At 42.4% G+C, this 144,179-nt stretch overlaps 4 protein-coding genes across 5 annotated transcripts in view; 2 read left to right on the top strand and 2 right to left on the bottom strand.

Annotated features, from left to right (window-relative positions):
- The window catches only part of MAEL (maelstrom spermatogenic transposon silencer), a 23,817-nt gene extending 9,406 nt beyond the window's left edge, over positions 1-14,411 (bottom strand). Inside the window, 9 exon segments of the mRNA XM_063127605.1 lie at positions 2,059-2,121; positions 7,033-7,174; positions 7,269-7,323; positions 8,446-8,573; positions 9,195-9,236; positions 9,691-9,846; positions 12,144-12,237; positions 13,267-13,347; positions 14,266-14,411. Coding sequence (XP_062983675.1) covers positions 2,059-2,121; positions 7,033-7,174; positions 7,269-7,323; positions 8,446-8,573; positions 9,195-9,236; positions 9,691-9,846; positions 12,144-12,237; positions 13,267-13,347; positions 14,266-14,397 — 893 coding nt within the window. The 5' untranslated portion in view covers positions 14,398-14,411.
- Positions 14,412-26,236: 11,825 nt separating this feature from the next.
- ILDR2 (immunoglobulin like domain containing receptor 2) lies at positions 26,237-83,217 on the top strand. Of its 2 annotated transcripts, XM_063126792.1 has the most exons (10): positions 26,237-26,416; positions 40,098-40,430; positions 41,262-41,381; positions 62,135-62,191; positions 68,225-68,371; positions 70,587-70,763; positions 74,930-75,043; positions 78,565-78,775; positions 80,482-81,178; positions 82,979-83,217. In XM_063126792.1, the coding sequence occupies exons 1-10, from the start codon at positions 26,365-26,367 to the stop codon at positions 83,012-83,014; spliced, it is 1,944 nt and encodes a 647-aa protein (XP_062982862.1). In that variant the 5' UTR covers positions 26,237-26,364; the 3' UTR covers positions 83,015-83,217. The 2 variants fall into 2 exon arrangements, with proteins under 2 accessions (XP_062982862.1, XP_062982861.1); XM_063126791.1 differs by lacking the exon at positions 62,135-62,191 and having other exon boundaries at positions 26,288-26,416.
- Positions 83,218-87,500: 4,283 nt separating this feature from the next.
- On the bottom strand, positions 87,501-90,682 carry LOC134399621 (zinc finger protein 3-like). The gene is made up of 2 exons (XM_063127704.1): positions 90,019-90,682; positions 87,501-87,685 (listed from the first exon to the last, which is right to left on the bottom strand). The coding sequence occupies exons 1-2, from the start codon at positions 90,680-90,682 to the stop codon at positions 87,675-87,677; spliced, it is 675 nt and encodes a 224-aa protein (XP_062983774.1). The 3' UTR covers positions 87,501-87,674.
- Positions 90,683-117,570: 26,888 nt separating this feature from the next.
- Positions 117,571-129,740, top strand: LOC134399532 (uncharacterized). Its single transcript, XM_063127604.1, has 6 exons — positions 117,571-117,639; positions 119,142-119,417; positions 123,365-123,610; positions 125,991-126,128; positions 128,642-128,761; positions 129,269-129,740. The coding sequence occupies exons 1-6, from the start codon at positions 117,579-117,581 to the stop codon at positions 129,445-129,447; spliced, it is 1,020 nt and encodes a 339-aa protein (XP_062983674.1). The 5' UTR covers positions 117,571-117,578; the 3' UTR covers positions 129,448-129,740.
- The last annotated feature ends 14,439 nt before the right edge of the window (positions 129,741-144,179 follow it).

Raw genomic sequence — 144,179 nt, 5'->3', positions numbered from 1 at the left:
AATTAACAATATACATGTAGAGGCTAGGGCATCTCCAAACACACCAGATGTCTGTTATTTTCAAGCCAAAGGCCATTAATAAAGCCTATACAAAATGTGTGACAGGAATAAAACACTGGAGTAAATAAAAAAGAGCTCAATGATTCTGAACTAAAATACTTATGTGCCTTTACACCAAAGAATCATATTTACAATTAACTGGAATGGCAGTTAGGACTTCCGCACGAATCGTTGAAGCTGCTAAGGCAAAGAGCACAACTGCTGGGTCACTTGATTATCTTGATCAGACAGAAGATAAAATGGCCTCTGCAAATCCAATACATTTTGATCATAAATCTATTTCTGTAGCTCTTAGGAACTGAAACAAAGAGGTCCTCAGAAATAGAGTATGTCAGTAGAAGACATCAAATTGAAAGAATCATTGTATGAACGACTGAAGGCTGATAAAAACATAACTTTCAGATGTATCTGATTATTATTATCTTTTAGCTTTCTCGAGCAATTAAGGATAGTATAGTATCACACTTTTTGTATCACACTCAAGCTCTAATAGAGGAGAAACCTACTTCCACTTAGACCATGCCACTGGAGTATCAGAAAGAAACATTAATATTTTCTGAAGGAAAGAATTTTAAATTGTTTCCAATTTAGCAATTTGAAAATCATCCCAGCTGTAAGACCATGGGACACAGGAACATGATCTGCAGCAGGCCAGAAGGTAAAAGAGGAAGGAGACCACCTTGGGTGAACTACAGAAGCAGCAGCAGCCTTGCTGTGGATACCAACAGCTGTGTGTTTCTGGCATCTTCTTCCAGAAGAACAGCCGAAAGCTACAGGAAAGGGAACCTGAAGCACTCCCTCCATCAAGAGCACAGACTATAACCAGCTCAAAAACAGCCTATTAACAAGTCAAGTCCTACTCATGAGTCGGGAGTTGAAGTGCAATAGGAAGCAGGCATGACTTGAAAAGCTGCTTGTAAGAGGGAAGATGAACAAGAGATCTTCTGGAGTCAAAAAGGAATGCAGGTTGTTGCCAAACCCCTTCTCAGGCAGAGATGGGCAGCTTGTGGCCCACCCCAACTGCCCAGTGTCAAGCACCTGACTGGCAGGCTATCGGGAGCCCATTGGGAGTGGGGAACATTGGGAGTGGGGAACTCACCTCACGTCACCTCTTTCCAGGAACCACTGGGCTTCCAACAGCCCAAACTCACAATCAGACTCTCAACTCCAGCAATCTTGCTCAAGAATGGTGGGGTGAGGTTAATGCCTCCCCCACTCCCAGTGATGGGAAAGAAGACCCAGGAGAATGACTCTCCTTGCACATCCTGTTTCCGAGTGCAATTGGACTCTCAATTGCTGGAACGGAGGAGGCATTTATATAAATATTCTAAATAAATAAATAAATAAATTTACCAAGCCGCCCATAACAACAATGCTGGGAAGGGGTGGGGAGTGAGAAGGCCCCTCCCTCCTCCCAGTGATCTGGTGCAGGAAGTAGAAGTTGGCAGAGGGTAAGAGTATGTATATATGCAGTCCTTAACCTGCCATCTGGGATTTTAAGTGGCCCTCTCAGCTATAAAGTTTGCCCCCTTGTTTTAATGCCATGAGCAACCAGCTTGGAACAGCCAGCTGGGTGTGATCCTGGTGGTGTGTGTAAGTGTGTGACACATCACCCTCCAGAATACATTGAACAAACCAAAACAAACGTCAAAAGTTTTCCTCCTTGAATATAAACGTGAAAGAGGCCATACTAACAATACAAACACAAAGGTTTGTGAAGTGTGACACTTGAAAGGATTTATTTTTTTTCAGAACACCTTAAAATCCTATTCATCCTATAGTAACAGATGTGCCACAAAAGCACACAGCTGGCCTCTTATTCAACTGGACAAAATGCTCACTAGAGAAAATATAGAAATACCCACAGATTATGCTTTGAAAACAAGATAATACCACAGATATCGTGTATGACTAATGCTAATGTTTAAGCTAACAAAGTAATTTCTTTTCTAGGGTGCAAAGGCATTCTAAAATTGTCACTGTATTTTATATACTCACGCAATTTTCTTGCAAGTAGCAAGAGCACAGAACAGAACATCATTTTCTTCATGCCACTGGCACCTAAGTATAAACCATACTTTTGTTATGATTCCAGAATGTCAAAGGTATACTTCAACACTAAGGTAATATTTCGAGTTCTAGACAAGCTGGTGATTATTCATCTGCGTCACAATTAGGCATTAAAAATCTCCTCAGCACTAGAGGTTTAACACCTTTCTAATCTATTAACGTCTTTTAAGCAAGCAATCCATGGCCTTTAATGGAGAAAGTAGAAAAGGATTTTCAGTGCTTTTTATTTTTATGGTAGGTAGCCGATTTTACCTTCACACATTCAAATACAATGACCATGCAAAGGTGATGTGATAAGTCAAGGAAATGATAGAAATTAATGTAACATGACCTCCTCCTCCCAGTGTGTTCTACTATGCATATTACCACCCCAAAACAACACTTGCATCTTAGAAACTACAGCATTGCACTAGCACACGGTTTCTCAGTTTTTACACTTTTTCTGTGCAAGGGAGGCTGTGCAAACCCCTCTTTAAAGGACTGCTGGATAATGAATCTCTTTGAAAAGCAACTCAGGGGTGTTTCACATTTTACAGGCAACATGGATCATGTTACACCAATGCTTTCCACAGCAAAGCATGCAATGTGTTGACATCATGCATTTAAAAATGCTTTTAACATGTCTAAAGTCTCCATAAGGGGCCAAAATATTGTGACAGTGCTTTAAAGAGTAAGCAAAACAAACTTAATTATAATAGTGAGTTCACACCTAGGCTGTAATGCTGGGGGAGTGCTTTAACCTCAGTATTGAATTAGCAGTTTTCTGTGACTGAAGGGCTAAGTTTTAAAATCACTTGAAATAGAAAGATGAAGGCTGCTTATTTCATCAACTAGTATTTTATGTGTTAACATTTATATTCTGCCTTCTTGTCCCCAGAAGGGAACTTCAACATAGCCAGCCACCAGATTATAGACAGCAGCAAGACAGTTCAGCTGTACCATGAGTACAATGAAGTATACTTACCTTGGGACTATTTATTGCCTTTCCTTTAAGGAGTTCAAAGCAAATATATAGGGCTACCCCCTCCCCCTCAAATCTAGACACTGGCCATACCTAGCCCAGCTTTGTTCCAGCACTGTAATGAAACCCTGTGCAATACAGGGTTAATGTAATTAAGAAATCAGTGTGATATACTTTGGAAACAGCATTAAATTCCAAGCCTTAAGTCAGGTAAGTTTTCTTGTAGGATCATAGAATGGTAGAGTTGAAAGGGGCCTGTAAGGCCATCGAGTCCAACTCCCTGCTCAATGCAGGAATCCACCTTAAGGCATACCTGATAGATGGCTATCCAGCTGCCTCTTAAATGCATCTAGATGGTTCCGGCTAACTAACCTTTTCTAGATTTGGAAAACTATCATTCCAAAATATTTCTAATTCTCCAACTTTCCTTTCTTGAAAATGGGGCAGCAAGCCTTTGCTTAGAATCACCAACAATCTGTAAAATAGCACTTTTTATCAAGGCATTTAATATACTGCTGTTTCATAGCTGAGTCAGGCAGTATTGACGTGACTCAGCTCTGCTCACCTGGGTATTTGGTGCAGCACCAACTAAGGCAGGAACACACTGTGGAGGAGGGGGAGATTCTCTATGGTTCATAGAACCTCTCTGTCACCAGGAACCCATTCCACCTTGGAGCAAGCCTTGAGGGGCTGCACCTGGTGTTGGGCCATAAAGACTGATTGGGGGTGCTGCTAGTGTTCTGCCCATCTTCCCTGACCAAGCTAGCAAAGGTGGTATTGGAAGAACACAGGGCAGTGGTTCTGGGTGACTTTAACTTATATGCTGAGACTGTCTCTGGAGCTCCAGCTTGGGACTTCATGGACTCCATGACAACCATGAGGCTGCCTCAATTTGCCATTGGCCTGAAAAATGAAGCAAGGCATACCCTTGATTTGGTTTTTGCTCCCTGCTGTGAGAAGAGTTATCTGAAAATGGTGTGTGTGTCTAGGTAACCCCAGTGTCATGGTCAGATCACTTACTGGTGTGATTTGAACTTATAAGTGTTATTTCCATCCATCCTGGAGGAGTAGGGGAACCATTTGAATGGTCCACCCCAAGAGACTGATGGAATCTGATGGATTCCTGAATGCTCTTGGGGATTTTCCAGTGGAGAAAGCTGGTGATCCAGGCGAGGCCCTAGCCATCAACTTGATTGCACCTGAGTGCCCTCTCCAGTACTTTGGAGACTGTTCTGCTGGAGAGGCATGGTCAATGAAAGAGGCTGAACATTGGCTAGAGTGCGAATGGCGCAAGTCTCAAAGCAAAGATAACAGAGCACACTCTAGAGCACAGAATCATGCCTATAGTGAGGCAGTGCAAGCAGCAAAAGCTTCCTTTGCTGCCTCTACTATGTCGAGTAGCCATCCAGCAGAACTCTTTTGGGTAGTCTAGGGGTTAACACTCTCCCCAGTGAATAGGGCATGGGTCCCCTCAAGGACCTGCTGTAAACTTTTTGTATCCACTTTGACAAAATTGCTTGCCTCCGCAGCAAACTTGATGCTGTTAGTGCAGCTCCAGTTCAGGTATCTGATGCTACCATCTGCTTGATTTTATAGAATTAGTTTTCAGTTGCTGTGGCCTGATGACATGGACAAGGTACTTTCAGCAATGCGACTAACCCCATGCCCTCTCAATCTTTGTCCCTCCTGGCTAATAAAAACTAGCTGAGGGGATAGAACTGGGTGGGTGCAGCATGTGGTGAATACATCTCTACAGGAAGGTTCTTAGAGAAAGTACTGGAGAGAGTGATGGCGGAACAACTACGGCACTGTTGGAGGATACTGACCCATTCCAGTCTGGTTTTTGTCTTTGTTACAGGACTGAATCAACGTAGGTTGCCCTGATGGATGCTCTTTATTAAGAGTCAGGGGGAATGCAATCCTGTTAATTCTGCTCAATCTCTCATCAGCTTTTGACCATGTTATCCTCCTGGATAGATTCTGTGGGATAGGTATTGGTGGCATTGTGTTACAGTGGTTCCAGTCCTACTAGTGGGACTGATTTCCGAGAGTAACATTGGGTGATCATTCTTCATCTCCCTGGCAATTGAGCTGTGAGGTTCTGCAACATACCATCTTGTCTCCAATGTTGTTTAACATCTATATGAAGCCGCTGGGTACAGTCATTACGGGATTTAGAGCCAAGTGCTATCTGTATGCTGATGACACACAGTTATATCTCTCCATGACATCTGAATCAGGAGAGGCTGTGCAAGTCCTGGATCAGTGCCTAAACTCAGTAATGGACTGGAAAAGGAAAGGAACCTCTCGTGTAAGCACTTGAGTTATTACTGACTCCTAGAGGGACACCTGCTTTCGCTGACGTTTTCTTGACAGACTTTGTAGCGGGGTGGTTTGCCATTACCTTTCCCCCAGCTAGCTGGGTACTCATTTTACTGACCTCGGAAGGATGGAAGGCTGAGTCAACCTGAACCGGCTCCCTGAGAACCAGCTTCCGCTGGGATCGAACTCAGGCCGTGGGGAGAGTTTTGGCTGCAGTAACTGCCGCTTACCACTCTGCGCCACACAAGGCTCTTAATGGGCTGGATGAAGGCCAATAAACTGAACTGAATCCCAGCAAGATGGAAGCCTGTGGGTGAGTGGTTCCGGAGTCTGGAGACAGGCTCACTGCCTGTTCTGGATGGGGTTGGACTTCCTTGGAAAGATCATGGCGGTAGCTTGGAGGTACTCCTAGATCCATCACTGATGCTGGAAGCCCAAGTGCCTATGGTTGCTCAGAGTGTTTAACAATTTTGGCTGGTTTGCCAGCTACAGCTTCTCCTGGACAGGGATAGTCTGGCTGCAGTGGTACAAGAACCAGTAAACTCCAGAATGGATTGCTGCAATACACTCTATCCTGAAGGCTGCTCTGGAAGCTGAAGCTAGTGCAAAATCCAGCAGCTTGGCTGTTGTCAGGAGCTGCCTCTTTTCAACATGCAACTCCTTTGCTGAGAGAACTGCACTGGCTTCCTATTTGCTACCAGGCCAGGTTTAAGGTTTTGGTATTAGTGTACAAAGCCCTAAACAGCTTGGGACCAAGACACCTGAAAGAGCATCTTCTCCCTTTCCAACCTTCCCAGTCACTGAGGTCATCAGAGGGTATGCTCTTGGTGATTCCACATGGACCTATGACCTGATTGGAGTTCACCAGGAGAAGAGCCTTCAACATGATTTCCTTCGGAATTCCCTGCCCCTGGAGGTCAGGCAGGCATCAACACTGTGGTGCTTTTGGCATCTCCTGAAAAGCATTCAGGAAGCATTCCTTAAGTGAGAGCCATGGTTTTTATTGGTGTTCCGTTTCTGAAAAAGTCTAATTTTAATGGTGTTTTAATCTTTGTATCTTTTACTGCTTTACTTCTTATGCTCACCACTCTGGAATTGGTTTCAGATACAGAACAATATGATTCCACATAGACCCATCCTCCGATTAGAGTCCACCAGCGTGGTAGCCCCCCTCCTATGGAATTCCCTGCCTCTGGAGCTCAGGCAGGCACCAACTTTGTATTCCTTTCACAGTGCCTCCTGAAAACATCATTGTTCCAGGAAGACTTTCCTTAATGACCAGCCACGGTTCACTTTTCATTTTGCTTCATTTAAAAACCTATTTTAAGGTGTTTTAGTCTGTTTTTATTTTTTTTATCTTGTACACCGCTCTGAAATTTTGAATGAGTGGTATAGAAATATTGTAAATAAATAAAATAAATTTTGCAAAAAATAACTATCAAAGTGCTGTACTTCAGGTATGAGCAGTAGTTCTTTCATGGTGTGGTGGGTGGATGTCTTTTTTGCTAAGTGTAAGCCGCTCTGAGAGCCTTTCTTGGCTGAGGAGCGGGGTATAAATATGATAAATAAATAAATAAAATAAATAAGAAGAGAGAGAGAGACAGTACTATACATTATACCTAGTATTTCCTGAGTAATCCCACATGGAGGCATCCAGCGTGTTACACACCCAAGTCTTAGAAGGCTCCTTTTGAAGCTTCTGACAATACAGCTCTACAACAAGGTCTTCCACATTGAGAAGCTCCAGGTGATTTACTGTGCCTATTAGAGAAACAAAGTTTTAGGAGCAGCAGGAGGTATCTAAAAATCCACAGAGCAACATCCTTTCTGTTGTAAAGGAAAAGTAAATTCTCACCTGCTTCTCTAGCCATGTGCTTCAGGCACCAGTTGATCCTAAACTGATCGTCAGACTACAAAAAATAAGTCAGGATTAAAGCATCAATCTAATCAAAAAACAGAAGAACATGTCCTACGTAAAACACTTTAAACCCATTATGGTTGCAGTTTATTTATACCCCTTTCAAAAATAGCAGAGTTGGTCTCATACTTCACACCAAAACAGGCCATCTTCCTGTTCATCCCTATTGTTTGAGACATTCGCATTAATTGAAATGGCAACACAAGTATAACAAAAGTTTCCAGAAAAGTGAACTAGGGCATAACTTTTATTCTGGTCCTTTCAACTCTATTAAGGAGATTACTGAGATGAGGAGATCTTGCTGCTCACCTCTAAAACATTTATGAACAAGTTAAAACACAGTGGTCCACATCTAGTTCCTTGGAGACCCCATTGCCTACATTCCTCCATTTGGAGAAGTGTTCATTTCATGCCCTTTAACCAGTTACCTACCCACATCGCATGAACTGGCTCAAGAGAAGGAAGCACATGCGCACAATGATGGTTCTCAGTCTGGCATCCACGGTTTACTGGCCAAAGACAGGGAAGTCTGAAGCATGCCACCACATTCAGCTCCAACGCTGGGAGACCCACGTTCAGTCTTTGCAGCTTATGGAGTCAGAGGACCAAGGTTCTTCCAGCCTGAAGTCAAACTAGCTTAGACACCACTCACTCAATTAGCACGGCAGTCCTGATATGTGCACTGGAAGAAAAGCTCCCATTTGCACAATGCAAATAACTAGGCATAGAGGGCCTGATCTGGACTGAGACTGCAGTGAGGGACAAAAGTTTAAAGCCCACCTACCACCTGTGCCTATTATTTACTTTTAAACGTGCCATTCACACAATCATTAATTCTGAAGAGAAAACAGGTGAAACACCATTCTCACATTAGGCTCCACAGCTGGAAAGGAGTAAGCTTTGCATACAGCATTCATGTGTTATTGAGGCTAATTGGAAAGTGTTTGCTGCCTGTGAAAGTCAGAAAGCCGTATCCTACAAGCTTGTGGAGGTCACTTGTTGGGATTTTCCCTGTGATCAACACCTGCTGTTAAAAAATAAATATTTCGGTGGAGATTTGGTAACTTGTGAACCACACACAAAACAATTTAACTCTGAAAACTCTACACCATACCTTACAATACACAGGTGGCCAGGTGCCCCAGCGCGGCTGGATAAATGTGTATAGATCACATAATGTAACCGAATGATTTGCAGATGCAAGCTCAAAGCCAGATATGGGAATCCTGTGTGTAGCATCACCTAAGAGAAAGAACATTGAAATATCTTAAGTTAGTACCTTCCAGAAGAAAACTTTGCAACATACATTGTTATTGTAAGTAGAGTTATAGTTTGAGATTCATAAATTGGCGTTTTCCTATGAATGCTTAAATAAAAACTTCTCTATACTTTATTAATGTACTTAAACAGAGGAGCATTGAGTCAATTTGATCCCATATACAAGAAAAAATGGCCATCAACAATTTAAGAAAATGATTAGTAGTAGGGTACCCACTTGAATAAAGAGTGGGTCAACCAAGGCCTCTTAATGGTTGAACTTTACTGGTTAAAAACTGACAATGGCTTAATTTCAATTTACAATACCTTACCCTGAAGTATGCAAAGAAAAATACAGTTTTAGGTTCTGCTGAAGGTGGTTCCCAAAGAATCATATGCAAAGCCTCTACTAGGGAACACAAGTTCTGGACTGAAAACTAAAGAAAATTCATCTAGTAGTCTGGTTAAGACCATAATGGTAACAATATTACTCAGGACAATACAAGTTAAATGTTCCAGGAAATCTGGACTTGAACCAGTTTTTAAGCAAATGATTTTTTAAAAATGACATGGATGACAAAAAAAAGTTGACAGTGCAATACTTACCTGCAGCCTGGCAGTGAAAACGAAATCCCCGTGGCACCTCTCCTGTAGACAACCAGAGAGAAACTCACAATATGCCTTGTGATGACTAGCTGTTAAATTATTACAATATAATCTGTTCTGCTTTCATATACAGCACAGGATTCAAGTTCAAATACTCTTCTCCCAATATGATTTTTTTGTTTACAATAGTCACTAACTAGGTAAGGCAGGAACAAAAATTGCAAGACATACAAGTGCACAAGAACTTTGAATTGGCAATATCATGCTTTCTTCTGGCACAAAGAATGCTCTAAGTAACTTCTGATTCTCTACCAAGTTATGATGTCAAGTGGCATTTGCCAAGTATCAGAAGGCTTTCATTTCCCCCATAATGCAGGAATGCACCCAAATCAGGCAGCCTGACCCAACAGAATCCTGCTTCTGTTAGAACAGGGCTGACCATTCTTCCACCACCCCCAAAAGCAGCATTCATTATTCTCACTTTCCCAAAGCTCACCAGGATCTATAAAACGATGGAAGTTTGCAATGATCCCATCCTTAAGTGAGAATTTGACACAGCCAATTTCACAAGGGAGGAAACGCTGATTACAATGATGGGGCAGCACTCCATGACTGAAGATATTCAAGAAGTAGAATGAAGTTTCAAGCACAACTGGGAAAAGATTTTGAACAAAGAATATAACATCAAGTAGTACCACTAAGAATAAGCTTTATTCTGGCCACTAAGGCTGCAGCCAAATATTTAAATAAAGCTAAAAGATGCTTAACTAAAACAGGATTCTGTATCATAATTTTTCTCCTGGAAAGCTCAATAAAGCCAACATATTTCAAGGACTGGATCTTGCACTACTTGAGTGGCCACTCAACTTGCATCTCTGATGCACTTCTGTTGATTTAGCTAAAGTTACAACAAGTTAAACAAATGTAAATCCACAATATAATATAAAAAATTATAGAAGCTACTAAAAATATTATGAATGGATCTTATATATTAACAGCAAACACATTCACCATGAGAATCTTTATATGGTCAAAACTGCAGTCATGAACAAGAAGAAGGTATCAGCAGGCCCAGAGTAACCCCAAGATTTGCATAAATTTAAAAAAGCTTTTGAAAAAAAATTAAAGGGGGTGGGTGGGAAATGTCAACCGCCCATGGATGAGCTTTACGAGTGCCTCTTACATTAACGGAAATCAGGTTCTTTACCTAGGGCTGTTGTGCTTCCTTGATCTTTAGCGTGATTGGAGAGAGAGAGAAGAGGAGAGCTAACAAGGCAGAAGATACTGCTGTTTTCTGGGGCTCCTTTAAATGGCAGAAACGTTTGTATTGAAGGAATGCCTTCCTCCCTGACATGTGTGCAAAGGGTGGGGGGAGTCTTGTGTTCATCTGCTTCCTCACAGCCCCCAGGAAAGCCAGAACTTATTTCTGAGTAGATGTAAGATTGTTCAACTCTTGGCACTCTTACTTGGGAGTAAGCCCCAATGGGACTGATGTCTAATGAAGAGTCTTGTTCTTGTGGTTTTATAGATCCCTCTACATCCTCTGTGGTACACTTACTTGGGGATAAGCCCCACTGAACTTAAAGGAGTGCTCTTGGTGTGATGGGGGATCATATCTGTCTCCCTTTGTTGCAGGGAGGCATTTTACCCTCTTCTCCCTCCAAAGTCCTTTCTCAGCAAGTTCACAGCGCAATGCCAGCTTTACGCACTCCTATTTTGCACCACTAAGGGTATATTCCAGCTTATCTCTGTATATTTTTTAATAACTAGAATAAGGAGGGGAAATCTCAGGAGACACCCTGGCTGTTGCCGACATCATCAAAAGGACCTATGAACTTCCATGACTGGTCAATCATGAGCATGCCTTATTTTGCTCGTGTGTTGAAGCCCTAAATGATACTAAAGTATTTTATCCAAGTGCTCACTTATCACTGAGCTTCCTACATACAACCTAGCTTGAGTTCAGGTGATCCACAGCAACCTTTTTCTCTAAATGTTACATTTCCCTCACTGATTAGTTCAGAATCCACGCAATGCAGTTACAGACCCATTGCCCTCCTGTAGTTTCCGTTTATTTAATTTCTTTACTGACCCAATTTGTGGCCATATTTTGCCATCTATGGTGCATGTGTTGCACAACCTGTCCTGTGTGGACAAGAATAAGTTATTACCAAACCTCACTTGGGTTACAGATAGATACTCTGCGAAACCTGCAGAAGTTGTTTGGCAACCTTTTCACCATTTCCCCATATGGCCACATCAGGCCTTTTTGGAGTCCTTTCTTCCAATGCGCATGTATTCAACAGTACAACTGTGCAAAACTATGCAGAATTTATCCTTTTGTTGCGTGGACAAGACCACTACCACCACCATATTATTATTAAGAACTTCAAACCACAACTCAAAATACAGGAGCACCAGAATTACCTGCCTGCATTATGAACAGATCAACAGGATACTTCATGAGAACACAAGTATTAGACCAAAGAACATTACTATAAGATTAAAAAAATCATAAGGCCCTGAGCACTTAAGGCCCAGAATGCTCTGAGAAATGTTTAACCGAAGACTTAAGTATACACTGGGCCACAAGAAATTGTTTCAACACCAAATCCCACAGTAGCGTTAATTTACTTGACCCCACCCCCCCTCCCCCATGCTCCACCTCTGCCACTAATTCCACCAGCCCAATATCTCTGCTTTCTTATTTGGCCTCTACCCTACATCCAGGCCTTAATAATGCCCCACTCCACCCTGTTGGCCACCAATTACCCTCATATGCACTCCCAACTAGAAGCAGCCTGCTGATGTCTATGTTTTTCCTTCTGTCTCCATAATTCTCCTCCAGTCACAAAAGATAGAACTGTTTGCATCACCTCTCATCTTATTCAGAACATATACAAGGGATGAATTGCTCAAGACATCCAGGATGTTTTTACTATACTTTACCTTGATCACACTTCCTATGTAGACCTGTGAGGTTTGAAACAGGAACTCTATTCTGGGTTTGTGTGGGAAGAGGCGCTGCAAGTTGGCTGGGTGGCTGAGAAAAAAAGTTAAAATAATCCATATTAATCATGTACTGAATCAAGGACAAGCAACCACCTCTAGACACAGAAGACTAATCTTGTCTAGCCAAGCTCCTAAGCATGATATATGTATGACTAGACTATGACCAAGGTCCCCCATGTAATTATGGAATGTGCACCTCCACCCAATCCTAGCAGCAGCCCCATATACTCTTGAAGTGGATATGGGGCAGGCGGGCATTTCACCTATAGATCTTCCATAAAAGACTATTATTACTTTCAAAGATTGTTTACATAGATTTAAGCTACCCAGTAGCACTATGCAGGCATTCAAAATGGAAAGTGTGGTGGGGCTCTGTGCCAACAGCCTTACTACCTACCCTCCATCCCCAACCTATCCGCACCGAGCAGGAAAGTCTGAAGGGAGTTTGTAACAGTGGCTGAATGTGGTTACAGTTCTTCCTTCAATTAGGAACCCTACAACCCTCCAGGGGGCGGAGAAAGCAGGGCAAGCATATTTGGCCCCTTCAGACTTACAAGTTTGAATGGCATAGAGCCTGTGGTACAATTATCTCTTATTAGTAAAACTCTTCCAGGTATCACTAGAAACCTTACAATGATATCTTCCCTTCAATTTTAATAGTACAGCAAAGAAGAAAACGTAACTTACAATTATGACAAAATTACTAGTAAAACTCAGGCTTCTGAATAGTGAACTTTGACCCATCCCTGTAGATGTTGCCTTGCTTATTATTCAATAGACCAATCCCCTATTTTAGGAACAGCTATACTGCCCCTCCCCATTTCAGTAAACATAAGAACCCAAACAGGCTTGTGAGGAAGGTATCAAGGAGGAATGTCTAACACCTATCATTGGAATATCACCCAGTACTTTCTTCCAAATAAATAAATTTTCTTTTCTGCTCCCCAAGACAATGTATTTTAATTTTGAAATCCTGTTCCAATTATTATAACTTGCCCTCAAAAAAGGGAAGGATATAAATGCTAAAATGTTCCCATTCTTGGTTCATTCTTCCAGTTACCTTTTTTGCTAATTCCTGATTCTTAGCTTTCCAGCGACGAGCCTTTTCAACATACTTTTCTTTTTGTTCCTCACTCAGCATCTTGAAGAAAGTTAAGTATTATATAAGCTCTTCACCACTTTCTCCAAATAAAACAAAATGGCCTCCCTGATTCCCTACCAGTGAAAATATGAGCATCATCCAGTCAGTTAAACATTCAAAATCCCATTGATTCCTATGGGAAAGCTAAGCACAGATTAAACCCCCACTGAAGTCAATGCAACTTAAAAGTGCTTAATTTTGTTTGCTTTGTGCCTAACTTTCCGCTAGGTCAATTCTTTGCATACTTGTTGAAATGCAAGCCCTAGAGAAATTGATGGGGCTTAAACCCCAACAAGTGTGCACAAGATCATAGTGCAGCTCCAAGCAAACTTTCTGTATCATACGAGGGCAATTCCTTAATTTAAAGCCATATTAACAATTCAGTTACAAGTAGAAAAACCATAATGTACTGCTTCCCTTCACCCCACCCTTGGTAAATAAGAAGTGTGCTTTTATTAATATCAACAGCTTATTGGCAAGCAGAAGAAACATATTAACTCCATGAGGAGAAAAATTGGGAGGACTGGAACAGACTTCCCAAACTGATGCCCTCCAGATGTTTTTGCTTAGTAACCATCAGCATGGCAAATGGTCTCGGATGATGGGAGTTGTTGTATAAGACAGCTGGAGGGCACGAGAAGGAGCACCTCAAATTCTTCCGGCTTTTAAGAGCCAAACTGAGAGGAAAGAAACACAAGTTCCGTTCTGGACAATTCTATCTTGTATATTCAGAGCTGGAGGAGCGGGTTGAACGTAAAGGGCAAAGCAGGACATCCAACAAGTTATGTTGTTTGTTATCAGCCGCTTTGAATCTCTGGGAGAAAAGCGAAGCAAACATTCTTCCATCAACACCGTTCCTGTTCTCGCCCCCGTCCTCCTGCACCAAGCCAAAGGAAGAGCCCGGCCTTGCTCCCTCACCGCCCAGTCGTCGGAGCAGTGCGGGATGGCCTCGGTCACTCCGGCGACGTCCAGACCCCGCCGCTTCAGCTCGGGCAACTTCTCCAGCACGAAGAAATAATAGGCGTTGCGCGCGCCTTTGCGGTTCGGCATCTTGCTCCGACGCCTGTGAGGGACTCACACGAAACGCGCACGCGGGGTGAAACGGAGGGGGAGTGGAAGGGAGGAGAAGAGTGGCTTTTAAGGACGGTAAGGGCCAATCACACGACGCGTTTTGGCGAGGCAGCGCGGCACACGAGGCAAGCACGTGCGCGCGATTAACGGCGAAGGGGGCGAAGGCGGAGCTTAGTAATTAAAAGGGGGGAAAAAAAGAAAGAGAAAAGTTGCCTTCCCCAACCTGGCGCCCTCGAGGCGATTTGGATTTCAACTCCCATCAGCCCTAGCCAGAATTTCCAATAATCCGGAATGCTGGGAGTTGTAGTTCAAAATATCTGGAGGGCATCAGGATTCAGGAGTTTGACAAAGAGCCTCACTTGCTTTTCGTCGCGGGGTGGTTTGCGGCCTTCCCCAACCTGGTGCCGTCCAGAGGAGTTGGATTATAAATCCTACACTGGCTGCGGGATTATGGGAATTGTAATCCAACACACTCGGAGGGCACCAGGTTCGGGAAGGTTGTTGTAAGCGGGTGGGGATGGCTGGCCACGAAGTGGTTCTACGTGAGGTGGGTCTCATTGGGCCGCGCCTGGGAGCGTCTCTATCGCTCAGAAGACTGCAGCCTGTAGTACGCGTTAGTACATGGGTGAAGGTAAATTTATTTTAAATTATAAAAACGGAAAGATACAAATCTGACATGAAATAACAACATCCAGAAATCGGTGGGGCAGCATTTCAATCTCCCAGGATACTCTGCTGCTGACTTCAAACGGCCCGTGTGGGGAGGCCTACATTGGGAACTTCCCCAATGCATTTTTCTTTCTCATAGAGCAGCTGTGGATTTGAGCCAGGGCACAGAGGAAGGAGGATTCGGTTTTTTGTCCCCTAATTTCCCACCACATGTTATTAAACATAGAGAGGGAGCTTGGATGTGGGGCATGGTAAGGGGCACCATAGCCCGCATCCAAGCTGCAGCTCCCACGGCTGCTTTTTGATCAAGAAACAGATGCTGGGACCGCCAAATTATTATTATTATTATTATTATTATTATTATCATCATTATCATTATCATTTATTTATTTATATAGCACCATCAATGTACATGGTGCTGTACATCGCTCTCCTTTATTCCTCATATTGAGGCAGTAGCTAAATCTTGTCGATTTTTCCTGTATAATATTGCCAGGATTCGATCATTTTTGTCTGTCTCTTCTGCCAAGACGCTTGTTCATGCACTGGTTATTTCACGGTTGGACTACTGCAACCTTCTTCTCTCTGGCCTTCCTTCTTCTCACATCAGCCCGTTGGTTTCTGTTCACCACTCTGCCGCAAAGATCATCTTCTTAGCACGCCGCTCCGACCATGTTACTCCGCTTCTGAAATCTCTTCATTGGCTTCCAATTCACTTCAGAATCCAATATAAACTTCTCCTGTTAACCTTCAAAGCTTTTCACGGTCTAGCTCCTTCCTATCTCTCCTCTCTCATCTCACACTATTGCCCCGCTCGTGCTCTTCGCTCCTTTGATGCCATGTTTCTCGCCTGCCCAAGGGCCTCTACTTCCCTTGCTCGGCTTCGTCCATTTTCGTCTGCTGCCCCTTACGCCTGGAACGCTCTTCCAGAACATTTGAGAACTACAAGTTCAACCACAGCTTTTAAAGCTCAACTAAAAACTTTTCTTTTTCCTAAAGCTTTTAAAACTTGATGTTGTGCAGACTTCTACTGTTACTTTCTACTGTTAGTTTTTCCCTACCCTGTGCCTGCTTACCCTTCCCTGTACCTGTTGGCATTCTCTTCCCCTCCTTATTGTTTTACTATGATTTTATTAGATTGTAAGCCTATGCGGCAGGGTCTTGCTATTTACTGTTTTACTCTGTACAGCACCATGTACATTGATGGTGCTATATAAATAAATAAATAATAATAATAATAATAATAATAATAATGTACAGATTACACAGTAAATAGCAAGACCCTGCTGCATAGGCTTACAATCTAATAAAGTTGTAGTAAACAATAAGGAGGGAAAGAGAATGCAAACAGGCACAGGGAAATATGGAACTATAGTTTGAGCCATACTTGGAAACAAACCACCACCAACAAAAACTTTTAATGGGAGTTGCTGAATGTGCATCCTTTCAGACAGAGGGCTCCTTGTGCAGCTATTCTATCCTTTTCTCCATAAGTGCTTTTCCACAGTGAGAAAAAGTGATAAGAAAATTAGGAAACAAAGGAGGGTTACAAGTGGAAGAAGTCAGCTGTGCATGAGGCACAGTGATGGCGTCATACATTTATTTATTATATTTTTAATCCTCCCAATAACAACCATTCCCTGGGTAAATGATGAAAAGCTAAAAGAATAAAAATACAATGCAATACAAAACAACAAATCGTACTGGAATGAATATTAAAAACAGTCATAAAACGTCATTTCTAAAATGCCTGGGAGAAACTAAAGGTGCTAGGCCATAGGCGAACCTTCAGTTTTTCCTCCCAGCAGAAGAGGGAACTGGCATGCACTGGAATCATGGCTTGCACCAGTTGGGAGGTCCACAGGAGCAGAGACTGCCTTGAATTTCAGATCTGAGAGCCACTACAGTGGCTGCTACAGTGAGGAGGAGCTGGCGTTGGAGTTTCATGGATGGGTATGACGGGACCTCGGGTGACGGGTGTTGAAATACAGGCTGTGGAAGTCATTCTGAGATGAATTTGAGAGCCAGTTGTAAATTTGGTGTCCTAGTAACATCATTGGGTCTGTGTAGGAGAAACTGCTGCAGTCAACACAGGGAAGAGGCCTTGTCTTGGATTCAGACTTCAGGGGTAAAACATGGCCTCCAAGAGAAGGGAGACAGGAGTCATTGCAGGTGAAGTCAGCAGTGCAGAATGATTGGAAGGATGGGCTCAGGAAGTGCCCAAGAGAGCCGGTTCTCTAGGCTAGTTTCTGGTGCAGATGGCTTTTGGATCACACACCCAGGGAGAGGTGAATTCCAAGGTGGAGTCTCTCCCTCATGGACTGATTTCTGTTCCATTACAGCTGGTAGGTCCTGTGTAACTTTGATCCTGATAGTCATCCTGGAAGGTATACAGTGTGAAAATCTGCTGACAGCAGCACTGGTATTCCCATAGACGCCAAAGTAGTGGGAGGTAGAGGCCATATCCTGACAACATCTCTCATAGTCCTGGATTTCATCACCACCAGACTCCTCACCATCTGCGCAGGAGTCATTACCACCACCACCACCACCATCTTCATCTTCCTCCTCCTCTTCCCTGTCCCAAAGCTTATGCCATAGGTCTTCAAACATTTTTTAAAACCGTTATTTGTTGCTGAGTCAGTCCCAAACAGGTTTAAGGCAGCATTTGGGGCCTAGCAAATGCTCCTCTCCTTTGTTTTGCTAAAGGACTAAAAGCCTTGTCTGGAAGCATCTGTATTAGCAATTGGCATTGTAAGTTGCGGTAGCTCATTGTACAAGTGCAAAGAAGTCAGTGCTCCTAGTATGCCAGCTAATGCCATAACTGCTAAGTGAAATGTAATGACATCATAAAAAGCAGTTATGTAGAATATGAACATTCAGAGTACAACACAGATAGGGCTAGGTGGGAATGAGTCACCTACTAAGGCTATTTTGGTCATCAAGTGCAAATCTGATGTGATTGACTGGTGGTAAGCCTTTACAATGCGACTAAACTGAGAGGCCAGACCATGGCTGGGTTCGGACAACATGATAATCAACTGGGGGGGGGGGGGGGCAGGAAGGAGGCAACTGTCAGTTGACTTGATTATGCACATACTACCGAGAGTACGCTATTTCACCATTTTAAGCAACAGAGAAAAACAACGGGCTGCTCCATTGCTTATCAAATAATCAATTGATTAAAATGTTAGGTGGAGGGCTCTCCCCCTCCGTCGAGTGCACTATTCCATTGACCATAGAGCTCCATCAGGAGTGGCCAAAAACACCACAGCTGCTCCTGTACAGCTGGCAGAACTCACAAAGTCTGATGGGATGTGGCGGGGAGGGTGGAGTACCAGCAGTCCAGAAGGTCGCTGGGACTCTCAGCTGCGCAACGGGGGGGGGGGGGGGGGAGGAGCGACATGTCGTGTGAGGAGTACCGAAAATTAATGAACTGTGAGTGTTTTATTACCCACTCTGTTGCCTAATATGTTGTCTGAACTCAGCCCATGTCTGGCTAAGGATGGATAGCACGGCCCTCTAAAAGTAAGGAAATGTGCTTGTGAAGGATATCAAAGTGGGTTATTAATTATGTTTTAAAAAACAAACAAAAACATTTATTGTAAATCACCAAGCCAGATTATACTGTTATACTTTCATACTGCTACCTGAATAACATCTAAGTTTTGGTCTTTTAAAATATTGTCTTCTCCTTGGGTAATGACCCAAAGTTCTAGTTTACCTTGCCTCATAGAAAGTTGCCAGCTTGTTTTGTTTCTTGGTTTGGTCAGGATCCCTCTACTTATATAGCTGCACATTAGGCAACCTTTTAGCAGGAAAAGCTTTTTCCCAGCATGGAAAGAAAGCATTATTAGGACTGTTTCCGTTGCTAAATGTAGCATCATAAGAGTTGTTAAACGTACAGGAGCACTGCCAATAACAAGCTGGCAACTCATGCCTCTTATATCAGAGCTCCATGACTGAATGGTATAGACATCTGTTTTTTTAAATTAAGTTAACTGCCAATAATATTAAAAGTTTTGCACATTGCAGGATTCCTCGGTAACATGTAGCAATGCTATTACTGCATTGTGCATGTTGATTTCACTTCTGTTCCTATTTCATACCTTTAACATAACCCTGTTTGCTTGATCCTGGAAGAAGAGGAAACTCCTCTATTATAGGAGCACCACCTACCCACTGTCAAATTTTATTTTCAGGAAGAAGTCAAGGTTAGTGTGACTCAAATGTAAAAATGCAAAGAACCTAAAAAAGTATGGGGGTGGAGGTGTTGCTGGAAGATAACATTTTGCAAGCACCTTGGGGGTAAGGAGCAACAAATTCTTTATGGCATTTTAAGGTGAGGAAAAAGGTGCTCACTATTGAACAAAAAAATAATATCTGGTTTCATACCGTGCTAAACAATTCAACTCCATTTCCCCCCAATAACATTTGGGTAAAGGGGCTGAATAGGTTCCTCTCATGACAACTGACTTGGAGCTTCCTTGTACTTTCTTAAGTGCATATTTTATGGTGGTTAATTTGGAGAAATCAGCTGCTGAACTAACATTATTGGTGCATGCAGACAGTAAAGTTCTCCTCCCATTTTGCTCATATGTATGATTGCTCAGCTGTAAGACCCATGAGTTTAGCTGAACTTTCTCCCTTGTAAGTGTAAATAGATTTGTGGCCTTAAAAGACAGGATCTAAATTTGGACTTTGTAGTGGCTTCAGTTAAGATAGTGTTAACATTTCTCCTGGCAGAGATGTATAGCGCTATTGTTCAAATAGCCAGTGTTATGCCCTTGCTTGCACTAGTCCATGATAGTCAGTAAGCTCTCCCTACAGGAGCAACTTGAGAACATATTAACGGTACTGGAAGAAAAATATGTGCAAGCAAATGTAATGAACATGTACAAACAGATTGTACCCACTTTTCTGAGCTTTATCGAAATGAAAGATTGCAGAGTATAAATTGACTCGATTCAGCCAGGAACAAAAATGTATGTTGAGACATAGTAAATAAGTGCTTCAACAGCAATTTGTTGTGAAGGTGCTAGTAAGGAAAGAGACATTCCAAAATAGAGTGCTAGCTGAGGAAAGCTTTTATAGTATGCGACAGTCTTCTTAAAGAAACTGACTGAACAATATGAAGTCACTGCAGTATTAAATGGTACTTTTTCTGACATGCTGGCCTTTAGTGAATGTAATGAAGCAATTTAGCGATGTCTATTTGTTGAGTACTGCCTCACATCTCCAAAGGCTGTAGAAATCACTGTTTTCTATGGAAATTGCTGCAAGGTAAATCTGGAGTGTTGAACATATGAGCAGATGAACAAAAGGAAACAATGAATTTCCAAATAAAATCTTAGGGAAAGATTATTAAGTAAGAATGTGTATAGGGTGTCTATATACGAGCGATTTATTGCACACTCATGATTGGTCACTAACGGAAGTTTGCAGGTCCTTTACATGACAACGTCAACCTCCAAGATGTCTCCTGCATATTTCCTCCTTTATCCAGCTTTAAAAAAGATAAGAGATAAGCTAGTAATGAAAGTTAATGGCGCCATATCGGAAGTATGTAATGCCAGCGTTGTGCTATGAATTTGTCGAGGAAGGAATTTTCTCAATTCAGACCATGTTTCTGCTATGTAAACGCTTGAGCACATTTCTCTATCACAGGCTGATCGGAGGGAGGAGAGAGTAAAATGCCTCCTTGCAATGAAAGGAGACAGATCTGATTCCCCACCCCACCAAGCTCAGAATCAACATCTTCTGTTGATTCAGAGCACCTCATTAAGTACAATGGGGCTTACTCCCAAGTAAGTGTGCCATGGGTTGCAGACTTACTGCACCATCTTACATCTACTCAGAAGAGAAGAGGAGAAGAGAAGATTGAGGGGAGACATGATAGCACTCTTCAAATACTTAAAAGGTTGTCACACAGAGGAGGGCCAGGATCTCTTCTCGATCCTCCCAGAGTGCAGGACACGGAATAACGAGCTCAAGTTAAAGGAAGGCAGATTCCAGCTGGACATCAGGAAAAACTTCCTGACTGTTAGAGCAGTACGACAATGGAATCAGTTACCTAGGGAGGTTGTGGGCTCTCCCACACTAGAGGTGTTCAAGAGGCAGCTGGACAAGCATCTGTCAGGGATGCTTTAGGGTGGATTCCTGCATTGAGCAGGGGGTTGGACTCAATGGCCTTGTAGGCCCTTTCCAACTCTGCTATTCTATGATTCTAAGTCAGTTGTAGCTTTCTCAGGGGCTGTGAGGAAACAGTACAGCACAAGTTAAGCAACGAAAACAAGGCTCCCCTGCCCCACATGGCAAGAAGATTGGGAGGTGCACCCTCGATTCAAACCACGTGCCTGCTGTGTAAAGGAGACCCTCCTAATCCCTCAAAGAAACCGAAACCAGAAAGCCTAGTAAGGATGCAAGTTTTTTGTTTAATGTAGAGGCATCCATACTCTGCCAGAAGATACATTTTATAGCCTGGGACAATCATTTATGCCACCGTTTTCCTGACATTTGCATACATACTGGTGGTTGATCGACATTGGCCTGTGCCTTCATTTCTGCATGTTTTGAATATTTTATACCTTGAAATCTTTCTTTTTGCTTCAACGTCTATAATATACAAAATGTGGGAACCTTTAAGGAAGTATATCAAATTATCTTGTTGGAATGTGTTATTCTCTGGGACTAACATGCCTTTTTCAAAAAGTCTGTATCGGCCAAACCCTAAAGTCAGTTAACAACAGGAACTGGTGATTGGGATGGGACCAGAGTGATAGAAAATTAAACTCTATAGTTTATACAATGTAGGGGTGTGCTGAATAGTACAAACCTGCCTTTCTTGGTCCAGCTGTGGATTATATTTTCGTTACTAAATAATTGTCTAGTAACTGAGGTGTGTTATTATTAAAACAATAGGACATATATTAGTGTAAAGAGAAAAACAAAGCTCAAATGTTGAGCTAGTGATCCCTCCCAAAGTTAAGAAAATATTGTTTGAGCTTTCTTGAGAATGATTGAAACAGTACAAACATGGAGAGTTTGGCTGGTAGCCTTTACTCTTGTCTTGTCAGCGTAGCCCAATCAGTGGAAAAGTATCCCGGATCTGTGGTTTTGCAGTGTCATTGAAGATCCCTAAGGAGGGGGCACATGAAAGCAAAATATCAAAAAATAAACCTGTAATAAAGTGTTGCTCCATTGATATTTCTTTAATCAATTTAAATCATGGGGAGGCACATAACTGTTGATTGGGAAACAGGACTGAGAAAACAACTGGGCTGGGGAAATGGAGCGTCAGGAAAGCGTTTGCTGTTCTTGCCTCTAACTGCTGCTTATGCTTCCTTAGGGAAGCCGGTGGAACTTTGTTTTTCAAGTTAACTTTTAAGCTAATGTCAGAAAGCCCAAAATGTCAGAAAGGGCAAGGAGGCCAAAGTTCTGTTCTGATCTGTGGCCTGAGTTATAGGCAGGATTCTTTCAATTACTGTGCATAGCACATTGAGCCTATCCAATGTAAACTCGGAATATAGAGATATTTCAAAGTGAGATGAAATCAGAGTTGCACATGAAACAATACCACTTCCTTGAATTGAGGGTCTCTTCCTTAGCAATGACTCAAAGTTTATTTTCAACAAAGGTGATCTCTGCCAGGTTTGCTTGCCAGTGCTGGAGGAAAAAGAAGTTCAGAAAACATTAACCAAATACTCACGCTAGGGCCTTAGTTGAGAAGCATGTTTATAATTTGGGAAAGAGGCATATTCTAACAAGGGGCTGTGAGTTGGATTTTGCTGTTGGACAAATAATAGAAGAAAAAAGTAAAAATACAATTGATTTCCACATTCTTGTGCTGTGTAGACTGGACTATATTCTATACAAAACTTTTCTGAAGAACTGTTATGTATAAAATAGGGAACTAATCTTCTGCTGATATATATAACATAACATCTCTCATTTCAGGACTCCATTTGTGCCCTGAAATGAGAGATGTTATAGTGATACCATTATGTATGCCTCTTCTGAGAAAGTGGAGGGAGTGTGTGTATCGAATCCAAGATTGTGGCAGGGACATGTACATTAAATGCAAAATTATCAAAAAGCACCATCACATGAAATTGGAAACATAAATTGCAGCACTATTGGACTTTGCACTGTCATAAATATTCATAATTATATTAAGGGTGCAACACTTTAAGCACTATAGAAGTCCTATAAGAACGAAGGCTGCAAAGGAGCAGTGCCTGTTGGTTTGTGCCAAATGTTCACTTAATTTAGATATTTGCTGAGGAATATCAATGCCCTTGTTTCTCTCTTGTTTTGAAACAAATTGCTAAACTGCTTGACTGATTTCTGTTGCTTCTCTTCCCCTAATGTGACTGCGAATTCATTCCATTTCTTACAAACCCTATAACATTTTAAGGTTTTACACAATACCTCCATGTTGAACTTTTGTAGATATTAGGGCTATGCACGCCCCCCCCCCCCCGAATCATTTCGTGGCCCGATCTGGAACGTTCGGATCCGACCCGAACTGCTTCGGATCGAGATTTTGCCACCCTTCCCTACTTACTGCCTCCACAGCAGACAGCGGAGGCAGGTAAGTGGGAAAGGGGGGACAAAATGGGGGCTGAATAAGCCCCCTTCCCACTTGCCCCCTTCCCTGGCTCCACTGCCGTCACTGCACGGACTGCAGCGGCGGAGCCAGGTAAGCCCCTCCCCCCCACTTACCTGCCTCCGGTGCGGTCCGGCACAGGCTTCAACTGAGGCCTGGGGTTCAAAGCAGAAGCAGGCTGCGGCCTGCTTCTGCTTTGAGATCTGGGCCTCAGTTGAAGCCGGCGCCGGACCACGACAGACACAGGTAACCCCCCCTGCCCCCTTACCTGGCTCCGCTGCCATTGCTGCATGGACTGCGCTGCCACCACCAGGTAAGCCCCCTCCCCCCACTTACTTGCCTCCGGCGTGGTTTGGTGCAGGCTTCAACTGAGGCCCAGGCCTCAAAGTGGAAGCAGGCTGCGGCCTGCTTCCGCTTTGTTGCTTGGACCTCAGTTGAAGCTGACGCTGGACTGCGACGGACACTGGTAAGCCCCCCTCCCCTCTGCCCCTTACCTGGCTCTGTTGCTGTCGTTGCACGGACTGCGGCAGCAGAGCCAGGTTAGCCCCCCTCCCCCCACTTACCTGCGTTTGGCGCTCCGGATGGAGGTGAACCGCTTCGCCTCAATCTGCAGCTTTGGAGCCGCCTTTGGCGGAGGTGGATTGGGTTGCTCCGCTTCGGATTCGCGATCCGAATCGGAGTGGAGCACAGCCCTAGTAGATATTATGGTAAACTTGATTGCACTGTTTTATGAACTGCCCTGAGAACTTTTGTGAACTACCCAGCGAACTTTTGTGAACCGCCCAGAGAGCTTCGGATATTGTGCGGTATAAAAATGAAATAAATAAATAAATAAATAAATTTTACACCGCAGTCGTGTACATGTCTACTCAGATTTGTCCCATTGAATTCAGTGGGGTTTACTCCCAGGTAAATGATATAGGATTGTAGCCTTACTGTGGAAAATAGTTTCCAGTTTTTAGCTTGTGCATCCTCACAATGATATTGTAAGATAGATCAGAGTTGTGCACCTTTTACAGATGACAGGCTGAAGCTAAATGCAGCTAAGCTTCCCAGACTCCATAACTAAGATGAGATTTGAACCCAGAAGCTCAAAATCAGTTGAATCTGGACCATCCTTCACTATTGTGTCCAGGTAAATAAATATATTTCCTGTTTTACATAGAAATCTGTTTCAGTCACAAAATCTTTGTGAGTTAATCTCTATTTTGCCAGTAGAGGGGGAACGGAGATAGTAAAGGGCAGTTATTATGGGTCAGAGCAAAGAAGGCAAAATTCCATGGCAAAAGTCCCTTCGTAAAATATTTGGTAATGGCAGGTGTAAAAGTAACATATACTAGTTTGGAAATCCCACAATAAATAATAGTTATTTAGTGAGTCATAAGATTTTTGAGAACCTAATTATTAGTGGTAATACCTGTTTCTATTAGGGAAAAAAAATCCTCAGTTAACTTAGAGTTTTAGTTTAGGGTAACTTTTGTTATCCTCATTCTGGAATTTATAAGTACCATGTCAGTTACGATGGGATAAATGTTCTGTGTAAGTATTTTGTGCGGCTTGTTTATTGTTCAAAGAGTCCTGTTTTGATATTGCAAGAGTAACAACTAAAAGTGCAAACAATCATGTGTGCTATCATTTCTACACTTGTGTCAAGTGTAATAATAAAAGTAATATATGAATGTTTATTTTAACACATACTGACCAGCCTTGCTGAATTTTACAATAAGTGAATAGGATTTTGCTAATAGCTTCAGTGGGATAAAAGTATAACAAAAATAGGTACAGCAAAACAATGTATTTAAACATGAGGTTTAACAAACGGTGTTCGGCTGTTTTGTCACTGCACTTATCCATTACTGAGTCCATTTTTAAAAAATAGCCGCACCAAGGGACAATTGTGGGTAAACCTTTCTTTTTTATTTTTATGCAATTGCAATTTTTTGGCATTTGGCAATGTATGTGCTCTTTGTGTTCCACTCTTTTGATGTCTATATCTATATATCTGGAGTTCTTTCTACATACCTATGATGATCCCTTTAACTTTAAAAACTTTAGGATCACATGTCCTTTTCCCTTTTAGCTTCACTGTTCCTCGCTCCCTTTTTAAAAAACTTTTCACTGGGACACTTTTTTAGATCCAATGGTCCCTTTCAGTCGGGCTGCTTGCTCTTTAGTCTTTCAGTCAATCCATTTGATCCTTAATATTAAGAGTGTCTAGTGTTGAACTCTATACCGTTCCTGGATAGCTTCAATGGATAGCCATGTGACTTAGAAACTCTTGTAGCCTCAGAATTCTGGGGCTGGGGGGAAGAGAGAAGGTAAAACGTAAGAAACCTTTTCAATTTTCAATTTGGGGTTGGTCTGAGGAGTACTGTTGGTTAATTAGAAATTCCTCCCCCGTGCTTGAGCTACAGAAGTAAGTCAACAGGGAAGAGAATTGTAGGAGAAGAGCACTATTTTCTTTGTTTCCCCCTAACAGAGTGGTAGCTCCCATTCAGAACTCTCTGTCTATTCACACACTGAGTTGTGTGGTGGAAGACCCGCAGATAACGGGAAAGAACACTTTAAGTGCCGGTCGCTTCATAGCAGGGAGTCTTATTTACTGTCTCTATCCTACCCCACGGCCCTCCCCCCCTGCCTCTATCACTCCTCACCTGTCTAGCCTGATCATGAAGATGGACGGGGTGTTACTGGGCTACACTGCTTTCCTATGGGTAACAGGTAAGGGTTATGCCTTCTAGTTGCATGGTGAGCTAATAACTTTTTAGATCCCAAAGGGAGCTGCCTGTGTTTTATTGTGTTCTCTCTCTCTCTCTCTCTCTCTCTCTCTGTGTGTGTGTGTGTGTGTGTGTGTGTGTGTGTGTGTGTTTATCGTTGGTGTTGCAGAAAGGTTCAAGCTTGTTCTGTGAGTGGGAGACAAGGAGAGAAAATGCTGAATGCATGGTAAACAGCGTGTTTGATTGAGACTCAGGCTTCATTTATCAGTGTGATAGACATTTAACCAAGCCATTTCCCCACATCACATCTCTGTCTAAAGGGAAATTTGCCTTTATCTTCCCTTCTTGATTTGATTCAGAAGCAGACAGGCTCAGCCTGGGTATGAGTTGCCACAAATATTTAAGAGAATGATCGAGAGGAGCAGGAGCTCTGAGGACTATTGAGGTGATTGTATTTTCATCTCCGGAATTCTTTGGAGTTGGTTTCATGCCGAGAAAGATCTTTTGGAAATGTGCTGGGAGTTATGGGGGTGAATAAGCAAGGGAAGAGAAGGCTCAAGGTTTTTGTGGATTCCCAGGCAACTGATTGTGTGCATGCTCTACACAAATGTCTGGATAATTACATCGGAGTTGTTACTACCCCCATGTCTGTCCTTCTCAATCGCTAAGGTAGAATAATCTTCCCACTTCACCCACAAATGTGCAATAGAAGACTGTGTAGGTGTGTGTATGGGGGGGAGGAGGAGAGGGTATCGATGGGAAATCTGTATTTATTACAAGTATAACCAATCGGTTAAACGTGTAGCTTTTTCTCCAAGAGGAAGAGGTTTCTTCTACCTGTACCAAACGTGCCCCCCTCTCCAGCACTACTTCTGTAATTGAGTGTATTTGTAGCAGGGAGTTGGGAACGTCCAAACACCATGATCCAGTCGACCCTCAAATTCTTGCCCATCTCTGCATTTTTCTAGGCACAGAGAAACTGGAGGCTTCTGGGCCAGCCCTTCCCAGCAAAACTGCTTATAGAGAGATTATGTTGAACTGAGGTTTCTAGCCTTGGGAGCCCCTCGTCTAGGCGCTCCCAAGAGCCTTCCACCCATCCTAGTCCCAATCCCTAGCCGTGATTCAGTTTGCCCTGTGTAGGAGCTCTTGCTGTTTCTTCCTTTCCAGCATAGCTACCTGCTCTACTGGAGACACTGCAGTATTCCAAATACCCTCTCTGTATTTGGGCACCTGATTTATCCAGAGGCTTCTAGTTTTGCTGCTAAAAAGGTTGGCCACCAGTCTGAGCTGATTCCCTCACCTTGCCTGTCCAGAGCCACTGCAGCCCAGCTTCCCCATTTCCGGGTTATTGCAGCTACAGCATACCAACTGGGACCAGGCAATCCTGACTTGTCCCTCTTTTCTGCTTGTGTTTTCAGACCACAAGGGTGGCTTCCACTTGGGAAGGCTGAGGAGTGGTGTCTTAAAGCAGGCAGGGCATAGCTCACTTGAAGTGTCCTGGATGTTCTCAGTGACATTGCACAGCACAGTATTCCCATGAACTGGGCTGGCAGGATCAGAATGCCATCATTGCTTGTTGCAAAAAGCAGGCATGGTGTAGGGGTGAGCATGAGTCAGTCAACTGCTGTCACAGGCCATGGTGGTGTCACTCTCATGGGTCCTTCAGTGCCTCTTTGGCCTCAGGGGCGGGGCCAACTTTCCTGACAGCTAATGCCAGTGATTCCTAGTAATACCTTGGGAGAAAAAGCTAACCACAAAAGGATTGGGGTGGGGGGAGTAGGTTAACTGGAGGGTTAACCCTGAGTGAAAAGGCCAAGATATTTTTCTGTTACTGGAAAGTGCATATGTTATTGGTTGGATTAACAGTTCTGCCTGCTCAGGGAAGAGCATCCCTCTTCCTCTTTCTTTATGGACAACTAGTTGCTTTCCTTCTTGTTGGTCAGGGGGACTTCCTCTGGGAAAAGAATTAATGGCATTGTTATTTCCTGTAAGGCTATTTTGGCACCATCTAGCTTTGTTTTTACCAGACCTGTCTCCACTGTTTTGCTGTATTCACAGCACAGTACAGTAACTTCCAACTATGTGTAAAACAGACACTTGCTTAACTTACATGCACGGTGGTGTGCACAACTGCTTCCATCCAGCCAGATGAAGATGCCCTCAGATTGTTCTCTGCCAATGTATGAATGGGGAGGGAGAGGGAATCCCCTACACCAAGCAGAATATACACTCTGAAAACGGTTTGAAAGCTGTATATTCAATGTGTCCTGGGCCTGAACAGTTGTCAAAACTGTTATAAACCATTATAAAGCAGTAGTATAGATCCTGTTCCTGTCAGGTTAGCATTTCTATGAGCAGAATATCAGGGGCTCAGTCATTTTTACAAGGTATTGAAGAGGGTGTTGCCTTGGATGTAAGCAGAGCTAGAGAGGATCCTACAAATTGTCACTTGCAGTATTGAATGAAGTTGCATAAGGAGAACAGGCTAGGGATTTTTTAGGTGACAGTAACACCAGAAGGCCAGGCTGTAATAATTTTGAAAATACAAAAGGTGAAAGCAGCCGCTACCTGCTTGTACCCTATACAAAGGCCAGGAACCAACTTATTTTGCAGCACATCCCATTTTAAGGAGGATGGGGAAGTGATGGTTTATGGTTTTCCTCTGGATGAACAAAACCAGACATACCATATAATACTATCGAGCTTTCTCCTGCCTTCCTCTTCCTTACAGATGTGGATGGGGACAGCTATTCTTCCATTTCCTCTCTCAAGTCTTCTCTGATCTTTTAGTCTCAGAGCTAAATGAGATATGATATTATTCACAAAATTAATAATGGTGTGAATTTTTAAAATAGTAAATAAATCTGGACAATGTGAGAGAGGGACTTGAGATGGAAGCAGAGAAAGTAAAGCAAGTGGGAAGGGGATGGGAGAAAAAATGCAATGAGCTTTAGAGGAATTCAAAGAGTAATTTCTGAGATGTTGTGGTGCTACTTTGTGCTGTGTTCAGTTTCTTACATTTCCATAAAGTGGCTTGCTTGACCTTATGCAAGCAAGGTACATGGTTTAACTTACAGTAACCTCAAATGAGAAATCAAAATTTTAAAGGTAAAAATAACAGTCTCATGGTATAAGCATTTTCTCAGATGCATGAAGTGGTCACCCAGTGGGGTTCTTGTACTTGTGTACAAAGCCCTAAACAACTTGGGACCAAGATACCTGAGAGAGCGCCTTCTCCCCTAACAACCTGCCCGGTCACTGAGGTCATCTGAGGGCATGTTCCTAGTGGTTCCACATAGACCCATTCTCCAATTGGTGTCCACTAGGGGAAGAGCCTTCAGAATGGTAGCCCCCTTCCTGTGGAATTCCCCGCCTCTGGAGCTCAGGTAGGCGCCAACTATGTATTCCTTTCTGCGCCTCCTGAAAATGTCATTGTTCCAGGAAGCCTTTCCTTAATGACCAGCCACGGTTCACTTTTCATTTTGCTTCTTTTAAAAATCTATTTTAAGGTGTTTTATTATGTTTTTATTTTATTTTATCTTGTACACCGCTCTGAAATTTTGAATGGGGAGCAGTGTATAAATGTTGTAAATAAATAAGTAATAAATAATATATCCACTGAGCAGTGAAAGAAAGGGAAAACACTCTCAAAGTATCTGTAGAAGAATTTAATCAGTATCCTGTAACGCGAACCAGAGATAATTAACAATGAGTTCTGAACTCTTGCACAAAGAGCTAAGCTTGCTCTTGACAAGGCTTTAAAATAACAATGCAAGCCACCTACAGCATGCACATGCCTTTTTACAGAAAACAGATCCTGCTATATTCTCCAGCCTATATTCTCCAGCCTCTATTGCTCAGAGGAGGAGGAGACTTCATCCTGTAACCACTACTTCTGGTCCTTCAGGGCAGAGAGTGTGGCTTTACCAGACTTTTCTAACACAGAAGGAGCCCCTCTGATGCAGCCCTCACTGACTCCACATCATAGGGGCCAGTGGCTGCAGAACTGGGCAAGGGCCTCTAAGAATTAGACAGCTTCTCAGAAGAGGTGGAATAAACAGCAGGTCCAGACCTGTCAACCTTCATAAGGCTACAGAAGGCCTCTGCATGTTGCTGAGATGTGTACTGCAGAGTTTCAGCCAGTGATCTGTTGGCCTGGCCTTGTCCCTTGGGAATCTGCATTACCTAACCTGACTTTGGTTTACCGGACATGACCTTGCCTCATCGATCGTGACCTTGCTGTGCCAGATTTGATTCAGCCTTTTCAGGCAGTACCTCCACTGCAACCCAGTCTCTCCTGAGAGCTCTATGCCAAGCTGGGAGAAGACAGACACAAAGCAATCAAAGCTCCTGCGTGCTCCAAGTAGCCACAACAGTAGCATCTTTAATTCAGCCAGCAGTATTGTAAATCTGTCCAGTCACACACTGAGTTAAGTAGAAGTGTCTTGTCTCAGTGCCTCATTTTTCCTCACCATATCCAGACAAACTATAATATATAGTAGTAGTAGTAATAATAAATAAATAAATAAATTCATTTCTATACTGCCCCATAGCAGAAGCTCTCTGGGTGGTTTACAACTTTAATATAATTTTTTTAAAATTATGTACCGCTGTTCATTTAAAAATGTCAAAAGTGGTTGATACCATTCTGGAGTAACATGAAGGCTTATTTCCACTATCTGCAACCAAAGGAATATTTCTATCACACAAATGTACAGTGCACCAACACAGCAGCAATTATCCTCTCAGTGCTTCAGGAAGAAAACTCTGCACAGACCCCTCCTGACTATTGCTGATGGGATTTTTATATAGTGCTTCCATTATTGTGCTCTGGCAGAGATCTTTCACCTGTGGTTTAAGCTTACACCTGCAAAATATAATTACATCAACAACCCCAAAAACAATTCAGTCAAAAGAGACTGGCAAACATGGTGCTGTGGTCATCATGAACAAGTTGGATAACATACCTGCGAGTCAATTTTCCAGCACCACATTCTGCAGGCCACTATCTTTGAGCCACACTGAAGAATACCAAAAAGAGCTATGGGACATGCTGAAGAAAGTTCCTATAGAAATGCAGGTATGCAGACACACCCTAGGATCCTCAGCTAGGTATCTTCTATGATACTACCCCAAATCCACAAACAGGGTAATTCTGAGTGACTCATTACCTCATTACTTTCATAGCAGGAATATCTGGGTATGTGGACATCTTCAAATCATATGCCATCAGCTTTCCTCCTTATTTGTGGGGCACCATAGGCTTCCTGAGGGAATTACAATCCACTGATTTATTTATTACATTTTACATTTTTATGACTGATGATCTCCCAGGAAACTATGTATCTAGAAGCTTTATAAACCACCAACCACACAAAGATGGACTATACACCATTAGAAATGTTATCCCTCATGATGCCATAGCACACCTGGGACCTGAGCTTTCCTAATTTGTACTTACCCGTAGTTATTTCAGATTTGGGGACATTCAGATCAACAGTTCTGTGGCAGGTACCCACATGGCTCTGCAATATGCCAACAATGACTGATCTAGAACAAAGTTTTCCCAGAACCAAAAGATCTGGTGCCCTCTAGGTCTTTTGGATGCCTACTTCCATTGGCCCTCGGCAGTAGAGCCAATGGTCAGCGAGCTTGGTAATTGTAGTCAAATCATCTGGTTGGGGAAGTCTGTCCTAGTGCTTCTCTTCTGCTGAGTGACATCAGTGTCACCTTCAGAATCTGGACGGCAGGGAAGGAACATTTGGAAATTCCACAATTCCATTTCTTTTCCTCCCTACAATTATCCTAAGTCTGGAACACTCCATGCAGCAGGTTCATTGCCTGGATACCCTAGTACAACTCTGCAAGGGGGAGATAATATACCAGAAATGAACTGTGCTATGCATTCATACATAGTTCTTGTTATCATTTAGAGCATAACCCATGATCCATTGTCTAGAGCCAAGCCCTAAGATAGTTGCTTTAGTTAAAGAGACCAACACTTACAGGATTTACATCAGACATTTAAAAAACAATAATACTCAGCCAGGAAAGTGAAGAAACACATCAACAAGGCAAGAAAGATACCTAGGAGTCACCTACTACAGGACTAACCTAGCAAAAACAAACAAAAAAAACCCCCAAAACACCAGAATTTCATGTCACCAACAGCTCTTGGTTAAAATCTCTCCAGTACATCATGTCGGATCCACAGCCAAGATGAACCTTGAGTCAAATGGTAGGCTAAGTCGTTTACAGCTACCTCCCTACTCAGAAGCAGCTACTCACCAGTGACAATGGGGCAACTAAGAAAGATATGAACTCTGGTGCCAATTCTTCATGTCACCACTTTGTGGGATGCAGGACTTGGCTTTTCAATCTGATTTGGGAACCTTTAAGATTTGACGGTTTCCAGTATAATCCTGTACGGCATCTTTAATAACAAAACAACAGTTCTAAAGGCAAAACACATTTAAAAATAACATGCAATCTAGGTCTACTCTGACTCTGTTGTACAAACGGATTTTGATTATCTCCAGTGCGCTGAAACTGCTGTGGGCAAAACCAATATTTTATTCTAAATCTAATTAATGTAATCTTCATCTGTTCAGGGTGGATTCATGCAGTTTTGTTTCTCTTGTAATAATTGTAATGATCATGTTATAGTTTTGAAACTTCCATAATTGACCCTTGCCCCTCATGGCTCATTACATCAAATAAGGAGGGGGTCGCCGGCTGGGTCCAGGAGGTTGTAAATGCCTCCTTGAGAAAGGGAGTGGTGCCGGCATCTTTAAAAGAGGCGGTAATTAGACCACTCCTGAAGAAGCCTAATCTGGACCCGGAAGATGTTAACAACTACAGGCCGGTGGCTAATATCCCTTTCCTGGGCAAGGTGCTTGAGTGGGTGGTTGCAGGACAACTCCAGGCACTCTTGAATGAAACAGATTATCTAGATCCATTTCATTTGGGCTTCAGGCCTGGTTTTGGAACGGAAACTGCCTTGTTCGCCCTGTGGGATGACCGGGAGAGGGTCAGGGGGAGTGTGACCCTGTTGATTCTCTTGGACCTCTCAGTGGCTTTCAATACCATCAACCATGGTATCCTTCTGGATAGGTTGTCTGGGCTGGGAGTTGGAGGCACTGTGTTGCAGTGATTCCGCTCCTACTTGGATTCCAGAAGGTGGTGCTGGGGGATTATTGCTCTGTGCCATGGCATTTTATGAAACCGCTGGGAGAGGGCTCTATTTTATCCCCTATGCTGTTTAACATTTACATGAAACCGCTGGGAGAGGTTACCTGGAGATGTGGGTTGAGGTGCCATCAATATGCGGATGATACCCAGCTCTACCTCTCCTTTTCATCAAACCCAGGTGAGGCAGTGGCTGTTCTGAATCAGTGCCTGAGCACGGTAATGGACTGGATGAGGGCCAATAAACTGAGACTCAATCCAGACAAGACCGAGGTACTGTTAGCAGATGGTTCGCCTGTCCAGCTAGGTGATGTTCACCCTGTTCTAGATGGGGTTGCACGCCCCCTAAAGGATCGGGTTTGTAGTTTGGGGGCGCTCTTGGATCCAGAGCTGTCACTTGAGGCACAGGTGAACTCGGTGGCAAAGAGCACCTTTTATCAGCTTAGGCTGATATACCAACTGCGCCCTTATCTAGATGGAGATAGCCTAGCTACAGTTATCCATGCTCTGATAACCTCTTGTTTGGATTACTGCAATTCGTTATATGTGGGGCTGCCTTTGAAAACAGTCCGGAAACTTCAACTGTTACAAAATAGTGCAGCACGGTTACTAACAAGGACTGGCCGACGAGACCACATCATGCCAGTCCAGGTCTGGGCCCGATTCAAAGTGCTGGTATTAACATTTAAAGCCCTAAACGGCTTGGGGCCAGGCTATCTGAAGGAACGCCTCCTTCCCATATGTATCTGCCCGGACCCTAAGGTCATCCTCAGAGATACTTCTCCACGAGCCCCTGCCAAAGGAAGGGAGGCAAGTGGCTACCAGGAGGAGGGCCTTCTCTGCTGTGGCACCCTGGCTGTGGAATAAGCTCCCTAAGGAGGTTCACTTGGCACATACATTATATTCTTTTAGATGCCAGGTGAAGACCTATTTATTCTCCCAGTATTTTAACAGTCTATAAATTATTTTTAACTTTGCTGTTTTAAATTTGTATTTCAAATTTGTATTTTGCATTGCTGCTGTTTTTATCTTGGTTGTGCTTTTATATTGTATTTTATATTATGGTTTTATACTGTTGTTTTGTCTTAATTTTGTAAACTGCCCAGAGAGCTTCGGCTATTGGGCAGTATAGAAATGCAATCAATAAAAGTAAATAAATAATATTCATTCCAGAAATTAAGTAAGACAGATATTAGCCATTAGTGGGTAAAAGGTTAGCCTATAAAGAGTCTATCACTACATGAAAGAACTTCATAGGCTTGCTGAATCTTCACTTAGGTTTTCCATCTTCCGTGCTTGCACCATTCTTCAGTTCTTCCACTTTCTACATTGCCCCCTGTACATCCTCAATACCTGATACACTCTGTGAATACTAATCTTTTAATTAATTTTACTTTCTTTATTTCAACTCTATTCCTACAATCTCCTCGAGCAATTCCTCAACCCTTCTCACCATGAGGAATCTCACCTTCCTTCTTCTGAACTGTGAGCTTGTTCTTTGTGTTGCCTTATTTAGACTTGTAAATATTTCGGGAACAGAGGGCTCACTTATGAAAAGTCATGTATGCGTTAGTAGTGCTACAGATACTTTTAAAATCATAGCTCATATGATGCAGCTAACGTGGGGATTGTTGAAGAGATAATGCTTACACAGGCCACGTTGGCACATCATGGTAAGCCAGAATTGCTGGGGGCTGGAGGACTAAGAGGGAATCAACCCATGGAAAGCCACAATGTGCCAAATCATCTGTCAAAAGTTACAGTTGTTGAGCAAACAACCAACCCATGGTAGCTTATCTTTAGGGTAGCTTAGCATGACGTGCAAACTCACCCATTTTTAATATGTGTCCTATGATAAAGGGAGATAATGCTGATCAGCTAGCAAGAAAAAATATTGTTAAGATTATCAGAACTGATTATTTCCACTGATTGCTAATGAATGAACAGGTTGTTCTTCACCTTTCTCTCAACCTTTTTACCTGGAGAAAATGTTGCTAATTTGCAGCTTAAAGGCTAATGTTTCAGCTATTAGTTAGAAATATGCAGTTCAGATATTCAGCTTTTTTCTTCAGCTTTTAATAATGGCTTAACACCGCTGCTATTTTTTTTAATGGGGTTGGATCAGGAACTGCCTTCTATTTATGGAAGGGCTGGGCTCAGGGAAGGTGACTCTGCCCAATTTTCAGGGTAGCATACAATCAGGGTAAAAGGCTGAATAAACTCCATTCACTTGCAATCTGTACCCACCCACCCCTTTTTATTGAAGTCCTGGGACAACAGTATTTCAGTGAGAATAAAATGTCTTCAAGGGCGGATCTACACGGCGTACTGAAGGCGCTTGCGTGCGCCTGCAGTGCGCCCCGAAAACGATGGTGTAGATCCTGCCCAGAAGAGGCGGAGGAAGAGGCGGCTGGGGAATCCGGCTGCGTCCTTGCCGCCGCCGCCGCCCACCTCCCCGCCGGCCTCCTGCTGCCGGCGAAAGAGCCATCCTTGCCGGATTCCCCAGGCGCCTCCTCCTCCTTTTCCTCCGCCTCTTCTGGGCAGGATCTACACCATCGTTTTCAGGACGCACTGCAGGTGCACGCAAGTGCCTTCAGTACGCCGTGTAGATTCCCTCTAGGCTAACATTTTCCACTTAAATAGTTTATGCACCAGGCTCTTAGTTTCCTTGATACTTGTAGTATCCCCCCCCCCCCATAAGAGAACTCCAGGTTTTCCAGCACAGCCTCTTATCTCAAAAGCTTTGCAGAATCACATTGGAAGGGGATGGAAGCGGAAGATTCTTTCCATTGGCCTGTCTGTTGCACTGACTGTCACCTGGCCCCTCCCTTCCCAGTAGCCAACCAGTCTGCAGGCAGGACAGGGAAAGCCTCCCAGTGGCCTGCTTTGATCTGCTTGCATGTGATATTTCTTTTGTTAGCTGCCTTTTCTGTGTGGTATATAGGAATAAAATATTCATGGTTTTAAATTTTGTGAACTGCCCAGAGAGCTTTGGCTATTGGGCGGTATGGAAAATAAATAAATACTCTTCCATCACATCACAAAATAAACTCTTGTAATTTTGGTGTTTTCTTTGCAATGAATAACCCCATAAGAACATAAAACGAGCCCTGCTAAGTCACACCAAAGGCCTATCTAGTTCAGTGTTTTATTCACACAATGGTCAACCAGATGCCTGTGGGAAGCGCACAAGTAGAACACATGCAATAGCACCCTCCTGTTCATGTTCCCCAACAACTGGAATGCATCGGCATGCTGCCTCTTATACTGGAGGTAATCCAGTACACAGCCACTATGGCTAGTAGTAATTGATAGCCTTATATTCCATTAAGGATTTTAAATGGTGTGTGTTTTACCTGAAGCAAATAACCAGTAGCTATATCAGAGATGCGAAGGGTAGAGATGTAAAATTTCTGGAAATTTTGAAGCCATGGAAAAACCCCTTTTTTTCCAGGGGGGTTTGGGAAAAAACTGGAAATTTTCGGAAAAATTAAATCATGCAATATTAGCACTTTTTAAAGATTGAAAGTCTCTTTGTTACTTTAGGAACATAAAATGTAATTATGTCCAAGTTGGTTTGGCATAAAATTATTACATTTGGAATTTTAAAAGTAGTGTATTCAAACAATTATTACAAACCGAATTTACTTTAGTCTTTTTTTTTTTTTTTTGCCTTTTTGGTAACAAATGGAGCTACAAGCTCCTGAACTATTAGGGGCACCTGAACTGTAAGAAACCTCTTTGGTTTTGCCAGTTTCTGAGGAACAGGCAAAACATAATTTAAACAAACAACAGCAGAGGAAACCATCAATATTAGTAACGAAGAAAATTATGTCTCTGCTAGTCCACCACAGTGTCAAGCGGACATAAAGCAGCATTCCCATAAAAAGAACTGAGAAAAAGGGGAGACCAAGATTCAATGAATGTGCATGAAATTTAACCAGACTCATTTTCTGAGCTATAGCGATCACTATCAGTTTCAGTCTCTGCTACAGTGGCAGTGCCCCTAGAGGCAGAAATCTTGCATCTTGCTCTTGCATTTGAGAGTTGTAGTCTCAATTTGCAACCTAGGACTTGCTTGTCCTCGCTGCACAGAAATTGTATAGTAATACTGTACATAGTTTTTAGAAATAATTTGGAGAAATAAATATCTGAACACCTTGTCTTAAACATTTTATACATCATCCTAAAATAAAACATCCCATAATCCATTTTTCTTCAATTTTTCGGAAGAAAACCAAAAACGGCCGGGGGTGGGGGAATGGAAAAAACACATTTCCCCCCTGAATTTTTCTAGGTTTTTTTCAGGCCTTCACATCTCTAGTGAAGGGTGGTTTGGAGTTCTAGTTTTTAAATTTAAATGTATAGTTTATTCAGATAATAACAGCAGCCTTTACTCTCCCACAAATTATTTCTAAAATCTATGTAATAGGAAGACTTATAGAAAGGTTAGAGATGTACAGTTTCAGATAATATTGAAGCCATGGCGGGACGGGGGGAGATTTTTTTTAAAATCCTCTCTGTAAGATTCCCAGTGTACTTCTTCCTTCTGTTCCATAATAAAAAAATATTGATCCAGTGTATATTTTGCTGATAGACATTTAGGGATGCTCCAAGTGATGTTCAGTTTTCCAAGATGTAGAGTCACCATATCATAACATGTAAAGAAAATGTGCATTCTTGACAGTTTGGGTTTCGTTCTGTAAAGTCCTATTTTTCTGGGCTTGTTCTGTTTAGATGACATAGCAGTCAATGATTGTAGTTTTAATACCTACGTGTGAGAGTGGGTGAAGTTATCCTGCCAATGCCACCAGATGTGGCAGAATAATATGTGGGTTATCCCACCTATGATTCTTTAATATATATATATATATATATATATATATATATATATATATATATATATGTTTGAGGTTTGGGTCTATGGAACTCCCTACCATAGTTTATAATGAAGTTTCCAATTGCATCTCACTGCTAGGTAATGCTGCCTCATCTATAACACTTCTAACCACTGCCACTGGGATAAACCCTTTCTACCTAAAAGAATAAGTAGTCTGATTCAATAGGCATGAAATTGACATCACTAGTAGAGACAACCTTTCTAATAAACAAAAATATGTTTATTATAAAGTGTCATTTTCCAAGTAATAGGTTGAGATTGCTTACAGATCCTTAAATTAAATATGGTGGGTTACCTTTCCTAATAGTCAAGAGAATCTTTCCCAGCTAAATAAGAGCTCAATAGCTTTTCCTACAGACCAGATTTCCCTAATCTCCACATCACAAACAGGAGCAGATTTTAGGAGATTTAGGAAGTTTCCTAAACTCCTCTCAAATAGGAACAGATGCTGTACTCCAGATTTCCTCTGCCTCCAGCTCTTCTTGCTTCTAGGATGATTCAGATGTTTCAAGAACTACTTGCTGAAGTTCCTTCTGGTCAAACATAAAATAGGAGCGTAAAGTATATTATGCATAACTTGGTACGCTCATAAAATTATTTTTGGTATATTAAATGTAAAAGTACAATAACGGCAAATTTACTAACCAAATTTACTTTTGAATGTATTAACTAGGTTTAGTTTTAAATTTATTAAGGGAGTTTACTTTTAAATGCTTTTAATTTTAATGATATTTTTATGAGCATCAGATTGGGGAAGGCTTTCCCGAAGTATCAGATTGACTCTAGGTCTCTAAAGAGTGCCAAAAAAGTATTGCATATTTTTCAGATTTCCCCCCGGATTTCCATTTTCTCTCTCAAAAATATCTGGGGAACCCTCCCCCCCATCACCGTCTATGGTTTCAACATTTCTGGAAATTATATATTAAAGCTATAAAGCCTGCTTCTTGATTATTAACAGCCAGGACGAAGGTGGACTGGAGTTCAAGCAGTATTTAATGTGTCAATTTGGACGTTGTGATAAAACATGGTTTATCATGATGGGAATAAACCACAATTTAACATTCCATCTGACCCATAACATGTGGTTAATCTGCTGAAATAAACCAGCTTCATACCCCATAGATTGGAGGTGGCTTGTTTTAAATAAATCCAAGTAAAGATTAACTACCATTTGTTGGGTTCAGATGAAATGACAAGTTGTAGTTAATAAAAACTGGAAGCAAAAGCTTCCAATCTCATCCTCATAGCTGGAGGAGAGGAAGAAGAGAAGCCTCCAAGTCCTGGAGGAGGAGAGGACGAGGTAAACACACAACCCTGATGCTTGCTTGCAGTGGCTCATTTCCATCACAATAAACCATGGGTTTCTCATGATGTCCAAACCAGCTCAATAGGGTTTTGTTGCATTAAAAAGCATCATCTCCCTATTTCCTTGCTGCCAGTATTCTCTCAGCAAAAATTCTCCTTAACACCAAGATCAGATGATTATTCTAAAGTATAGGAGGCAGTCATCTCTCTTGTATCATTCTCTCTCGGTCATAACTACCAAACAGAAGGTGATACCTTGCAAGTAAGTAACATTCTTGCTTTTGTTTTGTAGCTGTGATTGAAGCACTGCACATGAGGGTGCCAAAGAAGAAACAAGTTGCCATGCTCTTTCAGCCTGTTGTGCTTCAGTGCCACTTTTCAACTTCTTCCACACAACCAGCAGTGGTGCAGTGGAAGTTCAAATCCTATTGCCAGGATCGCATGGGAGAAGCTCTGGGCGTGCTCTCTGCAGGGATGCAGGCAGTAAACAAGAGGAACCTGGAATGGGATCCGTATGTGGACTGCGTGGACAGCAGGAGAACAGTCCGCATTGTGGCCTCCAAGCAGGGCCCTACAGTGACAATTGGAGAATTCTACAAGGGAAGAGATGTCACCATTGTCCATGGTAACTCTACCTGCCTAGTAGTTTATTAATGGCTGGAACACTTCTTTGGCTGTTATGAAATATAAGGCTTAAAAATTAAAGGACAAAACCAGCATTTAAAAACTGATGGGTAGCCAGTGCAACACATATAGCACGGCCATAATATGATCATAACACCAAGTCCCAGATAGTTCTCTAGTAGCTACATTCCGTACTAATTGTAATGTTTGACTCTTCTTCAAAGGCAGCTCCTCATAAAGTAGTTTAACCTGGAGGTTACCAGGGAGTGGATACCTGATGCCAGATTATCTCTGTTCAGGTAGAGCCACAGCTGTGCGGCATGCGTGAAATGTCTTTGCACGGCTTTATTGACTAGTTCACTTGGTCCATCTTGATCCTAGAATCACAGACTTGGAAGACATCAGGGCCAGACAGTCTAATCCAACCTGTGAGACAAAACACGACCTCTTCCTCACTGTCCTCCGTAGTCTGGGTCCAACTTTGATCTGAAGCTTATATCCTTTGGAATTAAAGGTTACAATTTAGGTTTTTTTTTAATAGTGCCCCTGTGAAATAAGTTTACATATTTCCCGTTGTTCATTCTTGGAAAGGCAATTCAGTGAGTTCCTCACAAAATAAGAATTTGAACACTGTCTCCCAGATCTAACTCCAGAACAGTATCCAATAGAGAATACTGGCACTCTGGAGCATGTTGGGCCTTTACAATGAATTCAGCTGCTTTGGGAGAAAAAGCCACTCCTGCCAATGATAACTGGTGATGGAAGCCCAGTTTCTAGCCCTCTGCCTTCTCTCTGGGTGTCTGACTATTCTTTCTCATCTATTGTCCTTCAGATGCAGATCTCCACATTGGAAAACTGATGTGGGGAGACAGTGGCTTGTACTACTGCCTCATTATCACGCCTGATGATGTGGAGGGAAAGAATGAGGAGTCAATGGAGCTGCTTGTTCTGGGTAAGCTATCTTTTTAGTTTTATTTCCCTGAAAATGTAAACTACTTCTCTGTCATTTCAGTGTACCTTGCATTGCTGCTTATGCCTGAGTGAAGCTGATATAAGATGCTATCTTGTACTGTTTCACAATCGCTTTGTACTCCTTTAAGGCTACATTTAACAAAGGGTGTGGGAGTGCCAAGTTATTTCCTTCTAAAGTTAAATGAAAAAAATTCCACTGAAGCAGAATTCTGAGCTATGTTCTGTTTTACTGAAATTATTTTGTCCTATCTTATCTTCTGTGAAACTCCAGATGGCTCACTTTAAAGTAAAAATAAGGAATGCATAAAGCACTTGTACACTGAATCCAATATAGTTCAGTGTCAACATCCATGACAATGTCAGGTGGAGAGTTGTCTAAGAGCGTCATCATCACACTAGGGAAAATTCCATTTCCTTACCATCATTTCTCTGCCCCTGCTTTTGTCCCTGATTACTTCCTCTTGGACCACATGGCCCAATCAGGGGCCATTATCACACAGCTTTTCCTGCACATAGCAGGAGATTGTGGCATATTCCATTTTTTTTTAAAAAAAAGTCAGATTAAAAGGGGTCTATTTTGCAATGGAAAAACAAATGGGAGCAGACATTGTCATCTAAAGGACGCGTGCACATCCATAAATGGGCACTAGCGAGTGTGCAATAAAATGCTCATCTGATGAACCTCATTGATTCTTAGAGAAACTGGATAGGGAAATACACAATTGTGTATCACAATCTTAAAGTCAAGACAAACATTGAAACTAGGGTCAATGTAAATTGTTTTGCAAGTACCCTATTGCAATTTCCCCCCAGCTATCTGGAAAATTGCCGCACAGGAAACAGTAGAGGGGGACACAGGGACAACGTGAACTGTGCAGATCCAATTTCAGTGGGGCCTCATCAGTTCTCAAATGCTTTCAGTAGATATACTATAGGTGCCGGCAACTGGTTCTGTCTAGTTCAAATGGACACGCAAGTTGGAACCAACGATGCCCTTCCGCACATGGAAGGAGTCCTTTCGTTCCATGAACAAAAGAGCACCATTTGGATCCAACCCTCTTCTTTCAATCCAGTTTATAGCATTTATAAATCCACAGATAATTCAGACATTTTTGACAATCAAGAAAGTGGCATGTGAATGCACAAGGTTTTATTCTTAGTGTGTGCATTTTGCTTCAGTTTTCTATAACAATGAGAAATCATGTATCTTAATGTCTTACATTCTAGATATATGCTGTATTGAATTATATGCTGTATTAAATGCACCAAAAGGCTCAAATCAGTACCCAGAAAAAATTTAAAGAGGCAATATGTTAAGAAACATTCCCATAGTTTGTTTTCATGGAGCATTTTATGAATACTTTGTCAGCTTCTCCAAATGCAACTGGTAGTGTTTCCTCTTTTCCTGGGAGAGGCTAGGGCATATTGATGAAAGCAAAGGTGAGCATGGAGGCGTGCACAAGTACACTGTCCATACAGCTGCTCAAATCTAAATTAGGCTCTGTGTGTGTGTGTACGTGTGTGTGTATGTGTGTGACAGAGAGAGAGAGAGAGAGAGAGAGAGAGATCTCCCCTTATAACTTTGCCTTTCTTTGGAGGCCTGTCTTTATTACATGTAGCATAATGGTTACTAGGATCAGGGAGATCTGGATCTAAAGTTCTACCCAGCCTTGAAGCTCAATCAATCTATCAATGGATATTAGCCATAATATCTAAGGCTGCAATCCCATACACCTTTTGGGGGCACCTGTGGCCCTCAACTTAATTTCATATGGCAGAGAGAGGGAAAGCAGTGTCACAGGGAGAGGAAGAGCTGTACAGTGCTGCAAACCTGGTCTACTTTTGGTTCTGGTGCTGGTTATGGCTCCACCCATGGGTATGAATCCCACTGAATTCATACGTCTTGAGTAGACATGTATAAGATTGTGGTGTAAACAAAAAAATCAAGTTCAGAGACAGTAAGTATTCTTTGGATTATTATTATTTATTTTATAGCACCATCAATGTACATGGTGTTGTACATAGTAAAAGAATAAAACAGCAATACCAGTTACTACCGAGAGGGCAACATCAAGGGCCTTTATGTTCTGCTTTGGACTTTTAGAAGCATCTAACTGGCCACAGTTGGAAACAAGGTATTGGATTAAATGGAACTTTGGTCTGATCCACCAGGCACTACTTATATTCTCATGTGTACGTTTAATGTATCAGAAAACACAGTCTTTTTTTCTGCACATCCAGTAATGTTTTCTTGCCAGTTCTTATCATTTCTCCCTCTCAGGGCACAATATATCACTTGAAGCGGAAAATAGGCACAAAGAAATTATCATTTGTTATAAGTTTTGGATCTTCCGGGAGCATTAAGACCCCATCCCACTATTAATGAATTGTAGGGAAAGGCAGAATATAAATAGAATATATATGTCCCTGGAGAATCACAGTGTGAGGCTTTTGTTTTCTTTTTGCTGATGTTCAGATGGGAAGCTGATTCCCTTAGAAGAGGATGCAAAACTAGAACAGTAAAGGGATTAGGGGCTGCCTATACATTATGCAACACCTTGGGGGCTGTGTTACCACTTGGACTCGTATGATAAGTGTTGCCTTTTCTGCTTCAAGGGTAAAAAGCTCTTGGAAACCTCCAAATATGTGTTATTTTAATAACAAATAGATAGTTAAGGGTAATCAAACGTAGCTGAGAAAATTTAATTCCCTCCTATTCTACTAGCCTCTGTTGACAAATGCATTTAAAAACTGCTTATTCCTTGGACTGTTATTTCTTAAAACTGTAGATTTGCAAATAGAAAACCATGCATTGAGAGTAAGAATCTCCTTGGAAGATCTTTTTTTTTTTTTTTTTTTTGGAAAAAACGGGTAGGGATGGGGAAGAGATTCATTTGGTTTGCATTTTAATAGGCGTTTACCTGATTTGCACTTCCTGAACCAATACACAAACCAAAATGCCAATCAAAATGCAGTCAAAGTTCTGTATTGGCATATCTCCAGTTTTCCAATAAAATCTGCATTACAAAAATGTCTGTGTTGAAAGTAACATACAAAAGTGCATTAATTTAGGGGGATTTGTTTCCAAAAATGCATATATTATGCAAAATTGTCTAAGGAGAAATCTGCACAAAAACACGTGAATTTTCATACAGACGTATAAATGGCAAATTCATGTGGAAACAGGGACAAAACAAACTTAAAACTGGAAAAAAGTAAAAAAACCAAAGAAATTTAAATAGCCAGATTTGCCCATCTCATTTTATAGGCCATTGTTACAAAGGGAGGGCATAAATTTGCTAGTGTTTAGTAGGCATTTTGGATGTAAAGGTTATATCATGCCCGCTATATACAGTGTGGAATACTGGAGTGGGCGTAGTTGATTTTAAAAAATCACAAATCTTAAAGAGTCACAAAATGACATGGAGAGGGTTTCTAGTATAGATTATGCTGAATCTACATGGCCTCTGGCCTGTAAGGTTCATAGTGCAATATTAAAGAAAAGGGTGATAAAAAATTGGATGCTAGAACTGCATTTTGTCTCCTAACTTCCATAGCTATTTGAACTTTATTTATTTATTTATTTACTACATATTTATACTGCCCAACAGCCTAGGCCCTCTGTGCAGTTATAACTAAAACCATAATATAACAACAATCTAGATTAAAACTTAAAGCTATAAAAGTCACATGAAACCAGAATAAGTTACAGTCCAGGGAAGGCTTGTCTAAAAAGATAGGGTTTTTTTTGGAGGCATTTAAAAGATACTACATTTTAGTTGAATGTGTGTGGTTTGCCAAACTGGAATGAGGGAGAGAGAATCTTTAATCTTTGATGCAAGAGATTGGGAGGAACTCTACTATCAGATTTCAGAAGAATCATGTAAGAATCAACAGCCATGCAACTATGTCCATGTGCATATGTATCAATTGGAAATGTCAGTATTACCATATTTCTTTGATTCTAAGATGCCATCGATTGTAAGACGCACACTAATTTCAGTACCACCAACAGAAAAAAAGCTTTAATTCTAAGAAATAATAAATGCACATGCGATTCTAAGACGCACCCCATTTTTAGAGATGTTTTTATGGGGGGGAAAGTGTGTCTTAGAATCGAAAAAATACACTAGATATCTCTTCTGCCTCAGCAGAAAATTACATTATAAGTGGTGAAACAGATGTGGAAGATAGAAGAATCCTTCATAGTGAAGTTCTACTTAAAATATGTCAGTTTAAAGAAATCATGTTGATTTTATATTATTTTGCTGAAAGGCTGCCAGTAATATCTCAGCAACTGCTTTTCGCAGTGATTAAAGCAGGTGTTGGTATCTTTGATATGCATGGGATGCTGAAATCCTAGGATTCAGCCCATTGAAATTCTAAACTACAGATTAGCAACTGACAACTCATGGAACAAATCTCCTTGGAGGGTTGATACCTGCCCCAACTCCATTTGCCAGTGCAGAAGTGAAGAGCTCTTTGGAAGTAGTGTTAGTTCTGGGAAGGATACTTCACAGTAGGCCACCTTGTGGCCCAATCCTTCAAAGAGTCTCTTATTGACAAAGCTAGTTTGTGGCCAAGGCTCAAAATATTTGATTAAAGTAAAGGTCAGTTATCTGATCCTGTGCCTGCCATGCATGTGTGTGATCAGAGAGAGGAATTGAGGTTAGTTGTAAAAGGGCAAGTCTATTTCAGGGTGTACGGAGTCTGAGGTTGTTTCTACACAAGTCCTTTTCTCTGGAAGTGCTCTGAAAGTTCACTCAATTTTTTACAGAGAATCCAGATGATGCCGTTCTTTAAATCATTGCAATCAATTCTTTGTCTGTCCTCCCGTATTTGGCCCTCAAGAGGCTCTGGGCCGGTCTGGGCTAAACATTTTTTGAAAAGAGCATAGTGTGACACACAGACTGCATTAGTGCTGTATATGATGGACCCAGGTCCCGCAGCCCTACTGTGTACTTGAGTCCTGGCATTTGTGAACGATTTAGTAAGTGAACATTATGGTGATAAAAAAGGCAGAAAGAAAGAAAGAAAGACCTTTCAAAAGAACAGTACAATGTCAGTTTCCACGTGCATCTGCAAATGCCTGTTTCTTCATCGTGGTCTCTATGCATCACACATATGGGCTCTGCGCCTGCGCTGAGACCTAGATCGGAACCTCCAATAGCTAAGCGACACGCTTTTGGGCGGGAACCCCTCCCCACGCCACTGCGCATGTACAGTGGGTTCCCGCCCTTACCTCAGTTTTTTTCCGTCCGCCATCGTGCTAGACGCTAGTTTCTAACCTCCAGAAAAGAACTATTTCAATCTCTTCTACTAAAAATTTATATACTTACCTTTCTTCTACTCTCTTTCAACTATTCTCTTTTTCTCCTATAAAAAAAAAAAAAAAAATATTAGTAGATATAGTACAAATTTTTCCAACGCTTCAGCTGAGGCGAATGGCAGTGAAGGCCCCATTTCGTAAATGCGTGTCCTGTGGGGCTAAACTCCCGCCGACGGACGGGCATTCTTTGTGTGTACTCTGCTTAGGAGAAAGCCACAAAGTTCAATCGTGTCACCACTGTATGGCGTTCACAAAGCAGACGCGCAAAAATAGAGCAGACAGACTTCGCTCTATCTTGTGGGAGAAGGCACTTCCAGCTACCGAGCCAAAGAAGGCCAAAATGGACAAACCACCTACAAAAACCTCCGATACCGAACTTGAAATATCCTCGTTCGTAGTGGGAGATGAGACCGTGGCGCACTATAGGGCTGAGATACCCCTCACGCCAGGACGGTCGCTAGCGAGCTCCGCGGCTAAAAAACTTTCAATAAAAGCCTGGACTCCTAGATCCTCCGAAATGGAGAAGAAGAAGAAGAAGAAGAAAAGGCTGGAAAAGTCCTCACCGAGGCATTCTGGAAAATCAAAATCCAGCAGTACCGTGCCGACCTCGCTACCGACAGCGACGGCAGCTTCTTCGGTACCGAACCAGCCATCGATACCGTCTATGGTATCGACACCCGCTAGGCGAAGACAACATGAGCCCCCGAGCCTCTCAGAGGGGGAAATCAGAGATTCGGCCTCAGCGGCCTCAACACGAGACCCGGCACGCCTCACAACAACAGATGAGGCGGCCGAAGTGCCTAGACCTGGAACCCCTAGACCTGCTCCAATTGAAGTGCAGCAGTCTCCTAGGCCGGATTGGGATCGATCTTCCCAGGTTGCTTACTATAGACCTGAAAATAGGTACTATGACTGGGAAGGCTATCGGCCACACGACTACCTTCCCGAGGGAAGGAGGCTACAATACCCTCCGGAAGCATATTTTGCTTATCCGCCGCCTCCGACAAGGGTCTGTCGAATGCCGGTGGCTCCTCCGTTGTCTCACCATTCATCGCCAACATCAACCCTTCGACATCGAGTCGACGCGTCTCCGCGTCGACCGGCACCACATCAAGAACAAGCGCTGCAGCCTATTCAACAGCAAATTGAGGCGCCCTCTTCACCAGACAATGACTATCCTTCGGATTCGGAATCTGCACTCTCTATCGCTCCATCAATCCCATCACCAGAAGACGCGGTCTACTCAACTGACCCAGCTTCGCCGTCGGATGACTCTGGGAGATTTGCTGAACACGTTCTAAGAATGGCTCAATCCCTAGGTTTAGATATTCAAAAACCAGAAGACCAGGTGCAAGACAAGATCTATGATGTCTTCCATACCGAAGATAATGCACCGGTAGCCATCCCATTGCCTCAAACGTTAATACAAACTGCCCAGCTAGCATGGAAGACTCCTACATCCAATCAGCCTAATTCTAGGAAATTAGAGTCTATGTACAGGATTCAAGACAAGGACGCGGGTTTTCTATTGCAACACCCAAAACCCAACTCCATAGTTGTGGAATCGGCACAAGGCCGATCACAAAGATCCCACTCGGCACCTACCGACAAAGAGGGCAGGAAGCTCGATGTAACTGGGAGGAAAATTTATTCTTCCTCATCACTTGGCATCAGGGCAGCCACTTATGAAGCAACAATGGCCCGGTACCAACTATTTCTTTGGCAGAAGATAGGGTCACTGTGTGATCACCTTCCAGAAGATAAAAGGGAATTAGCCAGGGTATTTCAATCTGAAGCTACTGCTATAGCCAGGCAGCAACTGTCCACAGCGAGACACCAGACGGATTGCCATTCCAAGGCTATGATGGGCGCCGTAGCCTTAAGAAGGCACGCTTGGCTCAGGTCTGCTAATTTGACAACGGAGACCAAAACCAGAATTGAAAGCCTACCCTTCGACGGGGAAGGACTTTTCAACTCCAAGACGGACGAGGCACTAGATACCATCTATAAGGCCCGTACGACAGCTAGAAGGATGGGTTTCAATGCACCATCCCAACAATACAAACCGCGTCGTTGGACAAAACCACCTGCCCAACAATACCAAAACAGGCCATTTTATCAACCCCATCCTAGGCAACAACAACAGCAGTTGCAGAAGAAAAGGCCCTTCCAGAGTCGATTCCAGGGGGATAAACGTCAACCTGACTTTAGCAAAAAACAGCGGGTTTGACTCCCGTGCCCCAAATCTACCACCATTTTTGAACCGCCTAGCACCCCATTTCCATCAATGGGAGTTAATAACAACCGACTCCTGGGTGCTCACTATCATCAAGCAGGGCTACGCCATCGAATTCGATGTCCTTCCTCCTCCTTCGGGACCGAAAGTAACAGCACCGTCCGCACCTCTTCTCCTCGAAGTCCAGACCCTCCTAGCGAAGGGAGCTATCTCTCCGGTGCCACCACATCAAATCAACCAGGGATTCTTCTCCCGCTACTTCACGGTCCTGAAGAAGGATGGCGGTCTTCGACCTATCATGGACCTAAGAAATCTAAACAACTACATCAGCCCCAAGAAATTCCGTATGACAACGGTTTCTTCGGTACTCCAACTCCTTCACGCAGGCCTGTGGTTCGCGGTGGTAGATTTGAGGGACGCTTATTTCCATATAGCGATCAGGGAGTCACATCAACCTTACCTGCGATTCGCCATTGGAACTCAACAATTCCAATTCTCCGTTCTCCCTTTCGGACTTTCGACGGCGCCCAGGGTCTTCACGAAGACGATGGCAGTCGTCTGCGCCCATCTAAGACAAAAACAAATTTTCATCTATCCATACCTGGACGACTGGCTGCTGGTAGCGGAGAACAAATCCACGCTACGAGACAATATAGCTACGACCCTCAATTTATTGAACTCGTTAGGCCTCTGGGTCAACGAAGAGAAGTCCATTCTAACTCCTCAAAGGAAGATAGACTTTATAGGGGTGACCTTATCATCCCTGGATGGCAAAGCTTTCCTTCCTCTGGCCAGAGCAAAGACGCTTCACGACTCCATCGTCGATATCGAGAAGCGAACAAGACACTCAGCCTGGACAATTCAAAGGCTACTGGGCTTGATGGCAGCCACTACGGCCGTCATCACGTTTGCGAGGCTTCGCATGAGAGTTTTACAAGGATGGTTCCTGAGAACGTTCGACCTTCGCCTCAACGCTCACAGAACTTTTCTCTCCATCCCGAAACAAGTACGGGCATCGCTGAAATGGTGGCGCTCGATGGGGAATTTGTTGGAAGGCGTCCCGTTTCAACGACCATCGCCTTCGGTAACGATCGCTACCGATGCCTCCATGGAAGGCTGGGGAGCCCATTGCAACAACCTTACTGCACAAGGGCGATGGCCCCCCTTCTTGAAGGAAGAGCATATCAACCACCTAGAACTCTTGGCAGTGGAGTATGCGATAAAGACTTTTGCCCGGATCATCGAGGGCAGAAATGTCCTGATAGCCACAGACAACACCACGGTAGTCTGTTATATCAACAGACAGGGTGGAACCAGGTCGTACCCGTTGACTCGATCTGCAACCAGAATATGGAATTGGTGTATAAAGAGGGATACTTACCTTGTGGCGGTTCATGTTGCAGGGAAGGACAATGTCATCGCAGACTCACTCAGCAGGTCCTTCCACACCGACCACGAGTGGGAGCTCGACGTCGATACCAGGGAACACCTCTTTCGATGCTGGGGGTATCCAGCCGTCGACGTCTTCGCCACCGAGGGAAACGCAGCCTGCTCCAGGTTCTGCAGCAGAGCTGGAAAAGGAGAAAATTCACTAGGAGACGCATTCACAAGAACGTGGAAAGGAAATCTCCTATACATCTTCCCTCCGTTCCCTCTCCTAACAAGGGTCCTAGCGAAGATCAGGATGGACAATTCGGACTGCATCCTAGTAACACCGTGGTGGCCAAGACAGGCCTGGTTTCCGCATGCTCTTCGTCTATCGAGACAAATTTACATCAGGCTCCCGTCGATACCGAACCTCTTGTCTTGACACCAGGGCAAGGTTCGGCATCCAGATTTATCCACACTGAAGATGACGGCGTGGAGGATAATCCCAACGCCTCTCTCGGTACCATAAATTTAACAGTTGATCAAATATTGATGGCATCGAGGAAACCGTCAACGAGGAAATCTTACGCCAAGAAGTGGCAAAGATTCCTAATTTTTGCTTCAAAGAGCAATCAGCCAGCAATCTCATGTCCTATTTCTACAATACTAGAATATTTGCTGTCGCTTTACCGACAAGGTCTAAGACTGTCCTCGATCAGGGTTCACCTAGCTTCGATAACAGCGTTCCATGACGGTGTCGAAGGGTATTCGCCCTTCTCACACCCCCTCTCGAAAACATTCTTGAAGGGGTTAAAAAATACGATACCGACCATCAAGAACGTCGTACCTTCATGGAGCTTATCTGTGGTCTTACAGTCACTGACTGCTAAACCCTTCGAGCCTATGGCTACAGCCGACCTTAGACTTTTATCATTTAAGACAGTTTTCCTGATAGCCATCACCTCTGCGAGACGTGCAAGCGAGCTTAGAGCTCTCAGAATTGACCCACCTTTTACAGTGTTCCATAGGGACAAGGTCGTTTTACGCACTGACCCTTCATTTCTACCTAAGGTGGTGTCGAACTTTCATGCCTCCCAGGACATTATTCTCCCAGCGTTCTTCCCGAGCCCGACGACGGCAATCGAGACTTCTCTCCATACGCTCGATGTAAGGAGAGCCCTAGCCTTCTACAAAGCTAGGACTGAAAGTTTTAGAAAAACTAAACAGTTATTTGTTTGTTATGGAGAGCCATCTAAGGGCTTGGCCGTCTCGTGTCAGAGACTATCAAGGTGGATTGTAGAGACAATTAATCTTGCCTACTCTCTATCAAAATTGGAACTGCAACAGTCAGTTCAGGCTCATTCCACTAGAGCTGTAGCAACATCTGTTGCATTCAGCAGGGGAGTCTCCCTGACAGATGTCTGCAAGGCTGCAACGTGGTCTACTCCATCCACGTTTGTCAGGCACTACAACGTGGACACTCGAGCCCGTCAGGACTGCACCTTCGGGAGAGCTGTGCTCTCGGAAGTCCTGAGATGACAGCTAACCTAAAGAGCTCTGAGGCTGGGACATGATGCACCAACCCACCTCCAAAGGTATGTCAGCTTGCTACTCGCCCATATGTGTGATGCATAGAGACCACGATGAAGAAATGCAGGTTGCTTACCTGTAACTGTAGTTCTTCGAGTGGTCATCTATGCATTCACACAACCCACCCACCAACCCCACTTGGTGGCATATGTTATTCTTTATTAGAGCACTGTATACATGTGTTATGATACATCTGAAACTGATTAATTATATTCATGTTTATGGGAGCACGATGTCAGACTCCTATGAACTGAGGTAAGGGCGGGAACCCACTGTACATGCGCAGTGGCGTGGGGAGGGGTTCCCGCCCAAAAGCGTGTCGCTTAGCTATTGGAGGTTCCGATCTAGGTCTCAGCGCAGGCGCAGAGCCCATATGTGTGAATGCATAGATGACCACTCGAAGAACTACAGTTACAGGTAAGCAACCTGCATTTTTGAATGGTGGTGGTTCTCATCTGTCCTCTGCATCATTGTGCAGCTTCTCCATCAATCTTTCCACTGCAAAACCCATATAGCACTTCTGGCAACTTCTTAACTCCCTGTCCAATCCTCCCCCTGACTCCTTTAACAGGTTTTAGTAAGCTACTTGTTGCCCAAAGATTTCTCCATCATCCCTCCTTTACTTGCTAGCCTCAGCCACACGCTGCTAACAAAGGATACCAGCACAATTCAAAGGCCTCAGTTTCTAAGGTTTCTATGGTAACAGCCTGCTTGGTGGTCTTTGTTGCCTGTTAAAACTTTGATCTCTGGGAACGGCTGCTGCTGTTTCTTCCTTGATTGACAAACCAAGAAAGAGAGGGATGAGAAGAAAGAAGAAGTTTATTTCTGTTAGAGGGAGCAAGAAAGAATTCATTAAATGGTCACACTCTCCCAATAAATCTCCCAGCGGCTTCCTGGATGCCCCTCTGATTTACAAGAGCCACATTTCCTCTAATGCTGTTATGGGATCATTTCTAAATGCCAAGGCTCTAGTACTGCCACAGCTTGGCCAAAGCGACACATGCTCCCAGTGCTAGAAGCACAATAGTTTCTTGTCCCTTCATGCCCTCCAAAATGAGTTGTACTACAGGGTTACTGAACCAGATGGCCATAATCCTCCATAATTATTACAGATTTCTAAAAATAATGTTATCAGAAATTCCTCTCCTAGCCTTGATTTCTGGTTTACTGTATTTGTTTGCACATGTATTATTATTTTCTCTCTCACCATCCATGTGGTGCTTTTTTTTACAGTCTTTTCTGAGTCCTGTTTCTGGGGTCTCCGATGTGATACTGTTTGCTTTCTGTGAAATAGGTATTTTATTATGCTTTGTGGGGGAAAATATGTTGTTTATATGACACAGCCACCAATTTGCACCCACATTGTAGTATTCCCTGCGAAGTTGCACATTTTTGATGTGTTGTTTTACCATGAGTTTTTACTTTGCACTGATGTAACCATGGTTGTTTGTGCGTATGTCAGTGGTGGCTTCAATTTGGATTAAGAGAATGGCCGTGGTTAGGAGATAGATCCCAGTGCAGCATAGGCATGAGATTACAGGGCAGAGGGTGGGCTCCAGGTGAGAGTTGAGCATTGGACATTAAAGTCTCATTCTGGAATGAAAGTAAGAACAGGAAAGTAACACATAAATTCCATGAACTGTAGCAGCAGGCTTTCAAATCTGCAGTGCTGCACAGAGTTACCAGTAAACTGCAACAAAAATGCTTTTGGAAGTTTTCAATCACTTGATAATTGCTGTGCATTACTGCCATGTGACAACAGTGCTGCAAATTTTCCTGGCTGGATAGCCCATGCTCACACTCTTGCTGTGTAACCCTATTGTTGCTGCTTTTCAGCAATGATGCTGCAGATTTTGGGGAGAATCAGTAGCTAAAGCAGGCTGTATAGACATCCCCTGGAGGGGGTTTCCTTAGATTTTGTTAAAGCTAATCTTGATAATTAATTTTATTAATTTTGACAGTTTTAAGCTGCCTAGTTGTCTGTTCCTTAGGAAAAGAAGGCACTGGGTACTTTGCCAGTATTATTAGCAAGCCTAAGGCTCTGACCACAGGTATGCCTCTGGCAACCTACACTGATAGAAAACCCATTTATAGTGATATCGAAGTCAAGTATCACACAGTTGGAAGGAATTTTGAGAGGACATCTGGACCAATCTCCCAAACTTACACCATTAGTATTCTTCCCTGGTTCCATAACCTAATTTCTTGTATCATTTTCCATCTGTGTAATAATTTTACTGTTCCTCTTCATCCTTTTCCAAATGTGGGTGTAGGTGTTACCCTACTCTTTTATTTCTTCACCTTTGGAGTCAGTATATCTTTTCTTGATTTGATTCTGGAACTAACTTTCCTGTATTTGCTCTTTTCTCAGATTTCTAAACACATATATTCCAAGTCAGATCAGCATGGGCCGCTTCTTTGTAGATCATGCTCTACACTTATTACACCTTGATTATTTGTATGGCTCAAAGTTCCGCTTATGGCTGAAAGGCAGCAGGGTTTTTTGGGATGTGCTGAGAGGCAGCTGCTAGATTTACTTGTATAAAACGTATAATCAGCAGTGCAGTGGGAATAAAGACAATGACAGCATGTCCTAGATTTTTTTTTAATATTGAAACAAGGACAAACTTGCCATTTGGATATATCCATCTGAGACAGTCCTAATAAACTGGGCCATCTAGTCAGCCTAGCAGGAATATATTTTTTGTGAGTCATTGACACATGAGAACAGGAGGGGTTGTAGCCCTCACCGATAAAGAAATGTCTATAGAAAAGCCACTGAAAAAACATGCTACTGTTTCAATCCATTTATCAAATGTCTGCAGTTCCCTTTCCTGAGAGAAAGAACAATAATAAACAGGAAGCGAAGATGGATGATCTGTTATCTGGATAGCTTAATATGCTATTTTCGCTTGCCAGCTTCTTCCTACTCTGTGCTCCCCTGCTTTTGATTTTGAATTGAGTTTGGCACCTCTGCTAAGTGCCAGACTGAGATCTATTCCCAGTGTACAAGTACAGGAATAGGTGAAATGGCAGAATAAATGTCCTTGCTTACTTCTGCGCAGGAATTAAAGGTTTGTCCAGATTATATTTAACCTAAGGAAATTGCCCCTTAATAGAGACAGTGCTTAGGGGAGGGTTTAGCTCCATCTTTCGGAGTGAGATATTTACTCTTTGGTAGCTCCTACAAAAATAACTGCAGTGCTTATAGTTGCACCCTCTGGGACAAGAAACCCCATTAAGAAGCTATAAGAGTTCTCTGCTGTGATGTTGGAACACTGTCAGTAGCAATTTAGTTGTGCTAAGAAGTTTGGGCATCAGTAGGAGGTGCAATTTTTAGTCCTGAAAGACACTTAGGTACTTTCATAACTGTGCAGCAAAAAGACCACCAAGTAGGTCCAGTTTTTCTCATCACTTTGGTAGCATTGTATTAGGAGAAACAGCCCTTGACTAGTATCTCCTGGAGAGGCTTGTGTTTATGAGCAAAGAGTTGACAAGTGTAGACACCAATACTCTGTTCATAGTTATTTCTTATCTGTATATATCACCATCAGTGTGCATAATGATTTTGTGCTGGATTTAGGAGCAGGCAGGAAGGCAGCAAAGGAATCTTCAAAAGGCAAAGGAATGCTTTGCCTGGCCTCACTTGTCAGGCTGGTGCTATAACTGCACTTTATTAGAAACAAACAAATAGACAAACAAAAAGCCACAAATCAGGTGTGAAAAAAAACAGGAGAACAACACAAAAAACACAGGAATTAGCAAACTGACCATGAAGGTGTGTGCTTCCAGATGTAGGGCTACTAGCACTAAAAATCAGCAGGTATTGTGTAGCTATTCCATCTTTTCTTCCTTAACAGATGTTTTCTTGCTAAAAAAAAAAAAAAGATGGAAGAAGCGGTGTTAAAATAAAGGAGGGCAGCAAATTGAAGACAACGACTCAAGATTCCCCATAAAATTCCATGATTTGAGGCAGTGTGATTGCATAATGAAAGCCTCATTTGGACGCACCCATCATTTAGATGCTCCATAAAAAGTGAGTGAACAAAGGATGTTCCAGCCAAAAGGGTCAGTGTAGAAACAACCTCAGCAGTTGAAAGTTTGCATGTTCAGCTCTGCATGACTGGTTGACTAGAAATCAGCAACTGAATGGTGGGAATGGAATAGATTTGTAAATTGCTTTAGGGTGATTGCTGAAACCAAGTGCTTTGAAAATATTACAACTCCACCCTAAACAATTTGGCAAGCCTTGCACTTGTTGACCCTTCTTGCTGAATTTGTTCCCCGCTTCTCCAAAATAGTCCTACAAAATATTTTTGTCACCAGCTGTCTTGGGTCTGAATTATCTCACCTCTGTGCACAAGGTCTCCACTCTCTGACTACAAATCTCCAAGAGGTTTCTTCCTTCCCCACCCAGAGTGTGTTCTTTTGTCCTCTCGTTATATATTTTTGGTTCACTTGTTGCTCATCCCTGTGGGAGGAAAGTTGGCCTTCAATTAGCGAGCATTCATGACAGGCCTATGTGTTACCTCCCCCTGCCGTTGCTGTGGAAACCACTGGTATGAACAAGAGCGGCTGGGTCAGCTGTAGTGTTTTTCAGCAGCCTACTTAACAGCCGGTATTAAAAACTAGGATCAGGGGGAGGTTCTGTAAAGGGGGAGAATTACGTGCTGGTAGGAAGAGGGGTTATCATCACTGAATTAATTCAGCTGGTGGTGGGGGGGAATCAAAATGCTGAAACCTGGTTGTGATGGCATGGTTGTTTAGTGATTGTGGTTTTTTATTTTGTGTGTGAAATGGATAGGGGAGTGCGTTGGCATATTCAAATCAACCCGCAGGTTCAGATTTAGGCATGGCTTCTTGTCCCTCTTTTAACTGAACTGGCTACCAGGAAGAGAGCTTAGTGAATTCCATTACAGATTGAATTCCTTGGAATAGATGGGGATGGTGGGCTGGAGCAGCGGGTGAGAAGAAATCCGTGAGACTAGCGCGGAGGGGGGTGGGGACCAGTCTCTGAGAATGTGCATATTTTGTGTGAAGTTTTGTTGGCATTCTGGATTCCCGTTATTAAACTTTCTGTGGGAGTGGAGGGTGCAGCATTGTCCTTGGCAATCCAGGCTGATTTGATTGTTTTGCTAGGACATGCTAGAGAAACACACGAACAGCTAGGGTGGCTACCAGAGCTGTTTTGTTTTGGAGGTCAGAGTACTGAGCACAGTTTGGGAGTGTTCAGGATGTTAACTTTTCCAGATCTCGATGCACTCGCATCAAGTTTGCAATACATCTGACATCACCCAGGCATTCAACCAAGAAAGTGCTGGAAACAGTTACCCAAGCAGAAACCCCCCCTCTATTATCTTTTTAGTCTTTGCTAATTATTTTCTTTATGGAACTGAAATCACTGAGACCAATCCTTCGCGCAATTGTGGTTTAAAATTTGTATGAATAATTATGCATAATTATGACAATGCAGGATCTCCTATAACAATGAGATGTGGGAGATCTTCTATTATTATTCTTTAAAGCAGCTGTGGGGAAGCAGGTAGGATAGCAAAATTGAATCTGCTTTTTTACCTGTTTCCCATGCCATTTTTCCAGTTTATTTCCCCCCTTCCCCTGAAGTTGCTATTTTAGGTTTTCCTTTTCCAAGCAAGCCAAATAGTAGTTTTAGAGGGGCACATGTAGATCAAGAAAATGGGCACAGTGGGAAGCAAATAAATAGCTGCCCTGTTCTCCTGCAACTATTTTTTAAGGGGAAAAAAGAAATATCGTGAGATCTGATCAGGGATCGCCTGCATCTCATCTAGCTTGGCCCTTAGTGACTGCCCACCAGTAAGAGGGATTGCATAAGCCTTAACAGATGCCTTCCCCTCTCTAAGTTCACTGATGTTGCTGCTTGATAATTAATGTAGTGGTGCTGTCACAATATAGTGGGTGACGAAATGCACAGGACTCCTGTCCTTTTAATAGTTGCAATTTGTCATGCAGGCATACCCTACAGCTAATTCCCTCCCACAAGATTTCAAATATGTGCTTTGCTTTTTGAAGCAAGCATTTGGGACCTCACCTGGGGAGAGGGGAGCAATAGCAAAGGAGGGATTTGGGATAGCAAAGCAATGGGAATAAAAAGGGTTAAGCACCCTCTTCTCCCTCTGTTGCTTCTCCACTTACTCCAAACCCTCTTCCTGAACTGCTTTCCTGTAGGAAAAAGAATGATGCATGTAGTTAGCCCCTAAGAAGGAAGCACTGTTTGCATGGTAATGGAAACAATTCTTGTTATAAGAAAACATGAACACATTACCTGAAGGACCAGCTTTATTTTCCAGTATAGCTCAAAGAGCCACTCATGATGGATGGTGTTACAGTGATGATAAAAGGGTAGCTTTGATGAATTGCAACAGGTAGCAAAACACTGCTAGAATGTAGAGTACGTTTATTGTTATTTTGGAGGCAGACAGTCATGAGGAGACTTAGATGCTTACTGCATGAAGTAATGATATTGAGACCGACTATCACTCTTTTTAATCAAAATGAAAAACTAGACAGAGAGGAAATTTGATTTCAGTGTATGGTCCTTAATCTTAATTTGGCTTAATGCAAAAGCAACTATGTGAATACAAAGTTTTGTACTGTAGTTAGTAGCTAGTTGTCTGTAGCTTCTTTTAGTCATCTAGATAAAAAATATTGTCCTTTGGGGTGAAGGGATTCTAATTAAATACATAAACCAAACTGGGAATTTTTTATGGTTCAACTTCGTTTGGGCTGTGATCCTATACACACTTACCTGGAAATAAGTCCTATTGATTTCAGTATGCATATGATTGCCCTTTCAGTCTGCCAAAAGCAAGTTCTAGCATAACACTGTATTCACAATGATTCTCCCTTTCTTGTCATTTTTTAAATTCCACAGTGCACTTGTGGAACTTTATGTGCCAAGAAACATGTCACTGTCATTGACTCTCCAAACGTGGATAACCCACACGATAATTTTGACATTACAATGGCTTCCTGTCAGGAAGAACTTGTGGACAATTAAGAAACCTAGAGGTTTAAGGATGGCATTAGAGGTAACACAAATTATATGTTGAAAAACTTAATGCAACAATTTAATCAACAGCTATAACAATATATATATATATATATATATATATATATATATATATATATTAACATACATGAAGAATCTGCTAATATTCAACTCTACTCATGTTACCACTTGCCATGCTAATGAAATTGCAAATATTTTCACTGAAACTGTTCCCATGTTTTTGTAGCAGGGCTATTCTATTCTGTTCTACACTGTGTCAGCTGTGCTTCTTCCAAGAAGTCATGGAACTAGGGCTTTTTAAAAATATGCAGCCAGACATAAAGAGAGCCATGTGGTGTAGTGGTTGGAGTGTTGGACTGGGAGTCAGGAGATCCAGGTTCTAGTCCCCACTTGGCCATGGAAGCTCATTGAGTGACTTTGGGGCCGTCACAGACTCAGCCCAACCTACCACACAGAGTTGTTGTGGTGAGGGTAAAAATGGAGAGGAGGAGGATTATGTATGCCGCCTTGGGTTCCTTGCAGGAAAAAAGGTGGGATATAAATGCAATAAATTAAAAGTAACATCTGCAGTTCCAGTAAAAATTGTGCAGTTCAAAAAGAACATTTATGCATTTCTAAAATTCAAGTAATGCAAAGGTTGTATTAGGTTAGTTCATGTAAAAACTGACTCTTAAGAATGTGAAAAGTAAAATGCATAATTCAGCTCCTTTAGAACCTCAGACCCTGATCAAATATAACAATTTCTCCTTGCTCAACTAAATACGCTTCTCCCAGACTTTCCCAGAATGTTACCCAATGTTCCAAAGATGAAGGTGAACTTATTTCATGACAAGTTGTGTGAAGTTGTCAGTCTTATGATAAAGGCAGGGATACCAGAAAATATCCAATATGACATTTTTACAGGGACTTTACAGGGCCAATGTGTGTATCTGAAAGCACCATTGCAGCTCAGCAATCAGTGTAGTCCCAACAAGAAAAGTCTCAATGAAGGTATTTAAAGTTCCTTCCAGATACAACAAGAGAACATTTAGGGACAAAACTATTGAGCTTTGAGAAGAGAGAGCTCTACCTAGATTTATCACTGTAATGAGGTCAACTCAAAGAGGCACATGGGAAGTACGACTCTCCACATTTCACTCTAGTCAAAAATCAGTCATGCCCTAGACCAGAGGTGGGCAGAAGGTAGATTTCCAGATGTTTTGGACTTCAACTCTCAGAAGCCCCTGGTAACATGGCCAGTGGTTAGAAATGTTGGGAATTGAAATCCAAAACACCTGGAGCTCTACTTTCTGCTCACCCCTGGCCTAGACCACACACTGTCTTACTGCTCTTTTCCTACCAACTTGCTCAGTCCTCCAAGCAACAGAGCAACTCAGGCAATTTTTGTAGATGTGCCAGAAGCTCCCAAAGGGGTTCTACTATTATGAAAGGCTGTTAGTACCTCTCAAGAGACAGATTATCTATCTTCAGAAAGAATAGTTTTGAGCTGTCAACCCAAATTGGCAAACTTCTCAAGTAGAGTTCTTTGTGGCCTACAACAAGGAGGAGGAGACAAGTTAAATCAGTAGTAAGCAAATCTCTTCACGTACTTAAGGTACTACTGCTTTTTCTCTTTGTGGTGTATGAATATTGGGTGGAAGGGTTACTGTTTCTTTAGATTTCCTGGTTGTTCCAGTATTTGAGGCAATCTATGGACCAAGAAGGATGTGATCTGGAGCCCGCTGTACTGTGAATGTGCATATGCTTTGTCTTCTCTTCTTAGTTTTTGTATATCCCTCATTCCAAACTTTTGTTGGAGTTCATGATGCCTCATCCTCACGGCTTTAGTGCTATCAAAGCCACCAGGTTGAGGAGTTTCTCCCAGTTCCGCTTCTAAATGCCATGGAATGTGACTCTAGGCAACAAACTCTGTGCACGTACATAAGAAAAATGCACAGGTGTGTTATAGTATTGAATTACAATCATATCTGGATGCTGCACACATATTACAATCATATAGCACCATGCAGTTATTAGTAATGTGTACTATTTTCTCCTTCATTTCTCAATGAACTCTGCAGCATTGTATACTGCTCTCTCTTTGCATGTCTTCAAATACATCATCAATACTGGTCTGCTATACTGGGTATATCTTACCTGTAGATGTTGTGTTTTAGCTTCATGTATGGATACATTTCTTAATCAAAAAGTATCTATATTGGCCTAGATTTTATTTCAATATATATATACTCTAAGCCTTTTGAGAATTTAGGATAGTTAAGAGCCATAAATTCTGCATTGAAGCCTACATGGATTGCTTCTAGTTGACATGGAAACCAACCTGTTCAACAACACTTTCCGAAAAGGAATAGCTTGACACAGTAAAAGCGTATTGTCTTATGTGCTCCCATCTGCATTTTTGAGTTGGTGGCAACTTGGGTCAGCCCAACCTTGGTTGCCTCTGGTGCTTTCAGAGATGCCTGAAAACAGCATTAGGGATAAGGTTTGGTAAAGAAAATTGCTGTTCCGAAAGTTAGTATAGTAGCCTCCTAGACTTTTTCTGGCCATTAAAGCACTGATAAGATCACAGTTAAAGTGGAAAATGCAGTGTTGAGTGATTTCTATCACCATCCAAGGCTGTTTGAATCTGTTTCTCACACCAAACTCATCATCCAGAGACAGTACAGGTCAATCATGTAAGCAGCTTGTGCTTTGGGATGTCTGTACATCCCCATACATATGCTGTTTTTGTATAGACCAGGGAACTTTCATTGTGAATTGGAGTTAAGATCCATCCAACTGATGCATATGTTTGAAAAGTCTATATAATATTTCACCAGTGAAAATCATTGAAAGCCAAAACAAGAAAGAGTTTTGTGGCACTTTAAGATGAACAGATTTATTGTCATATAAGCTTTTGAGTACAATTATTTATGGAATATACCTTACGGATCTTCCTTTGCAATTTATATAAAAAAACCACCATTTTATCACACTATGCCTAGATCAGAAGAAATCGTTAAAGCCAAGGTGATTAACTTCCTGAAATATTTAGTTCCTTACACATTGTGCATGGAGGTCTTATCATACCACAGTGATAGCCACCAGCTATGTGCTGACAATGGATGGGGGTGATTTTCCTGCACTAACCTCTCCTTCTTTCCTTTCCTCTGTCTTTTCTAGGCAGGACAGGGCTGCTTGCTGATCTATTGCCCAGTTTTGCTGTGGAGATTATGCCAGGTACTCTGTCACCTAACACTTTATTTATTTATCCATTCTTTTGTTGCTTTATCTGTTCACCAGCCACAGCATCTTATGCATTTATTTATTCCTTATTTGTACATGTGCCCTCAATTCCTGGTCTCTTCAGTAACTGCTTGCAACTGGCAATAAGAGAATGCTAAAGCTTTAGCAAAGGGTGTTGGGGATGCAAAGACAACAATATTATCATTTTATTGATTTGAAAGATTTATAAGCTGCCTTTAAAAAGTGGTAAACAGCAAGATTTCAAAACACAATAAAACTGTGTTAAAAACAATACGAATAAAAGATCAAGATTAACAATTAAAACTAGATAGCACCATTAAACCAGAACGGCACCCAATAAAGTCCTAATGCAATTATAGGCCAAAGTAAATGGTAAATATTAAGGGTCTTCTTGAAAGCAGAATCTCTCAACATTCGATGTTCTGGCTAGGATTGATGGGAGTTGTTGGCTAAAACAACTGGAGGGCCTCAAGTTGCCCACCCCTGGTTACGCCTTTCAACAATCTGCAGTTTAAATTGGACATGGAAACACTGTCAGCAAGGCAGCTGATACAATATAAGTGTCTCATGATCCAACTGCCTAGCACCTACCAGTACTTGACTGGCTGTATTTTATACGAGTTGAAGTTTCCAGATCATGTTTAAAATGACGGTAATCTAGTCTGGATGATATTAGAGCATGAAGAACTGAAGCAAGATCTGTTGTCTCCAGATAGGGTTGCAGTTGGCATATTAGCCTAAGCTAGTAAAAAGTACTCTTGGCCACTGCTGCCACCTGAGCTTTCCCAGTTAGCGCTGAGTTCAGTAGAACTGCCAAACTGCATACTTGGTCCTTCAGGTGGAGTTTAGCTCCATCTAGGGCCAACCCTCCATCCAGAGTAGCCAGTCAGTTTTCCAGGACTTCAGTCGTGTCTTGGTTAAGTGTCATTTTGTTTGCTCTCACCAATCCCAATACTGCCTCCAGACGTTGGTTTAAATGTTTCACAGCCTCCCTGGAATGAATAGATAAAGATGAAAGGGAGTTATTAAAGATATAATTGTTGTTAGTCATACATAGGTCTGTACTGGTAGTTTATGAATTCTGCTTGCATAAAATAGCTGACGTTTTTCTTGTGAAAGGTACTTTCTTTCAGATTTTCAAAGTTACTGGGGATTACATTGCTGTGGACCCTCAATTAGAAATAGTTTTTTTTCTGATAAAAGGGCTGTTTTTTGTTCTTTGTTTTTGTCCCAATCTTACTGTATTCTTGAACTTCATTTAAAAGGTAGGCCTAGTTCAGATGACCATCTAAACCAGCATTCTCCAATCTGGTACCCTCCAGCTGTAGCTCCCATCATGCCCATCCAGCGGGATCATTAGCCATGCTGGCTGTGGATGTTGGAAATGATAGTCCAATGTACCTGGATGGCACTAGGTTGGGCAAGGCTGGTTTAGATGATCCTCTGAACAACCTAGGGCTGCCTATACGGTGGCGGGTTGGTGCCGCAATAAACAAATCACTGCGCTTTTGGTGCTTCAGGGTGGCAGTGGCTAATCCTGACACAGAAAGGTTTCCAGCAGCCAGGCCCGCCCCCTGCCTTCTGCCTGGGCAAACAGCGACCAGTCAGGGGTCGCCATCCACTCAGCCAGAGCTCTGCCTTGACCCCGACTTTCTTTCTTCACAGCTTCATAGGAAATCCCCGTGATGGCTGTGAGGTGGCTGCCCTGTCGTATAATCGACGCAGTGCCACTGCGCCCCCACCCTGTTGCTTTCTGTGCATATAGACAGCACCGCAGAGTGAAACCCACATATTTCATTCACTACTTGGGGCTTGAAAGGAGAGTGAAACTTCTACTTCAGTTTGATCACAGTTTGTTCTAACTAGCTAGGGTTAGAACCACCCAGAGAGGTTCGGCTATGGGGCGGTATATAAATGCAATAAATAAATAAATAAAAGAATAAGCCACAGCAGAAAATTTCTTCGCTTCTTATACATGGAGGAGGAGGAGGTGGAGGAGAGGGGACAAACCCAAGAATCATTATTGATTATCTTAACTATGGTAGTGTGAACTGGACTGTTATTTTGACAAGTTGTAAACTATTTTGTTGGTTGATACAATTTATCAGACTCACACGAGTCTATTAATTTTTTAGAAAAGCTGTTAAAGAACTTTAAAAATCCAAATATCTCCTTACAATCAGAATTCAAAGAACACATACCATGTAAAAATGAAAAATCACAGCTGATAATTATTTTCTTATTTCAGACATAGCAATTCCACTTGTGCATTAATTTCATATTAATTATCCCGAGTCCAGAGCTGGAAAAATAAACTAACTTTCCACAAAAGCCTTATATGGTTTCATCTCCTTTCTCTAAACTGGATAATACTAGTTAATACAGTTCATGTTTCACATAACTACCGCCTTTGAGCTGGAGTTAATTGATTGTTTTATTTTTATGTTTCCAAGGTTTTTGAAGAAATCTACAAATTACATATCACAGCTGTTTGTACCTTACTACCCTGGCTTTCCAAATAACCCCAGTAATATCACCAAGTGGTCCAGTAATACTAGCACACCTCTTTCATTTTTGATTGCTTCAATAACCTGTGTCCAATAGGTCTAGATTTCCTGGCGAGAACATCAAATGTGGGGAAACCAAGCACCATCTCCACACTTCCAGAGTCCTTTTCTGACAACAGTTCTGTATAAAGTCAGCTTGTTCCCAACTGCCATGCATTGTGCTTGCACAGAGCCAATGCATGTATAAGCCCTGTACATACATTTTGTATTCTGCATCACATAGACAGAGCCTATCCATATACAAGTTGTACACACATGTGTGCACGCACACACACAGGCTCACTGTAGATGACCCAATCAATGCACTAATTTCATGGAGAGAACCGCTCCCCTATCTATGGATTGATGGTATACAGAACTTGTGCCTGCCTTTATAATCATCCCCCTAGTCCATATAATAACCTTCCTCAACTTGGCGCTCTCCATGTGCTGGGCTGCAACCCCTGTTATCACCAGCCTGCATGCCCATTGCCTAATTGTTACATCATCTCAGAGCATCACAGGGCGGGGCGGGGGGGGGGGGAATCGCATTTCCCTATCATCATTTTTCTGTCCCATAATAGCAACTAGTAGCTTCCTCTTTTTTCACATGGGGAAGAAAGAGGAAGCAAACAACAACTAATGGGCCCATTCAGTGGGCTTTCTTATCCTGCTGCTTCTACTGCACACAGCAAGAAATGGTGGCACCTTTCGCTACAGCCAAAAAAGTTGGGTCTTCCCCCTCTCACCCCAGGTCTTTTTTTTTTTATGGGAAAACTAGCAGAAGAAGTGGGAGATGCACAGGAGGCAGACAGCATCGTGAAAAGGACCCGTGAAAATCCCTGACTGCCCAGTAACAAGTGTGCTATAAAGTGCTCTTAGTTACCTTATTGTAACAAAGCTAAAATAAATGCAATTGAAATAATCACATGTTCTTCCCCTTCTTTGCCTCCATTCTCCCCAATCCCCTGGTTGTTTCTGTGTGTTTTAATAAGCTCTTTGGGGTAGCGCCCTGTCACTCCTCTTTTGTGTATAGTCCAATATACGTAATACCATGTAAACAAGTAATAGGACTCAGTAGTCTACTTGCTTGTTCCAACTTATAAATCTGCTTTAAGCCTTAGAGATACTTGCAGGCAGAAGAAGACAGGACTTTAAAGTGATTTTCATCAAGTTTAGTACAGGCCCTTGTCTATTCGACAGCGGGATTGCTCGTCATTAAATATAAACCCGATTTTTCATTGATTCGAATGTAGGTAAAGAGCATCACACTGCAGCAGCAACAGCGATTTATCTCCTGTATTTTTTTAGTGCAATTATACATGCGCATGTGCGCATTGTCGCATTACGGGATATACGATGATATGGAGGCGAGTGAAGTGATATAGTTTATATGTGAAGCTCCGCAGATTGATATAACAGTAAAACCGGAGTGGGTGGGGGGAAGGAACGAGGCTGTAGAGGAGGATAGCAGCGTGTTTTTGCCTCTTTGTTTATGCAGAGCTCCGTAGGATCAGATTGTTCGACCTAAAAACAGCGTGAAAAAATGAGCCAGCCGATAGGTGGGAAAGTGGCCAGTCACGTTCTCCTACCCTTAAAGCTACGCCCACCTGTCAAAATGCGGACATGATCAAAAAGTCGCGGTAAATCGCTGATGTGAATATGCACATTATCGTGGTTAAAACGCAATGTTACTGTGAACGGACGGCTGACTCGTGTGTCCTAAAATGAGAATATGCACAGCTACGTCAGGATAAACAAGCCGTATGCCCCAGGATGACAGCCTCATATCTTTTTCCATAAATTCTAGGCAAGATATTGTCCCCCAGATTTCTATTCCAACTATTCTGACTTCAGAATGTACCCAGTGATATTGGGATTCCTGATACCAAATGTTTACTTATGCCAGAAAACAGAATACATTTACTTCTTGGTCTAATAACCCGCCTACCATATGTCGTACCCAGTTCCAGATAAAAAGACACTGGCAAAAAGGGGACCCTCACAAACGCAATCATATGTCATTATAACATCATTATAAACTCCACCATTACTAGAATTATGTTTTCCCATATTTCCACTGTCAGATATGTTATTTCGTCTGTTCTAAATGATTCCAGCCTTGACATTTCTAGGTTTAATTGAAATTCTAACCACTTTTAATTCATTAAATTAAATTTTAATCAGAAGTGTTGAGAGCTATGATCAAACGTATTTGTGTTTTAACATATTTTGGTTCTGATGAGTTAATATAATAGGTTCTGATGGATTAATAGAATAGATTCTTGTGGGTTGATATAATATGATGGGTTAATATAATAGTGGGAAAAATATTGAAGGTGGCCTTTCCTTCTAAGCATTCCTGGTAGTGTTTGTTTATTAAATTGAGTTATGTTATAACTCCTTCATGCTAGCAGAGTCAGATTGATGAACATGAGACTGAGTCTGGAGAAGAAATACTTTTAACTTAAGAGCATAACCTGTAATTGTCATGGTTTTTACTTGTTGCAGAGAGAGAAAAATGGAGGAGCTTTTTCTAGCTCCATATGTGGACAGGGAGACATTTCTCTCTCTCTCTCTCCCATAATACTAGAACCCAAGGCCATCCCGTGAAGCTGTTTGGTAGGAGATTCAAGACAGATAAAAGGAAGTACTTCTTCACACAGTGCATATGGAATTTACTACCACAAGATGTGGTGATAGCCAACAATTTGGATGGCTTTAGAAGGAGGGTGGATAAATTCCTGGAGGAGAAGGCTATCAATGGCTACTAGTCCTGATGGCTAAGTGTAACCTCCAGGAACAGAGGCAGTAAGCTTGTATACACTAGTTGATCAGGAACATGGGTAGGAAGGTGATGTGTACCGAGTCCTGCTTGTGGATTCCTGGTCAACAGCTGGTTGGCAACTATGTGAACAGAGTGCTAGACCAGATGGACTCTTGGTCAAATCCAGCGTGGCTGTTCTTATGTTCATTATGCTGGGAGGGTAGAAAAGGAATGGCTTCTTTCTAGGCAAAAGGGAGAGAAAAGGAAGAAAGAAACTTACAAATACAAAAAGGCGGTGGGAGGAGACCAATTGCTCATTGATTACTAGGCAATGCCTACTATATCTTCCTTAGCCACTGGTAGAGTGGTTTGTTCTATGAATGACCCCAGTTATCTCAGAAGGCTTAAAGTGAAAAGTCTTTGTAAACCACCCAGAGAGCTTTGGCTATGGGGCAGTATATAAATGTAATAAATAAAATAAAAATAGTTAACCCTTGCATACACACACATCTCCCCATTCCCCTGCCAAAATTCCTCCCTCCAGAGTTATTCTTCTGCTGTAATTATTCCAGCACTTCAGTACCTCCAACTGCACCTAAATTGAGGTTTTTGTAATAGGCAGATTTAAAAATATTTAATCCTAATTCATTGACAGCTCCAGTATTTTATACATGCGTGTCTCTTTTTTTGCAGAGTGGGTGTTTGTGGGCTTGGTGATCCTGGGGGCCTTCCTCTTCTTTCTCCTGGTTGGGATCTGCTGGTGCCAGTGCTGTCCTCATAGCTGCTGCTGCTATGTCCGCTGCCCTTGCTGCCCAGATACCTGCTGCTGTCCACGGGCATGTGAGTTACAATTTTCAATAGGGATTGGCAACGTTTTAGGTGTGGTGGTGGTGGTGGTGGGCTGCATCGGGCCCTGCAAAACTTTTCTTGGGCCTCCTGAGTGGATGGGGCTATCTGTTTCTTGCAGCTGGGCTGATCAACTGGGCTGTGGGAAATAATGGGCAGGATTCCCTGGGGGGTCTCATGAGGGCCAAATGTGAGCCAAATTGTAAAGCACTCTTTCATTTAGATGCCCTCTCTTCCTTGTTATGTTCTTTGTAAATATATATATATATATATATATATATATATATATATATTTCTCCTTCTGTGTTTTTCATGGACTTGAAGGCTCCAGCTGTCAGTGATGAACTACTGTTACTTATAAAAATTAAGTAATGGCCAACTGCCATGGGAGCTAAGAAGACAAACACACATTGATTGACCTTTCACAGGACTGAGCTTCCCCTAGTTATCCTTGGGGTGACAGCAAAACAGATTGGCCTCAATTCAGTTGCAGCTATGCTCAACTAGTTGCATGTAACAGCTAAAAGACTCAGGATGGGAGGGGCTGTGGCTCAGTGGAGGGCACAGGCTCTGCATGCGGGAGGTCCCATGTTCAGACCTTGGTAGCTCCAAGTAGGGCTGGGACAGAATCCTGCCTGAAACCCTGGAAAGCTGCTGCCAGTCAATGTCGACAATATTGGGCAAGATGGACCAATGGCCTGACTCCATATAACGCCACTTTCTATGTTGGCGCGTTGGGCCACTAGTTCTGATGATGTTTGCGAACAGGCTTTAGCAGACGTTTATCATTATCAGAATCCCTTCCTACAGGCCCTTTGAAAAAAAAACATAATGCCCATCAGGGGCTAGGATGAGAGGAGTCTGCTGTTCTGTTTGTACTGCTCTTACAGGATTGTATCTAATGCTGGCTTTCCTGTAGCACTAGCTTGGACGCCCAGTTTTTGTTGATCCTATTACCTGTGCCCCACCTCCTGAATAACTCCTCTTGAAGGTTGGGGGACCCTCTCGAACAGTATGGAAAATGGCCCGGAAGGTTGCAGGAGGTTGGAAGGACTGGATCTTGCTGCATCAGGGCAAATGTATGATGAAAAAGATCAGTCATATGAATGCTCAATGCAAATTTGTGCCTCATCATATTATTCCCTGTGAAGCTACACATTTTTGATGCCTCATTTTACTGCAAGGTTTTACTTTGCTCCGATGTCACCACGGTTGTTTATGCGTGTGTCAGTGGTGGCTTCAGTTTGGATTAAGAGAGTGGGCATAATTAGGGGTGGATCCCAAAGCTGGGTAGGTGTGCGATTACAGGGCAGAGGCTGACCTCCAGGTGAGTGTTTAGTAATGGCTGCCATGGTGACATTAAAGTCTCATTCTGGAATGAAAGTAAGGCCAGTTACTATGTATAACACATAAATTCAATAAACTGTAGCTGTGCAGATGCAGGTCTTCAAAGCTACAGTGTTGTGCAGTCACCAGAATTTTTTTTAAAAAAAATCCTTTTGGAGGTTTTCAGTCACCTGATATTTGCTGCGCATTATCGTCGTGTGGCAACAGCACTGCGAATTTTCCTGGCTGGATAGCCTACACTCACTCCTGCCATGTAACCCTATTGTTCCTGCTTCACAGCAGCGATGCTGCAGGTTTTGGGGGGAATCAGTAGCAAAAGCAGCACCATATAGACACTCCCAAGCTGGAATCTCTGGCCATCTAGTTGCACGTCTTTTATGCAAGCTTGTGGCTGCCAAGCTTGCATAAAGGTGAACAGCTATGAAGCTAAAAGAGAAAGGAAACCGGGTCTGTTTACGTGATGAGTGCTTTTTCCTAATTAGGCTGTTGGGCAATTTCTCTCAAATTCCATTTATATCCTGGATTTGTCCACTCAGTTGTTTAAGTCTTAATTAGTGCCTTCTTTTTCTTTTAATTAAACTAATCCTCTAGGTATTTTGCACAAATAAACTAGCTTTGAAAACTTTTGCTGGTGGAGTGCTATATAAACCAAGGTAGCTCTGGAATATGAAAGCAGTTCTGAAACCTGGTGAGATTGGTAGTTTAAAATGGGTTCAATATCATGTGAATTCAAAGGCTGGTGTGGACAAGTCCTTGGAAGAATCTGTCAGTTCTTGTAATTGCTGTTACTAAGCTGCCGTCTCTTAAAGGCAAGAATAGCTGCAAACTGAAAAGCACCACTTAATTGTTACCCTTTTTTCAGTGTATGAAGCAGGAAAGGCTGCAAAGGCTGGATATCCCCCACCGGTCACCTCAATCCCCGGACCTTACTATATTCCCACTGTCCCTGTGGGTGGAGTCCAATCTCATGCTGTTCTGATGGACAAGTCGCACCTTCCCCCCTTGGCACCAAATGAATCCAGCGCAGGAGGACAAAGTGGTAATCCAGAAACTTTTTCTGCATCTTTCTTGATTGCTTGTCAGAACTTCTGGAGTCAGCAGAGCTCTCAGTAGAAGCAGAGCAGGAGGAAAATGTACACAGGTGTACTCACCTGCTTAAGGCAGCACAAGGCAGGGCTAATTTCCGCATGCAAGAGGCATGTAGTACCCCACCCCACCCCCATCTAATGGGGACGATTGCAAGATTAGGAAAGGGTGTTTGTTCCAGAAAAATAAGGTGCAGGCTTCTGCACTTGTTTGCACCGTTGATCTCTCCATATCTTTTATTTCCTTTTTTTCTTTGCTTCCATTTATTATAAAATCAACCTGAATGTGCCTTTATGTCAGGTTGATTTAGGCTGTGTCATTCTGGATGGCAGCTTCCTGCATTACTTGAGGTATTCAACTCTGAACTGGAGGAAGAGAAGGTGACACAGCAAAAAAAGAGCTACAAAGGCACGCCACAGTTCCTATACAGTCCATTCATGGAGATGTGCTATATGGGTTCATCACACGAATGCCCTGTCTGCAATTTTTTCTTCCTTGCAAGGATTGGCAGAGGGATTGGCATAGTGCCCAAGAAGGTTGGCAGTGTTGTGTGTCCTGAATACGCATACTTGACACTAGAACATTCCTCTGTTCAGATAAGAGCCAAATGCATGCAATTGGTCACCTTTTCTCCTTTTCCTCCCCAGCTCACATGAATGGTCATCTCATATGAGTAACATAACATGTGAGATTAAAAGTACTGCAGAAGCCTCTGTGGAGAGGGAGCCCCCTGCCCCCAGATCACAGAAGTAGCTATGCAGTATTTTGTGACTTCTTGGCTTGTACGTTGTGCTGTACTTCAGAATAGCCTAGTGGGATATGCTGAGGTACTCAAGGTGTTCTTAAGGATTTGTGGGGATTATTGGTTTTTTTGTATTTCTCTGACATCTCTTTTCACTTTCCTTGTTATATTACTAGATTTTCCCTGCACCTTTTGCATTTTCTAATGTGGGGATAATCTAAGAAATATATAATTTTGCACAATTGTGCAAAGTAAAAACAAGACACCTTTTCTCCCTCTGCCTTGTCTCCTTGTGTTTGCTACATGATGCTTCTATCCGTGATGTTTTTAGCCTGCTATGTTTTAGCAGGGGAATGTGCCCTTTTCCAGACTGGTATAGTCTTCAGTGTGCTGGCAGCATACCTGCACAGATTTCGCTTTGCCTTCAGCACAGGCTAGTTTATGTCACATGTACCTTGAATCAGCACTGATCTGTGATTAAGAAAAACAAACAAATGTTATGCGTACAAGGCATAAGGCCACGATTGTGTGCACATTACTTAGGAGTAAGTCTGATTGGACTCAGTGGGTCTTTTCCAACTAAACATGCTTGGAATTGGGCTGTATGCCATTTTGCCCAAAATTGATAGGCAGCCATGGAAACACACAGAAGCTCTTTATCAGCAGTACTGCACAGCACTTTAAAATCAAATGCTTGTGCCATTGACTCTTGAAACTGCAGATGGCATTTTGATAGGCAGAATCTAATTGGTAATAGTCACAGGCTTGACTTTTACCACGGCGCGCATTGAGATGACATTACTGAAAAAGTAATTAATGACCATATGTTGGCAAGAAAGGTTTTGCACCCTTGTGCTAGTGTACTGACCTTTTGAAAGGATCATTGGAAAAGTCAGCCTTCAAATAATCAGTGCATTTCTATTCTTTCTCCACTCAAAATAAGAAAGGATGAGCTAATGAGAACTGTCGAAGCATCATTTCATTGTTAATGAAAGATCTAGAGCAGAGCGTTTAGGAGTGAGAAATCAGCGGATGGCCCAAAGCAGAATTATGTCCAATGGAAAAAAATATCATAAACAACACAACACATTGGACTCTGCAGACCAGTGATTTTGTGTGTGTGTGTGTGTGTTTGTGTTTTAAATGTCACTGCACAGAACATACAATGTGGTCCTCAGGGTTTCTTTCACACTAACACACATAATTCATCTTATATCTAATTGTTACAATCTATTCTTGGGCCTGTTTCTCAGGTGCAGGAAGAGAAGGGAAAACCCGTGAGGAAGTGAAAAAACAAGCCAAAGGCAAGGGGGGAACCAAGGTTAATCTTGCAAAATATTATTTGCATTAAAAAGCATTTAATGAAGGTGCCTACGTGTTTCAGACAAAAAACGTCCTTCCTCAGAGCTGCAAAAACTTTGTTGAATAAGCCCTGAGGAAGGACGTTTCTTGTCCGAAACACGTAGGTACCTTCATTAAACCCTTTTTATACAAATAATATTTTGCAAGATTATCCTTGGTTCCACCCCTGCCTTCGGCTTGCTGTTTCTCAGGTGCCATACATGGAAGATTGCTATAAACACTGTTGCATGGGTTTCGTGTAACTGATATGGAAGGGCTGAAATAATTAATGAATCACATATCACCTTGTGTAATGTCATCTCTTGCAGTCCGATCCTAACCATGTTTAAACAAAAGTATGCCACTTTGATTTCATTAGGATTTACTTCCAAGTATCTCTGCTTGGGTTACTTGGGACTGCAACCTTGGAACAATAACTAACTGGGATATAGCCTTATGGCTAAGCACACCCGACTTTGACAGGAAAAGGTATTCCAAGGGCTAGAAGTTAATATTGGAAATAGAGGAGCTTCCTTATGTAGACCAGCCACATTAGCTCATTCCTAAGGCATTGATTCCATTGCCTTTTGAATGGGATCATCACATTTACTATAAAGTTCTATAAAGGACTTGGGTTTTGTTGCAAAGCAAATTCATGGCACATGTGTGTAAAGTATCTATTGATGTCAGGGAATTAAACAATAATAATAATAATAATACATTTATTTCTCATCGGTCTCTCCATTTTGATCGAAGCGGTGAACAACAATAAGCAATAAAATACATAAAACTGAATTAAAACATAATATACATTGTTAAAAACATCCTAAAACATTCTAAAAACATTGAATAATAATAAAGGAGATCATAGCACAGCATTTTACACTCTTGCAATACTTGCTGATAAAGTCAGGTTCATAGAAACGAGGCTTTGTTTGTAATGCAAACTATTCCTTGTGTACCTTTAGGACACAACTACATGGGGGCTTTGGAGAGGCTTGGATGATCTCCTTAAGTTCATCCAATTCTTGCACATCCCACAGCACTGCTGTGCACATGGCTAGTTCCTTTGGATATTAATCTCTACATGTCTACAATTTTTTTTTCTGATACACAGCTGCAGTACAAATAAAGCATGAAACCTATTAAGACATGCTATTTTTTTCCTGTTAATTCCAGCAATTATACAAGCTACTGAAATAGATACTGCAACCTCCCAAGGAAGCTCTGGGGACTGCATGAGATGATGCCTATATAACTCCATTCTAATTTTTGCCAAGGTCAATAGCAGCTGAAAGGCCACTTTCATAACAGGATATGTTAAATAATATTTCATCACAGTTTCTTGTACAGGAATATCCATATTAGAATGAACCATACACAGCTGGCACTTTCATTGGCAAGAGCTGAGGGCCTTTAGAACAGGCAGGGAATCTGTGGCCCTCCAGATGTTGGTAGACAGAACCTCCCATTAGCATTAGCCAGAATACCAATAGTGAGGGATGTTGCAGTTCAACAACATCTGGAAGGTTGCATGTTCCCAATAGCTGTCTTAGAACATTGTATATGGGAAGCTGACATTCACTGGTGTCATCCAGATGGCATATTGTTAACCCTTCCACTGAAAGGGAACATCAACAGGGCTCAAAAATGTGTTATTTTGTCCAAATCATGCTTTATAAAAGACATAAGCAATCTGGTACCCTTTAGATGTTTGGGAATACAACTCCCATAAATCCCTGAACAATGGTTGGGGATTCTGCAGTTTGTAGTCCAAAACATCTGGAGGGCACCAGGTTGCCCACCTCTTTCATATCGCTTTTAAGTCAACAGTAGACCTTTACTCCCTAGATATCAGTAACTAATAAAGCATCTTTATTTGATATATAAAACAGATTTCTGGATATGTCACGGATTCTGAGGCAAGTAACAAAGCAGAAGTCGAGGAGGTCCTTACAGGGAATTTAAAAGTTTATTTTAAATGTATTTATTTTAAAGAAGCATATTGACCAATTGTTTACTTCTTCTCCCAACAGTGCGCAAAGGCTACCGAATCCAGGCCGACAAAGACAGAGATTCTATGAAGGTGTTATATTATGTTGAGAAAGAATTGGCTCAGTTTGACCCAGCCCGGAGGATGCGAGAGAGATGTGAGAAACACATTTCAAGAAAACCTAACATTGTCTCATTTAAAATACAATGGAACTTGAACATAAACCTTCCTCCTATTCAACCTGTCTCTTAAGCAATCATGCTGCAGAAATATGAACTGCTTAGTTCACACATAGTTGCCAGAATATGTGTCCTAAGTTTCAAAAGTGCTCAGTGGGAACTTGTGACAATAATGCAAGCCTAGTTCACACTGGGCTGGTGAACCTCTGCCTGGTGTGTCATACTGCAGGTGGGGGTTCTCATATTAGAATGCTTCCTTCCTCATGAAAAAACAATCCTTACTCATGAAATGCTAGCTTTTGTGGGGGGGGGGGAACTAAGGCATTCTCTCAGACATCTAGTTTTCTTGGTGGGTTTTTGTTGTTTTTTAATCAAGGAATTTTCAATCAGATGAGCTTCCACATGCAGTATGAAGTACTACAACCTGTACAGAAATTTATTACTGCAGTGAGACCTAGAATTAAGACAATTTCCCACCTCCTTTACTGCCTAGATCATGAATACATGTCTTGGTTTTTGAAAAAGATGCTTCATCTGCTCTTTATTTCACAAGACCATAATATATAATATGATCAGAGCTGTCCTTGCTCTGACCCAAAAAGTAAAAGCACAAATCCCAGTCAGAAAAATGCCTCAGCCCTCTATTCAAAAGTAAGAATGCAAATCTGAAAGGAGAACACTTTATGCACAATGCTGGTTGTTGAATACTGGCCTCTCTTCACCTTTTTATATCGCTGTCAGGGTCATGAATGAACCACAACATGTTACTGCTTGTGCATCTTTCTTACATGATTGGGGCTTTGGTATTAAGGTATGGGAAATGTGCATGTGTGGAAGCCCTTTTGTTGAGGTCAGTGTAGTCAAAGTACTTAAAGAGCAATCCTGTGGCCCCTACACAGTGTCTGGGGTGGGGGCATAGGATCGGTTGGCTTCCTGGCTACGAAGTTAGAGTCCTGGCTGTAAGCTGCACTCCTCGCCCCTTCCCTCTCATAGCTGGCTGGACAGAACTGCACTGGCTACCTTTCCATGCTTGGTAAATGGAGTCCAGAGACAGAGGAAGGGGACTTCCTGGTAGCAGAGAGAGGAGTAGCCTGGGATGGCTGCCAACAGTTGTCTTAGGATTGTACCCTTAATGTGTAAAAAGAGAGAAAAAGTTTATGGGGTAGGCAACCTGGTGCCCTTCAGATGTTTTGGACTACAGCTCCCATAATTCCTGAACATTGGCAATGCTGTGTGGGCCTCATCACAGTTGTAGTCCAGAATATCTGGAGGCTATCAGGTTGTCTACCTCTAGAATAGACACTATTACAGACTCAGAAGTAGGATCGCTTGTGAAATAGTATTTGATTAATTTTAGGGTTTTAAAACTTTTTTTCCTTTTAAAAAACTCTGTTGGGAATGACAGGTAAAATGTGGGATGTACTACTTGGCTAGTGTGTTTGTACATAGAGATGCGTTCTCTATTATCCCTGTTCTACTTATAGACTAGGATGTGAGCATCAGTCTATTTTCTTTCATTTAGAACATTCTATAATACTATATAAGCCTCACATTGGTGGCATACAAACGTACAGGCAAATAAGAATCCACTGCAGTTTTTAATCCTGCAAATCAAGCATGCTTTCTCCTTGGTTTTAAATGCATTTTACAGACATACTGGTCAATGAATGAAACACCCGTTCAGTAATCTGCCTTTTCCTCTCCCTCCCCTCTCCTCTGTTTTTCAAGCAGGAAATTCATTCTTTTATTTTTAACGCACCACATGCACATTTATTTAATTCAATGTATTCATTCCCCCTGCAAATTTTTAAACTGTTGCAAAAGAGCTTCAGGAAGGAGATGGGTTAGTGGTGTAATCAGTTTTTGACCAATCAGCGCTGTGGGCAACTGAATAATCAGACAGGGCTGTTTCTTCTAAGCTCAGTAGTTCAGCTAAACTAACATGGCGAGTATCTTTCCATTCACCACTCACCTCCAACATGCCTCTACACATCCATCATTTCTAGTGAAATAAGACAGGAAATAGAGCTCTGTATACTGAGGTACTCCAAGGCTCTGACTCATCCTGTCCGTTCAGATATGGCGAATACAGCTTATTTTCCTTTTATGATAAAAATAATAATAATTGCTGCCCTCTATTTTTAGCGTGCACATTCAATAGATCTAATCCGTAAGTGCCAGTAGGTCCTGGCAGTCGCAGACATGCAAGCTGGCTCAATCAATTGATAGACAGACTCAAGGAATGACTTTAATCACAGCTCTGAGAAAAAACTAACAAATTACATGGTGTTCTAAAACAGTCATCACTGAACATGCTGCCATTTCCACCCACAAGAAATACTATAAAAAGCCTTCCTCCAGATTTGCATGCCTAGGATCCAGATGTCATTGCATGCTGTGGGGTAGGCACTGGGGGTGATGGGAGGGAAAGATCAAGTCATTTTAGAAAGCTAAATTGGAATTAATCATACAGAGCTGGGCTGTACGATTAACCCAGTCATATGGGCTGAAGCACACCTTGGGCTGATTCTCCCATGTTTTATTGCTATGGAGGAGGGCTTGTGAAAATGTTTATGTAGTAATACAAGGATTGTGTTGGTTTTGCATTCCCATTCTGTGACTCAGAATTCAAGGAGCTAATATTTAGGGGGCTTCCAACAGCCTGAGAATGCTTGGGGGAAGGGTTATTTTTTCTAATACTAAAACCCGGGGTCATCCCATGAAGCTATTTTTTCTTTTGAGTGGAAAACCCAGATGCTAAAACATAAATTGCTTTTGAACTTTCCTCACTTCCTGCACATGGGGGAATCCTGTTGGAGAAATACAACTCGAAAGCTCCCCTGGGCACAAGGGACTAGTTATGTGATTCTTCAGATCTAGATCTATTTTTTAAAACTATGTGTTCCTTGATGCAGGCTTCTCCATGGACCAAAATTGTTACATTATTTAGTCCTAACTGATAGTTTTCAAACTTATCTGCATATTTCACCAGGTAATGGGAGAAGGGGGCAGGGAATAGTGATAGCATTGCTTTTGATTACCAAGCTCGCATTTCTGATAAAATTCCTTCCTTAACACAAGGAAGGAACTTATCAGCATTCTACTCAGAAGGGCTGGGACAATATCTGAATGAACAGGGACAAGTCCTACCATCATTTTTAAGCTTCATTCACTTTATTCACACACACACACACACACGTATATGTGTATATATACAGACACATGCATACATACATATACACACACAATGTTCATTTTCATAACAAGAAAAGAAAATATACAGATAATATCCTTCCATGAAGAAAGTTACAACTAGAAAACCTATTATTCAATATCTAGTCTTTCTTGGCAGACTCCTTCATATGATTTAATTCTCTTCCAGTACAATAAGAAGGGTCTCTAACTATCTGTAAGTAAAGTATAGATGGTCTGTTTATTCCCCCAAAGTCTTTTATCATTACCAAAGTTTCGCTCATTTCTATGCATTCTTCCATCTCAGACAATAACACCATCTCAGAGCTCAGCTCCTTACATGAGGGAAATGGCAGCTTCCGTCAACCTTACCGCCAAGTGCGCAGAAAGGCACTTCCTCCTTCAGGAGATCTGGATGGTGATGCAGAGTACTGGGCAGGGGTCATCAGTGGAGGTGGCACATCCAGGCCACAGACGTGCTCTGATTACAGGGAGGAGAGGGGCAGCTTCAGGCTCAGGTAAGTGCAGTGTCTGAAAGATGGCGGGAGCAGGAAGGAAGAATGCCTTTCTGCCGCTTCCCTGTTTTTCGCATGCTTAAATGGCAAAGGGTTGGGGAGTCAGAGGCTCAGAAGATGGTCACATCCACAGTTGCCTAATACTTTTATGTGGAGGTTCAAAGCACACTTGGAAGTAGCTTCCATTGTTTAGAGCAAGGATTCGCTGTGCTATCCCCAAAGCTGGCATGACCTCACCCACTTTTCCCTGCAGTTTAGATGATCAGCTGGACTGCAGTGGGGGAATGGAGCAGTTTTACTACTGCTAGTAGCAGCAGAGAAACAGCAACCTCTGAGGCAATGACTGAGGGATGGGAGAGGCTCTTATCTCCATCCTCTCCCAGTAATCCCTACATCTCAGAGAGCTGGGAGAGGAGATGTGGGCAAGGGGAGTGTGTGTGTGTGTGTGTGTGTGTGTGTGCGTGCGTGCGCACGCGCATGCACACATGTGCAGCCCCAACTGACACTGGATATGGCCCTCGAGACCAAAACAGTTGTGCTTGGAGTGATGGGATCCTCAGACCAATCCATCAAGGATTCCTTGGGTAGAGGCCATAGCTCAGTGTTGCATGCAGAAGGTCCTAGGTTTGATCCCCGACTTCTCCAGGTAGAGCAAGGAAAGAATCCTGCCTGACATCCTAGAGAGACACTGCTGTCAGTCATGTCAATAATACTGGACCAAGTGTCTAACACATTATAAAGCAGCTTCCTACGTTACCTATGTAAGGACTGGATTGAGTGCATCAATCTATTAATGTCCAAAGTGCCAATGTTAAGTAAGTTAAGTTGCCAGTATCTGTCTTGTACAGGTGAGGAATTGAAGTCTGAGTGGCAGTGTCTTACCAGATGGATAGACTTCTTTGGGATTCCGTAGATGCTTTACTTTTGGACAGTTCACAGGCCACTTTACGCATCATGCAGCAGCGAGTTAGCATTTATCATTTCATGTACACATAGCAGGGAGCTGCATTTGGCTCCCTGATTCTGGGTTTACTTGTAAGACTGGTAGGCACACTAGCCAATTTCGTATCTGGACAGTGTGGATCAGGCACTTTTTCTTCATCATCGAATCAGTGCCTGCTTTACTTTATAAACATGTAAACTTTGGACACTGACTGTCCTTTTAGATAGAAGACCATAAGACCATAAGACCATTTCCTGCACAATAAGTTTTTGTTCTGAGGTCCAAGTGCAATGCTCTGGACCACATGTACTGGAGTCTATGAATCAACCCGGTTGTTTGTACAGATCACTTGGGGAGAGACACTAGCTCAGTGGTGGAGACTCTGCGTTGTGTGCAGAAGATCCCAGTTTCAATTATGGCCTGACCAGTTTCAAAGGATCAGGTAGCAAGTGTCAAGGAACAGGTCTGCCTGAGGTGTTGGAAAGCCATTGCCAGGCAGAGTAGACAGTACTGGACTAGACTTGATATAAATCAGCTTCCTATGTTCTAGAGTTGGATCTGTCAGTGCTGAGAATTAGTTTCCTATGGGTGATTTGGGTTCTGCTTCCTTTGCTAGAAAAGAGAGGGAGAAGGAACATAAGGGGTTCCTGGTATATGTCACTCAGGTACTCATCTGGAGACTATTACTTTCTCACCCTGGGTGAGCGGGTGAGTGGCAGGTTACAAGATCAGTCAACTGAAAGCATTCTTTCCCTGTCTCCTACAGCCAGCAGAGATCAAAGTCGGAAATGCTCTCAAGGAAAAGTTTCTCAATGGGAGTGCCAGCCGTCTCCATGGACGAACTGGCAGCCTTTGCCGAGTCCTACAGTCAGCATGTCCGTCGGACCGAGGGCAGTCAGGAACCCCGGCACTTTGAGAGATCAGGATCAAGAGGAGCTCGTGGAGGGCCAGTACAGCACCCAGACAACTCAGATGAGTATTACGGCAAACGCAGGGGAGGAAATCGTGAGCCCCTGACAGATTCTGATCGGGGCTGGACGTATAGCCCACCCAGGAGACGTACCCATGAGGAGAAACACTTGCCTAGGCTAGTGTGTCGGACACCTGGAGGGAGTCAGAAGTATGACCACTCCTACCTCACCAGCGCCCTTGAGAGGAAATCGCGAAGCTATGATGAAGGTGGCGAGCACAGCGAGACACCTTCTAAGCTTAGCTCACAATCCAGCCAAAGGGGAGGAACATACTATGCTTGGTCTCCACCATCCACCTACAAACCAGGGCAGCAGCAGCAGCAGCAGCAGCAGCAGCAACAGCAACAGCAACCTCCACAGCAGGAGGAAGGAGAAGACACTCTGCCGCCGTACAGTGAGAGGGAGTTGAGCCGGGGCCCTTCATACCGAAGCAGAGAACAATCTAACCTCAATGCCTCTGATAAGAAGAGGAAAAAAGAACCCAAGAAAACAGTGAGGCCATGTCTGACACTCCTGATCCAAATGGGCTGAACAGGGATCACCAGGCAGGGCACCTAGGTTCTGGGCTAATGGGGCAAGTTGGGCCACTCCTTTGTAAACATCTTTTACTCTGGTTCTGATACCTAAGCTGCAAATGGGAAAAGACCCTACCACTGCTTGCAAGTATTTTGCAGGGAAAAGCTAAAAAAGATATCTGCAGCTGCAAGATATCTTTTGTTCTTAGGTTTTGGAACCCCAAATGGATAATAAAAAGCTGCCTTCATTTAGACAGGGAGGGGAGTACAAAGAGGAATCTCTGCAGCAGAAAGTTCTTTGGCTAAGAGAAGATAATCAAGATACAAGCAAAATAAATTTGCATTTAGTACATTGTAAATTTAACTTTTAAGTAATCCACAATGGGTGGAAACAGGAATTGCCTGTATGTAATCCTAGTGACCTGAGTAGAAGGCAATTGTTCTTTAGGTCATAAGTATTTCTAGGATTTAGAGTCAGTATGTCCGCCTTACAGTATTCATCTTGGACAGTGTTTGAAAGGGTTTCTATTTTTTAGCAGTTCGAACAGTTGTTATTAAGAGGAATTTAAGGGAGGGGTGAATGTTATCACCAGTCCATTAACTGGGGTGAGGCACTCAGTCCTTGGTCAATGGCTTATATAGTTCCTTCTTAATGATTTGTGGTTTATCTCAGTTTGAGGAGCTCAAGGTGCATATGCACTGTCTCATATTCCACTGATGTGCTCCATTAAGACCAGATGTTGCAGTTTGGGATTATGTTTGGTTAGAGAATTGCCCACTGATCACTAAGGAAGAGGAAAAAACTTCATGGGAGCTGTGATCGTGAAAAAGTGGTGGCAACACACAGCATGGAATGGAAAATCAGTTGGTGCCATTGTTCTCCTAAGCATGTTGGCTTGGTTAATGGGAAAGTGATGGAGAAAAAAAGGCCAACTTGCACCTGGTGCTTAGAGAGAGGCTCACATGACCCTTGTACTTGCAGTGAGATTTCTTGGTTTCTATCTAGGTTTATTTATTATTTTATTATTGCATTTATATCCTTCCTTTTTTCCTCCAAGGAACCCAAGGCAGCATACATAATCCTCCTCCTCTCCATTTTATCCACACAACAACAACCCTGTGAGGTAGGCAGGGTGAGAGTCTGTGACTGGCCCAAAGTCACCCAGTGAGCTTTCATGGCCAAGTGGGGACTAGAACCTGGATCTCCCGACTCCTAGTCCAACACTTTAGCTACTACACCACATTGGCTCTATAGTGAACCAGCCTTCTGAGCAGTTAACACTGAATGTAGGCCATGATTTGGCAACCCACAGAAAGCATTCCTGGAGTGTGTTGGTTGGTGGCTTGTAAAACTTCAGCTTATGCCCATGATAGAGTGCTCAGATGAAGAATTACCCATGAGCATGTTTTGAACCTGGAATGAAAACAACGTGTTTCCAAGCAGGCTTCCAGAAGGTTTATGTGAATTGGCCCTTCATGTTGAGGTTGTGGGATTTGTGGATGGGTGGGCCAGATGGAAAGGCATGATCAAGTTAGCATGTGGGGAAGCTTCCAGCTTGATTAGAAGTAGGAGGTTACTTTATGCCCTCTTAACCTGAAAGCAGATGCCAAATGCCTACTTTTGTTTGTTTGTTTGTTTATTTATTTATTTATTACATTTTTATACCGCCCAATAGCCGAAGCTCTCTGGGCATGTTGAGGTCCATGTTGAGGTTGCGTTTTCAGGCTGTAACGGATGCAATTTGTTTTACAACTTCTGCCTCTCTCTTTTCCTCAGAATGAGTTCCCAACAAGGATGTCCCTTGTGGTGTGATGTTATAGTGGAAGACTTGTGTTAATGGACTGGGAAAGCGGAAGCAATCATAGTGCGGAGCCATGCTGGCTTCAAGGAATGTGTGCTGCCACCAGATATATTCAGACTCTTGTCTGCATCATCATCGGAATTGAGGTCTTATATGGTGGCAAATTTCAACCAATTGCTCTCATCCAGTCAACCCCTTAGGACAGCTCACTCCACCAGGAAATGAAACATAGCAAAGTTTTTTTTTTGCCAAAGCTAGTCCTCCAATTCTTCTCTGAAAAGATGGTGTTTCCATATTTTTATGGCGAGTCCTCTTTCCACCTGCGATATTTAGGGGAACTACTTCCTTGTATAATAAATATTCCGTCTCCCATATGACATACTTCTCACCTGTACTGCTTTGTATCCTGTAGTTGTCAGGGAAAGTTGCTACAGTTTGTGGGGGCTCTCACTATTTGCTCTGTCTCTCATGTTGAGAGAAACAAAGACTTCATGTAACGCTTGGAGACTGATTCAAAATAAGAGTGAAATTTTAAAGAAAACCTGAAAAAGGAAATCATCCTTTGGAAATGACCCAAAAGTGAGATCTGGGGCAGTGCACTAAGAAAGTCAGGGTAATATCAAACAACATTTTGGAGTTCTTGTATCTTTTTTTTCCCTCTTCAATGTCCTGCTCATTCAGTAATGGGAGCTGCCAGTGAGATTAATGTTTTGTTTTGAAAGTGAAACTCAGTAGATTTTGCTGTAATGAGAACGTGCCATGTTATTTCACTGTTGTCTGATATGATGTATCAGCGTTGCCTTACAGTTGAACTATAGCCATAAACGGCTTCAGCTGGGACTGCTGATTGGTCCTATCGTAAGCAGAGCGTGAGCTCAGGTTTTGCTGACAATACACTCTGGACAACAATTATTTCTTTTTTAAAGCCAACTGGTAGAAAACAACTGAGCTTGAATGAGAAGATCAGGGTGCAAAAGAAAAAAAGCCATTGCTTTTATACTTCTACAAGGACCAATATTACTCCTTTCTGGTAATTGGCTGAGGCCATTCAATAAGGCAACAAAAATCTGAACAATAAATATTTTGGTGAAACACCAACTTTGAAAGTTACTTCATTGTTCTCTGTTCTTTTGTGTGTGTGGAAGTATTAGCAGCTCAAGAACCTGCCATGCAGGGTGTTCTTCATCCCCAAGAGGGTAGAATTAGCAACTGTGAAGGATCATTTTGCTTGGTTTCAAGTTGAGGGAAAACAGCAGGTTTTCCTGCTTTGCTTGGGTTCATAATCTAAATCTGATGCATGGGCTTATCTTAAGTGTCATAACTAATTGAATGGTTTTGGTTTCCATTGTGAAATTTAAATCGTCTCCTGAACAAGTAGTTGCTTACTGAGCTTCATCAACGTGTCAGAGTGAGCAGGAGTGTGAAAAGCATTACACGTTTGTTAGTTGTAGAAAGAGAATAAATAACGTAATTGCCAAAAAATGATCAACTTTTGTACACTGAAGCTCAGTCAGTAACAATCTGTTTCCATCTGTGCTGGCTTGGTTCACCTTTTTAAAGCAAAATTTACATTGCATACCTAGATGAAAGCAACAGACCATACAATCACATTAGATATAGAAGGCTAATTCTGGCAGCTGTTTGTTTTCTTGTGCCTGTATGTCTTCTTCATGGTGGAATGAGCCTGCCAAAACCATTCACCGTATATGTCTCAGTAACCCACCCACCCCAATTTAGTTGATTAAATGGTGTTTGTATCTTGTGAACTTCAGCACTACCCCAGGCATTTTGATTCCTATTAAACTAGAGGAGCAGGGCTCAGAGAGAGATAAAAAGAGCATGTGGCTCTCCTCCAGGTGATCCTATAGAGATGGACACAGCAGTCGTCTTCTCTGAACCGCCATTGCTATATTTGTTGCAGCTTTGCAACCTCCAAGTCACAAAATGTTGGCCACACACCCCTCTGGCCAGCTGGGCAACAACTGACCCAGTAGGTTCACAGGTAGCCACTCCTGACTCCTAGAGGTAACAGAGGGACACCCTGTAGAGCAGAGGTGGGAAGAATTCAGGCTTGAAGGATCTATTTAAGTTGTTTGTTTTTTAACTACAACCTAGAGTTCCACCAACCAGAGTCTGATGCAGAAGGCAAACACTTAGAATGAAAGAACTTTGATCTTGTTTTGAGTACCAGAACAGACTTCACTGTCTTTTCACACAAAAATCCAGTCCTTTTTATCCCAAGCTCTCTTCACTTCAGCAGCATAACTTAAGGCAGGGAGTGAGTGATTTTGTTGCTGTGATGGTTAAACAATTGCGAATCAGAATTCCTTGCTATCTATTGTAAATCACCCAAAAATTTACCAGTAGTTCCAGATCTCCCTTCTGCCCACTCTTGTGCACTCCAATGGGCAGCCTCATCCTGCTGTCCTGATTTAGTCCTTATGCCATCTGGGATTTTTCTAGAGCAAGGATAGTCAACGTCTTTGCCTCCATGGTCTGGCTGTTTCCAGGCCAAGTTGCTTAGGGGCTGGACTTGCCTGGCCCCAAAATTACTGCTCAGAAGCTGTCCATCCAGCTTCTTGGGATGAGGAGAGCCCCACCCTTGAAGAATCCTTCTATCACGAATAAGAGGATATTCCAGAGTTTTCATTGACAAAACAGAAAGCTCTGCAGTGTCCTCTCCTTTAGTGCTGGCAGGAACACCAACTAGCTGGTAGGGAAATCTGAGAGCAGAATTGCCTTGACTGGGCTATCGCATGGTCAGGCTTCACTGAGCTGCTTGAATTCCATCATGGAAGAAAGGCAGAGTCTAAATAACTTACAAAACAAAAATGCATTTGTGTTTTTTCCCCTCTTCCAGCAGCTTCTCAATCCTCCCAAATCTGCTAAAGAGTCTGTCCATAACACAGCTGTGCACTGCTACTCCCATCCCTGACAGCTCTTGTTTTCTATTTGTGGCCGCAGATAGTGTGGTCATAAGCGGCATTCTAGGATGGGATGGGTATGATAAATCCTATCACATTGCAGGAGATGCTCTTTGTTCATTACAGCACTACAGAATCATGTGAACCATTTTTAATTTCAGCACTGTGCTTAAAATGCTTAAAGGAGACTGGCAAGAACGATATTCCAAGGAATGTTTATCTAACACAGGAACAAATACTGTGTATGTTGGCCAGTGAACATGACAGGCTTTTTGCTCTCTGTGCAACCTTGAATATTGCACAGAATACATTTCTGAGCTAACAGCACCATCTTCTGGACATCAGACATCCGCTTATGTTACTTCTACTACTATGGAAATATAATTCCAATTTACCTACTTGGAAGTAAATCCCTTTGAAATCAGTGGGGCATACTTGTGAGTAGGGATGGAGCTTTAAAATAAGATGTCATTTTCTCCTTTCTGGCTTTTGTTGCTTAGAAACGCTATGTAGTGGGGGTTTTGTTTTGTTTTTACTAATTACGGTTCTGGAGATTGGTACAAGCGCTGAGAAAATTGTTACATGTTTCTAGAGTGGCTTAAGAGCTACTACTGGACAATGCAATAAGCATTCTACCATAAGGTGGGTTAAATTGCTACCACCCATGGTAATAGAAAAGAATACCCAGGTAAGAGGTGTTGATGACTGGTGTTTGTGAGAACACTTTATGCAATACAGACAATAACACTAGATGATCGAGGGGTTGGGGGCCTGCTTAGGCTCCACTCCCCTTCCTTATTTCTGCCGAGGCCTGAAAGCCTTCAACTCAGAACCAAACTACATGTTACACTAATCACAGTGTGTAGATAAATGCCGCATGATTCGCTTTTTTCTTTACTGTAGTGTAAGCATATACGGACTTAATTTCAATTGGCACCACTGTGCACCGGAAGGGGGGGATTAAATCTGCCCCTCATTTGTTTCCTGAAATTTCCACCCCACGATGGTGGGATCAAAAAAGAGAAAAAAGACATCTATAATGCGATCCCCTCTTTTTTAACCCCGCCCCCCACAGTGGAGGCGATTTCAGGAAGTGAACTGGATGGATGGGTTTAATCCTTCCCTACTAGTGTACGGTTGTCCCAATCCAACTCAGGGCCACGTGTGCTTAATAGACAAAGAAAAAGCTAACTCTCAGCTATATGCCGCATGATTAGCGTAATGTGTAATTTAGCTCTCAGAACTTTTTGAAACCAGTAAAGACCTAAATTGGCTTGAAATCTAGCTTGTCGCTCCTTCCCTACTTGTGCTAACTGCAAGGAGGTTGGGGTGATGCCAGTCCCCCTCCTCAAATTCAGTGCATGTTGGATGGGGGGGGGGGGAGAAGAGAACCCAGGAGGTAGTTTACTATCATATGGAAATAATGACTTCCAAGAATTTTGTTCATGGGAAGAACAGTTATGAAGCACTTTATTAGAAGTGATTTATACAATTAACAACCATGGTGACTTTATCATTACCTAGATGGTTTAAAATTCATTCCACAACTTTAGAACTTAGTATATAAGGAAAAGAGATAAATCCAACTTTTTGTTACAGCTGATCGGTATTTTTTGTCTATTTGACTCACTGTTCCTTCCTAAAGCACGTTAGGCTATTTTCTCAATGAGAAACGTTTCCATTCAGGTCACACAGATCCCAAGCCAAGATAGATCTGCCTCTGGATGCAGCCCCTTTTCTCCTCCATTCATGGTGTGCCTGATTGCAATAAGAAATTCCAATTAATCAGAGATGTCCGTTTTGACTGAACTGGGAGACTGCTTCACAGATCTGGAGAATCCAGGAACTTAAGTCAACTTCAAATCAATTTGGACTAAATGGGAAACTGGTTAATCCCCATTGCATTTAGATGCACAGCAAAGACAGAGAAGTAGCATGCTGGCATATGTATCTTGGTTTATTAAGCTAAGATGTGATTGAACCTGACCATAGAAAATCGGAGATCTTTTCATAGAGTAACTACCCTAACCAGTTTAATTTAGCAACAATATGTAACTGGAGAATTATCAACCCAGAGAAGCTACAATTGGTATATTCATTGGGGAAGGGCTATAACTCAATGGTAGAGCACATGCATTACATGCAAAAGATCCCGTTCAGTCCTCAGCATCTCCAGATAGAGTTTGAAAACGCTCCTGTCTAGAAACCCTGGAGACCCACTACCAACGAGTGTAGAAAACACTGAGCCACAGGGACCAATGGACTGATTTGAGTATGAAGAAGATTCCTTTGTTTTATGCAAACCCATTTTAAATGGAGTCACACAGGAATGGTTCCCAGTTACATCCTTAATCTCTTGAATGTCATAATTTTCAGCACAGAAGGTAGCACACATATTATACTTCTATATACACATTTTAGTAGTTTATGCTTTCATGCTTCTGTGTCCCACTCCTGTGTGTCTTGGAAAGCTCAAAGTATGGTCTAATATACTTTCATCCAAGCACTGATCAGGTCCAGGAATGCATTTGGTGCTTCCAGACAATTTATGGCATTACAGTTTAACAAATTCAGACTGGAACAAAAAATTCATCAATGGGTTTTATAAGATCCATTTCTTATTAGTGAATCAGGAAATCATGTGTGTGCAGGGGGGCAGGGGATAGCAAGTGGTTTGGCTCAGTTGCTTTTGTTTTTCTAAGTTCTTCCTCTGCTGAACTGGGCCATTGTTCAGGTTTGGTGTTTTTTAATCAACTCTCACAAGAAAACCAACTCAGAGAGACATGAAATAAAATTGAATTACAGCCATAAAATCTATTTTAGTAGCCCTTCTAAACAGATGAATTATAATCTGGCTGTGAATGTCTCTATCAAGACATTTTTAATGTGATACCCACACTCCATCTGCCTTTGAGCCTCTTCCTTCTTTATACATTTTGCTGACAACTTTGCTTGAATCAGCAAGTGTATGTTATCAATCCCATAACGTACAGCTTTCCACTATCTGATTCTTGCTTCACTTAGAACCAAAAAGGGTTTATTGTCAGGTTTGGGCTGGTGTCATTTTCACTTAATATTTAAAAAATGTATAACTCTTTCTGAATTTTTAAATTGAGGAACAAAGTTACAATATAATAAAACCAAACAACAAGAAAACACAACAGTAAACTAGGACACTAACAACAAAGGGCCTGAGTAAATAAAAACATGTCTAGGTCTGCTGGACTGCAGTTAGGATGTTTGTTCCAGTGTTACCGTGTGTTCAACAGTGACAGCCAACCAAATAGATGGTGGGGCCACGAAAAGGTTCTCAGTATTAGATCTCAAAGAGCAGGGAGCTACATATCGAAGAAGGGGCTCTGTGAAGTATCCTGGACCCTGACTATAAAGGGCTTTAAAGGTAAATACCAGAACCTTGAATCTAGCTCAGAAATTAATGGGATCTGTGTTATATGTTACCTGTAGCTAACACCCAGAAATTAATCTGGTTGCTACGTTCTGAACTGATTCCAGGTCCCAGGCAATCTTCAAGGGCAGCCCCACACAGCATTATATTGCATTAGTCTAGTTGGGAGGTTACTAAGAGATGCCCAGTGGTTGTTCTTTTGTAGGAAAGTGCAACAGCTAGTGAATTGGCCAAAGCTGATAAAATGTGACTTTTGCTGCTTCCTTGACTTTGCTATCCTAGAGAAGGCCCAGATCCAAGAACATTCCCAAGCCACAAGCCTGAGCTTTTCAGGAAACTGCAAGCCTTTCAAGATAGGCATTTCCAGCACGTTGTTGGTGCCAGGGCTACCCAGCATGCGTAATTTTGTCATGCCTGGATGGAATCTCAGTTCTACTTTTTACTTTTTCCGCTTGTGGGACATTGCCCTTCAGATTTGGGTTTTTGTAGGTTTGTGGTTTTTTTTTTAAAAAAAATCAGGCATGATGTTTCTGATGTCGCACAAGCTGGGGCTGGAACCGGAAACATTTCCCACATCCCTCACACATGTGTGGTTGTTCCCCTGTGTGAATTCTCTGGTGTTTTATGAGGTTGGAATTCCCACTGAAGTATTTTCCACACTGCTTGCATTTGTAGGGCTTCTCACCAGTGTGGGTTCTTGTATGGCTAATGAGGTCTGAGCCCTGCCCAAAGCTTTTTCCACACTCAGCACACATGTAGGGCCTCAGACCACTGTGGATCCGTTGGTGCTGGGTCACATGGGATTGTTGGCTGAAACTCTTCCCACATTCTGGGCACTTGTATGGCTTCTCTCCCGTGTGCATCCTCTGATGCTTGATGCAGGTGGAGCTGTCACTGAATATTTTCCCACACTCTGCACACACATAGGGCTTGTCCCCTGTGTGGATTCTCTGGTGTTTGATCAGATTGGAGCGCTGGTTGAAGCTCTGCCCGCACTCATGACACGTGTAAGGTTTCTGTCCAGTGTGAATCTTCTGGTGCTGAACAAGATGTGAGCTCTGGCTGAAGCCCTTTCCACACTCACTGCACTTGTAGGGCTTTTCCCCGGAGTGCATCCTCTGATGCTGGACCAGGTGAATAGTCCGACTGAAGCTCTTGCCACATTCAGGACATACCATCAGCTTTTGCACTCTGGGGGTCAGCTGGGGGCCCACATTGACCTGTGGTTTCTCAACATCGCCTCTCAAGACAGTGGACAGGCTAGATCTTGGCTCTGAAGGGCTGTTGCATTGCAGCAATGGTGAGGTGAGTTGGCTTGAGTTGGGAACCGGGGAAGTATTTCTACTCATTGTAAGCAGCTGCATTTTTATTTATTTGTTTGGCAGATCTCTGCATTCAGAAGCCTCTCCTGGAGACTGGTTTCATTTTCACACTTTCTCCTGGCAAGGAAAGAATTAAGATGTATTTCACTTCACGTACTTTGAGGGAAAGAAGTCTTGAAAAGGGTTGGGGTGTATGTTAATGAGTAATGCTGAACAGCAAAAGAAAGGCCTAGAAAAGAGACAGAGATCATGTTTGCAACCGCTATATCATTTATTTAGTTTAGTTCTATTTACATTCTGCTCTTCAACAACAACAAAAAAGAAAAATCCCAATGCGGCATTAAAAAAATCTCAGTGTGGGTAACAATAAAAACAAGGCCTGCATTTTGACATGCGGATTACGCAGATGGGCCTATTTTTGCTATAGTCTAGCCTTCCGTTAATCCAGCACGCACTCTAACCATTACGCCACACGTCTACGACGATGCGTCGACACCAGAAAGAGCAGCGCAGTTACGGAGCTAATGTTAAGTGTTGCGAAAGATGTGGCAGGCAGGCGATTGCCGAAAGCGCTACCTTGCCGTGGTGGACTCGTCGACATGCCTTTCCGCGCCGGGCATAAGGCAGAGCGCGGCCACCAGAACCGTAGGACGGCGGCTAAGAAACGCCCAGTGCTCATCCAAGTGGCAACGGGAACGAAGCGGCCCTCTCAAGCCTTGAGACGTGCAAAGCCGCCCCATTCCGATGCACACGCGTCCCAGTCGACGCGAATTCCAAGTCCGTCCGGACTTACCGGCAAAGGCTCGCAGCTCCTGCCGGCGCCTCCTTCCTTTGTTTTCCTGCCGCGGCTCCTCGCGATCGCCGCTTCCTGCTTAGGAGGACAAACGACGTTTCCTGGGAGGAGCGAGGAGGCCGACCCGGCAGAGGGGAGAGGGGCTTCTCCGTTCGAGCCTCGAATCACTGCAGGAGGCGGGAGCCTGCCGGGAATCGGGCGACGCGGTCACACGCCGCCCCAAGCCTCGCCAGCCAGCCGCTGGAACGAGAAAGCGGCTTCCTTGCGCGCAGTTTTGCCACAAGCGCCGTTTAGAGGCGAGGAAATAGGGTCGCCACGTACCTTCCTTTGCAGAGGGCAGTCCTCTGTTTCAGGGGCGGGCAACTTGTGGCCTTCCAGATGTTTTGGCCTGCAACTCCCACCAGGCCCTAGACAGCATAGCCGATGGTGGGAGTTGTTGGCCAAACTTTCTGGAGGGCCACGAGTTGCTCACCTGCGAAGGGCTGCTAGAGGACAAGCCTCCTTCTGGAGGCATTTTCTGTTTTCACCTTCCTCATTCTGGTGCCTTCCAGATGCGTTGGACTACAATCTCCATCTCCTCAGAGGCATCGCTTGTGATAGGGTGATGGGGGTTGTAGTCCAACCAGTGGAGGCTGGTGGCGCCTATGTCAGTGGGTGGTGAATCTGCTCTGGGTTTCACTCAGGATTAGTTAAAACTCTAAAGGAACTATCCAAAGTGCTGAGCCCTATTCCTGAAATGGGTTCAGCACCTTGGATAGACCGGTTAGAATTCTGGCTGATTCCAGCTGAAACCCAGAGCAAATTCACCGCCTCACTGACATAGGAGCCAGCAGCCTACGTTGAATCCAAGATATCTGAAGGGAAGACTGCTCTATTTGAAGGGGTATCCACTCCAAGTCCAGTTTAAAGCTAAAGGAATATAAGTAGAGAGAGCAGCAGGGTACACAGTTAGCTGCTGGTCAGCAAACTGAATTGGCTCACCTGCTCACACAGTTTTCCCCACGATGTATTCTATTTATAGTAATCTTTTTGTAAATGTGTAATTATTTACATCTTTTGCGCCATCTTTTGTCCTCGCTTTCTGGTGATGCATAAGGTACAGTGCCTGTGGCATGCACCGCAACTGCATAACAACATCAGGTTTTTTTGATGAGTTTTGTGAACCGCCCAGAGAGTTTCAGCTATTGGGCGGTATAAAAATGTAATAAATAAATAAATAAAACAAATAAATAGTCGTCAACCTTTCAGACCCAAGACTTGCCTTTAACTAACCCTAACCCACAGTGCCTGGATATTGTCTCTCAATACCAGTTGCTGGGAGACTCAAGTGGGAGGGTGCTATTGTACTCATGTCCTGCTTGTGGGCTTTACATTGGGGCACCTGGTTGGCCACTGATAGGCCTTTGATTAGATCTAGCAGGAATCTTCTTATGTTATGTTCTTAGTCCTCTGTAGTTAATAACCTGATGGATCTGATCAGGGCTGATTTTTATTTTTCTAATTGGGCTCCTGTACTTTTAAGAGCTGTATGGTGAGTATTTGAAATTCAAGAGCTAAGGATTTTCTCACTGCTGCATCTCTACACCAGGAGGGGGAAAAAACACCTTTAGCTGTCAACTGACTGACTGCTTGCTGTGCAACCATTAGAGACACAAGAACTCTGCCAGTAACAGGTCCAGAGTATTTAGCTCATAGTATTCAGGTTGTTCAATGTTAACTAGTTCACTTATATATCCTGCGTGCACTGCTGAGACTGATCTATCCCTGGTTCGAGGGACCCCACTGTGTCCTTCATGCTAAGAAAAATGTGACTGACTGTCCTTTAATTCCTTGCAGCGAGTAACGAAGTATGGAGAATGTTGCAATTGTAACAGACACATACTTACTGCTCCTTCCCCAGGGGATGCTCACAATTACAGTTTAGCTAAATTAGATTTAATGCCTAGCACCACGAGCAAAGTGCCAGTGCGATGCTTGTAATAATATTAACATAAAGCAGGAATCAAGCTGTTCTATGAATTGTTTGCAGCAGCAAATGCTATAGCAGCAGGATGGGCACTTCTGGTAGCAGATCCCATTGAAAGCCAGGGTGTAGTAAGTGCTAAAGTAGAGAGCAGCAGTGAACAGCAGGCATCAGGCCACAGGGACCCACATTAAACTTAAACCTAGGTAGCAGCTAATTTTAAAAGGGGCATATCTTCAACTAAGAACCTCAACAGTTTTCAAGGATTGAAGGCAATTCAATATTGACTCCACTTACTGATTCATGTACACATATAGAGATCACAAAGTTGTGTATGCTCCCCAACCATCCCTATTTTCTTTTAATTCAAAAGTAACTTTGAAAGTTTCTGCTGGGAGAGGGGCCTTCCTTAACCCTTTCCTTTAATTTGGGTATTGAATAGTGGGGTTTATAGGAAATTTCATATTTGAGTCCACTTTCTGATATATCTGCATTGTCTTCTAGCTACCTGAACAAGCAGGCCTGAGACATTTTGCAGCCTGAGGTGAAGAAAAATGTACAAAAGCAAACTCGACTGTCAGTTTAAGTTTACTTCAGGACTGGGGATGGGACAGTATCCTCCATTGGGCAGGCAGTGTGGCCTACAGCTCTCTCCTCTACCACCCTGCTGCCATCTCCTAGCATCTTCCACCTGAGGCAACTGCTTCACTGCCTAATAGTAGGGCCGGCCCTATACCTGAATATGGTTGGGGTTTCATTCATCGTCGTTTGAGCTGCTTGACAGGTTTGGCTATAATGCATCTATTTGCGGGAGTTTGATCTATCTCTATAATAGTTTACAATGGGTTAACCCTGTGGAACTTTGGATAAAGGATTAGGTAACATAGATATTTTCCAAACAAAGGAAACACACATTTCAGTTCTCATCTTCAGATATCCAACCCAAAAGCAGCCTTGAAAGCAAACCAACTGCAAATAAATAGGCTCTGGATCCAACGAGTACACTACCAAACACTAAGTAATAATACATGAAAATGCATGAATGACAAAGGACACAGCTTAGTTAAACCAGAGGTAGGGAACCGGTTGCCTTCCAGATGTTGTTGGGCTACAACTTCCATTATCCCTGGCCATTGGGCATGCTGGCTGGGTCTGTTGGGAGTTGGAGTCCAACAACATCTGGAGGACTGCAGGATACCGCCCCCGAGTTAAACATTTCAACTTATGTGTCTCTCATTAACACAGTTGGGATTTCACATGAAAGCTGGGAGCCAAGGAGAACACCCAGGATGGAAGTATTCTAAGGGCACAATCCTATGGCGCTGAGTGTAAGCCTCCGAACCTGAAGGGTTACAGTCATCCTATGCAGTGGCAGTGACCATCTTCACTTCTGCTGCTCCTCCTGGCCTGCATTTTCACTAGAGGGGCTTTTTTGCTCATCTAGCAAAAGTGTCTCGAAGGGGGAGGGAAGGAAGCTGAAGAGACCTAAAGTTAGCTCATATCTTGACCTCTCCAGTCCCCTGCCTGCCCACCAAAACATTATTAAACATTATACCCCAAAATTGCATCTGAATCTGGTCTTTCCCCTGCATCATGAACTGCCGGCCCACATCCTCCTTTTAGCCCTTATTTATGAGCTCTATTTTTACTCTAGCACACCTTGCCTTAAAAGGTTTTATTTCTGTAACTTCCCTTTTTTGTCTAATTCAACCACTGTAACTGCAGGAGTGAGATAGATGCATTTACCATCAACTTGCGTCATGAGTGCTTGTTACAGTGATTAACAGCATGACCCTATACAGATTTTCTCAGAAGTAAGTCCCATTGGGTTCAATGGGGCTTTCTCCCATGTATAGGATTGCATACAGGATCCTATTTCTGTTCTGTCTATTCTTCCGCTTATCCTTATTCTGACAAATTATTCTGAGCCTAAAAAGAAGAGTTTAAAATCAAGACAGAACAGTCTTTTATCATTTCTAGGCAATGTAATGGAAGCTCTCTTAATGTAAGGGGAACCGAAAGATATGTTTTAGCATACATCTAACATCATACCAAAATGAATTCTGAAGCAAATTCTGGTTTTACTATCCTGTCAGTGATGTGCGTACTCATTCTTCAAGGTAAGTTTCTTTTTGGTTTGGATGTCAATGAATTGCATCCAGGTAATATATATCTCATAGAAGTCAGTGGCAGTTATGCTATGTATATTTGTAGGCTTAGACTAATGGTGGCTGTCATCCATAAAAAACAAACAAACCAGAAGACTGGGATTTAGGCCATTATAGTTGCATCAAAGTCAGCGTAGCTCCAACAATTCAACTAAAGCATTTTGAAAAATATTATTCCCATCATAGGAAGAAACTGAAGACATACTTTGTATAAGATTGTATATATTTAGCCTACTATTCTATTCACAAACCTTTTGTTAAATTAGAGGTTGCATATTTTGTTGCCAAAGTTTGCTATTAAAGTTCACAAATCTATAGATCCTAAAATTGGTATTTGTACCAAAGACAGATGAAAATCTAGGTCTAATAGGTAGAGTTTCAACACACATTTATGGCTTGGGAAACTGATGAGTTGATTAAGGGGCCCAATCCTATGCAGGTTTAGACAGAAGTCCTACAACAATTCCCAGCATCCCCCAGTCAGCAAGTTATAGGACCTTTTTCCTGCCTAAACATGCATAGGATTGCGCCCTAAATTGTCCAAGGCCTTGTGGCAAGTCCAAAGCAGGGAGGCAAGTAGAAAACATGGATGTTAGATTCCAGTTTCTTGTTCTAAAGTAAGTATATTTCAGCCTTGGAGTTTAGAAGTATTTATTGTTATCTTTGTATGGCAATGGTATACTAGCAAAAAAAGACTCAGGATGAATCTGTTGCTTTCCCCCAGTACAGTGAATATTCTGCTGATACTGCCTGGAAAAGTGAAAGTATTATGATGGGTATCTGGACAGACTAACTGATTTAACAGCACATTTGGATATTAATCTGTATGCCCTACATGAGTCTGCTTTCCACTTTTGGTAGACTGGGATTTGGATTGATCTACTATGGGAGGCTAATATGTGAAGGACACTCCTTCCCTTGGAAAGAAGTTGGACTTAATGACCATTTGGCCACTTCCAAGCCATTGATTCTTTGAAACTTTTTCCATCATAGAATTTTGCAGTTTTACTCGGACATAAAATGATAACTGAATGCACTGCAGGAATGTTGGGATGGCCACAGGCAACCGTTTTATTACCCACACTAGACATGGAATCATGTGAACAACTGACTATCTGTTATATCCAGCCATGCAGTGAAGAGAATTTGACCATGCCCTTGTTTCTACACATCTTTTACTGAGAAGAGACGGCCTTGGTCAATTTCCCTCATTGACCAGAAGTGTTAGATAACCAGCTTCTCATTTGGTTTCATATTGCCGTGGTATGCAGCCAAAGGCAGAGTATTTTAGAGGGATGACATCATAAAGGAACATCCAAGGAGGCTGGAAGAAACTGAGAGCAGTTTCAGTATGCCATGCCTACTGGCTATCTGTGGGCTAAACTACACGCTACATTAAATGCATAGTTTGTGCAGTGGATCCTCACCATTTTGTATATCTTAATGTAAGCGTATGAAAATCTAGGGTAGGGTGTAGTTTAGCCATGGAACAAGCGACCAGTGCACAGTTGCTGGACTCAACAGAGTCATTCTATAGCCATTGTACACAGCCCTCTCAATGTCTCTGGATCCCCTTGGATCCCTTTGGACATAACCTGGTAATGATGCAACCACCTGCACTAAGGGGCAAACAATTATTGTTTGTTATTTTATAACCTACTGTAAACACCCTGGAAATATTATGTTTTGAATATGCAAACAAATTTAAAAACACTTATATTGATTTATATGCTTTTAGACGCCAGGTGAAGACCTTTTTATTCTCCCAGCATTTTAACAGTCTATAAATAAATTTTAACTTGGTGTTTTAAATTTGTAATTTTGCATTGCTGCTGTTTTTATCTGTTTGAGCTTTTATATTGTATTTTATACTATGGTTTTATACTGTTGTTTTATACTTTGAATGTTTTTAATTTTTGTGAACCGCCCAGAGAGCTCCGGCTATTGGGCGGTATAGAAATGTAATAAATAAATAAATAAATAAATTATTATTTGAGATAATAGTGCTAAAAATAAATATTCTACATTTGAAACAGGCACATTCAGTTTTTGAAAAGCTTTGAAATCAAGTTGATTTCAGAGCGTAAATCAGTTTCATTACCTAGGTTTGAAGTGTGAGACTTAAAATTTACTACCATGTTTTCAGTTTCGTGACTGAAGTTTGAGATGCACACTTTACTCTTGAAATCCAAATATTTCACTTTCATTGAATGTTAGTGTTTATGAATTGATATTTTTCAATTTCATTTCTTACATTCTGAGATTTAAATTAATTGTTTGTCCAATACATTTCTGAAAAATATATTTAGAATCCACATTAGAGGGTAGTCTCATCAGAGGAGCTCTTGGTGATTGTACACTTCTTGAACCAGACATCAGGATACCTGCAGTCCACTTTCATTATGTGATTTGGAAGAAAGGCAATCTCTTAATGGGGAATTTGAAAGGTCAGAATGCAACAACCTGTAAAATCTACAGTAAAAGATGCCGTGTCTTTAACAACGGAAGCTTGAGTTTGTGCCCCACATTGGTGGAAGATATTGGGCAGTACGCAGTAGAAACTTTTGCTCAAGATGGGATGCATATCTACAGTCATCAGTTTCAATTGGTGATTACTCGTAAGTATCAGATTGTCCTTCTCTGTAGGTTATTCCCATTAAATAAGCATCAAAGATTTGTAGTGTGTATCTATCTATATGAGAGGCAGAACAATTGCACTGGAAATTTTCGATTGCATGTCATTTTTTTTTAAAAAAGAACCTTATCCCATTTGGGCTGGTGATGTGGAATCAACATTTTATAAATAATAATAATAATAATAATAATAATAATAATAATAATAATAATAAGCAAAACATGGTATCTAGGGAAGGTTTGGCTGCCTTTCAATTTATTTGAAGCCCTTTGGGCAAAATCTAGGAATGATGTAGGTACTGATAGGAAGGGAGGAAGGAACTATTCATATGTTGAATACTTGCATGTAAATATATTGGGGGTTTACTAACGCAGTATATGAGATTGCAGTGCTGAGATTGTTGTACACAGTTTCTAAAAAGCTTGTAATTATGTTGGTTTTAAGAAGGGAAAATCAATCTGATCTCATGTTTGAATCCCGAGACTATCCTGCTTTCAGTTTAATGGCTGACATGTGAAATGCACCCTTAAACCTTGAAACCCAAATATTTTAATTTTATGAAACATCAAGTTTATGTATGAGTGCACTTCAAAATCATTTAAGTCTGCTTAATAAATAGGGTTGGAGCGAGTCATGACATCAAATAGACCCTTTGGAATCAATGTGTCTGAAGTTGGTCAGAATGACTTATTTATTAATTTCACTGGGACTACCTTAAATTTGAATAAATCTGAATCCAATCCATACATTTTAGAGTTTTGAATTAAATGTCTGACTACCATATTTTTTATATGTTTAGAATTCAAACAAGTGGGCAGTCTTATCAGTAGAACTCCTGGTGATTGTATGCTCTTTGATCCGGAGATGAGAAAAGTAGGAATCCACATTTGCTCCGTGATTTGGAAGAAGGGTAATATCATAATTGGGAAGATAGAAGGTCAGAATGTATCAGCCTGTAAAATCGACAGCGAAAGGTGTCTTTTCTTTAAGAACGGCAGCTTGAGCCTGTGTCCCACATGGCTGGAGGATACTGGACAGTACACAGTGGAAGCATCTAGTGAGGATGGAATGTATCAGTATAATGAAACAATCAGTCTGGTATTTACTCGTGAGTATTGTGGGTTTTTGTGTGCTATTCCCATAAGATAAACTTCAAGCATTTATGGTGTTCATTTGTGTGATAACCAGTACCATTGCCCAGGAACGTTTGTATTATGGTTTTAGTCTATATGGATGCCTTTTATATGCCCATTTGGTTTGGTAATGTGGGATAAACATTTCAGAAATAATGTTATAACTGACAATATTATGTTTTGGGCTTTTTTTGGGATTTCAATTTTTTTTATTTCCACACAAAACTGGTTAAAAAACATACAGTACACAAGTATTCTTGTGTCTCTTGGGCTTTTTTTAAAAAAACAAATATATTAAGGCTACAATCCTGCCCTAAACTCATTTACATGGGAATAAGTGCCATTGAACTTGCATTGCATGGGAGGATTCAACTAGTCATACAATTAAAAGAAACGGTTCTTTTATGGTCAGCAGTCATCATCCTCAGATCTATTAACAATGTAATCCCAGGCATGTTTACTCAGAAGTGAGCGCTACAGTGTTTGATGGGACTTATTCCCAGATAAGTATGCCTAGGATCGCAGCTTTAAAGTTTTGGAGGAAATATAATAGAAATAAGTAGAAAACATATAAGGGACCAAGTACACAATTTGGGAGTTCTCTTGGACTCTGTGCTCATTGGGGAAGTTCTGATGGTGCTGTCCAAAGTACTTTTTATCAGCTGCAGCATTATCTGGAGAGGTTCGAACTTGCCTCAATTATCCATGCAATAGTGACGACCAGGCTAGACCACTGTAATGAGCTCTATAGGGCGTCTTTTAAAGATGACTCAGAGGCCTCAGTTGGTGGCCAACTGTTAATGGGGAATGGGCAGATCGTGTAACACTTCTACTGCACCAGCTGCACTAGTTGCCAATTTGTTTCTGACCCCATTTCAAAATGCTGGTTTTCACCTTTAAAGCAGGGGTGGGGTGAAACTCTTTCAGCCTTAAGGGCCACATTCCAATGGTGGGTGAGGCCATAATGCACAGAATACCAGGTACTGTAGCTTAAAGCACTAGCAGTAACTATGCTTTAGGAGAGGCATTTCAACATGCCAATATCAGAAACAGTAAGCCTATATACACCAGTTATTAGAGAACATAGGCGGGAGGGTGCTATTCACCCGTGTCCTCCTGTGGGTCCCTGGTCAACAGCTGGTTGGCCACTGTTGTGAACAGAGTGCTGGACTAGATGGACCCTTGGTCTGATCCAGCAGGGCTCTTCTTATGTTAACCTTTTACAATGGGGAAAAGACTGCAAAAAACTAGGAAACAATGCAACCATCAGGGGTTGTGGGAAAGGGATTGGGGCCCTTTGGGTCATGCTGAAGGGCTGGATTGAGAACCCAGGAAGGTCGGATTTAGCCCCGGGGCCTGTAGTTCTGTACCCCTGCTCTAAACTCTTAAATGGTTGGGGACCAAGTTTCCTTAAGGACCGCCTTTATCCATATTAGCCTGCCTGCACTTTAAGGTCAGCAACAGACGCCTTGCTTATAAGATCACTTAGGTTGGCAGTCATGAGGGAGAGGCTTCCTCAGCAGTGGCCCAATGCTTGCGGAATGAATTATTAACTGGGGTCCACCAGACCCCATGATTCTAGGCTTTTAGAAAAGCCCTAAAGAACTACGTAGTTTCCATGGCCGGATCTACACTACTGCTTTAAAGTGCTCTAAAGCACTTTATAACAGTTTTGAAAACGGTATATGGAGTGTGTCCTGGGCCCAAACAGTTGTCAAAACTGCTATAAAATGCTGTCAAGCAGGAATGTAGTTCCTGCCCATGACCTTTTCATAAGATAGGCTTTATTGTACTGCTTTTTATTGATTTTAGCTTCATTCACTGACTTTTAGGATTTTTCTGGCTTGGAAGTTTAATGTTTTTTTTTAAAAAAACACCTGTTGTTATTATTATTAGTCACTTATTTGTTTTTATTAGTGTATTACATTTTTAATGGGCTGTATCCAATAAAACCCTCCTGCTGATGGAACGGTTTCTGTCAGCAGAGCATGTAGGGGACTATTCCCCTTTCCTTCCTGTAGCCTCCTGGATGCCCTTAAAATATGCTCTGGAGTGTTGATTTTGGTGCATGGGGAGGAGAGGGGGAGGTCCTACTATCCTAGTGGAAGTCAGGGTCGTCGCAAGCTCTCCTGCTACCTGAGGCGGAAGAGCACAAGTGTGCTGCCATGACATCTCCCTCCACCCGCCCATTGCTGCCTTTGTGTCTCACTCATCCCATTGCCGCCACATCTCCCACACTCCACCCCGTCCCCATTGCTGCCACCGCCAGCCACCCTATGGCTCACTTTGTCGTTCCTCTCAGAGTGAGCAGGTATTTATTTATTTATTTATTTATTACACTTCCATACCGCCCAATAGCCGGAGCTCTCTGGGCGGTTCACAAAAGGTAGGCAGCCAGGCTGTCTGAAGAGCCAGCCAGATCCAAATGCCTTTGAACGGGTCCTTCCTCAGAGCCAGAGGGCTGTCCCTGGAGATCGCTGCCTCTGTTGGTGCCCACCAGGCTCCTGATTTTTTATTTCTTAAGACTAATTTTTTTAATTAAAACTTTTTTTTTTTTTAACTTGGGAGGCTGGCATGTTGCAAAATGAAGGGCTGCCACCCAGCACCATCTTCTTTGGGTTCATAAGAGTGGTTCTGTACTTGGCAGCTCAGACCCACTCTGTCTCTGTGTTGTATTTAGATTCAACAAATCTGAATCTATATTCTTGGAGAAGGTATTTTTCTTTTAGTCTCACTGGTTTGCCTTCTGGGAAATTAGTATTTTGTGACTAGCTATGCCCACTATGGCAGCCATTTTATGACTAGAGAAGCTCCACCCCCATAGCAGCCATTTTGTGAAAGTGCCCATGATCCACTTTCAAAATTCCAAATCTGCTCACTGACCCAAAATGGTTGTGGACAACTCAGTAGGCAGTGCTGAAGCAGATTGGCTAATGGCCTGATTTGGCTTCATATGAATTATTCTCAGCCTGACTGTTATAGGCAATGCACTTTGTGGGTTTTAACTAGAGCTCTTTCTTATGAAAAGGTCTGTAGTATTGGTGGAATTATTGTTGCAAAACCTGCAGCACATGTTTCTCTTAATTCAGGTATCTATTGAAGTTGACTTTTCAGGCAATATCCTGTGGGTTAAGATATCAGCTCTGTTGAGTTAATGGAACATTCTTTTTATTTAGTTAATTGATGAAAATGGTAGAACCAAGATAGTTAATTGAAATAGTTTAATCAGTTGACAGCCTTATATTAATATTTTATACAGTATTGTGTGCCATTTAAAGCACAACCAGGACTTTTGTAAAGCTATCTGTCAGGAGTTATTTTATAAAGGTAATTATTTTCACAATTGCATTCTAATTTTAGAGCCAGAACCAAAGTCAAAGAAGACAATAAATTGGCCCCATTTATGCTTTTACATCTTAACAGGAGTTCATGTTGCAATGTTTCTTTTTGTAATGGGCTCATGTATATATGAATTTGGAAAACGGAGAAGCAAGACAGGTAATCTTTTCTTTTCTTTTCTTTCTTAGCTACAATGGGGGAAAACTCACTTAAAACACACATTCTTTTACCTTTGCAAGATAACTGTTTGCATTGATCTCATGGTGGAAATCCACATGCCCCCTGAACTTGTTCATCACACGTGCGGGTTGCAATATGCAGTGCAATATGTTTGGCTGATTTGATTTCTTTAAGAAGGCCAGAGAGAGGTTGGACTTTAACTCTCACCTCTGTTGAACTGTTGAATCTTTCACCAGACCTCAGGATGACTTCAGACTTTGACCTTAAGATAGTGAGGACAAGGGACTTGTCCAACTGCATCCAAAAGCACTGTCTTTTCTGTAAATAATGATCGCAGTTCTGTTTTTCTTAATGGCTATCCACCATACGCTGGTTATGAGCCTGTGTTCCATCTTGTAAAGCGTGTGTGTGTGTGTGTGTGGTGCAGGGAATCTCTTCCAAACTGAGGACCTAATTCAATTGTGGAGAAGCTCTCAGGGGCTGCCTTCCAGTGGTGGTTGGGGCCTAAGGCAAAAGGAGTGGAGGCAAACATATAAACAAATACAAAACCCACCAGCATGTTGTAGCTTAAAGAAATTGCTGCCAATAACTAAGCCTCAGGACAGGCATTTCAACCTTTCAGCATGGGGAACAAACTGGAAAACCCCCAAACCATCAATGCTTGGGGGAAGGGAATATGGCCATCCGGAGAATCTTGGATTTGGCCCCTGTACTGAATTTAAAAGTATATTAGTTCTGTAATTTTCAATTCATTTATTTTTAATTGTGTTTAATGTTTTAATTTTGTGTGTATGCTGCCTTAGGAGGTCTTTTTGCCCTGAAAAGTAGCATAGAAATACTGGAAATCAGTCAATCAACACAGGCATCATTAGTCTTACAGAAAGCACTTTATCTTTGGGCTTATCTGTAAATCATTTGACCAATGTTTTTGTTTCATTGAGCTTTTTGACATGAAGCGTTTATTGTGCACTCGTCATTCCCTAGTCATGGTTATTTATGGGTTTTTAGATGATATTGTGACACCCGCCCCCACCCCCAGTTTTGCTTCCATGTCTACCCAGCACTTTCGGCATTTTTTTTTTAGCGCAGGAAAAATGTGGCATCTAATTGTGAAAATGAAAGAAAGCATGGTTTCCTCTTGTGTAGTCATGCTATTCCGTTGTACCACAATGCCACCTAGAGTTTATCTAGCAGAGAAGCAGGAAAGGACATACTCCTTTTGTGGTGCTCAAATCTCAATTCTGCAACAAAACTGAAAATAGGTACAGCAGACTGATAGCCAATAATAGCCCTGTGTAAAAAAGCTCATAGTTGCTGTGTGCTTGCCACATACTTCCCAAAGAAGAATAAAAGACATTGCTTTTGATTGGATGGCTAGACAGGCACAGATATCTAGATTCAACCCTTTGCTCTTGTCAGCAGAAATAGTCTCTCTGTGTGAGTGTGCTGGGATATACTCAAATAAACCCATACTTGTTCTCTCCCACACATGCCTCTTTCTCTTAGCTTTCATAATGTCTTCAGTAGGAAGGAGCCAAACAATGTTGCAGACCATGTGTGAAATCAAGAAGTCCTACTTAGATTGGGACTGAATGGGACTTATTTATGGCAGCGTATCTCAAAGTGTGGGCTGGGGACCACCAGTGGGCCTTAACCCACTTTCAAATGGGCTTCAATGCTGCAGATGGTAAAGTATACTCTCACCTCTTATTTGATATGGGTTAAGCTCCCTGGGAAACATCCAGACTGCAACTCTTGCCACATCTGCACTAACCATCATGCCTAACCACCCTCCTTGAGCATGTGTAGCTTCTGCTTGCACTGCTGGATGATGTGGGAACAGCTTGGAAAATCATGGGAAGAGGATTTCGTTCCTCTTCACCATTGAGCGGGCGGACGGGGATGTTTTTGCTTTATTTGGTGGCTGCAGGTGTTTGTGCCTGGGAGCATGAAGTGTTGAAGGTCGCTGGGCTGATAACAGTGGTGTGGGATAAAAAACATCTTTGTTTCCCACTAAAGAACCCTTGCGGCCATGTCCAGGGGGCATTGAGCAGACGCCCATCCCTTATATGTAAAAATGGTGGCTCATTATTTTTCATAAAAGTTTTTTTTATTGAAATGGAAGCCATATAGCTGCCATTTACACAAGATTATTTACGCCTCTAATGACAGTGCTAATGGCAGCTCTATGGCAGCCCTTGGTTAACCATGGGGAACTGACAGGCAACACACTATGCCATGGTTAGGGCTGCTAACCCTTTTGCAGCATGTCATTAGTGAAGGTGATTAAAACGTGGTTATGCAGCCACCATGGTTAGGAAAAATGGCCTATGCATGACATGCTAAGCCATCATACTTAGCTCAAAATGCTTAATCATCATGGCTGAGCATCTTGTCTGAACAGGCCATTTATCTGAATTCAGCTGCCCGCTGTTTTCTGGGCATCATTGCCACCTTGGGGTGCATAATGCTGCAGTGACAGTAGGAAGCCATGACTGGCAGAATTCTCCTATCCTGGTTGGTCACTGAGGTCATAGAATCATAGAATAGCAGAGTTGGGAGGGGTCTACTAGGTTGACCAACTGTCAGGATTTCCCCGGATTTGTCCTGGTTTTTGTTCTTTCCATGGTGTCGGGGGATTTTCTATAATTTTCAATAATGTCCTGGAATGACACACCTTCCTCTTTAAGGCTGCCATTAGCATGGCAGGAGGGAATGACATGCTTTCTTGAGCCACATCATTCCCCCACCCTGAGCTCCAATTGAGGTCTTAAAGGGGAAAGTGGGTCATTCCTGGACATTATAGAAAAGGCCCCAATTGGAGTGGATGGTGGTGGTGCAGAATGAAATCCTTTCCCCTCCTCCACTCCAATCAGGTTCTTTAAGGTGGCGGGGGAATAACGTACTTTCTGCAGGACTCAGAAGGCTGCTTCCCCACACACACACTACGTGTCCTCTTTTTTGGTTTCCCAAATATGGTCACCCTAGGTCTACAAGGCCATCAAGTCCAACCCCCTGCTCAATGCAGGAATCCACCCTAAAGCATCCCTGACAGATGGTTGTCCAGCTTCCTCTTGAATGCCTCTAGGTCATTGTAGGGCATGCTCCTGGTGGTTCCACATGGACCTTTAGCCCGATGGGAGTCCACCAGGGGAACAGCCTTTAGTGAGGTGGCCCCTTCTCTTTGGAATTCCCTGTCTCGGAGGTCAAGTAAGTGCCAACACTATGCTGCTCCCAGAGCCTCCTGAAAACTCTCTTTTCTAGGAACCATTCCTCAACTGACCAGCCACTGAACTGTTTTTATTGGTCCTTTGTTTTAAATTGAACAATTTTAATTTGCTGTTTTTAATTTTCTTTCTTTTTACTGTTTTATTCCTATGTTCAGTGTTCCAGAATTTATTTGTTACAAAACGGTAACAACAACAACAACAGAATTCAAATGTATAGTAACAATTCTACACCCACAGTTCCTGGCTTCCCTTCCATGCCCACTTCTTTTATGCCAATAAGACCCAAAGCTGCCCTACTTCCAACTTTTCTCTAGCAAGTCGTATTTTGTACTTGATTTCTCTATTTTTAAACTCCTTGTTTCTGGCACCAATTATTTACTCAGGTTCCTGCTTTTTTGTCCCACTTCCTTTAGCTGCCCTGTCTCTTGGATACCCTTCCTAGCCCTCTCTCCCAGCCTCATAACACCTTTAGTGCTGGGGACTTTTCTTAGAACCCCTCCTTTTTTTGGCCAGTTCTTGACTCAATGTCTCTTCTGCCATTTTGCTGAAGCCTTATTCTCTCTATCTTCACTTTCTCAAACAATTCTGTACTCTGCACCACTTCTTGACTTTCAGACTTCTTGCCTCAAGGCTCTCTGTTACTTAGCCTTCCTACTTTTGGGGGGACCTCTTCTTAGAGAACTCCCCATGTATTTTATTTATTTATTTATTTTATTACATTTATATACCGCCCCATAGCCGAAGCTCTCTGGGCAGTTTACAACAAACTTCAAACTTTGTGTGAAGTTTTAATCCCCATCAAACTGACAATATTCTCTTCCCTCATAGAAGCAGACCTGCGAACTGCTTTGTTCGCTAAGCAACTGAACATTCCATGCCACCATAACCAGCTCAGCCAATCAGTGCTAGAGGCTTTACTGCCACAGGCACAATTTAGTAGAGATAATTAGATGCTTCTGTCGAAAGTCTAATGCCTTGGGATCTTTCAATACTATTCCCTTACTGTTGTTGGTGACTTCTTTTGTCTTTCAGGGGACATTTGTTTTGCCTTGTTCTGTTCCCTCTCATTCTTTGCCTTGTCTACCTTTCCCCTCTCCTGTTTGCTTGACCATGTCCTTTCCCCCCATATTGGGGGGGGGGAACCTGATGTTTTTAGTCATTGCTCCTTCTGTTTCAATTACAACTCTGTCCCTGCAGGATGTATAGCAATTTGAATTAGCACTCAGGTCACCCTTGCTCAGGCTCTTGTAGTTCTCACACTACAGTCAGCAGGTCCCATCATACTGAAAGACCGTTGCAAAGAAAATGCTTGGGGTGGGGGGAAAGAGTTGGTGAGGGAACCACTGGCTATTTTTAATACTTGGTCAGACTCCTCAGAGACATAGATACGGTTTCTGCTGCAGACACACGGCAGTTCTAGCAGTTGCAAGCTGAACAAAATCCCCGCTCCACCCTGCCCCAGGGATGCTTTTTACTAGGGATGTGCTCCGCTTCTAATCGGACCGGCGAATTAGAAGCGGAGCAGGGTGCTTCGCCTCCCCTTAAGGTGGAGGCGAAGAGGATTGGGGGGGCCAGCGGAGCGTGGCAAAGAGGATCGAGGTGAAGGCGGATCCTTCGCCTCGATCCGGAGCTCCGCCGGAAAGGTAAGTGGGGTTTACCGGGCCCTGCCGCTGTTGCTGTCGCCCATGCGGTGACGGCGGCAGGGCCCGGTAACCCCCTCGCCCTCCTCTCCCTTACCTGCCTCCGTCCGCGGTCCGTCGGCTTCTTCAATTGAGCCCGCGGTTCAACCAGGAAGTCTGGGCTGCACTTGCATACAGATGATCAGCATTAAGGCAGTACCATATGTGGAAGTGGGTAAACATTTCAGGACATACATGACACACATACTTTTCGCTTTATAGGTAGAGACTATTAAACTCATAGTTAAGAGCAGAGACACCACACTGACAACAAAGGTCCGCATAGTTAAAGCAATGGTATTCCCCATAGTAACCTATGGCTGCGAGAGCTGGACCATAAGGAAGGCTGAGCGAAGGAAGATAGATGCTTTTGAACTGTGGTGTTGGAGGAAAATTCTGAGAGTGCCGTGGACTGCAAGAAGATCAAACCAGTCCATACTCCAGGAAATAAAGCCATACTGCTCACTTGAGGGAATGGTATTAAAGGCAAAACTGAAGTACTTTGGCCACATAATGAGAAGACAGGATACCCTGGAGAAGAGGCTGATGCTAGGGAAAGTGGAAGGCAAAAGGAAGAGGGGCCGACCAAGGGCAAGATGGATGGATGATATTCTGGAGGGGACAGACTTGACCTTGGGGAAGCTGGGGGTGGCGACAGCCGACAGAAAGCTCTGGCATGGGCTGGTCCATGAAGTCACGAAGAGTCGGAAACGACTGAACGAATAAACAACAACAAATAAATAAAGTAGGCAGGATATCTACTATTCTCATGGGGCAGCACTATCATCTATCTGAACTACTGCTATGCGTTAGTATTACTATTGCAACTGGATTACTCATTTGTCTTTTAGACTGTAATCCTCTACACATTTTTGTGAGTGTAAGCCTCATTGACTAAATTTAAATATGGATGAGACAATATTACTCAAGATATGCACTGTCTTTGGTTTAAATAATGCATCCTCATGTCATAGTAGGGATCGTTTTATAAATGCCACTTCTATGATGGGGCTCGCCATCCACAGTTTTGAGCTTGCATCCAAAATGATATTTTTAAAAAGAAAAACCTATTGCCCAATTAATTGGAGGTACCCTTTTAGTTGATTAAACATTTTAAAGTCCATTAACCTTACAGATTAATTTATTATTTATTTATTATTGCATTTATATCCTGCCTTTTCCCCCTCCAAAGTCACCCAGTGGGTTTCCATGGCCGAGTGAGGACTAGAACCTGGATCTCCCGACTCCCAGTCCAACACTTTAGCCACTACACCACACTGGCTCTCTCTTTAATCACTTAAACATGGCAATAGTATATAATAATATACTCAAAGACATTATTTTAAACTCAATTTTCCTTCAAGGAACTTGGGGTAACTCCTGTGAGGCTGGTGAGGCTGGGCAAAAGCGACCAACTTAAGGTGATTTTAATGGCTGAGTAGGAATTTGAACCAGATCTCCCTCAATCCAAATCCAACGCTACATCCTACAGCAGCTCTCTAAATCCTTTGGACATCTGCTGCACACATTTAAGGAGCTTGAATTGTATTTAATGTTTCTCCCAAGAAATCATAATGGGAAATGATAGAATAATTCTCACAGAGGCATTTTTTTTTGGGGGGGGGAGAATCTATTTATCTCTAGAAGACTTTAACCAGTCAGAAAGACAAAGAGATGTTAACAAGCACTAGACAGACAGTGAAAAGTGTGTTAAGTGATGATAATGACAGGTGCATGCAGTGATGCTTAACATTGCTTTTAGGGGAAAAAATAGAATACACACAGAGAGAAGGAAATTAAGAGAACATGTCTGTTATCTCCAGAGAATTAGACACTGTTGTTAGTGGTCCAGTATGCCTCCTACACTGTTATGAGCCAGGGCCCTACTAGACTTGAGCTCTCAATGTTTTATTTTAGTGCAATTTTGTTGCCTTCAGTTCTGTTTGGAGCAGCGGCACGGGGAGAGGGCGCTTAATCTTTTCCGTGCAAGTCATTTTTCCAATCAAGGGCAGCCCCATGAAGGAAAAGATACTGGTCCACCTATGTTTCCCCTGATATTTTAGCAGTGAAATTACCTCTGGAAAAGGGGCTAATCATTTAGTCCAAGTCCCATTCATTTCAATGGATCTCCTCTACATAGAACTAACATTGCATGCAGCCCAGGCATAAGAGAAACTCTAGCAACCAAGGCATTGGCAAGGCCAGATATTTATGGCTTCAAAAACAAACAAACTGTATACCTATATCTCAAAAAAATATATCTGTATACCTATATCTCTATTGTATAACTTTTTCAGGCCTTTCCTAGAATATTCTCATACAATCTTAACGTCAGGAGCGGGCCCAGCATTTTCTTTATGCATATTTTTTGGTTTGTTTTACAGAAAATAAAACTCGAGCATTGCACGAACCGGAGGCTGTAGAAACCACTGAAGAAGGCCAATATTCTTTAATTAGGTTTCAAGAAGACACCTCAACAGCAGCCACTCCTTGTACTAGCAATGCTATACAGTTTATGTCCAGCTTTCAAGGTAAGCAAAGAAGCAAAATAAAGCTAAGAACAAACTCAAACCACATTGCAGACAGGAAAGATATATTTTGAATTTAAATTAACTTAGCTGTGAAAAAGGCTGATGGATACTGAACTCTTTTCTAGGCTTCTGGTTGTGCTGCTAGGCTATATCCTAAAGGCACAGTCCTATACATGTTTAGGCAGAAAATGTTCTACAACTCCCAATGTTCACCAGCCAGCCGTGATGGCTGAGGAATGCTGGGAGTTGTAGATTGTTTTATGTCTAAATAAAGAATGGCACTGTAAACACTCAGCCATATTTCAAACATATTGGTTTTATATCGGTTTAACTATCATGGCTTCCCTCAGTTCATCCCAGTAAAGCAATATAGTTACTATATTTTGGTAAAGATGCTAAGAACTTGCTGTCAGAGATCCATAAGCTACATTCACAGAAATGCAGGTCCCTGGGAATATCTCTTAATTTACCCATCTTAAGTTTGAGGTATAAAAATGCAGGAAGTGCTCTTTTGTAGGGTGACTGTATTTGAGAAACCAAAAAAGAGGACACCCAATTGGGGGGATGGGAAAGCGCACTTCCCGGGGCCTCTGGAAAGTATGTCATTCCCAGACATTATAGAAAATTACAGAAAATCACCCCTGACATCCAGGATAGAACAAAAACCTGGAGAAATCTGGGGAAATCCTGACAATTGGTCACCTTATCTTATGTGGGAAATGCTCATGAGGTTAGGGGAAAAGATCTCTCCCATACCTGAAACTCTTCTGGGTTTTGGAACTTCATGGAGTTTTGACTTCCTGCAATAACTCCGTCTTGTAGTCTTGAAATTCTTGTAGAACTATTGGCTACACCTTAAACTGCAGGGTGAGATGGTGGCTAACAGCACCTTTCACCAACTCTGGTGCAATGGCGACAAATGTCTCTATCAAGCAGAGACTTGTGCAGTGGTGGTGGAATCCAGCATGCTGGGATTCCTAATCCTGCACTCTGGGTTTCCCCAGAAAGTCATATTGGTGGTTCCTCCGACCACCAATTGTTACCTTCCCCAGCTTTTGTGAAGTTGTTTCCCCAAAGTGGCTGCAAAGCTGTGCTTGCATCGTTTAACTGACACGGTGCAGATCCATAGCCACCGTGGGGCTTTCCCTGCATATAGACAGCTCCCAGCTCCCATCTGGATTCATTGCATGATCACTGCACATGTATAATTGGGATAGGGGAGGTGTTGGGAAAACAGGGAAGCCTTGTAATGAGGGGTGGGGAGCTGATTTACAACTTCATTTTAGACAGGGGGAGATGTGCACTTTAGTGTTTAAAGGGAAGAGTTATTACCTCTTTCATATTATATATGTATGTACGTATGCAGGTTTTCTATACCATCCAGTAGCTGAAGCTCTCTGGGTGGTTCACAACAAGTAAAACCATGAAATACAACACAATAAGATGCATTATTTTTTTTAAAAAATGTTTCAAACTACGGCATAAACAATAAAACCAATAACAAACTAGAACCTAGCACCAATGCAAAGATTTAAAATACAGTACCAGATTTAAAAAAGAAACCGAGAAACTAAAATTTTTGGGAAAATAAAAAGGTGTTGACCTGGCGCCAAAAAAACACAATCTAGGCACAGGTAAGCTGTTTGGGAAGTTCATTTCACAATCTTCCAATGTGTGTGTGTGTGTGTGTGTGTGTGTGTGTGTGTGTGTGTGTATATATATATATATATATATATATATATATATATATATATGTAATATGCTGGTGCACTATAAGTTTGTACTACTACAAACTTATTGAGGCAGCTGGACTTCAAGAGGCAGCTGGACTATCATCTGTTGTCAGGGATGCTTTAGGGTGGATTCCTGCATTGAGCAGGGGGTTGGACTCGATGGCCTTGTAGGCCCCTTCCAACTCTGCTATTCTATGAGTCTATGATTCTACTATTTCTTCTGTTTCATTGTTAGATTTTCAGATGAATAAGTTAGATACAACCCTTGTGATGCAGAAAGGTCATGTTGAAAGTAGACATTATAGAGTGCTCAGGTCACCTCTGCATGTGGTCCCTAGTGTACAGTATATTAGGACTTCAATTGAAATGTCCTTACAGGTTAGAGATATGTTGTAGATGCATTTATATTATTTTTTCTATTCAGGGGGAAAAATACCCTCAAGTATGGGTATCAGGGGTTGCAGTCCATCTGCTGTTCTATTGATGAGGGAGAACTGCACTCCTTTGGACAGTGGTGACGACGGTGGCCTTCCGCATCCTATGGACTCTACGCTGTGAGATCTTTTGACAGCGAAATGGAATTATCGGGCCAAAGATGCATTCCTGCTCTCTACTCATCATATGTGCATGATGCAAAAGGAGATGATAACCTTCTGAGATCATTTGAGACCAGATGACATTTTCCGTGCTATTTCAAGCCAGAGATAATGCAGTCTACTTAGCAGCTAGGCAAAGGCTTTCCAAATATGCTAGTATAAAAGTGTGATTACTAATTTTCTTATTTTTGAAGTCATACTTGATAAAGAAAGGGCATTTTACTTCTTCACCATGGTCGGTACAGTACTTGCACATGGGCTGAGGACCAAACTAGGTGTTACTTACTTTCTTACTTTCTTATTCTAAAGTCAGTTCATCACACATATACCCTGATCTGGATTAGGACCCTAGCATGGGGTTAGGGGGATTTAAGCTTTGCCCTCCTCTGTGGTTCTGATCTGGGTTGAGCCCCTGAAGCCTGTAATTTTCATTGCCAAAAAGTCATCCATTAAAGCGAATGAATCATACTTTGGCAATGAAAATTGTAGGCACCCTCTCCCCCCGGCCCAGAATAGAACTACAGCATGGGGAAATGTTTAAAGCCTCCCTATGTCCCCCACCCCATCCCAGCTAGGGTCCTGATGTGGACTGGGCTTCCCTATGTTTACTTTAGAATAATAACAAAGAAAGATGTAATAACATAGCTTGGCCCTCCAGCAATTTGCCAGTAAAGTAATGATAATTTGTTGAAATAACAGGGTTCTGAATCTGATCAGCCCCCTGCACTTACTTTAGAGTAAGTAAGTAAATAAATAAATAATGTGTAGTTTAGGTCTCAGTTTAAGGATGTGTAATAATTTGTTAAGATCCCACTGTACTACATTTGCCTGATTTTTTTTAAAGAACAACCAATGTGCTCTGTATTACATATGCTCCAGCTGTCCCTATTTTGTGCTCTCTGTCCCTGATGATACATTTTGTTCCTATTTTGTCCTCCTGCAGATGCCTGATTAAAATTGTTGTTAGTGGGAGTCGTTGACTTGCCATTCTTTGGGTTTCCACCCCCTTAATCCAGGTCTACTGAAGTTAAATCTCTGCATTTTCCATGGGAGTGGATATATCTTGTCTTTAATGCACCTACATATACCTGTACATGCATGAATATTAAGGTCCCATGTAGTTCACTGCCTCCCACTTTACATGCCAATAAAGCTAGTTTTTAATAGTTCGTAACAGACTGTAGGCTGATAGCAGATTGTGTTTTTCTAGCACATCTTTCAACCAAAAGAACAAGCAATGTCTTGGTCTTCATAACAGTTCATGAAAGGCTTTTCCGGCGTCAATGCTTATAGCAAGCAGCACTCAGCCTTTAGCAAGTGTGTTGTGTGGTAAGCTTCAGACAGTGATCCTGGATCTGAGAATAGGAATGTTGCACTCATGCTCGTGTTTTGTTCTGTGAAATGTTGGACGTATGGCATTGTCTGAGGATTGCTTTATCTCTAGTGAGTTGTTAGGGAATTCCATATTGAGTTTTGTCTGAAATGACATGAACCTAATTTTCTGCCTCTTAAGTGGAACTAGAGTTGGAACTGCATCTTTTATCCCCAGGCAGATGAGTTACTTTAGAACAGGGGTGCACAACCTTTTCAGCCCCAGGGGCCCCATTGAGCACCACCAGGGGACTTCAAACATTTATCAAGCGTACACAAGTGAAATGTGTCAGTTTCAGTCAAACCTCAGTCAAGCATATCATACAACAAGCCTTGTGTACACTATTGATTCTATTTGGGAATGATAAAAAAAAGTCAGAACCACTTGATAAATGTTTTTTGAACATACAAACCTAGATTTTGGGCCACTGAAGAGGACCTCCTTGTCAAAACGCGTCTGGCCATTAGAAAAAGAGCACTGTTGATCAAATCATTGGATATTCGATTTAGAAATACAAGTACTCTTATATGGAGATGTTGTCAATTTTAATTCATTAGCTTTGTATTAAATTTTGTGCTTTTTATGGTCCTTAACTTATCAACCATTTGCATTCTGTTACGTCTAGTATATTTTTGGGTGTGTGTTTACCTACTTATGGAAGATCAGAAAGAAAACTGGGACAATTATTAACTTGCAGCACAAATAGAATGGGCATGTAACCTACTGGCTGATCCTCTGAAAATGGTAGCCTAAAAATTTAGTAGCCTAAATCTATTTTTTCTGAAAAAGAGAACTGCTCTTCCTCCATTTTCTTCCAGGATTATTTTTCGATGCAGCATAGTCTCAGGATCCCATTCTTGTGCTTTTGCTTAGGATTGGGGTGGGGTGGGGGAATTAACATGTGGGTTTCACTTGCTTGGTACAAGTCTAAAACATAAAGTACAAGTGCACCCATGGGTGACTTTCTAATTGCAAATGTCTATTTCTCTCTCTCCACTGGCCTGCAGATGTCTGGAGATTCAGATCACTGACTTTCTCACAGAGGCTATTTTTGTTACATCTTAGATCACAGTTAGGTTTTTTGTTTTTTTAAAAACTCACTCTCTCTCTCTCTCTCTCTCTCTCTCTCTCTCTCTCTCTGTGTGTGTGTGTGTGTGTGTGTGTGTGTTAGAGATGAAATAGAGTTCTCCTGACCTTCAGCCAGCCAGGGAGAAGCTGCCCATGCAAATTCTTGCAGTGGAGGCTGGTGGCTCTGATGTCAGTGGGGTGGTAAATCCAATCCAGGTTCCAATCAGAACTCTAATGGAGCTATCCAGGGTGCTGAACCACCTTGGATCGCTCCTGACTGAAATGTGGAGCGGATTCACTGCCCCACTGACATCAGAGCCACAAGCCTGCACTGAATTCTTGTAAGACAACATGTGTGGCAGCTCTCTCATCACAATCACCCATTGCCCATTATCTTGACCCCATCAACTGAGGCATATGTGCCACCTGCGAAGCATCAGCAAAATAGTTGCATGGAGAACTACAACCAATTTATATGTTAATATTTCTTTGTCTGATCATGTAAATTACATCCTAAATACTAGAGCAGCTGGAATATGAAGAAGGAACCGATTTATGTTTTCTAATCTTGGGATGATCTAGTGTATTGGGCATACTATATGTAACACCAAAGTAATACAATTCCTACTAAGGAGACCTGCAGTGTAAGTAGGAGAGAAAAAAATGTGATGAGGGAGGGAGGGAGCATACAAGGCTTGATAATGGAATTGGAAAGGAAAGGAATAACTTGGAGCAAAAAACATAAGATAGGATGTACGGAGACTCAGGAAGAAGTAAAGAAGAGTTTTGAGGAAAGGGTTGGAGGAGGAGAAGTGGTTGCAGACAAGGGAGCAGCAGGACAAAGGACACAGGAATGGTAGGGCAAACAGAAAAAAAGGTATCAACATCACAGTAAACAGGATTCAGGAGCAAAGTGCAGAGAGGCTACTGTTTGTGACCCTGCCTCCTACTATATCTTGCAATGCTAGCCAATCACAATCTGAATTTTAGTGCTTTAGAATTCAAATTGTATAATGTCATTTAATCTTTCATTCCCTCTTTATCTTAATTCACTACCTATCATCTACAATAATGTCCTATCTATTTTATTTAAGCTGTTTTATACCACTTGACATCCCACAATTCCCAAGTGGTTTACTTAAGAACACATAAAACACAATATAACATAATATAAAAACATAAAACAATAAATACCTTACAAACATTACAACAAAAGCAATAAAAGAGCAGTGTCATGATCAATTACAAGTCGAAGGATGCCTGAGTGAACAAATGCATTTTCAAGAGGTGTTTGAAACTTGCCATCGTCTCCACCTCTCTAACCACACATGGGAGAGTGTTCCAGTAATTGGGAGTCACCACCGTGAAGGCCACTGACATGCTGTTATTTGACAACACACTATTTGTCGTGGAACACTCTGGGAAGAGACCATGTGACTTCAGTATGGTGGTATGAACCAGCACATTAGAGTTGTATATTGCTAAATAATTGTAAACTGTTCTAGCAGCTGTACAAAACTGTACACAACTAAGTATGAACCAGTAGCCAGTTCACATGTCATCTTGTTTAGGTGGCCTAAGCATAATTTTGGATGAGTTTTAACACTTCATATACAGCATAGTTCATTTACGAGCTGGATAATGCTCTTCACCACTAAGAGAACCTCATACATTTTAGACTTACTTCGATGTTCTTAACGTAAAGCATTCTTTGAACTCTCCATGATACTCAAAACATATAGGATACATTTATACACAGTAAAATATGCACATATATTTTATAATGTATATTTTACAGATTTTCATCCTAATCCACTTCAGTAGGTTGCAACTAACTTGTTTCATTGGTTTTAGTGGTATTATAGTATGGCTATCTTTAGCTGGATCAGAGCTTTTCTGTTTCTTGGCTTTTTTGCACTCCATGTTATATCAATGAATGGACCCCAAAATGAAGTGCTAAAAAGAACAGAGGAAATAGGCAGATCATCAGGATTTTATTTATTTATTTATTTATTACATTTTTATACTGCTCAATAGCCGAAGCTCTCTGGGCGGTTCACGAAAATTAAAATCATAATAAAACAACCAATAGTCTAAAAACACAAATACAAAATACAGTATAAAAAGCACAACCAGGATAAAACCAGGATTTGCATTGGATTCCTCCTTACTCTGACCAGTTTTCTAGAATGGCTTTTGCTTGGACCACTATTTCATCTCTCCTTCGAAACCCTTTTTCTTTTTTTGCACACCCCAGTTGCTGCATGCAGGGCCATAGAAATAGATCATCAAGGTGATGTGGCTACAGCATGAAGTCAGTCAACCAAACACCTCTCCACTCTATTTTAAATCTATATTAGTCTCGTATCCTTTCAGTATACGTTCTTCTTCTTCTTCTTCTTCTTTTTTTTGTTCCCGCTTCTGACATCATTTCCTGATGTACATTGGTTTAACAGCAAAGCCACATCTTCTTCTCATCACACAATGCAAGAAGATGTTTAAAATGGATTTCAGTTTTTCTTTTCCCTTGCCATGCGTGCTGGTGATTCTGACCGTTATTGATGGTAAGTGGGCATTTTCTTTATAAAATTGGCACTGCTTTGCCTAGGTGAGCAGAAATGGTCCTTTCGTTCAGACTTTCTTCCTCCTCCTTTTTAAAGGAGTCTACAAAACTCGGGGAAATACTGGTGCCATAACCGCCAAAGCATGAAAAGGGACAGTCAGTCCAAAGTAAGACAGATTTTCTCATAAACTAATTGTAACCATGTTCCCTTGATTTATTGCATCCGAAAATGCAAGAGAAATAAGAGTGTCAGAGGTTTTTCATGCAGAATAGTGGCTGGACGACATGATTCTGGGGTTCTCATCTTGCCTCTCGATGTGACCTTGAGCAAATCAATTAGAATGCTAGACACAAATGTCCCAAAATCTTTTAGATGCCTATGTCCCATGGGCATAGGTTTCCTATGGGTCTCAAGGTTCTATCCTATTTTAAATTGTTTTGACTCTTGGTCCTTTTGTGTATCCATTCATGATTTCGGAGGCAGTGACCACGAATTATAGCAATGGAATCTTACTAGTCTAAGTTAATCCAGGTTTGAAAACACCACTCAGATGCCCATATTTCTTCTTTTTATACTAAGTAGGTAAAATTTATTTCTTGTTACTGTTTTTATTATATGCAGTGTTATCAATACAAGTCTGTGAACCATATAAAGTCATGAGCAATTTTTGCTTCTTGAGACCAATGATTCAGCCAATCGACACATTCAAATATATGCACCAGTACTTCAGTATACAGGTGACAGCTTAACGTTATCAAAAACAATAGTAGTTTAACTTCACAAAAAAACAGACAGAACCTTAAAAAATATAAAATGTTTTACCTGAATTAAGAATTACATTTTGGGCATTTGACTTGTTTACAACAATGGATTAGCAAGTAGCCTTTCAAAGGCACAGCTGTCATATGAATCCTAGATCTATGAATTGATTAATTGCCCTAAATCATAAATTTAGGCTTTCAGCCATGCTTCTGAGTACACCTATGTAAGATTGCACTGTACGTCTCATTGAGTTCAATGGAGCTTGTGCCCAGTTAAGTGGGCAAAGGGTTGCATCCTTATGGTGCAATCCTATTTATGTCTAGTACTCAGAATTAAGCTCTGTTGAGTTCAATGGGACTTATGCCAAGGTTTATGATTGCAGCCTTAATAACAATTCAAGTAGGTATTAAGTTGTGCGTGTGTTTTTCTAGACAGTTTTATTCCAGTATCTCTTTGGACCGTTAATATAGTTGTGAGAGAATAGGAGAAGAGGAAGAAATCAATCATTACTCAGATCTGTCTCTTACACAAAGGTCTCTCATCCTTTTATGCTAAGAATCACATTGCTATCCCTTTTGTCAAACATAATGCTACCCCTTCCTCATATAAAATAGTCTCTTGACATTCCAGTCACTATACTGAGAGATTCCCTCTTTTTCCTATTTTAAGGCTTATGTGCATACTGCCCACAGTATAAGAATTCTCTGTACAATAATGACCAGGCTTTATTATTCTTTCAGGGTGGATTTGTGCTCATGTACTCCAGATTACTGGAGATATTGGCAGCAGTACTTCCATCCCTTTGGAAATTCAAAATCAAAGCGATCTCTCAGTAATTAAAGAAACGAACTGTTCTTCCTCAATGAATGTAACCATGGACTGTTGCAATGATTGTAATAAAATGATGTGTCTGAAGAATGGGGTCCTGGAGATGAGGAATTTATCAAAAAATGATGAAGGGAAGTATACAATCACAAGTGGAAATGACAGCAAAATATTCTTACTCAGAGTGTGTGGTAAGTGTCCTAAAATTGGTATCAGCAATGGCAGAATCTGAGAGCATACTAAGTTGCTCCTGCTGCTTCATGCACACTGTGATGTTAAGCATGTTTACCCAGAAGGAGATGCCGTGGTGTTCAATGGGAGTTGGTCCCATGTAAGCATCCACCCAAAGGCTGTGATCTACAAGCTAGTGGACTTGAATTAAAGCTTAAACCCAGAAATCATCAATAAAGCCTAAAGAATAAGGCAAAAAGATGTCACCTCTTATACTGAGCTGGTATTCAGAAGCACCAGTGTATGTGCAAATGGGTCTTCTGAATAGTTAGCTGTGACTGTGATAGGCTGTGGTTTGACACAGTGGTGCTAATTTATCTAATGAGGATTGCATAGTGGTGTGCCGGCTCATGACTTGTGTTTATTCCAAACCTCAGATGGTTCATTTCAACCAATCTTGGCTGAAGAAAATGTACCTGGCTCATGTACACAGTAGTTGTGTGAATTTGCTCTCAGTCTGCTTTAATCCAAGGTCCTCAATGTTGTATGGACAAAGGTTCATAGACAGAGGTGGGGTTTATTTATTTTTTTCATTTTAACAGCTGCATAATGGCCAGAAATCAACAGGTAAAGCTTTTCCTGGCATGGAGCTACAGTGATCCAAAGGCCCTTTGCAACACTAAAGTAACTCAGGCTCCTGTCATATACATGCTTACCTGGGAGTAATTCCCCTTGAACACATAAGGCATTTATCATGCATTTTTAATTCCCTACTCACAGTTGTTATGGGTTCTTTAGACAAAGTTGTGACTCCTGCTTTGCTTCTGTGTGTACTGAGCATTCTTGGCAATTTTTTTTTTAAGAACAGGGGAAATTCAGCACTTTATTGTGAAAGCAAAAGAAAGTGAAATTTCCTCTCGGTATTTGAGCTATTCCGCTATACCCACAGTGACACCTAGAGGTTATGTAACAGAAAAGCAGGAAAGGAAATGCTCCACTGAGGTGAAACCAAAAGTAGATATAGTGGATTAACAGCTGATTAACAGACTCCCATAGAAAAATTCTCAGTAGGACTTCTGAGTACATAGGCATGGGCTGTCAGGTAATGGCTTTGTCAATTGGGCTATATAAAACAGGGGTGCTGAACCTCATTCAGCCTCTTTCAACTGCAGAGAAGCTCTCAGGGGCTGCATTCTGGTGGTGGGCAGGGCCAAAGGAAAGGGGTGGGGCCAAAATACCAGCATATATATTTTTATTTTTAAGCTCTTACTGCCAGTAACTAAGCATTAGGAGATTTGAACATTTGAACATGTAGAATGGGCAAAAACTATGCAAACACTGGGAAACCACGAAGTGATCAGAGTTGTGGCCACGCAGGGATGGGGAGAGCGGGAACTGCCTGGTGATGTGAAGAAGTGGGCGTGGCCATCTTGGAAACCCCGAAGAGCTGGATTTGGTTTCTAGGAGGGCTGGATTTGACCCCCCCCCAGGCCTGAGGTTTAACACCCCTGATGCAAAATGATCTATGAAGAAGATGCTCCCATATGTAATTCAAGCTTGAAGTCATAGGCAAGATAGTGTATTTTGAGAATGAACGTTTTCAAGGTGTAATCTCCAAGCTGAGGCTTTCTGATTTCATTGCCTTAGGAATGGTATAGAAGAAATATCACTCTTACCTAATCCCTTTTCACTAGAATTTGCATAGAACACGGGGAGCGGAGGCCTTCAATGAAATATGAAAGCTGGTAGGTAGTAGGTTAATTCAGAGATGGCTCATTTTTTCTTGTCACTGCAGTAAAACAAAACAGTGCCTCTACATGCCCTCAGTTCATTAAAACATAAGAAAGGGACTCGGGAATGAGTATCAAAGGTATGAAATGATCATTGAAGTGTCAAAGTACATTACTCCTAAGTGCCACCTGAAAGCAAAAAACAAAACAAAACGAACAGAACTTCACTCGCTGTGACAAATGCAAAGGTGTTTTGGGTACACCTTTAAGTCTGTTTGAGATTTAAATTATAAAGGGCCAACTTGCAAAAATTAAAGCAACATCATTTCCCCCTTTAACGCAAATGCTTAAATTGTGATCATGTTCTGCACAAGAACAGCCCCCAACCCCACCTGAGGAATATTCCCAGAATAGACTAGGAAAAGAAGTGTTAGCAATCTGACTGGCCACTCATGGAAGTTTGTGGGTCCTCTTGATGATGTCGTTAACCTCTTGCATGTCTCCCATGCCTTCCCCAGTAATTCTGTTCTTTAAAAAAACCTGGATATCCGGATTCTGCTGAAATATCTTGGGTTTTCCTACCGTGTGCAGGGGAAGTTGTGTTACAAAGTACCCACTACAGGGCACTGTCCCATTCAAGGCCATGAGCACTGAGAGTAGGGGAAGTTTTCCATTATAGACTACATGGTCACCCCTCTCTGCCTCTGTAATGCAGCCGATAACCACTGGGCAAAAAAAGCCGGAAGCAAAGCTCTGGTAAGGCAATGCGATTCCCCCTTAATCTAAAGAAGCCCTATTTGTTCTGGAGACTGTTTTGTGCAGACTGTTCCATTTTGTGCAAAATGCCTTTTCCCTGTTTCCCCTCACCAGAATCTCTCTGCCTTCCCTTCATCCCCAGAGCCCTATGTTATGTACCCTACAATCTGAGTTATGGTCTCCCTGCAGGGTATTTAAAATTATAATTGAGGTGGTGTATTGACTTGTGCCATATCCTGTGCTCCGTCATAGTGAGATTGGGAATGTTGATGTGGGGGTTACTATTTTTTAATTTGTTTCCCCTCACTGTTTGAAGTCTATAGATTGGGGCTGGTGTAAAGTTGTGCCATCAGTCTATTGAAGGGATATAGGATATGGCATGCAGTATGTGTGCTTCTCCCCTGTGTCACCTACAACTGTGCTCCATTTTGATCATTGCACCAGCATATCTTGGCACTTCCACCAGCATAGTGGGCCTTCCACAGTGTATCTTCAGTATAGGACAGGGGTAGACAACCAGGCCCACAACTCCCATAATCCCTGATCATGGGCCATGCTAGCTGGGGCTTATGAGAATTGAAGGCTAAAACAATCTGGAGGGTGCTGGGTTGCTTACCACTGGTATAAGATTTCACCCTTAATTGCCCACTCATGCTCATCTTTGGAAACAAAGGCTCATGAATCCATATGATTTGCTCTCCAAGATTCCCAGTGTCCAAATTTGAAAGAAAAGATGGTACAGCTTTTGTATGGCAGAAGTCTTTTTTGTAGAAACCTTGAAGGCTTTTCACTTTTTCAGGAAGCAAAGAGCATGAAAAAGCCATGAGGATCCATTGAGTGTTATATGTAGTCAGTCCTTGCACCAGAAGGAGGTGTAGGAGAGGCCCTTCTCTGCCAAAGGAAGTTAGACAGAGACAGGTCCTTCTGAGTGGTGGCACGCCATTTATAAAACACCCTCTCCAAGGACGCTTGCTTGGTACCTACATTGTTATATTTTCTGCACCAGGCAAGGACCTTTCTTTTCTCCCAGGACTTTTAGGGTTTAGGGTTTTTAAAGATTTTGATGGCTCTTTTTCTATTATTCCTGTCCTGATTTTTGTTTTATATTGTGTTTTATTCTTTTAGCTTTTGAAATGTGCCCAGAGACCATTTGTTATTGTTAAAAATATAATAAATAAATAAACAAGAAATATGAAGGGCACAGGTGATGATATTTTGGTGAGTGAGTCCTAATTGTAAGACAGAGTAAGGGTGCACACCACCAGAAGGAGATTCATTATTATATAAGTGTATGGTAGGGTTAGGGTTAGAATTGCCCAGTGAAAAGCTTTCCTACCTTTTTCCCAGCAGAAGCCAATCCAATATTTGTTTTGTACTGCTTGTTCTTTGGAATCAAGTGTTTTATATAACGCTCAACAGCCACTCACTATTGTCCTATTAAGATTTTCCCCCAATTTGTTTGTTGCCGTTCCACTGCCTAGAGCTGCCTCCGGTTGTTCATATTCATTGTCTAGCTGATGGAAGAGCCAACCTGTCCTGTGACGTAGGTGGTCAATCTAATGACAGTGTTTACTGGACTCTGAATGGAACGCATCTGAATGAGGCTGATGTTTGTCAGAAGGAGGGTGGCAAGAGGATTATTTTAGAAAAAGGAGTACGTGGAAAGCTAGTTTGCCGTAGAAGAAACACCTGCAGCAGCTCCTCCATTGACGTGCTGTGTAATCACGGTAATCTATATTTTATCTTCTTTTTACAGGAACTGAAAGTGTTATTTGGATGTTCATCTGCAGATCTGTCTCTCTTTCTGTGTCCTTCACTTGAACACAAAATCATTTCCCCCAATCCATTGAACCAGCTTCCTTTCTCCTCTTCTTTTTATAGTGCATCTTTGCTGATCTTTCATATTGTGTAGAAGGTTGTCCCACTTACTCGAGAACAGTGAAAAGGCAATAACAAAGAGAACCTCTATCCCTTGTTCTCATCCATGTTTTCTTTTCCTTCCTAACTGCTATTGAGCTCCTTCATATGGTGATTAAGATCAGTTACTCACACAAGTTTCTGTGTGCTTTTCATGACATTGTCATCCTCAGGTGCCTCTCCGAGTGTTTTTGATGTTTATTCTGCTGAGATTTAATTCGCTGAAAATCCTGTAACAAATATATTCCACTATAAAAGAGCTGGTGCATTTCCTGGATAAAAAAATGTTCCTGTAACATTGCAGCACTATTTGCTGGCTGTTTAAATGGAACATATGGAACTTCCCCACCACAGGAACTTCCAAAAAAATGGGGAGGCACATTTATGTGCCTATTGCAATCTTAGAATGGCTGCACAAGAAGAAACCCCACCTGAGGGAGCAGTTCTCCCCCACTTAATGTAGAGATGGGGGTGGTATATATGCTCTGTATAACCCATGGTGGCTATGCAATGGGACTGTGTTGTTTATATACTCAGTGTTTTCCCCCTGAAACTGAGTTGCCAACTTACCATGGCTTTTCCCTTTGCTGCAAGATCACCACCTCCTTTCTGTCATCTGATGGTGGTGACCTTGCTTTAGGTTGAAGCTGGGGGTGTTCTTCGGGATGGATCGAGGCCTAGGGTAGGTTGCAGTAAGCCGGGAAGGCAGGGCAGAGGGCAGCACTGGCTGCCAGTGCTTTTTCAGCCGGATAACCCCCACTACCTCCTGCAACCAAGATTTACCGCTCCTGCTGGCTTTTGAGGGAACAAGCAGCCAAAGCGGTGTCATAAAGGCACCCCCTAGCTCATTGTTTATAATTCCAATGAATTACAGGTCCCATAGACATTGCCAAATAGCACAGACTGAGGACCACAAGTTGCTCGCCCATACTTCAGGGCCAAACTGTTGTGTCCCACCACCTTACTGCCAGGACAGCCCTGAAACCTGATGAGACCCCAGAAGAGGAGGGGGAATCTTCTCTCTGGTCCTAGTGGTTGAAGGACTCAGGAGAAGTTGAAGGATGCTGATAGTCTTTTGGAGACCAACAGCAGGAGCAATGCTTCATTCAACAAGGCTGCGGCATTGAAGGAACCGTAAGCCCCTGGATTGGTCCTATTTCCCTGCTTCAGGCCCACCTGGGTCACCCCCAGGAACAAAGGCAGCAACAGGTCCAGACTGCAGCCAGAGATGCAGTGCCTATCTGGCAGCATCGCAGATATCTTGAGCCCTACTCATGAGGAGGTAGCATGTGCTGCATCAGAAAGTCAGGAAGAGGTGGGGCATCAACATTCCCTATAAAGCTGCTCAGTTGGAGCCTTGCTTTTGCTGAAGTCACACCTTCCTCACTATGCTCTCTGCTGGACAGCTCTCCTGCTAGTCTGATCTTCTTGTCCTTTGAACCACAGAACTGTTCCTGGCAAGGTTGGGAGATGGGACACAAGGGATGGGACACAAACTAGATATGATGTTGACTATGGGCTTCTCTACATGGAGCTTTTATCCTGCAATTGAGATGGGTTACTCACAGAAGTTTATGGGTCTTTTACATGATGATGTCAACCTCCAGTGACTCTCATGTTTTCTGAGCATTTCCGCTTCTTAATTTGAAATGGAAATAATGAGCTAACAAATAGACCCACTCTCAATCAGTCTGAATTTGTTCATGAAAAGTGGAAGTGGTGCTATATAACAACAGTGCCATCTAGTGGCTGTATAATGAAACATATAGAACTCACAAATAAATGGAGGAAGAGGGATGGGGGGGGTGGGGAAGGAAGCTCATGTAAAGGGCTGAACTTAATTCCGCAAAGAATTTGGAAGCAGAAGCCTGATTTAATTGTGGGACAAAAGAACTCAGTGTCAAGAAGCCCAATGTGTCTGCATTGGCACCAATGGGGGATGTCAACAGAAAGAGATATCCTACAAATTTAAATAGCAGCTTCAGAGAAGGAATTGTACTCAAGACTGTGGCAAGGAAGGAAAGGGTTGCATTCCCTCTGCATGCCTGCTGGGACCCAGATGATTACCGGTCCCTGGAACTAAGGCAACTGCTCATTAAATGCAAAGATAGATTTACATTTTAGGAGAACAAGCATTGGCTTCTTCTGTATTTACTGCTTAAGATCAAGCTGTTTTTCTCTCTCTACCAGGGGATCTGCTGCAGCACCCGCTCTTCCTGTATATTCTGGCAGCGTGTGGAGGGGGGGCTCTCCTTCTGGCCATCATTGCCTCCGTGATCACATGCAGCTGCATGAAAAGCAAGCACCATTTCATTCCTGTGCCTACAGGTAAATAGTGATTTTTCTCTTCTGCATGTTGCCTCACAGAGCAATCTTATGCATGTTTACTCAAAGTACAGATGTGAAAAACTTTGACCCTGTTCAAATGACATGCTAAGCCATAGCAGTTAAGCATTTTGAGTTAAACATTATGGATTATCATGCCATGTGATCCATGACTTAGGCCCTTTCTACACCGCCACCCTGGGGTCATTCCTGTGCATCCAAATGATGCACAGGGGATCCTGGGGTCAACCCTGGGAGAATGGTAAATGGGGATTTTCCAGGTGTTATGTGATCCCAGGACCATCCTGGGACCATGGGAGATGTATGGGCACCTGCCCCTGCTTCCTCCCACTTCCTCATGAGTAAATGTGGAGAGGTGGGAAACGGGCATGGGGCATGGAGCTCTTCAGGCGCTCCATGCCCATTGGGTGTGTGTGTGGGGGGAAGTGGGGTCATTTTTTGTTTGTTTTTAAACTTTTATTTTTGTTGGATCACAATTGTGCTCATCTCCCATAGGCAGGTGCAACATTCCTTCTCCCTCCTGGGATGCCACGCACCATGTGTGAATCCAGGGGGAGGATCTCGTGAGCAGAATATTGTGAGATCCTCCCCCTCCCTTCCGGAAGGCTGGGAGGTGTAGAAAGGGCCTTAGTGTGTCATGTGAAACTTTCCTAACCATGGTGGCTACATAACCACAGCTTAAACACACTCATTAACCATTTGCTGCAAAAGGGTTAGCGGACTAACCATGGCTTAGCGTGTTGCCTGAACAGGCCCATTGGGAAATTTCAAGAGGAATAGTCACAGTTTCCCACCCACCCCCAACTCTCTGCAATTTTAGGAACATTGAAAAAACACCCTCATCTGAAGAAAAAAAAGTCTTTGGAATGAAATGCTTTTTAAGACAGGGTTTTAGTGTGGTTACAGACCCGGCTTTTATTGTGCGATTAAACACAAGATTTTACAGGGTGGTGATGGTCCTGATAGTCATCTTCCATTTATAGCCATCCTGAGCTTTCCCACCACTCCTTCAATCTTTTTTCTTTCAAAAACAACCACCACCCCCATTGAGGAGAAAAAGGTGGAATAACTGCACAATGCCTTTTGATGGGTAGCACTAGGAGCCCTCCTTCTGAGAGCAGACTCACTCAAAATGTGCCGTGGGAAGATTTTTATGTAAGGCAATCTGAGGTGATTGTTACAGAAGCATCTAAGCTTCTGCTGCTATGTTTGCAGTTGTTTACAAAAGTGGAAATTCTGCAGCTAACCCACCCAGATTTTGCAATCAGCCAGAATATGGCTTTTGTCTTTGCTTTCCATGGTCTCACTGGTCTCATTGCACCTTGCCTTTCACATCTTCCTCTTGACTACATTTCTGCAAAAGTATTTTTCTCATAGGATTGCATCACTCTCTTCATTTTCAGTTTCCTGGGTGCTGTCCTCAGCCTGTCCCTTATGTAGCTCCCTGAGCATATCAGCCACATAATCCGCCTTCCACATGTCTCATCATGTCTATTTGATCTTCCTATAAATGCCTTCACCTAACCACTTGTGCTCCTCCTAACTCATTTTTTGGGGGGCAACTACCAACGGTGTCATAATATGCAGAAGAGATTCAGAGGCTTTAGCATGATAAGACGGGTTTCGGGGGATGGGGTGGGTGTGGGGAGGCAGAAGGCCTCTTGTGCATGATGAACCCTCTGACATGCACTCAATTCTTGCAAGTTTGTCACCAGAACAAGAGGCATCCAGAATCTAAAATGCAACCTGTTTTTGAAGTTCAGCAGAGTCCAGATAGGAAATGTAGATCTGCTGATCTGATTCCAAAAGAACACATGGAGATCCTGCCCATCTCTAACTGAAGTAGGGTGGCCATTTACATATCATCAAAAAAGAGGACATGCATCAACACCCCCCCTAAAGAAGGCAAAGATTTGTACAGAATGTGCATGTGCTAACTTGTATGTATAGACGCAAACTTAAAAATAATTACTATAATATAAATAGGAATACAATACATCTCACCATTGTGGGAAAGAATATGACCAGGTGACCTCTGTGCCTGCTCAGTCTGCTGCCAGGTGCTTTTGATGCCGAGACTCCTGCTGCTCTCCCTTCTTATGGGTCTTCCTCTGTAAACCAGGCATGGACTGCCCTGTGCTAGTCTTTGAAATAGAAGGCTGTCTTCTGTAAAGCAGGACACATGGCTACCCTAAACTGGAGCTGATAGAAGTTGACATTAAACTACTTCTACTCACTATCACATTATGCATTCTTGTATTTCTCTTCTCCGTTTCTTATTCTCTCTTCCCTGGTCTAATATTAGAGCGTAAAGTTTTCAGAGTGGGAACGTGTACTTTATTTTTCTCCAAAAGCTTCTGGGTATTTTATGGAGAGGCAAAGCAAAAATTTAATAGATAACACAGTGCTGTGAAGGCCCAAAGTGTGGTCTACATTAAGGAGGGAAAGATATGCATGATTTGCTCCTTCCAGGCTCTCATTATGCTTTCCTACAGAAGATGAGAAAGACGAGGGGATAACCCTGTCTGCCATTTCCAGTGAAGGACCAAAGAGTCCTCCCAATGGAGACCACTGTGAAGCTACAGTTGTCCTTGGTGGCAGTAGCCCCAACACTGGTAGGTACAACGATGCAATTGTTGTTATGATGTGTAGATTAACTAGACTTATTTCATTCCTCACGATGGAGGTTTTTGCACTCTCTACTCTGACATGGAGAAGAAGGTTGGCAGCTGTGGAAATGTCCCTCTCTTCTCCTTATTATTTGAATAAGGAGAATTTATAAGTGACACAGGGTGAAAGGAAGCTGCTTGAAACAATTTTTGTGCAGTGGCTGATCCACATAATACTAGAATAATATGTAGAGCAGATCATCCTGTGGACTGCTTGCATAACACATAGATTCTCCATCATGGGTGATCCCAAACCAGTCCCTAAGCAACTACCCAAGCAATAGACATGTTAAAGAGTCCAGGGGACTAAAGTTAACATGTTTAAATATAAGCCTTGTTTGCAACAGTGAAAGGAAAGAGGAAATGAAGGCCTGGATGAAGATGTCAGCTGAGGTAGACATATGATGTGTTGTAATGTATTTTTAAGAACTTTCTCAATTTATTCTGTTAAAGGTGAAAGTTGTAAACCACAGGCCAAGATGGATCCAAATCCTGCAACTGGACCTGAGATGGAATCAGAGCCTAAAACAGAGGAAACAGCTGGAACAGAGACAGAGTTTCGAGAGGTCATGGTTGACAGTGCAGCCATAGAAGCTGTGGACGACTGTTTCCCTGATCCTATTGATGCTTGATCAGATGTGCTTCCTTTTTTGCCTTCCCGCAGCTTAGGGAATTGGTGCTTCTTCATTCCAAGTAATCTCAGAATAATAGTGTCCTTTATAAATCACCTCCCTACAGAGAGCCAAGCCCACCTAAAAATAGTCTACACAGTCCAATGTGCTCCTACTCTGAATAGTGATTAGGGCAGGATCTACACTACTGCTTATAATGGTTTATAATGGTTATGACAACTGTTCAGGCCCAGGACACATTATATATACCGTTTTCATACCATTTTTAAAGTGTTATAGCCTGCTTGGTGTAGATCGGCCCCTTAGACTTAAATATGAGAGAAGTAGGTTTCAGAGTTTTTATTCTCAAATGATCGGAATCATTTCTCCTTTTTTTTTAATGTCAGAGTTTGGTCGCCTTGGACCCTTGAGATTCTTGGTTCTGCCCAGGCATGGACAGGACGATACACAACTGACAAAATACCATAGAGGAATTCCAAAGCATTTTATGTTGAAGTCAAAATCCCCTAGAAAATTCCAAAGAATGTTTTGAATTACATCATTGAGAGGTTTAGCTCTTGCAGATTCTTGTGGTCAAAAGTAGTATCGTCCATTATGCTGGGTGTTTACATAAACTAATATTTAACCCCCTCTCCCCATTGGATGTTAGGAATCCTTGGGCAAGGTATCTTTTGTAGGTGTCCTTATCCTGTGAGAGATGAGGATGTTCTCAAGTTGCTTTGATCTTCTTGCATATTCTATGCAAAGTGGGATGTTGGCACTGTTTAGATACAGTGGGCCCTTTGTCAGTCTCAGGGCCAGAGATATATCCAACTTTATTGCTTACTGGATACAGTACTGATATGATGCCCAGCTCCAAAGCCTTTACGTTTTTTAAAATTATTATTATTCTTTTAATTCATTTTTATGGTTTTTTTTAAATGTTTCACCAGTTCTTACTAAGCTGAGGGAAGGGATCTCTGCCCTCACTCCTTTAGGCTCTTTTGAAGGGAATGATTAAAAAATATTTCTTTGTACATGTTCACGCTCACAGTATGTTACTATGGATAGTATAGGACAAGGGTTGTTTTTCTGTTTTTTTACTTTTGTGAGTGGCGTTTTCATCATAAATTGACATCTGGGCTAAGCAATGTAATAATTCTTAAGCATTCATCTTGTGCTCCCCCCCCCCAAGTATTCCAAGCAGTTCAGCACGGCATTTTTCAGCAGGTGTTTAATTATTTTGCTCATCTTTATTGTGGTTGTGCCTGCAGCTGATTTCAGATGAAAGGCTTGAGAAGTTTGGATATCTTTCGGGTTTACCTTTCTTGTGATAGGACTGCTGTGGCCTTTAGTTAGATATAACAGCTTGGCTGCTGCTGCCTGAAACACTGCAAGCAAGTTCATGGAGCTCTCAATGGTGCCGTCAGGAGGTCTATGTGCTGTCCTCAGTGTGTGAGGCAATGCGCCTCTCAGTACCAGTTGCTGGGGAACATGAATGGGAAGAAGGTCTTGCACTCATGTCCTGCTTGTGAGATCCCCTTAGGCATCCTGTTGGCCACTATGGGAAAAAGGATGCTGGATTAGGTAGGCCTTCGGCTGGATCCAGCAGGGCTCCTTTTGTGTTCTTAATTATCTTAAATAGAAGCAGCGGGTTGCTCTTGTTATGTTCTGTTGACTTTGCAGTCAGATTAAGGGGATTGCTTTTTAATTTTATTTTTACAATGGTGGCTGAATTTCATGTGAGCATGAACATTGGTATGATATTTGGACCTTTTTGCGTTCTTAATAAACTTAAATAGCTACCGTGGGTTATTCTTGTTCTGTTGACTTTGCCATCAGATTAAAAGGGTCACTTTTTAATTTAATTTTTTTTACAATCATGGCTGAATTTCATGTGAGCATGAACATCAATATGATGTTTGTAACTGTGATGGGAAGATCATGGCACCAGGGAGGAAGGAGAAGAGGATTTCCTCCTGCTTCACATGCTATGGAAACATAAATACAGGCTGCAGCAGCATATAGTATAACATGAAGTTGCTTCCAGCTTGTCCACTGCACTTTTCAAAAGATGGAAATTGCATTGCATTATAGCCCAGGGTTGAAAAAAGAAAGATACTCAGAGAGAATCAAAGCAACAAGGCTGGGATTTCTTATGCACCAGTCACATTCTGATTAGCAGCCAGAATTTATTGTAGGTTCTCAAGTCATGGAACCTGGTGATGTTCATGTTGCCCCCTCTTTCTGAGAACGTTGCAGTGCATATGGGTAGTTGCTTTGCCTGCCCAAGTTTTGTACCACTTGCACCCTGGTAGAGGACTTCCTCACTCATCTTCCTGAAGGCCTTATTGCCCTACCTGTGTCCATGATGACCATAGTCAGTGGAGCCTGTTGGCTCCAATGCCAGTGGGGTGGTGAATCCTCTTCAGGTTTCAGTCAGACCTCTAAAGGAGCTATCCATGGTGACACTGCCCCACTGACATCGGAGCTACCAGCCCCCGCTGACAACAGACCTATGATTTAGACACCTGCACTAAGCATGCCCCTTGAACCCTGTACTGATCTGAAGTACAGGCACGTCTAGATTCCAGCTTTGCTTTTTGAGTCAAAAGCTGCATGTTGACTGCCTTAGAGAAGCTGCATGGGAAGCTTTAAGTACTCTGCAAAATAGCTAGCGCTGGCTACGCCACTTCATCTTCTCACATCATACTGCAGCAATAGAAGCCTGGAAAATGCATTCTGCTGTGATGTTTTTATCTGTATTCATGCTGCAGTGGGTTTTTATGATGCTTATCAAACTAATAAAGAGATTGTTTTATACACCTAATGTGGGGAAATAGGCCTATTTGTATCCTCTGATTATGACTGACGCTGGCAAAACCACCATCTGGGAAGCCTACAAGTGGTGCTACAAGTGTTTGCCCTGGCAAATCGATCCCAGCAGAGTTTGCTTGGCCCCACCTACCCAAAGATCTCCCCTATCCATTCCACTCTAGCTCTATCATTGACTTTCATCAGCAATGATAGCTAATTGCAAATTCCATGTTGAGAGACAGTTAATACCCAACATTTTAATACCAGATGCCCCGCTTGTAAGCTTCTCAAATGCATTTGGCTGTCCACTGTGTTGGAAACAGAATATTGGGCCAGGGGAAGAGAAGTGACTTCCCCAGTGCTGCAGACTGAATACAAGACAATGATAGAGTTGAGCCCAACCCCACATCAATCCCTCCCCAACATGGAAATCATTCCCTCTTCTACTTTCTCTTCCCCAAAAATTCATTTCCCATGTGGCCCTCTGTAGGCGGTCGGGCTGCAACAGCATCAGCCCTGGTCAGCATAGCCAATGGTGAAGGATCATGGGAGTTGGACTGTATCAATGTCTGAAAGGCCACAAGTTGCCCTCCCATTCTCTAAATAAATTCCCATAAGAAGAGCCCTCCTGGATCAGACCGAGGGCCCATCTAGTCCAGCACTCTGTTCACACAGTGGCCAACCAGCTGTCGGCCAGGGATCAACAAAGCAGGACATGGTGCAACAGCACCCTCCCATCCATGTTCCCAGCAACTGGTGCATATAGGCTTACTGCCTCTGATACTGGAGGTAGCACATAGCCATCAGGGCTAGTAGCCATTGATAGCCTTCTCCTCCAGGAATTTATCCATACAACGAATGTATCCACCATACTAATTTAGCCCTTGCTCCCTATAAGATGACATTTACTCACGCTTTGCCAGAGCTCTCCTTCAATACGGACCAGTCCAGTATACCAGTAGTCTGCTCTTATATTCCTCAGAGAGCAAAGGTGGTGCAAAATCTAAAGCAACTACCAAAAGAGCCACCTAGCTCAGGGGTGGGCTAATGTCAGGATTGTGGGATCTGCTTCTTCTTTTTAACTACAACCCGGGGATCCACCAACCCAAGCCTGGGGCAGAAGATATACCAATAGAACTAAAGGATTTTGAGCCCAGAAACTTATTCTAAGTACCAGAATTGAATAGAGCTCACAGTCTTTCCACACAAAATTCTACTCCTGTTTGCCCCAAACTCTCTTCACTTCAGCAGCATAATTTAAGGCAAGGAGGCTGGGAGGGAGTAGTAGTAGTCTCCTCCTCCTCCTCCTTCTCCTTCTGTTAAATAATTGGGAATCGGAAATCCTTACTGATCTACCCTACATCACCCAGAGATCTCTCAGTAAACCAGGTCTACCTTCTACCCTTACTACTTTGCTGTCCCGGTGGTGTTTTGGACATCAGATTTTCAATCTGGCTCCAGTCTGTCTTTAAGCATTCACATAAACTACAGGGTTTGGGAAGACAGAGCAAAGGTTAATGGTGGACAGGCTGTCACAAATCCAAAGGACTGTATTACTTTAGTCTGTACATTTCATGACTTATGTAGAAAAGGTGAACTATAAGTTTGTATTTAATGCAGATAGATGCTCAGCCAGCAGCAATCAAGCACTGGACTGTTATTTTAAGAGCTGCATTTTTAAGAGTTGCCACAGGGTGACAGCAAATCACTGAGGCAAATCTATAGCATGAGCAGTTTAAGCAAAGTTAGTTTTTCAGGTCTGATCCTGAGCCCTGCAACTTTCCAAAGCTGAACTCACTAGGTCCTTAGGCTGACTTTCTTACTTACTTTATTTAAACTGTTTCTATACCACTTGGCATCGCAGAATTTCCAAACGGTTTACATAAAAACACATACAATACAATATAAAAGTCAATATAAAAACAGTATGAAACAATAATTTTTTAAAAAAAAAATATATAGAACATTTTCAAAGCTCTTTATTCTGCCCTTTCTACAGAGTTTGCAGCATATCTTGTTCAAGAAGACAAATCCCTGCTGAGAACTAACTCCAAATGTTTGGTGAACCCCTATTTTATAGGGGAAATTATATTCTCCTTTTGGCATGTGTGTTCGTCTGGGAAGCTCATGATGACTGCTGATGCCCTAAAGTGGACTGGGAGCCCAGAGGCAGTGGGTGGGTGGGTTGCCCTTTACTGCAATATCCATCAAAGAATCTGCTGCGATGTTAAAGAATAAAAGATTTATTGTCACATAGTGTTTTCTACATGAAGCATTTATTGTGCTCTTGTCATTCTGTACTCAGATGACACCATGGTCCTTCAGTTTTGCCTCTGTTTTTTTCAGAGCACTTTCCCATTTTTATCAGAACAATGAAAATATGGGGATTATTTCTGAAAGTTCTGTTTCTTCTGGTGTATTTTGCACTATACTGTTAAAGTGCAGCTCCACCTAGAGGTTTTGTGGAGAGTTCAGGTCTCAATTCTGTGACGAAACTGAAAGCAGGTACAGCACTTAACAGCCGTGCGTAGGAAAACTCATGCCTCAATAAATGTGTTGACCTTTAATGAGCTGCAAAACTGGTGATTGCTTTTGTTGTGACAGACTCACATAGCTACCCTCAGGAATTTGTCACTATTCCATCAAGTTATATGACAATGTCATAAGGCAGACTGTGCACGTACAATGAGAGATGAGTCACATATTTGATGGAGGGGCTTGAAATCTGCCAAAATCTGCTCAAACTGCTTTGACCCTTATGAGTCAGTCTAGACCAGGAGTGGGCAACTTGGCCCCTCTATAAGTTTTGCCTACAGCTCCCATCATCTTTCACCCTTGTCTATACTGCCTAGGACTGATGGGAGTTGTAAGCCACAAGTTGGCTAGTCTAATGTGACTCTGGAGCATTCATTGCTCCCCTCTCCTCTTGCTCCCTCTCCGCCATTGCAAGCAAAAAACCCCTTTGCATTTGTGAAGAGGGAGGGGAAACCAGCAACAGGAGGGAGTTCTGCCTCATCCCCCCCCCCAAACGGCCATCTTGCTTGGCCCATTCCAGCCAAGCTAAAATGAAACTTCTGAGCATCTTCAGGAAATTCACTAATTTAGAGCAGCTCTTTTGGTGTCAATGTGTGAATGTGTCCAGCAGTTAACAATTTAGGATGACAGGCTCCCCAAAGTGACTGGCAACTTGCATTTCTAGCTAATGCCACTCTTTCCACCTGGGTTTATAGCACTGCTTCAGGGTCATAGTAGGCCATTGTTTTATTGTCCGTCACAAAAGAGGAACCATGTGGGATAAGATGAGCTTGGAAAAATACAGCTTTAAGCCTGGTGCAGCCATTTGGAAACTGCCCCAACACCGCTGGCCCAGGGCCAGGACAGAGCGATTTTTCAAATTTAATGAAAATTTATTTTTAGTAGTTCAGATTTAAAAGTCAGAAATGACTGATTGAGATTTGCAAACCAAATGATACAACACCAGCTCAGAATTACTAATACTAAAACAATAAAAGTGGAAGGTCAAACACTGAAATGTTTGCCAGCCTAGATGCAGAGACACCTCCAAATTTCATGGGTGGTCAGGCAAGAGACCCCTTTTATTTTGGTCCTGATCCCCCCCCCTTAATCATGCCGATGTGAACGATCTCAGTAATCATTACAACATTCCTGTAAGATATGTCAGCATTATATTGCAGATGAATAGCTGAGACAAATAGGGGCTTGTCCAGGGGTGGACCAAAGCAGTGTTCCTCAGTTTGTCACTCTGCTTGTAAGTGACAAATGATGAGGGCGGCGGGGGGAATGTTTGTGTTTACGGTTGTTTCAGCACCATTTCAGGAGTCACAGTTTGACCCACCCCTCACCAAAAAACAATCTGTGGGGGGAGGGAAAAGACTAACAATTGCGGTGGTGAGCTTCTTGCCTCCCTTATTTTGTCATATGTTTAGCTGGTGGCTCTGCAGAAGCAGTGGAGCACCCAATATTCTTCAGTCATGCTGTGCCTTTGAGAAATGAAGCATGACCTGAAATAAACTGAATAGTAAAAGAAGCCGTGGCACCAACCCTTTGACAAAATCCCCCCCCCCAAGTCTTGAATAGACGATTTTAATATTAAATTATTATGAGCACGCAATAGAGTTGAAATTCTGAAGATCATTTGTGAAGGTAAGAGTAGGGATAGAGGAGAATTCAAAATTGGAGGAGCTCAAAAAATGAACTCCATTATACTGAAAACAACTCATTACAAGCTGGGCCCCAAACCACTCTAAATATGGATCGGGCTTAAAATGATGTTCTCCCTCACCCCTTGTGTTAGGCATCCACCCCTCCCCACAGTCCTTCAATCCATTGCCAAGCAAAAACTGTACCCTTGAAAAGGTGGAGGTGGGCCCGCAAGCAGTGAGGAGGGCTCAGCAGGGAAAGGAGTGAACTTGTCCTTACTTCCCCTGTCCCCTAGCAGCTGGCGCAGAGAGAACCGTGCTAGCTGCCTCTCCAAGGTTGCAAAGGCAAAACTCGGAGGGAAGGGAAAGGGGCACACTGGTGGGCAGGGAGGGAAGGCAATGGCTTACGCCACATCCCCAGGCCTCCCCTGCTTCGTGCCCTGCCATCTCTCTCCCCCCCCCCCCACCTACGCCTCAGCTATATGGGCAGAGGCAGAAGTGAGGATTGCCTCCGCCGTCGTGCCTCCTGCTCTGCACTGGATACTTGTGAGTCTCTGTGTTTGGCAACTTTTAAAGCTCCATCCGATGAGCGTTTTATTGCCTGCTCACTACTGGGCATTCACGGAGTTTGCTCAGGTCCCTCACATGACATCGTCTGCCTCCCGCGTGTGTTCCGCCCCTTCTGGCCTTCCTTGGGGTAAGCTGTCTTATGTAATGCACTATATCTCTAAGGGCATTCTAGCAATACTAGAGTTCAAAAACCTTAATGCCCTGCAATCTAGTACTGTTTATAAATAGCATAATGCAAAGTGTTTAAGACATTGAATTTCCTTTGCTTGCAACGCTGCTGGGAAATCATGAGAAAAAGCATGCAGCAGGCTTTGTTTCCTTTATGCAGCAAACAGTGTTGTTTTTATCATACGCCAGCAGCTTTCTGTTCCGGTAACTAAAAGATCGCTGAGGTACTGAGAAATTACTCATCTTGAGAACCAGTTGATGATTATCATCGGAATAGAACTAAAAATGTGGGCTCCATTGTGAATGCTGCTCTCCTGCTGACATCTGGGTACAGATTTTCAATCTGTTGGGCAGTCCTGTAAAAATATGCATTTTCTGGTGTGTTTGGGATGGTTTGCACGATCACCATGGCTGAAACAAGCCATGGCACATGCGTGCCACCGCCATGTGCTTAATGAACCCAGGCAGCATGGCCTGTTGGGAATGGGTAGCAACCCAACAGCATCCCATAATACCTGGGTTCACACAACACGAGAAGCTGTCCCCAAGCCAGGCCGTTAGGCAAATGTTGGTGGTACTAATATTGCTCAGTAACTTAGTTTTTGTTTTGTTTTAGAGAAGTGTCTTTATGTCTGTACTTATGCCTATGATTCCTGCCATGTGGAACTATAAGCTTCTTATTCATATGGTTCATCAAATGCCTACACTCTGAGTCAGCTGGTTCCATTGTCTTATGTGCCACCCTAAAGCTATAATTTATTTATTTATTTCATTTCATTTCATTTCTATACCACCGAATAGCTGTAGCTCTCTGGGCAGTTCACAAAAGTTGAAACCATAAGTACAACATAAAATGTAATATGAAAGCTTAAAACCACATTGCAAAAGTACAAGCAGAATAAAATTGAGCAGCAATGCAGAGATTTAAAATACAGATTTAAATTGCAGATTTAAAATAGCAGAGTTAAAAGACTAGGATACATTCCTAAAACACTGGGACAATATTCACCTGGTGCCGGAAAGTACAACATACGTAGGAGCCAGGTGAACCTCTTTAGGGAGTTCATTCCAATGCCAGGAAGCCACAGCAGAAAAGCAGCAACGGTTCCTGTGCAAAGATCAAGATGCAATGTCTGTGAAAATGAATGGCAATGGGAAGGGGCATGAACTGTGGACCATTTGTGAGTTCCACACCAGTGATTTGTCACACTCTTGCCATGCCTGCTACGTGTTTTTGTAGCACAGTACTCACACAACATCATCCCTGCCCAGCGCTCATCTCGCCTCTTCTCCTCCCTTTTCCATCTTATTTTGTAGTGGGGAAAGTCCAGCCCCCCCCCCCCATGTGTGTATGCGTTTGAACAAGTACTGTAGCTCAGGCCCAACTTTCTGTGTATACCAGCAAGGTTTACTTCACAAGATAAAAAAAACCACCAAGCTAAATTGAATGTTTGTTGAGGGATGCTACATATTCTAAAAAGGTGTTGTCAAGATGGGAATTGAAAATGGTCTAAGCAAATGTAAACTCTTACTGAAAGTCATTGATGAGATGTATTTGTACATTTGAGTAACATTTGATTTGAAATCCTATATATTATGCTTTATCCTGTTGTTATATTGGTTATTATTATTATTATTATTTATTTATATAGCACCATCAATGTACATGGTGCTGTACAGATAACACAGTAAATAGCAAGACCCTGCCGCATAGGCTTACAATCTAATAAGTTGTAGTAAACAATAAAGAGGGAAGGAGAATGCGAACAGGCACAGGGAAGTGTAAACAGGCACCGGGTAGGGTGAAGCTAACAGTATAGAGTCAGAACAAACTCAATATTTGAAGGCTATAGGGAAAAGAAAAGTTTTTAGCTGAGTTTTAAAAGCAGTGATTGAGTTGGTAGTTCTCAAGTGTTCTGGAAGAGCGTTCCAGGCGTAAGGGGCAGCAGAAGAAAAAGGACGAAGCCGAGTAAGGGAAGTGGAGGTCCTTGGGCAGGCGAGAAGCATGGCATCAGAGGAGCAGAGAGCACGAGCGGGGCGATAGTGTGAGATGAGAGAGGAGAGATAGGCAGGAGCTAGACCGTTATTGTCTTTCCCCCCTTGCTTTGTCTTTTGCTTTGCATTGTACAAATTCAGTACTGCATCTATTTTAATTGCTTAATAGAAAGCAGTGTATGTAGGCTTAGCAAGGAATATGATTTCTTTTAATTGTTTAATGAACAACTACATATAGGCATCTGTGAAAATTCAAGAGGTGGAGTGTATTGGATTTGGTTACAGAAGAATGGTGGGCAGTCAGTTGGAATTTGCCCAGTGCCATATGCAGTATATAATGCCATGATTAACAGCATAAGTACACTGATTTGTTAGAGCAGGTCGTTGACAATCTTTATAATTTTAAAGTTGGTTCTCATAGCTGTATCCATATACAATGAAGATCAACATTTTTGCCATGAACAGAGAATGCTTTGCACAGCTCTGTACTTTTCCAACTCATAAAGATGCCCCTTTCTCCGTTCCAAGAAGGAAATGCCTTGGTAAGGAAGGGGCTGCTTGGGAGTGCTTCCGGACAGTTTCCTAACTCCATGAGACTTGCTCTATACAACCCTGAGCAAATTGGCCTGTTACCTGTTCTTACCTGAGAGGGGGAACGCATGCTACCTGCTCAGGTAAACAGCCCGCAGCGATGTCTGTCATACCCCTGGGAAGCAGGATGTCCAAACTGGGAGTTAAGGACATGTGAGTTTTCTTTGCTTTTATCCTATCTGCATCCATTGTCTGTCAATAAGTTCTATTTTTCTTTTACACAAGTGGACTTGAGTCGTATTTGTGTCCTTGAACCTGGTTAGTCTGGGTCCTGGCTGGACTAGGCCCCAGTTTAAGACAGACACTCTTGTAGATTTCAGGCACCACAGTAAATTCATGATCCCTATTTTAATGTTACAATGGTAATAGAAAGATGTAGTTAAATGCAAAGCCTGACCCTGAACTTAATTGAAATTGTAAATGTGCCATACTTTCCAAAACAACTAAGGCCCTTTCTACACCTAAGGGTTATCCCATGAAAATGGAGGCATCATCCCTGCCTGCTCCCGGGATCCCCTGTGTGGCATTTGGATGCACAGGAACGATCCTGGGACAATCCCAGGATAAAGGGCTGGTGTAGACATGCTCTAAGTGTCAAACTGTAATATCCAAAATGGGAGATTGCTGTATCAACAATTCTCTTAAGAGTTGATACAGTTCTTCCCATAAGAACTGCCCTTGCAAAGTCCAGGGGAGGTGTGAATGGAGGAAGAATGGTTTTATTTGCAGAAAGGCCATGTGGGGGTACTGAGGTGTGTGCAAAGAGGATTGCTGAATCATTGGTTTCAGAAAGGATAGAAGAAGGCCAATAAAAGGGAGACACCAGCAGATGTTATAATAACAAAGAACAGTACTTTATGACCCCCTAAAGACAGCCTTGAGAGGTGCTGGGGAGTCATCAAGAAGTTATCAATCTTCCAAAAGGCAACCATTGACCCAGGAACCGGACAACATGTACTGCTGACAAAGCAATATCGAAGCCCCATGCCACTTTGTGATGCAGAAATCCAATTCGGGAAGAGAAAGTATAAAGACCCTCAGAGCCAGAGGCAAAGGAGGGGAGCAGCAAACCTGATCGTAAGTTGCACACCTACAGTACCCTCATCCGGATTTACACATTACACAAATTAACTAGCCAGTATTGGTTGTGTGAATGTGAGTATGTGTTGGGTAAAGTTCTGGGAACAAATTTTACTGTCCAGTAATTTGTTTTGGATTAGGATATCTTTGAACAGTCATACTTACAATTGTGGGAGGATATGTAGCGAGGAGACTGTGGAGCCAGTCTCCTGGCAAACCTACACAGTCAGCATGGCTAAGTGGATATTAGCAGGCCTGTTGGGCACCTGGGGCAGGTGCTTCCCATTTAAAGGGGCCGCGCTCCTCTGGATCCTGATGGTCTGGGCGCCTGGGCTGAGCAGTGGTGCCCGGGCGAAGGAACTGAGCTGAGGAGCTGAGAATGAAAAAGGGTCCGTACTGCGTGTGGCCCCTTTAAATAGGAAGCACCCACTGCAGGCTTGCTGAGGGAGGGAGGGAAAAGAGAGCAAACATCTCTGTTTTATTTATTTATTACATTTCTATACTGCCCAATAGCCGGAGCTATTTTGCAGCTGGCGTGGCGTGGCACACCAAGCAGGGTATGTCTCTTCATTAGATTTTGGTGCTTTTGAAACATTTAAATTCACCGTTAAAAGGACTCTTCTTAAACGGTATTAATACATGTGTGGATTCTTCCCCTATATGGCTTGGAACCAAACTACCTTCTCCCATAAAAAATGTCCTTGGGTTTTAAGACCTTCTGGAGAGGTGCTTCTTGGAAAAGACCACCTCAAGCACCCCCCTGCCACCCCTTTGCCTCTTAGCACCCCCCTGCTGCCCCTTGCCTCTTAACCCCCCCCATGCAATCCCACCGCCCCCAAGGGGGCAGTACCGCCCACTTTGGGAACCACTGAACTAGGGGGGTGGCAAGTTATTAGACTGCTCCCTGGGCCCATGCTGGTGATAGAAGATGCAGATCCTGAGCCCTGGTTTGGTGTGGTAGTGAGGCATGATGCTGGGTGGGAACTCCTTGAGCCTCTCTTCCAGTTCCATAGAATAGTGGAGAAGATCTTTATCTGCTAAACCCTATACACACAAAGAGGACAGCTGGAAGGACCCAAGCTGAATAACATCAATGATTGAAGCAGCTCTGAAAGCAAGGTAAATGAAGATGGTTGCCAACTTTCTTGTTCCAGTAGGGCTCTTGTGCCTTCATGGACCCCAGAACAGTTGTTGTTTAAATGAATGCTGTTGTTTTATACTGTTGTTCTTTTATTTTTGATGGTTTTAAATTTTGTATACTTTTTAATGTTCACTGTTTTTAACTTTTGTAAACTGCCCAGAGAGCTTCGGCTATGGGGCGGTATATAAATTGAATAAAATAAATAAAAGCTGCATGACAGGTTGCTAAACAACAGATAGATAGCTCCATCACATCTTGGAAGAAACGCTGGCTACCATCACTTCTCCGTGGACACAGTTACTTCCTGTTTTTAAACAGGAAGTAACCAAGGTGCACGAGGGCCATTCAGTCCCTCGTTGTGAACATGCTGCTTCTCCCACACACAGCAGGAGAGAGAAGCAACTTCGGTTTAAAAAAATTTCATAGTTTTTCTGATTTTTCTTGTGGTGCAAGAAAGACCAGAAGGGGCGGAAGGCACGCAAGAGGCAGATAACGTCATGTGAGCTACCTCCGAGGAATCCGTGAGTGCTCAGTAACAAGCGTGCAATAAAACACTTGTCGAATGGAGCTTAAAGTTTTCACCATCAAAGCATCCCTGTGCTAGGTATGACTTCACCTATTCCATACCTTATGATTTGTCAAACAACTTGAAAACCTACAGAGAATCTTCCTTAATAAGTAGACTCACCACCACATATAGGCAGCAACGGCTGGATTCACGCTAGTCATAGCTGCTGTGGATTGTGCTGTAAACTTTGCTTGCACTCTGCATTGGGCTGGGGAACAGCCTTGCCTTGGCATCAGTGTCTATGAAGAGCCAAGAGAGACAGAGGGGTGCTAATGAGTAATGGCCTGCAGCTGTAACAGAAAGGGTGATTGATTGATGGAGAGTGCTGCAACCTGGATTCTTCTTTCATTCTCATAACTCTTCTCTAGTGGCAATGTCCTTGACAGCTGGAGATTGCCTGCTGGGGGACATACCCATGGATGGACTAACAGTGGAAATTCTACAGGTACTCTTCATCTTGTGCCAAGGCTCTGGTTCAAAGTGCTGATCATTAAAGCTATATATGGTTTGGACATGAACCTTCTTTTTCTATATGAGCCTGCTTTATAGGTTAACTTATAGATAAGTTAACTTACGGAAGTTCACAGAAGGGAAAGTTTTTTATCCGTGAAATTTCAGGGGATGGTGTAAAAGCTGGAATGGAACAGGCAAGAACTCCTTTATATTAAAAAAAGTGTTCAAAATAGTGGCATTTTTTAGAATGTAAGGGTTTTTTTCAGGTGACTTTTATTTTAAGGCACACTGAACATAGGCTACTTGGAAGTGTAAGTTGCTGCAATACCAATACCTTGTAACAGTACTCCTTAAATTTCCCACAATAGTAGGTGTAAGGAAGATCTGGAGATAGACACCCAGAATGATTGACTTCACACAGACTCACAAACTCAATGAAACAGTTATAACTTTAAAACATTTATTAAAACAATTTAAGAAACTTAAAGTCAAACAGACACATGGACCTCTATTCAGCAAAGCAAATTAAAAGAACATACTCAAAAGTCTAGCAGGTTTCTGGAGAACAAGATAAACACAAACACACCATGACTCTGCAAAGGAGCTCTTCTCCACAGAGGGACTCCCATCTCTTCCAGTCAAGACCAAGTCATGCCTGAGGGAAAGGGAAGACATCTTTGTCCCTTGTGTCCAGACATAAATACCCTTCTCAGAGACAAAGACCTCCCTCCAAATACATATTAATTTATTCTGAAATAGCTATATCTGGTTCACATCAAAGGCAAAGCAAGGTTCAGGCACGTACCAGGCAGTAAAGGGGACAGAGGCATGGTTGAGATGAGCAACAGGTCCAGCGAGGCAAGATCTGCAATAGCAAATGGTCAGGAACCAGCTGAAGCTAGCACAAGAGACTGTGATGCTGTGGCAAAGGCTGAAGGTGAAATGCAGCTCTTATATAGGCCTTTCCTGGCAGCTCCCAGCTGTTCCATATGAGCCCACCTGGGAGTGCCTGCTGATCTGGGCCTGAACCCTACAAGGCTTTACCAGCCAGGGCTCGCATCCTGCGAAACCCTACGGCTGGTTATATGCAAAGCTGCTGCCAGATGGTGCTGCAGGTCAGATCCTGACATATATGCTATGCCAACAAACCCCAATCTTACACATATTTACTAAAATTTCAAATGAAGAAAGAATCTTACAAGAAACATTT

Source organism: Elgaria multicarinata, chromosome 5, assembly GCF_023053635.1.
Source record: "Elgaria multicarinata webbii isolate HBS135686 ecotype San Diego chromosome 5, rElgMul1.1.pri, whole genome shotgun sequence".
Taxonomy (NCBI): Eukaryota; Metazoa; Chordata; class Lepidosauria; order Squamata; family Anguidae; genus Elgaria; species Elgaria multicarinata.
This window is presented reverse-complemented; position numbering and strand designations above follow the sequence as displayed.

What these genes read in the sequence shown, in the direction of transcription:
- ILDR2 (XM_063126792.1), top strand. Translation starts at nt 26,365, where the DNA reads ATGAAGATGGACGGGGTGTTACTGGGCTACACTGCTTTCCTATGGGTA. An exon ending in TGCTTTCCTATGGGTAACAG is followed by an intron (nt 26,417 to 40,097) that starts GTAAGGGTTATG and finishes TTTGTTTTGTAG; the next exon opens with CTGTGATTGAAGCACTGCAC. An exon ending in CTGCTGCTGTCCACGGGCAT is followed by an intron (nt 68,372 to 70,586) that starts GTGAGTTACAAT and finishes CCCTTTTTTCAG; the next exon opens with TGTATGAAGCAGGAAAGGCT.
- LOC134399621 (XM_063127704.1), bottom strand. Translation starts at nt 90,682, where the DNA reads ATGAGTAGAAATACTTCCCCGGTTCCCAACTCAAGCCAACTCACCTCA.
- LOC134399532 (XM_063127604.1), top strand. Translation starts at nt 117,579, where the DNA reads ATGGATTTCAGTTTTTCTTTTCCCTTGCCATGCGTGCTGGTGATTCTG. An exon ending in ATTCTTACTCAGAGTGTGTG is followed by an intron (nt 119,418 to 123,364) that starts GTAAGTGTCCTA and finishes TCCACTGCCTAG; the next exon opens with AGCTGCCTCCGGTTGTTCAT. An exon ending in TTTCATTCCTGTGCCTACAG is followed by an intron (nt 126,129 to 128,641) that starts GTAAATAGTGAT and finishes GCTTTCCTACAG; the next exon opens with AAGATGAGAAAGACGAGGGG.